The following is a 144,179-nucleotide window of genomic DNA, read 5'->3' as shown; positions in this document are numbered from 1 at the left end:
CAATTTTTTCACATTTTCACAACACTTGTTATATTTTTCAATAACAGCCATTTAAATGGATATGAAGTGTCATTGTGGTTTTGATTTTAACTTCCTTGATAATTAACATCTTTTCATACACATGTTGTTCATTTGTATGTCTTATTTGGCAAAATGTCTATTCATGCCAATTACAAATTTTTAAAAATCAGCTTATCTGATTTTTTGCTACTAAGCTATAGGAATTTCTTATGTATTTTGGATAGTTGGATATAAACTGATAAGATATATAATTAGCACAATTTTCTGTCATTTTATAGGTTCTCTTTTCACTCTGTCAGTTTTCTTTTTCTTTCCTGTACATAAGCTTCTTAGTCTGATGTCATTCCGCTGGTCTATTCTTGCTTTTGTTGCTGCTGCTTCTGGTGTCATATCCAAGAAATTATTGCCAAGACCAATGTCATAAAGATTTTCCCTTGTTTTTATTTCTGAAAGTTTTACAGTTTTAGGTCTTACTTTTAAGTCTTCAGTCTATTTTAGTTGATTTTTGTATGCAATGGAAGATAAGTGTCCAATTTCTTTTGATGTGGATATCCAGTTTTCCCCATGCTATTGAAGACATTATCACTTCCCCATTGTGTATTCTTGGGAAACTTGTGGAAGATCAGTTGAGTGTAAGTTCCTGTATTTATTTCTGAGCTCTTCATTCTTTCCCATGGCTTTCATGTCTGTTTTTATGACATTACTATACTGTTTCAATCTTTGTAATATATTTTAAAATCAGGAAGTGTGGTACTCCCTGATTTGTGACATTTTCTGATTTCAATCAGAAAGTATCAATATTTGCTCTTTCTTAAGATTGCTTTGGCAATTTGGGGTCTTTTGTGGCTCCATATGAATTTTAAGAATTTTTTCTGTATCTATAGGATTGCCATTGGGATTTTGATGGGGATAGGATTAAATTTGTAGATGGCTTTGGGTAGTATGAACATTTTAACAATATTAGGTTTTCCAGTCCACAAATGTGGTATGTCTTTTCATTAATTTGCATCTTTAATTTCTTTCATCAGTGTTTTGTAGTTTTCAGTGTACAAGTTTTTCACCTCTTTGTGTCTAAATATCTTATTCCTTTAGATGCTATTGTAAATAGGATTTTCCCCTTCATTTGCTTTTCAGATATTTCATTGTTAATGTACAGAAATGCAACGAATTTTTGCACATTAATTTTGTGTATTACAACTTTAAAAATTGGTTTATTGGTTCTAAATATTTTGTGCGAGTGGATCCTTTATAATTGAATTTTCTGCATACAAGATTATGTTATCTGAAAAAATAAAAAAATTACTTCTTTCTTTTGTGTTTGCCATTTATTTTTTCTTGTCTAATTGCTCTGGCTAGGACTTTTAGTACTTTTAGTACACCTCTATTTAGAATAGAGGTGTTAAATATGGGCATCCTTGCCTTGTATTGTATCTTAGAGGAGAAGCTTTCAACTTTTCACTTATGAGTATGCTGTTAGCTGTGGGCTTGTCATATATATAACCTTTATTATGTTGAGGTACATTTCTTCAAATTGTGTCTTATTTATTGAGGATTTTTATTGTGAAAGTTTGTATTAGTCTGTTTTCATACTGCTGTAGAGAAATACCCAAGACTGGGCAATTTATAAAGGAAAGAGGTTTAATTGACTCACAGTTTCATGTGGCTGGGCAGGCCTCAGGAAACTTAAAATTATGGCAGAAGGGGAAACAAGTACCTTTGTTACAAGGTGACAGGAGAGAGTGTGAGCAAAAGCAGGGAAAACTGCCTTATCATACTATCAGACCCCATGATAACTCACTCACTATCACGAGAACAGCATGGGGGATATGGTCCCATAATCCAATCACCTCCTGCGAGGTCTTTCCCTAGACACATGGAGATTATGGGGGTTATGATTCCAGATGACATTTTGGTGGGGACACAGAGCCAAAACATATCAAAGTCATTGAGTTTTTAAAAACATTTTTCTGCATCTATTGAGATAATCATGTAACTTTTATCCTTCTTCCTGTTAATGTGTTCTATCAAATTTAACGATTTACCATGCCTGCATCCCAGGAATAAATTTCACTTGGTCATGGTGTGTGACATTTTTTTAATATGGCCAGGAGCAGTGGCTCATGCCAGTAATCCCAGAACTTTGGGAGTCTGAGGCAGGTGAATCATGTGAGATCAGGAGTTCGAGACCAGCCTGGCCAACATGGAGAAACCCTGGCTCTACTAAAAATACAAAAATTACTTGGGTGGGGTGGTGAGTGCCTGTAATCTCAGCTACTTGGGAGACTGAGGCAAGAGAATCGCTTGAACCCGCGAGACAGAGGTTGCAGTGAGTCAAGATTGTATCACTGCACTCCAGCCTGGGTGACAGAGTGAGACTCTATCTCAAAAAAGAAAGAAAGGCCGCGCGCGGTGGCTCACGCCTGTAATCCCAGCACTTTGGGAGGCCGAGACGGGCGGATCACAAGGTCAGGAGATCGAGACCATCCTGGTGAACACGGTGAAACCCCGTCTCTACTAAAAAATACAAAAAAACTAGCCGGGCGAGGTGGCGGGCGCCTGTAGTCCCAGCTACTCGGGAGGCTGAGGCAGGAGAATGGCGTAAACCTGGGAGGCGGAGCTTGTAGTGAGCCGAGTTCGTGCCACTGCACTCCAGCCTGCGCGACAGAGCAAAGACTCCGTCTCAAAAAAAAAAAAAAAAAAGAAAAAAAAAAGAGAGATGTTGAATGTGTTCTCCTCATATTTTTTTTAGAGATGTTGCAGCTATGCTCATTGGGAATAGTGACCTGTAGTTTTCTTGTCATGGCTTTGTCTGGCTTTGGTATGAAAGTAATGCTGGCTTCTTGAGTTTGAAAAAAAATATTTTTATTATAGTTGTGTCTAACCACGCCTATCTCATTGTTTCTCTTATGAACCCATTGGATATTTAAAATTTTAAATTTGCCAAATATCAAGCTTAATCCATAACATGTTTTTATTTCTTTTTTTAGAGACAAGTTTTCACTCTGTTACCCAGACTGGAGTGCGGTAGCATGATTACAGCCCATCGGCCCCTTGAACTCTTGGACTCAAGCAGTTCTCCCACTTCAGCCTCACTAGTAGCTAGGACTGTAGGCATGCACTACCACACCCAGCCGATTTTTAAATTTTTAATTCTTTGTGGAAATGTGGTCCCACCATGTTGCTCAAGTGGTCTTGATTCCTGGCCTCAAGTGATTTTCCCACCTCAGTCTCCCAAAGTGCTAGGATTACAGGCATGAGGCATTGTGCCTGGTCTGAAGGTATTTTGGTTATTTGTAGAAGTCCCTTTTATTAATGTAAATATTCACCAGGTTTTTTTTTTTCCCTTTCCACTTTTATTTTAGATTCATGAGATACGTGTGCAGGTTTGTTATATGGTATACCCATTTTGTGACACTGAAGTTTGGAAAAAATAATCATTATTTTGCTTATTTTATTTTATGCTTCTTTTATCTTTTCTCTGATGTTTTTGGGTATCAGTTATAGATTTTATTTTCCAATGTAAATATTATGGAAATTGATCTGTCCTTTTCACACACAAAATGATACATATCTTCTTCTTTCCTCATCCTCTTTCTTCTCTCCTTCTAGAACTCTGATTAGAATTACGTTAAACACTTAGAGTCTTTATTAGAGGTCAGGATTCTGACCTCTCCTTCATGTTGCTCTATCTCTTCATCTGTGTGAGTTTCTCTCTTGTTAATATATGCAGCTCTATACTGTAATTCATAAATTTTATCTTTGTGAGTATCTAATTTGCTCTGAACCTATCCATTGAGATGTAATTCAAATTATTTTATTCTCACATCTCCAGAACTTCTATCTGCTTCTTGTTTAATTTGCCTGGCTATGTTTTAATTGTCTGCTATCTATGTGCATGTTTTCAGATTTCTGATTTATTTCTTGAAATGTGTCACATGTAGCTAGTTTAGATCCTCACTCACCAACTGTAGCATCTAAAGCCCTTGAGGTTTCTGTTTGTCTTTTAGCTGCCCTCATGAGCAATACCTTGCTTCATGTTTGTTGTAATTTATAATCAGGAGTTTATTTTTGTGTGACCCTGATCTGTGGAATGCTGAAGTGCCTGGTTGGGGCAGTGTTTCCTCTAGAAATAATTTCCCTTTATCTCTCCCTTGCATGTAGACTGCATTAAGTTTTTTCTTGGCTAGAGGTATCAGAGCACATAGGCCATGTGGGTTGAAATCTCAAACTTACCTGAGAGTAGGATAGTAGTTGTGAATTTTTAGTTTTACAATCAGAGTCGAGGTGAAAACTGACTAGCCTTTCTTTGCTTATAGCACACTTTTTTCTACCTGTCCTTTCACTGAGGGTTTACTCTTCTGAATGTTCTAGTTCCATGAGAGAGTTTATTTATAACTTTCCACCTTAAGTGGACCCAAGGCCTTGTCTCGTGTACCCTGTGTGAGCAGTAAAGGTCACCCTTTTACTCACCTTCCTTTTTACCTTTCTCCATCTGGTTATATTCATATAAATCACATGGACATGTCCCCTACATACACAAACATAGACACAATGTACTCATCCATGTTCCTTCAAAACCTAATATTCATGTTGAAATGCAGAGAAGCCCATTTCTCTTCTTTGACTAACCTATTACAACGTTGTCATAGTGAATTTGGAAAAGCCAAGAGACTTTGAAAACATCTTTGTCCTTATTTAGCTCTGTAGGAATCAGCTGAGTCTAATCCACATAAGACTAATCCACTTTTAGAAGATCCTCTTCTAAAAGTAAGGAGAGACTGGGCATGGTGGATCACACCTTTAATCCCAGTTCTTTGAGAGGCTGAGGTGGGAGGATCACTTGACACCAGGAGTTTGAGACCAACCTGGGAAACATAGTGAGACCCTAACACTAAAAAAAATTAAAAAATTCAGCCAGGCTTGGTGGCACATTCCTGTAGTGACAGCTACTCTGGAGACTGAGGCAGTAAGATAGCTTGAGCCTAGGAGTTAGAGGCTGCAGTGACCTATGACTGCATCACTGCACTCATAGCTCAGCCTGAGTGAGAGGGCAAGACCGCATCTCAAAAACTAAAATTAAATTTAAAAATAAGAAGGATACAGCTTGAGGGTGAAGAAGGTAGAAAATTCTTGTTCGGTGCGTGTACAGTTTTAGTCATGTAGGATGGGGACATTTGGGGGACCTGTTGCATAGCAATGTTCATGGCGTTGACAATATTGTATCTGACACTTGAAATTTGTTGGAAGGGTACATTTTATGTTATGTGGTTTTTGATTTTTGGAAATACAATAAATAAATAAATAAATAAATAAATAGGAGGAAGCCTTAAATAATCTCTAGGAATCTTTTCAAATGTAACAGCCAATGAATATATAAATCCAAGTATTCTTTGGCATTGAACAAGTTTTAAAATTTTGCCTCAGGTGATCTTTCAACTTATATAAGTTTTCACATAATCGTTCCTTAATAAATATTTGTTAGAATCCTTTTCCAAGTGAGAAGCACCACCTCCTGTAAGCAGATACATTAAAATAAATAGATTTCTGCACTCTCTTTGTGGCACAAACATCCCAACTTGAAATGCTTCTGCTCAACTTCAGAAGCTGCTTCTTTGGACATTTTTACTTAAAATCCTTTACTCACTGATATGCGAATCTGGCTAAGCAACCAGGTCCTGGATTCCAAGTTGGGTTGGGTCTATTACACATGAATACCTTAGTTATTTAAGACTGAAGGAGGAAGCTGTGTGTGATGGGTCGCACTGTAATCCCAGAAATTTGGGAAGCTGAGGCAGTTGGATCGCTTGAGCCCAGGAGTTTGAGACTAGCCTGGGCAACATGGCGAAACCCCACCTCTACAAAAAATACAAAAATCAGCTGAGCATGATGGCATGGGCCTGTATTCCCAGCTATTTGGGAGGCTGAGGTGGGTGGATTGTTTGAGCCTGGAGTGGTCAAAGCTGCAGTGAGCTGTGATAGTGCCACTGGGCTGCAGCCTGGGCTTGTGAGACCCTGCTTCAGAAACGAACAAAACAGAACAAAAAGATTGAAGGAGGGTTTGTTCAATCGAGTACTAATGCTATGAAGGAAAATGTTGATGGCAGGAAAGTGAAAAATACTGGGACACATGCAAACCTAGAAAATCTGTCTATGTAAGCCACTGCATTATGATGCAAACAAAATACCCAGTTTTAATGGTCAGTGCATCCCCGGAGCATTTCGATTATTCACATTTTCCCCTAAATTGTGGGTCAGTGGCACCCTCACATGTTTCTCTCTTGAGTGGCTCTCTTCCCTGTCCTCTCTTGCTCTCCACTAGCCTAATGTCTCTCAAGATGGTGACAGGGCTCCATCAGACCTGGGCCAATGGCTCTGAGTGCTCAAACAGTCCTCTGGGTTGCAGCTCCTCCCCAACTACTGCGAGGCAGCACTCCATCCAGCCAGCCTGAAGGCAGCCAAATGGAAAGTGGGGGAAAAGCAATATTCCTTGGCAGAAACAACAATGCAATCACAGCCAAATCTTACGAATTCATGTCAGTGCATACTGGCATTTCTTGAAATTCCCCAAACAAATGAAAAGGAACAAACCTAACTGTATTTGCATACAGAATGTATTCAGTCCAAACAATTACTAATTTTCTTCTAAGATTCTAGACCTGTGATTCTGATGTCTTGTAGAATAGCTCCTTATCACACTTCTTTTTCTCTGTCCTGTCTCTTACTTATTAAGCAGTGAACCATATTTTGCTTTCTTAAGAAACTGCTTTCCTAGAGCTGCTGGGCATACAGAAAGATATTTGGCAACAAACTGACACCACAGACGTGCTCTAACACCATTGCTGGAATAGGTCACTCAGTAAAACATGAGTCTGTATCAGAAAAGCATCCTCTGTGTACAAACACTGGCTACCCAAGGATGGCTTAAAATTAAGATGTATAATATTAATACATTACTAATACACCATGAGGGGGTGGTCCTGCTATTAAAGATTTCAGAGACAGGCTTCAGTTAATACAGTACCTGGGAAAACATACAGCCAACTCCAGATGTGCATTGCATGTAAGAACATATGCATTAAAGTTTTACAAAAAAAAAAAAAAAAAATGAGTACTTAGAACTCATCTTCATTCTCAGGTTGCACACTGGTCTATAAGCTACTCCATAAAGCAAACTATAAACTCGCATAGACCCAGGAAAATCAAACCATGGATAAATTGGGCAAACATTTAAGAGGTGGATTAAAGAAAAGAACTTTTATACTTAAAGGGAAAATGTTCATATTTATGCCAATTTTAATTAATCCATTAATGACCGACAGTCTGAAGAAGATTGAGGTAAAATAAAATGGTCTGATATGGTACTCGTATGAAGAATGACAGACACCAGAGAAGAAAATCCAAGTAGAAATAATACCCAAGATCATCAGATTTTGTCACTGATGCTGAAATATTTCCACCAAACAGGAAAGAATATATTGTTTAAGACTATTGCTGAAAGCATCTTGTTTATTGGATGTCTATTGTTCCAAATATTTTTATGATTTTCTAATTTTTAGCCTAATCTTGACATGAATACACGTCAAATGCTTATTTTAAAGGTAAGTCATGAACATGTCACTGAGCATGCTCTATACATAGTGCAGTACTTCACTAGGCACTATGGGGAGATAATGACAAGGCATGCTTTCTAATGCCAAGGAGGGTCAATGTTATGCTGTTTGCAGTGGAAGAAAGGATCACTTCATGGGTGGCCAGAATCAAAAGAACAATTAATTAGAGGAATGACAAATTTGGAATTTATTTACACAGAGGCTCAAAGTCAGAGGGTCAGTAAATATAAAAAAGGGTGTCAAAACTTATAAAGGCTGAGTTTAAGACTATGTTCCAAAAGTTTATCATCAATGACATATGAGAAGAACACATCTCATGGTATTATCCTTTGAACATTAGTAATAGAATAAGGTAATCAATAAGAAATGAAATACCTAGGCAATCTAATAAAGGATCAGAAAAGCATGAAGTTCAACCTAGTAGGAAAAGCAGAGTTGGAATAAGTTATCCGAAAACAGAGGCCAGTTCAGATTAAGGGGATAAGAACTGGGTTTTAAACATACAAATTATGTTTTCTTATAAACATCACTCATATAAAGACATAAGATATAATAATCACATATAAAATATAAGAACTAGTTTTAAATTTATTTAAGTGACTGTGTAACTGAACATGTGTTTGGAATTCCCCAAATCTATGTAACACATAAATTATTATTTGTCACACACTGTCCCCTAGAGTCCCACATAAAAGTAGGAGAAAAATGACATCCAATATTTTAGTGCCCCTCCAATTATTACAACCACTTTTTAGACCTAATGGAGTAATCTGCATCTTTATTTAAAAGACATTGCTTCTTGGAGGCTCATATCATTCAGTTATTCTACTTTGTATACTTTCCCATCATAGTCATTTTTGTATTTGTTTAGTTTTGCTGCATAACAAACTGCCTTAAACCTAATGACTTATAATAATAATTATTTGCTCAACTCATAATTCTCCAGGACAGTAATTTGGACTGTGCTTAGCTGAGATGTTATCTGGTCTTAATTGGAATCACTCTTGCTTTTAGATTAACTGAGAGATGACTAGACTAGGACAATAACAGCTGGAACCATGTATTTCTTCTTGGTGTCATCTGTCATCCCCCAGTAGGGTAGCCTAGACTGATTCACATAATGGCCGGGAAGGGTTATACAAGAAATCAAGTGGAAACATTCAAGATTTTTGAAGCCTCGGCTCCAAATTGGCTCCCATCCTTTCCACCGCATACTAAGTACATCCACTGAGACAAGTTATGAGATGAACACAAATTCAGGAGCACAGGAAATAGACTCCTAGATGGGAAGATTTAAAGAGCTTTAATTGTCAAAGACGTGGATACAGAGAGACATGAAGGCTCATATTCATGCTTGCAAGGTCTTACTCTTTCTCATCTTCTGATGTCTTCTCCTCAGGCAATGAAGATTTTCTTCTTGAAATCATGACCTATGCCATTTTCCCATGACCAACCATCATTATGGCTGACTTGGGATCTCTACGTGGCACTCTAGCCTCTCAGGTCTTAATCTGTTCATCTCCAAAGACCTTTACCTGTATGCCACATTGGTCATCTGTTGCCTTGCCATATCCTGGGCCTTGTCTCCACTGGAGTAAATTTAGCTTTGAAATGGGAGTAAACACTCTGCTTTCTGACATAATCTCACTCCTTTTGACTTTCATTATTACTGACCCTTTTTCATTGTCATTATTACTATTTCTAGGCCTTTGACTTCTCTACCTATATATCACTTCCTATATTGCTTAGATTCTATGCTAAGTCCATTTAATCATTCTCCTGGCTATATCTTCAAATTTTTTAAAAAACTATATCTCAGTAGTTTTGCAGTTCAGGTGCCATTCTTTAAAGAATAATAGCCATGGCTTGGTGTGATGACTCACATCTGTAATCACAGCATTTTGGGAGGCCAAGGCAGGAGGATCACTTGAGAACAGAGTTAGAGATCAGCCTGAGAAACATAGAAAGACCCTGGATCTACAAAAACATTAAAAATTAATTGGGTGTGGTGGCATGCACCTATAGTCACAGCTACTTGGGAAGTTGAGATAAGAGGATCCCTTGAGTTCAGGGGTTCAAGGCAGCAGTGAACTATGATTGCACCACTGCAGTCCAGCCTGGGTGACAGAGCAAGACCCTGTCTCAAAAAAATAGAAATTAAAGAAAAAACCCAGCCATAACCAAACACAACACCCAGCAGGACATTAAAGACAAAATGGGGTCTGTAAAACTACACATCTAAAAAGGGGACCTATGTAGTTTTAGCCCTTGCCTGATTTGCAGTTCACATTTGTTTATCCTTGCCAAGGTGGTGGTTATTGTTCTTCTGGACAATATGGAGTCCTTACATGTGTTCCTTGTTTATCGTAGTATTTTAGCTCAGGCCATGACATTAGCAAAGTAAGAAAAGCAATATTCCTTGGCAGAAACAACAATGCAGTCATATTTACAAAGGGTCAGAGAAAAAACAAAACAAAATTTTTTTTCCTTATGAGCTTCTGGCAAATAAACTTGAAGCTGCAGTAGGAAAATGTGACAGTTTCCACTCCACCCTCCTGAGTCTCCTACTACCCTGGTCTCTCTTCACCCACCTGAAGAGAGCTAGAAGAGCACAGTAAATCCTTGGATAGCTCCTGTGCCAGAAGTCATTTTTTAACCTGTCAGAAATGGAGGAACAGAATACTGACAACCTACCAAAAGATCATAAACTCTGCAAACCATCGAAGCCAAGTGGGAAAATATGGCACTTAAGAGGGAGAGAATGAGCATCCAAGTTACTACTCATAATTGAATGTGTTGAAATCCTCAGATTGGTGAAACCTTCTGGTTATACAAAGGCAAAATTTCTTTTTGGGAGACACACTTTATTGTCTCCCTCTCTGATGCTAACTGCTACTGGAAGTTCATTTCATCTTTACAAAATAAGTACACTGTTCTTTTACCTCAAATTTCACCATTTTATTTCAATATTTTGGGAAAAATTAAAGCACTAGAAACAGAAGGGAACATTTAGACTCCTGAAGGTGATAGTTGTTTCCAGGTCACAGAGCCAATGCTACAGTTTATGCTCAGATTCGAACACAGGTTTTCCACTATGTTCTGCATTCTCCTCCTTGTACTAGCAGGGCAGAACTCATGCAGTTACATACCACTTTTAAACAATATACTTGTTTTGTTTTATTGTGTTGCTCTAGTTAATAGTTAGATACTGATACATCATAGTCAAAACAAACTGAACCAAGAACAGCAAAAATTAAAGCAAAACTATGTATTTTTCATACCCTCCTGCCATCTTCCCTGTGTTACTTGCTGCTTTTAAACGTATGCCTAAAGGGAAACGATCATGGATAAATGTGTACGTCATTACACTTGAATGAAAGACTCACTGGACTGTCAGTGACCAAAGGAGCAGAAATATACCATTTAAAAATAATTGCAAGTTGGGCATGGTGCCTTGTGTGCAGTGTTTCATGCTTGTAATCCCAGTACTTTGGGGGTTGAGGTGGCAGGGTCACTTGAGCCCTGAAGTTTGAGACCAACCTGAGCAACATGGCAAAACCCAGTCTCTACAAAAAATGCAAAAATCATCCAGGTGATGGTGTATGCCTTTAGTCTAGCTACTCGGTGGGCTGAAGTAGGAGAATCACTTGGAATTGGAAAATTGCCTGAGCCAGGGATCGGGCCACTGCACTCTAACCTGGTCAATGGCAGTGAGATCCTGTCTCAAAATAAAATAAAATAAAATAAAAATAATTGCAGAGTTGTGTGTGGTGGCATGCACCTATAATCCCGGCTACTCCAGTGTATGAGGCAGGAGGGCTGATTGAACCCAGGATTTCAAGAGCAGCCCAGGCAGCATAGTGAGATGTCTATCGCATTTTTAAATAAAAAAATGCAATTTAAAATAACTGCAATATAGTCAGTGAATGACCCTCCAAAAAGGAATAGAAGAGGTAGCTTAGAGGCAATCACCAGCTTAGAAATGGGCTGCAACATAAACCTTTGTGTTTGAATTAGCTATTTTAAACAGAAAAAAACACCACTTTCTCTTCAAATTAAGAATCTTTTAAATTATACTAGTTCTCAATGACAATGTTGGAACAGTGCTCACAGTAATGGATGGTATTTAACCGACACTTGATTAGCAGCAGTTTTCAAATGATGATCCATGCACCACTTACGTTGTAATCACTTGCAGAGAGAGTTGCAAAAGAAGATTCCTGGCCCAAGAGCTAACCCACCCAATCAGATCCTCATGGTAGTAAAGCCGGTGGGGGGATGGCAAGTGCAGTGGAGAGATGGATGTATCCATGAGGAAATCCCTTCAAGTGTGTAAAGTGGCATCACTGGAGATCATTAGCATCTCAGATATTGTTGGGACTCTTTTTCACAAAAGGAGATTAAGTTGCAAAGAGTCCTGTCTCCCAATCACACAAAAGATGCATTTATAACTTCAGTATTCATAATTTAAGAATTGTCTCTGCATTGAAACCTCAATATCTTTTTCTTTTTCTTTCTTTCTTTTTTTTTTTTTTAAAGATAGGGTCTCAATTCTCACTCTGTCTCTCAGCCTGGAGTGCAGTGGTGTGATTATAGTTCACTGCCGCCTCGACCTCCTGGGCTCAAGTGATCCTCCCACCTCAGCCTCTCAAGTAGCTGGGACCACAGGTGTGTCACACTGTGCCCATCAAGTTTTTTGTATTTTTAGTAGAGATGGGCTTTTGATCTACCGAGCTTGCCCAGGCTGGTCTCAAATTCCAGAGCACCCACCTTGGCTTCCTAAAGTGCTGGAATTCCAGACATGAGCCACTTTGCCTGCCCTGAGACCTCAGTATTTTTTAAAGAGCACATCTGAGTTCTTCGACCCTGGCTACTGACATATTGCATATGGTTAGAATCTGTGTTTTAACATGCATAAGAAATTTACATGAGAAGATCTGCATCAGAAGTCCTCACAGGAAACAAGGCAGTGGTCTCTAATAAACTCTGACAGGAATCAAATACTTGAGCTGGAATTAATGCCACAGACAGCCACAAGGCCAGGGCAAAGAAGAACATTTTCCACTTGCATACCCATTTTTTCAAAACTCTTTCCTGTCTAAGCATCCTCCAATCCCAAACCCAACCCCACCTTTAACAATGGCTGCTGTATTTGAATCAAAATGTGAATTTGAGTTATAATTTAAAATATTGAGGCTGGGTGTGGTGACTCATGCCTGTAATCCCAGCACCTTGGGAGGCCGAGGCGGGTGGATCACCTGAGGTCAGGAGTTTGAGACTAGCCTGACCTACATGGTGAAACCTCCTTTCTACTAAAAATAAAAATATTAGCTGGGCGTGGTGGTGTGTGCCTGTAATCCTAGCTACTCGGGAGGCTGAGGCACAAGAATTGCTTGAACCTGGGAGGCAGGAGTTGCAGTGAGCCGAGATCGTGCCACTACACTCCAACCTGGGCAACAGAGTGAGACTGTCTCAAAAAGAAAAAAACAAAAATTGAACAGTTGCAGAAAACAAAGAGACCACAGACCACAGGCTCATTGGAGCAGTGAACGAAATCACAGATTCTCCAAATGACTAGATCATGTAGGTTACTTGCTTATAGTTAGATCAATACAACTCACAGAAGTTTCCAGTATCATTAAGTATAAACTAGTGTTTCATTAATGAGAAAAGCGAGGCTTAGAAAGGTGATTGTGTTAAACTGCAAATAACACGGTTTAGTGTTAGTGTTATTGCTTCTAGAACGTGGACTTTTTTTTTTTTTGAGACGGTGTCTCGCTCTGTCGCCCAGGTTGGAGTGCTGTGGCAGGATCTCGGCTGACTGCAACCTCCGCCTCCTGAGTTCAAGTGATTCTTCTGCTTCAACTTCCGGAGTAGCTGGGGCTACAGACGCCCACCATCACGCCCGAATAATTTTTTGTTGTATTTTCAGTAGAGACAGGGTTTCACCATGTTCGCCAGGATGGTCTCCATCTCCTGACCTCGTGATCCGCCCGCCTCGGCCTCCCAAAGTGCTGGGATTACAGGCAAGAGCCACAGTGCCTGGCCAAATGTGGACTTCTGGACTCCAATTCAGTTTGTCTATTCCATCAGCAGACTTCCCTTTCTTTACATAAATGGTAACTTTCAGACATATAAAGGCGTATTAAACAGCATTTATTGATGATTTGCTTCATGGGAAAAGAGAACGAAAGCACATAGTACAGTCCAGCTTATGACAGCATTCAAGAAGACCATACACATGATGAGAGGGGACCTCCTAATGTACGTTCTGGCCCGGGTCACTTGAGGGTGAAAAAAGCATTAATTAAAATTGTGTATTTTATAAAATAATTATTAAATGGCAGTCAGACTGACATTAGTCTTTTGTTATATCGAATATTATATATTCAAAACTATTTTCAGAAATAAAATTATTCATAAAAATAAGCTACACGTATATAAAAGCAAAAACTTCAAACAGCCATTATTTTATTTGAACATTAGAAATAACAAACAGAATAGGGCTGGGCGCGGTGGCTCATGCCTGTAATCCCAGCACTTTGGGAGGTCCAGGCGGATGGATCACGAGATAAGGAGATCGAGACCATCCTGGCTAACACGGTGAAACCCCATCTCTACTAAAAGTACAAAAAAATTATCCGGGCGTGGTGGCGGGCGCCTGTAGTCCCAGCTACTCGGGAGACTGAAGCAGGAGAATGGCGTGAACCTGGGAAGCGGAGCTTCCAGCGAGCCTACATCGCGCCACCGCAGTCCAGCCTGGGTGACAGAGCGAGACTCAGTAAATAAAAAAATAAATAAATAACAGAATAATTATACATAATCTATGTATGGATATTATATATATTTACATCACAAGCATTTTTTCTGAAAAATATATTTTTTCCCAGATTATCTGAGATCTCAGATCATCTTAAAATTTGTTTTAAATACAACTTTCTGTAATCTCCTTCAAAGTTACATCTTATGGCTCCTAAATTTGTAACTAGACACTTTCTACACACCCTTCTTTCTAGATTATCAATTTTTAATTGAAAAAAATATTTCTTTTTCCCCTCAAAATAAAGGCTGAAGTGTTCCATATGTTCAGAGCAAATTATCCTAAAGGAAGATTATACCCAATTGTATTGAAATGTGTAGTGACAAACATGCTCACAAAAAGTGCAAATACATTCAAAAGTGTTGTATTTTTGCCTCCATTCAGCGACTTTTCTTCAAATATCTTCCAAGTAAATCTGTTAAGTAAGTTGTATGTTTCATACAACTTCATAATTTTCCTAAACTAAATTAAGATGTTTCAGAATCATAGGGCTTCTCAAGTCCATTCCATTTCATTACAGAGTATAAGACGTTCAGGTAAAAAATAATGTACATCAAGTGCTTATAAAAAAATATTTCTAACTTTGAGTTAAAGGTTCTGTCTTCATTAGAATATCACCAATTCTTTGAGCACGATCATGAGCCGTTTTATACCATGAACACTTCTGCTCCTTGGGTTTCTTTTGATTGATAAAAAAAAAAAAAAGTTGGTGTTTTTTGTTTTTGTTTTTGTTTTTGTTTTTGTTTTTGTTTAGATGAAGTCTTGCTCTGTCACCCAGGCTGGAGTACAGTGGCGCAATCTCCGCTCACTGCAACCTCCGCCTCCCAGGTTCGAGTGATTCTCCTGCCTCAGCCTTCCAAGTAGCTGGGATTACAGGCCCATGCCACTATATCCGGCTAATTTTTGTATTTTTTTAGTAGAGACAGAGTTTCATCATGTTGGCCTGGCTGGTCTCAAACTCATGACCTTGTGATCCACCCACCTTGGCCTCCCAAAGTGTTGGGATTATAGGCATGAGCCACTGCGCCAGGACTGTTTTTTACCCTGATACTTTTGGAAACTACATTTACAATAACATCCAAAATAATGTCAGGAGTTTCACCATTGACAGGATGAAAAGCTATACTTTGATTCCATAAAAAGGATTAAAAGTGATCTATTATTAGAATTAACCGCTCTTTTATTTGAAGCATCTGATAACACCAGTATGGCAGTGACATTATTTAACAGTGCAAACAATTCTCTTTGTTTTATCCCAGACAACCTCTTACAGTTATCACTTAATTTTTTATATGCGAAGAATTTACAATCTAAAATGAACAAAATTAATTTAGAGAAAGTCAATCTAAATAAATGTAAAACTTTTTTTTTTGCAGTGTAATAGGTAAATGTGCTTTGTGTATCTCCATGTTTTACATTGTTTATAGGTATAGGTTCCTTAAAATAACTATCAAATGTTCAAGTTTATGATAACACTTTTTTAGGAGACATGTGTCTTCTGTGTTTATGTGGTCAATGATATTACTATAAACCCATGGTTGATGAGGCTATACACATTTTATACAGGTTATAGATTTATCATCTGGTTTCTTGAGAATGGAAATTCAGTTATGTGTCTATTTTCAAACCAAAATGTACTTTTTTAGATCATTTGCACTGCAAGGATTATTGCAAAAAATGTTACAAACAACAAAATAAATAAGTACAGATTTTTTCTACATAGAGTCACTATAGCGAGGTCTTCTTTGCCTGCATTTGTTTTCTTGCGCTTAACCTGTAGTATCCCGGGTGTCCCTCTGACCACTCCACCTGACCTTGTGTATCTCCCAGACCCTAGCAAGGACTGCGGCACCAGCAGCCATGGTAAGCTGATGTTCATTATGGGAGCACCAGGGATGGCAGCTGCCTCTCCCGCCTCTACCCATGCGTGGAAGGATTCCACTAAAATGGGATTCTGTGTCAGCGCACAACCCCATTACAGCCACGGGCAATCTGCAAGAGGCCAGTGACACTGAGATGCTAGGTCGGTTTGGAAAAGAGGGGCAGAAGCCAGAAGTGAGAAGGGGCAATATTCAAATCCATCCCAGCGCATTTTAAGGCAGCAGTTAAACATTATATTTTATTTTAAGAGAGAAAACATCAATATTCATGCTAAATGGACAGGAAGTGGTTCAACAGCCATAAACCAAGACTGTGCAGGACATGCAAGCTATGACATTTTTTAGGACTTAGATGAAAGGAGGTACTTACCTTGCGTTATTTCAAGGTACTGATGGGGCAGATGACATTTCTTGTTGTTATTGGCAACAAAAAAGAATGTGTTTTTTGGTATTTATCCCACAGCCTTTTTTGAGAGGGCCTCTTCCACCCTTTAAGTATGCTCTTTAGGAATGAATCTAGCCATGACTCCCAGGGTTTAAACTCATGGTGTTTCTCCTAATCCATGCCCTTGTAGAACATTCCGTCAGGAGCCTCCACTTACCTAGTTAAGTGGCTTGAAAGATGACCCCAATTCTGAAATGAGATGCCACCCTGAGCAGAGGGCCCAGCCAACCTGTGCCTAGATTCCTGACGCAGGGAACTGTGAGATAACACATTGGTGTTGTTTTAAGCTGGTACATCTGTGGTACTCAAAAAGCAATGCAACTTTAAATACAAATATCGACTAGGATAAACTAATTTTATTTATATATGTGCATTTATTTGTGTATCTGTGTATGTAAACATATATCAACAAAGAGGCTGTCCCTAACCAAACTCTAGATAGGCTCCTCTGAGCTCATTTTTGGCTAGGCGTCATCCTTGGTGTGTTCTCCAGTGCCCAGTTTTAGTAAGACTCCGGCCACATTGGCTTAGCCAGAATCTCCCACCCTTGAGATCTGATCCAAGTCCTTATTCCACACCATCCCCCAAGTGATTATCTGATCACCCTAGCTTGCATTCAGCAAGAATCCTGTCAAGTCCATTTAGCCAGAAATCCTTCATCTCACTGACTTAATTCAGTAGTTTTCCATCATCCACTGACCACCAACTTGGCTTCTTGGCTATAAATCCCCACTTACCCATGTTGTATTAGAAAATGAGCCCAGTTCTATACTGAGGCCTGTTTTTCCCTGTTTTGACAGCCCTTAACATCTGTTTTTACTACATATATCTTTGGCTCTTGTTTTTCTTTAAAAGCGCAGGTATGTGTAATAAACACATAAAATGCACACAGCCTATCCACATACTCATGGGCCATTTATAAGAAACTAGACAGCATATGGTAATGTACACATGCATGTATAGTGTATACATGTGTATATTACTTACTGGAGAAGTGAGGAGTTTCCTTTACCTAGGATATTAATGAGGCCTTTAACTGACCCAAAGAGGTTTGTTGTGATTTAATTTTTTCCTCCTGTTCTATTTCTTCAGTAAACCCAGCAATAGTCTAACCTTAAAAATGGAGTTGATGTCCTTATAGGTCATTACCTTTAAAGAAAACCAAAGCAGGTGTTTTCTCTTGGATGTATTAAAAATACCTAAAAGGAAGCTTAGATAGACTTGTGGCACAACAAATGCATTTAATGTCAACTAATGCAAGCTGCTGAAGGTGTGGCCACTGAGCATTTGATTTTATAGAAAAGAATATCTAGAGAGTATTTTTGAGAATAACATGGCTGTGCTATAGCTTATACTTTGGAGAGCATCCCAGGTTTGCTTATTCTCTGCCTTCAATATTGAGTTGAAGGATTTTGGGAAAAGGGACTTGTTAAACATATCCCTTCTATTCCTGGAAAAGTAGAAATACAAAGTGTTAATAATGCCAATGTCACTGTGACCTCCTCCACTGACAGGACTGTTTATGCCAGGTCATTTTTCCAGCACGTAGGGAGTAGCTTTGACAGATTGGTAACTTATTTTTTTAAGATGGGAGACATCTAAAATATTTATGTTTTCCTCTCTTAGTCCCATCTCTCATATTTAGAAATGTTCTCAGACTTTAAAACAATGCACAAGGCTTCAGTTTTCTGTCATATGACTTTAGAAGGAAAAGTTTGTTCATAATATTTATCCTCTTACATAAAATTTATGTAGAAAAATCTCACCTCCGAATATGTTAAATGACAAAATTACTTTATAAAATGTTTATGCACATTTTATAACCTTGTTTTCATTTGGCCATGGGAAAGTACAAGGTGCAGTAGACTTCAACAGTCTTGAGTGGCAGGAATAATTCAGAAAAAGAAGATAGTTGACAAATACATTTAAAGAGTCCTAATCTGAAGATGGTAAAAATGTAGAAAGACCTCGTTGGCTTTCTGGGTGTCGGTTTCTTCAGCAGTCCAAACCTAAGTTTAGAAGGAAGCTCAGCATTGAGTACTTTCACCTTCACGGATAAGCTTCAGCTTGCTCTTGCTGAGAGAAGAAGGCAGAATTCGTTTGAAGTATGAAGCCTTTTTGTAAACTTTGGAGATATCAAAATAAATGTAGATATATAAATGTATTTTCTGAGATGATATGCCTCAGTTTCTGTAACCATTTCACCTGGAATGTCTAATCAGTCCTATGAGTGTATTCCCACATGTGCCCAGCTTCTACGAAAACCAATCCACTGCCTCATGACAATTAAGTACATGTTATTTAAGGAGGAAAAAAAATTAAATTGTTAAATCTAGTGTGTAGGCTTCTTACCATAATAGAATTTCTTTTATTACATTAGTTAAAGACTTAATCTAAATGATAAGGGTTAAAAATGGTTAATTGTCCTACATCAAACTTGTATTAAATAGGTCCATTTATGTATGGAAGAGGGGGAGAGTTCATAGAAGCTGGACACAAGCTCGTACGCCTGTGAGTCAGTAAAGACTGAAGTAATGTCCCATGTTGAGTTGGTTATTTTGATACATGATGATTACTATCTTTGAGGTAAAACAATTTTTTTAACTGGAAAATCACAAGATATATTCATCATATTTTTCAAGAAAGATCGTTTTCCTGCATGGAAAATAGGTTAAAATAACACTGTATGGAAATTGCATTTAGGTTCTTAAAAAATAATCTGTAGAGATATCTGTGCAATGTATCTGTGCAATATATAGTTTGTTCAGATTACTTTTTATCTGGGGAATGAAGTTCTGAAATGTCTTCAAATGACTTTTCATCAATTAAAAGTACTCCAGTAGGAGAATGATTGGACCACGGTGTGTGGTAGTGGAAAAGAAAAGCACCCTCTGTTTTTTTGAAGGGAATAACTTTAAAAAATACTAAACGTTTGTTTAGTTGGTACAGCTAAGAATTTAGCTTGTCGGCCAGGCGTGGTGGCTCACGCCCGTAAACCCAGCACTTTGAGAGGCGGAGGCAGGCGGATCACGAGGTCAGGAGATTGAGACCATCCTGGCTAACACAGTGAAATCCTGTCTCTACTGAAAATACAAAAAATTACTCGAGTGTGGTGGTGGGCACCTGTAGTCCCAGCTGCTCGGGAGGCTGAGGCAGGAGAATAGCATTAACCCGGGAGGCGGAGCTTGCAGTGAGTTGAGATCACCCCAATGCACTCCAACCTGGCGACAGAGCGATACTCCATCTCAAAAGAAAAATAATAATAATAATAATAATAATAATAATAATAATAATAAAAAGAATTGAACTTGTCAGTTTTAACATTGCTGTTATACCTGAAATAAACTTATGTGATGTTCAAACCAAAGGATGTATATGGCAGCATTGTCCATAATAGAATATTACTATAATCAGCTCACATCTACATCAACAAAAGAATGGACATAGAAAAAACCAGACTATTCATACAATGGAATCAGAGTTGGCAATAAAATTAAAGAGCTAGAGCTTCAAGTAACTAGTTGATGAGTCTCAGAAAAAAAACTGAGGAATAAAAATAAGTCACAGAGAAAATCATTAAACATGACTCTATCTGCATAATATAAAAAATAGGCCAGATTAAACATTATTTTGTTTTGGAATACGTTTTCTTTTTTTCTTTCTGTTATTGTTTTGTTTGTTCGTTTTTGTTTGGGATGGTGTCTGGCTCTTGTTGCCCAGGCTGGAGTACAGTGGCATGATCTTGTCTCACTGCAACCTCTCTCCCTCCTGGGTTCAAGTGAGTCTCCTACCTCAGGCTCCCTATAGCTGGAATTACAGGCGCGTGCCATTACACATGGCTAATTTTTGTATTTTTAGTATAGACGGTGTTTCACCATGTTGGTCAGGCTGGTCTTGAACTCCCGACCTCAGGTGATCCACCTGCCACGGCCTACCAAAGTGCTGGGATTACAGGCGTGAGCCACGTATGATGGCAGGATCTCGGGTCACTGCAACCTCCACCTCCTGGGTTCAGGCAATTCTCCTGCCTCAGCCTCCTGAGTAGCTGGGATTAGAGGCATGGGCCACCATACCAGGCTAATTTTTGTATTTTTAATAGAGACAGAGTTTCATCACGTTGGCCAGCCTAGTATCGAACTGCTGACCTCAGGGGATCTGCCCACCTCAACCTCCCAAAGTGCTGAGATTACAGGCATGAGCCACTGCACCCAGCCTTGGAATACATTTCTGTATGTTAAAACCATAAAAAAGAGAAAGTGACTGACTAATGGTGAATGATTATAGCACCTAAAAAGCATAGAGATTTTAAGTGCAGACTCAGGAATTAAACTGCTCTGCTTCCATTTCTACCACTAATTCACTGCGTGACTTACTTGACCTTGGTCAGTTGTCCAATATCTCTATGCCACAGTGTCCTTATCTAAAGAAGGGTGGTACGTGCACCTATCTCATACGATTATATATGGATAAATGACTTTAAATCTCATCGCATGTGTGTTTATTATTCAGACTGAGTTCTAGATGGTGGTTACCTCTAGTGGGGATGAGGAGGCAGAGCAACGCAATTTGAAAGGGGAGCACTGGGGCCCCAAACATTTTCTCAAATCAACTGCATCACATGGTTGGTATAGCTTCAGTAATATTTTATTGGCCTAGTGTGGTGGCTCATGCCTGTAATCTCAGCACTTTGGGAGGCCGAGGCAGGTGGATCACCTGAGGTCAGGAGTTTGAGACCAGCCTGGCCAACATGGTGAAATGCCGTCTCTATAAAAATACAAAAAATTAACCAGGCGTGGTGGCACGTGCTTGTAATCCCAGCTATTTGGGAGACTGAGGCAGAAGAGTCACTTGAACTAGAAGGCAGAGGTGGCAGTGAGCTGAGATGGCAATGATGCCATCTCAGCGTGCATAACGAGCGAAACTCCGTCTCAAAAAAAAATTATTTTTGTAAACGGCACATATACACTACATGTGTCTTTTATGTGTCTTGTATTTTACATTTTTTAAAGTTAGGTTTTAGACTAGGAAATTATTTTCCCATTTTTTTCCTTGAAGAAGTACAATAGACCAACGAGGGCAATATAGTGCGACCTTGTCTCTACAGGTGGCATGTGCCCGTAGTTCCAGCTGCTTGGGTAGCTGAGATGGGAGGACAACTTGAGGCCCGGAAGTTGAAGCTGCAGTGACCTATGATTGCACCACTGCACTCCAGCCTGGAAGACAGAGTGACACTCTGTCTCAAAAAAAAAAAAAAAAAAAAAAAAAGGACAATATACCACTTAAACGGAAAGTTTAAAATTAATAAACTATTGTGTTTATTATTCTATTTCTAAAACTTGGTATTTAAATATCACTTGTTGCTAAATTGACTTCATTTTAAACAGCACTTGGTATACACATACCAAATGGTTTTCAATCTGTACATTTGACTAAGGTGAAGCTTCTAAGGAATAAACTATTTCCTCTGGGCAAGGATGCATTTGTAGGACTATAAAACTATAAATTTTCTTGAAGAACATGGTATGACTTAGTAAATTTATAGCTGGCATGGGCTCTCTAGTTTAATTCATATTTAAGGAAAGTAAAGTGCAGTAAATCAGTTTTTCCGAAGTGGCTTCGTTTTTCTTACAAGTCCTCCCAATGCATTGTTCATGTGTCAAGAAACAAAAAGTTCTTGTGGTTTTTTTCCAATGGCCCAAGAGACACAGATAACAAAACATGGGTTCGTGTCCTACATTAAACCAATCTGGAGCCTTCCATCATTGGTCTGCAGTGATGGAAATCTGTCCTGATTTGTCATCTTTGAACCTGCTCTTTCATATCAATACTTTAGTTGTAATCACTGCCTGTTTTAGCTGTTTGTGTCCCTGGGATTCTGTTATGTTGATCTGTTTGAGTTCTATTCTCTGCCATTTTCATTCCAACTTTATGTAACCCTGAACACAGCTCTAACACTAAAACCCCAGGACCGAGATCTCACACAGGTGAAGAACAGAGGTTTGGATGTCAGTGATTTCATCAATGATTAAACAGTTAATGAACAACAAAGCTGAAACCAGAACCAAGTACTACCAGATCCCTAGCAACGTGTGTTGCACTTCCTCATTTGGCCTTTCCCTTCACTTAGTGCACCCTAGTACGTCCATAAGAGCAGGTGCATTTGCATTGCCCTGCAAGGTGTTCTGACCACTTTTCCCTCTAAATATTAATAAATATCATCCAATGAACAACACACCTTAGAGGCTAAATAGAACTGGCTATAGCACTGGAGTTTGTGACAATCTGGTCCTGTTGGCCCTCTTAGCTCATCTACCAATGTTCTCCATCTAGCCCATGCCGAACAGTGGGCTACCACCTCAGGGCCCTTGACTTGCTCACCCTATGGTTGGAATTCTGTCCCTAGATGTCCACGTGGCTTACTCCACTACCTCCTTTAGGTATACACTTAAATATTACCTTATTGGTGAGGCCCAGTCCAGTCAGGCAATTTAAGATGCAACCTCTTCCTCTTGCTGATACTTACCGGCTTTCTTCCCTGCAATACTTATTTTTTCCATGGAACTTTTCCCCATCTGACAGAGTATATATTTTAACTGTATGTTGATTCTGTTTCTTCACTACCAGAAACATATGTTCCATGAGATCGGAGATTTCCAGCTGCTTTTCCCACTGCTGTATCCCCCATGCTAAGAACACAGGAGTCAATCAACAAATATTTGATGGAAAGGAAGAAGAAAAGGGTGAAAATAGCAAGTAAAAGTCAGCACAGCTTCCTCTTTACTTGCCATCCGGCACTGCCCACCTGCCTGCCATGTGTTATTGAGGGATGGTCATGCCATTCACATTTGTCACACAGTATCTTATTAAAGTTCTCAAATAAATAACCTTAGGTTATTTAATTAACTGATCTTGACAAATAGGGAAGATAAACAGAAGTCACGATCTAGTGTGCAAAATATCTGATTTTTACGCATTTTTATTTCTTTTGTTTCTTTGCAGTCTTTGTCTTTCTGGCATCTCCCTCTCTTTTTCTCTGTGTGCTCCTCCTCCTTTGCACTTTTCCCCATGTTTTGGCTAAACACACCTGTGTCACCAAACCACACTGTGGAGCAGAGACCTTGGAGGGTCACTGAGCTGCATACTAACTGCAGCCAATCTGCCTTGGGGAGCATCTAAAAAGGAACGGGCAGCTTCAGCTGAAATTGGATAAGTCCTTCTGTAAACTGAGAGCCTCTAATAAGCATTTTATTAAAATTAAACAAGATATTGTTCATTAAATTGCAATCAGTTGTTGCTGATGGAGAAACACTAAAATCAATTATTTTTAAAACTTTTTCAATTAGCTTTTCATTTTTCTTTTTTAAGATTAATTTTTTGCTTTTCTGGAAAATAAAAGAGTAAACGTGAAAAAGTGAAATAGAATTCAGTGTGAAAAGAAAAGGTTAACCCTTGTAACATTAGGTGGATTGCTTGTCAGTTTGCACATGAAGCAGAGGTTTATTTATTTATTTATTTATTTTTGATTGATCGATTGATATTTTTGAGACAGAGTCTCTCTCTGTTGCCCAGGCTGGAGTGCAGCGGCGCAATCTCGGCTCACTGCAAGCTCCGCCTCCCGAATTCACGCCATTCTCCTGCTTCAGCCTCCGGAGTAGCTGAGACTCCAGGCACCCGCCACCACGCCCAGCTAGTGTGTGTGTGTGTGTGTGTGTGTGTGTGTGTGTGTGTGTGTATTTTTAGTAGAGAATGGGTTTCACCGTGTTACCCAGGATGGTTTCGATCTCCTGACCTCGTGATTCACCCGTGATCCATTCCTCCCAAACTGCTGGAATTACAGGAATGAGCCACCATGCCTAGCCAGAAAATACAAATTCTAAAAGAAATTCTATATTCCTTTCTTTGAAAAAAATTAAATATATTTTGTAACATTTTACCTGACTCCATTGTTCTGTCTCAGAATTCCTGGATATTATATGCAAATTTATTTGTGTGTTTATATATAAATGCACATCTTTCTGGAGTGTGGGTACAGTAATCTCCAACAATGATTTTTACTTTTAGTGACCCCAAAATGATGAAGAATTACTACTGTCTAATCTCTTTTCAACTTGAAAAACAGTGTGATAGAAGTGTGTGGCTTTTCATTTATTGTGGTATTTTTATTTGAAAAGAGCCTAAATCAAAGCTCTTTGGTTATAAGAAACAGAAGCCCAAGTGACTGAGCTGAAGCAGATCAAAGCTGTCTATTAATCAGGGCTCTGACTGGCAAACAACAATGGCACCAGCCACCACGCCCGGCTAATTTTTTGTATTTTTGGTGGAGACGGGGTTTCACCATGTTAGTCAGGATGATCTCCTGTTAGTCTATTTCTTTCTGTGCATTCCTTCATAGTCCATTAGTGAACCATTGTCCTCATTTATGTGGAAACCACACTTACTCATTATTGCAAAACCATCAGGGATAGAAGTATACTAGCAAGGTGTCTTGAAATATTGGCTTTTGAACACTAAAGTCAAAAGGAATGGGCAAGAAAGAACTTGAGTGTTGTGCTCCTTGGGAATTGGTTTTGCTTTTTTCCTGTTTTTCAAAAATTTATGTTAGTGTACGCATCAAATAATTTATGACTAAATTCTCTTACATACATTCATATAACTAAGAAAGAACATCTTACATGTTTTTATCTATCTTTCAAAACTTCATAAAACAAATGGCAATCACTAGAATTTGGCTAGGGACTGTGACAATCATCCCACTCTTCATTTTAAGGTCTGAAGTGAAAATTGAAACAGCAATTAGGTGAATAATAACTGTTCGCCTGTCAGTGACAGAGTAGGCTGTCAATCAATACTACTTAAAACTGTTAGGAAAGAGAATGGATGGTATAGAAGACACACAGAAAAGAAAACACTAAGGAAATGGAACAAACAAGACTGTAATTAAATGATGTGTTTATTGGAGTAGAAAGCAGAGTTCACATTGCAAAAACCAGAACACATGTAAATAAAAGTTTATCCATTTAATAGGTAAAAAGAACAGAGTTATGCCTTTTATATTGTTAAAAGATATATACCGCACTCAAAAATAACTTTATGCATTAAATAGAAAAACTGTAAAATGTATATAATTGACACTCTTAGAAATGCAGGTAGAAGTTAAGAGACACCAATTCATGGGTGGAGGCTTCCAAAACGCTTCCATAAAAACACTTAAATAAACTAAACACACCCACAGTTGAAAACATTTTCCAGTAATTAAAATGTATGTATTCCAAAATTTAGTATTTTAATCATGAAATTGTGTTTCACATACTCATGTGCACTCTAAACATTTTGTGAGTTAAAAATGTGACTTTTAAAACTGAAAAATATAATTTGTTACACATCTTCAAACATGAAGTTTTAAATGGACCAGAAGCACAATGTGACTTCGAGTCTCTCTCCTAATGCCTAAATGTAATGTTTTGCTCTAAATTGTATCCTGGAACAGAAAATGGACAATAAATAAACTGAGGAATTTTGAACAAGTATGATCTTTAGATATCAATAATTCATCAATATTGATTCTTTCATTATATCAAATATACCATAGTAAGATATTAATAATAGAGAAAACTGGGTTTGGGCTTTCCAGGAACACCATCCTATTTTCACAAATTTTCTGTAAATCTAAAATGGTTCTAAAATTAAAATCCCATTTAAAGCAATTGTATTATATAAATTAATTAAACCTGAATTGTGGAAAATATCACTTTTATTGAAATTTTTCTTGACAACTTTTTAAGACAAAGCTTTTATTTTCTATTTTTAGGTGAAACTGCACACATTTTCAGTCAAATTGTTTATTTGTGACAAAATTTGCAATACTAAAAGCTTTATAACTTCCAGAGTCATAATAACGGAAAACAAAGCATACTGTTGGTTTTATTTTTGGCTAAGCACCTGACATGTAAGGCTGAATTGGATGCACATTTTGAGTACGTAAAACTCTTTGCAAAGATAATTGTAATTGTCCTGTTTCTATAATTAGTATTTATAATTACAACACAAGAAATCAGTGTCCAGAGATAAATACATGATAAACAATATTAAAATGTTTAATCCAGTAGTTTTAGATGAGAATTTCTTTTAGCTAGTGACCCCAGATGTCATGCTTTAGAACAGGGGTTTGGAAACTATGGCCCCCAGGCAAAATCAGGCATGCAGCATTTTTGAGAAGGTCTGTTGGAACACAGCCATATCCACTTATTTATATATTGTTATGTATTGTTTATAGCTACTTTCACACTACAACAGCAGGGCTGAATCACTGCAACAGAAATTGTATAGTCTGTAAAGGCTAAAATATTTGCTATCTGAGTTCTTTTTTCTTTCCTCGAGATGGAGTCTTGCTTTGTTACCAAGGCTGGAGTATAGTGGTGTGATCTCGGCTCACTGCAACCTCCGCCTCCCGGATTCAAGCAGTTCTCCTGCCTCAGCCTCCAGAGTAGCTGGGATTACAGGCACCAGCCACCATGCCCGGCTAATTTTTGTATTTTTAGTAGAAAAGGGGTTTCACCATGTTGGCCAGGTTGTTCTCAAACTCCTGACCTCGTGATCCACCTGGCTTGGTCTCCCAAAGTGCTGGGATTACAGGCGTGAGCCACTGTGCCTGGCCTGCTATCTGGCTTTTCACAGAAAAAGTTTCCCAGCCTTTGACTTAGAACCCAGGGCAAATGGAACAAAATGTATTCAAATTACTTGACATGAAAATAAACATAATACATGAATCCTATCTGTTGTGCGTAATCTTCATAGGAGGTAATATCAGTCTCATGGTGTAGAAGAGGAAGGGGAGGCTCAGAGAGGTTGAGTAATATTTTGAGCAGAATATAACAAATATCCAAAGTATGATTTTGACTTATGTCTAACTAGCTTCAAAGTCTTTCTACTTTGTCAGATTTTCCCAGTTGTAACTTGCTATTTAATTTAGCAAACAACTTCCCCAGTACCTGGTAAGTCACTGAGGTAGGTTCTATAGAGGTAAACTTGCCTTCAAGAAACTAAAATCTAGTGAAAGAACCAGAGAACTAGATAAACATGGCAAAGCATGAACAAAGGCAGGCCATATAGGTTAATCAAGTGTAGAAGTAAAGAACCTACCTGTCTTGAAGTCCTAGATCTACTACAGGTAAGCTGGGCAACAAATCTAGTTATGGAATCTTTCTGTCATGCAACTTTCATGTCCATTTGGAAAAGATGATAGTTACTTGTCTTATGAAGATTGTGAAGAATGATGCATTATTTTATTCAATGTATACTACTGAGCATCTACTAGATACTCAAATATGTCTTGATTTATATCTAAATTTATATGCTATAAAATCATGCAGAAAATGAGGAGTCATTATCTAATTTTAAGTAGGAAAAATGTGAATCGATACTAATACTAAAAACTAATAATTTACTCAATGCCAGGCAATGTTACCAGTGTTTTATGTTTTCAGAAAACAATTATGAGATAATTATGAAGAAAACAATTCTTCACTTTTCAAGAAAGAAAACCAAGGTAATGAGAAAGTAAGTAACTGGCCCACGCAAGGTAGATATGTTAGTGGATTTCATATTCTTGACTTCTAGTCAAACACTATCAAAATTGACAACTAAAGAAATAATGAAATGCAATAAAATGTTTATAGCATTTAAGAGGATAAATTAGTTTCTTAATGTCTAGATTTTATATTAAGTAAAGAGCTTGCAGGAAAAGTAACCGACAGTTGATGATTTTGATTATAATCAGTCAGATTTTTTCCATATTTGAGCAAAAATTGTAATTCACTTATCCAGTGAATTAATTCACTTATCCAGTGCTTTCAGTGTAGATTCGCTGCATCATGTAACTTATGTCACCTCTTATAAATTGAGATGAAAAATGAAGAAATGATTTATTTATCTTAAAACAGTTCTATGTTGATGATATAAAAACTGACATGTTCATCTAAAATATTTGATAAGTTGCATTATACATGATTCATATCTTATGTATAACTTATATATGATATTTGATTTGGTTTATACACAAAGGAACAAACGTTTCTGTATAAGAAAGTTATTTTGCTTATTATAGAATTTAAAACTAAAATGATTCTTCCACGATGTCCATTTAACAATTTAAATTTAGGAAACATCTGGCATGTTCGATGAGTATTTACTTTGTATAATTGTGTTCGACATTTTAGTGCATTCCCTTTAGCAGTTTATTTCAACAACCAACGCATGTGAACTTTTGTTCCTCACTAAACATTTATTTTAGAAAGTTTTAGACCTCCAGATTTTATGAAAAATTGCCCAGGCTGGAGGGTTGTGGCGTCATCTTGGCTCACTGCAAACTCCACCTCCCGGGTTCACGCCATTCTCCTGCCGCAGCCTCCTGAGTAGCTGGGAGTACAGGCGCCCGCTACCACGCCCACTGAATTGTTTTTCTTGTATCTTTAGTAGAGACAGGGTTTCACCATGTTAGCCAGGATGGTCGTCATCTCCTGGTCTGGTGATCTGCCTGCCTCGGCCTTCCAAAGTGCTGGTATTATACAGGCGTGGGCCACAATGCCCGGCCAAAAGTGTGGTTTTTTAAACTCTGAAGACATAACTGTACCACTGAGAACCCAAAGAAAATTGGACTAACTGTTTAGTTTTGTGATTTGATGTCTGAAAAATAAAATTCTTTAGTTTCCTTTCATTTTTCCTCAGAGAATATAAACTGTGTTGTGATGTCAAACTCATTCTAAGTTTTGATGTCCATGGGCAAATTGTTTGCTCTAATTAAAACAAAATGAAGACAAATCTCTTACACGTAAATCTTTGATGGTGGTGGGAAATGTAGCTTCATGTTTTTAAAGTCTTCCCAGAAGTCAAAATGCCTCTCAATCTTGTAACTCTACTTTTTATAGCTACCTAAAATAATTATTAAGGCATATTTGATATACTGAAATCAATTTATGTTTGTGTTTTGTTTAATAATTGGGATCCGTGGGACCATTTGCTGTAAATATCCTATATTTTTAAAATGTAGGATTTTTTTAAAAAAAAGTTTGTTTAAAGTATGCAGAAAAATATTTATACTTAAAAATATAAACTCCATTAACAAAAATTGTTCAACAAATCTCTATTAATTCAATACATTGTATGCTAAATTTTCGCAGTCAGTTTTTCCTTTTCTTCTCTTTAATTATGTGATGTTATTCAATGTCTTCTGAAAACTTGAGCATAGGAAGTTGAAAGTGTATAAAGTAAAACAAATTGTAAGGAGAGAATTTAGAATGCTAATTTTTGAAGGGGAAATATAAATTTTACAACTCTTAGTTTGCATTTTAAATTTATGTTATTACCTGTATTTAAGTATTTAAGTTGATTTTCACCAGTGTGTTAGTGTGTTTGTGTTGTTGTAAAAGAAATACCTAATACTGGGTCATTTATAGAGAAAATAGATTTATTTGGCCATTGGTTCTGCAGATTGTACACAATGCATAGTGCCAGCATCTGCTTGTGGTGAAGACCTCAGTAAGATTACAGTCATGGCAGAATTTGAAGGGGAGCCAGCATGTCATTGGGCAAGAGAGGGAGCAAGAGAGAAAGGGAAGGTGCCACACTCTTTTAAACAACTAGATCTCCTGTAAACTCTTTACCACTCATTACCCAAGGGAGAGAATCAAGCCATTCATGAGGGATTTGCTCCTGTGACCTAATACCTCCCACAAGGCCCCACATCCAACAGTACAGGTCACATTTTAATATGAGATTTGGAGGGGATAAAACATCCAAACCATATCAACTGTTCACTGCTAACTACTAAATCAAAGAGTTACTTTTTTACAGACAATGTATTATTTTTTTCTTCATTCAAAAGAAAAATACTTGGTTGGACCTTATGAGGAGAAAATGTTAATCTCTTACAGTTTTTAATTAAATAAAATAATTTGAGGCTATTTTTTATAAATTAAAGCCATCAAGAAGGACTCTAGACTCTAAAAAGATTCCAGACATTTTCTATAAACATATTTTTGTATATGTTTATATTTATTTATTTATATGTTTATACATATGTTTTTATACACACACATATATACACATATACATACATACATATGTGTGTGTGTGTATAGTTATTTTCATAGTAGATTTACACCACTGCCATCTGGGAGTAATTCCCTTATTCAATACAGAAGGATTTCTCATCCTTCTAAATATTTTCTTCTAGCTCAGAGTGCCTGTGGCCCAAAACAAGAGATTTTAAAACAACAAAAACAAAAAATTCTGCATCTCCATATGGGTTAGCTTTCTTTTCTAGTCTTTTTACTTGAGTTAAAATATTTCCTTTGAATTTAGACTGACAAAGATATTGAAGGACATCTAATGTCATTTAGAGCACTGCTCCTGTGCTCTTGTTCAGTAGTTCCTCAAGTGGAGGTGATTGGAGATTCTAGAAGAAAGGAATAAACTAGGGTAGCTCATATCACCCATTCCATGTTTTTTCTCTTTAGGATGTCCCAGCCTGAAGTGAAATTGAATTCTGTTCTGCCTCTGCTATGCTGTAAATTTAGCAATAAAGTTTCTGCTCCATATGTGACCGAGCAGGTAAGGGTGCCCTGTAATGGAGTGTAGTGTAGGAAAATCCCTGTTGCTAAGCACCGCACCAGCAACACCATGAACTACAAAGCTCACATGTTTATTTCATTATGCTTTACTTCTATGTCTATCTTGAATTGCTCAGTATTCAGAGAAAACACAAAGGTAAGTTGTTAACATTCTTCATTGCAACAAATTTTTTAGAACTAATTCTATATTGAGGAATGTCTTCAATTTTAACCAAAACCCTTTGATAAATTACAGAGTTGCTGAATTTATCTAGATCTAAATCTTAAACTGTATCTATCATATAGATTTATATGATTTATCAAGAGCTATTATCAGCGATATATACTTGAATCCTTTTACAATTTTCATAACGCAACCAGAAAGTGACCCTTGAGATCCTTGAGAGTAATTATATAAACATACCTCGATTTGGTGTCTCCAGCCTAATTATCACAGTTAAAATTTTGGTATCAAAATGGAACAAAGATAATAAGACTTGTAAAGCAGCAGACCTTACAAAATGTTAAAAACAATTTTATTTACATAGTGCACCCACACAGACCTAATTATATGTATTAAACCTAATGTCTAACATTATTAGCAAGTCAGAGAATTTAGAAAAATCAGACATAATTTTAGATAAAATAAGTATTAATATTAGTCATTAATATTAATCCCTATTTGATTAAATGACTCTATATGAAAATAACTGTCTTTGAATTATTTTCAGCTCACACATTTTTAATGAAAGGACATGGTGGCTGGGCACATTGGCTCACACCTGTAATGACAGCTCTTTGGTAGGCCAAAGTGGGCAGATCACTTGAGGTCAGGAGTTCGAGACCAGCCTGGCCAACATGGTGAAACTCTATCTCTACTAAAAATATAAAAATTATCTGGTCGTTGTGGTGGATGCCTGTAATCCCAGCTACTCAGGAGGCTGAGGCATAGAATCACTTGAACAGGGGAAGCGGAGGTTGCAGTGAGCCGAGATCATGCTACTTCATTCCAACCTTGGTGACAGATCAAAACTCTGTCTCAAAAAAATAAATAAGGAGATGGTGTGTAATCAATATTTTGGGCCCCTCTTGTTAGCTAATATGTTTAAGCCTAGGTCAAGATAGAAACTGACCCAGATTATTAGCATGTTTCAGTGCATAATACTTTAAAATAATTCAACACTGACACATAATACTATACTATTCCACTTAGATATAAACAGATGGTAAGAGAAATCTCATGTTCTTATCCTGGCATGGCAGCTCACACCTGTAATCCTAGCACTTTGGGAAGCCAAGTTGGGAGGATCCCTTGAGCCCAGGAGTTTGAAACCAGACTGGGTAACATAGTGACACCTATCTCTACAGAAAATTTAAAAACTAGCTGGGCGTTGTGGCAAGCACCTTAGTCCTAGCCACTGGGGTTGTTGAGGTGAGAGAATTGCTTTTCCCAGGAGTTCAAGGCTACAGTAAGCTATGATCACATCACTGCACCCCAGCCTGGGTGATACAGTGAGACCCTGTCTCTTAAATAAACAAAAAATAATCCCAGAACTCTAATGTTCTTATAGGACTTTTAATAATTAGCCGGGTATGGTGGTGCATGCCTATAGTCCCAGCTACTTGGAAGGCTGAGACACGAGAATCGCTTGAGCCTGGGAGGCAGAGATTTCAGTGAGCCGAGATCATGCCACTGTACTCCAGCCTGGATGATAGAGCGAAACTCTGTCTGAAAATAAATGAATGAATGAATGAATGTATAATGAAAGTTTTAACTTAACAAATTTTATTTATGCCTCACATTGATGAAATTATAAGAACTAATAATACTAACATACATATATTTTACAAAAAAGTTTTTTTTTAAATTTAACCCTTATGATATATGAATTTATTTATTTATTTATTTATTTATTTATTTATTTATTTATTTTGAGATGGAGTCTTGCTGTCACCATGCTGGAGTGCAGCGGTGCGATCTTGGCTCGCTGCAACTTCTGCCTCCTGGGTTCAAGTGATTCTCCTGCCTCAGCCTCCCGAGTAGCTAGGACTACAGGCGTGTGTCACCACGCCCAGCTAATATTTGTGTTTTTAGTACACATGGGGTTTCACCATGTTGGCCAGGATGGTCTTGATCTCTTGACCTTGTGATCCACCTGCCTCAGCCTCCCAAAGTGCTGGGATTACAGGTATGAACCACCACACTCGGCTGCAAGGTGACTTAATTAACAATTTAATCTTAATGCACAATTTTTGTCATTTGTAATATTTTCCAAAAGCTTATCTGAAATCATTAGGATCAGATTTCAAACTAAGATTTCAAAGTCAGATTTCTTTGAAATCACAATTCAAAAATATTTAGATTTTAGAAAGGTAATGTGATAAATATACTGCATATTATGGAATATCCCTAGTGGCAAATCATATGAATAATCACATGAACTGGGATCAGTAAAGACTACCCCTGGCTGGGTGCGGTGGCTCACACCTGTAATCCTAGCACTTTGGGAGGTTGAGGTGGGTGGATCACCTGAGGTCAGGAATTTGAGACCTGCCTGGCCAACATGGTGAAACTTTGTCTCTATTAACAATTAGCTGAGTGTGGTGGCAGGTGCCTTAATCCCAGCTACACGGGAGGCTGAGGCAAGAGAATTGCTTGAACCCAAGAGGTGGAGGTTGCACTGAGCCGAGATTGCGCCATTGCACTCCAGCCTGGGCAACAGAGCAAAAACTCCATCTAAAAAAATAAGACTATAAATACCCCTACATCAGCATAGATCAGATTTTACCAAACTTATGTTTAGGTATCCATAAATGTTGAATTTTGTAATTCCATGTGAAGAATTGTAGATCTGCATATATTTTCAAATACTAATAGTTATAATTCCATAGCTTATAAGTCCAATTTTTGGTTATTTTCATTATTAATACTTTTCCATTCATCTACCCTTTCTAAGAGAGAATACAATATGTTTCTTTTTTTTTTTTTTTTTTTTTTTTTTTTGAGATGGGTCCTCCCGGCTAGAGTGCAGTGGCACAATCCTGGCTCAGTGCAACCTCCAGCTCCCAGGTTCAAGCAATTCTCCTGCCTCAGCCTACTAAGTAGCTGGAACTACAGGCGCGTGCACCACGCCCAGATAATTTTTGTATTTTTAGTAGAGACCGGGTTTCATCATGTTGCCCAGGCTGGTCTAGAACTACTGACCTCAAGTGATCCACCCGCCTCCGCTTCCCAGAGTGATGGGATTACAGGCACGAGCCACCGCACCTGGCCAAGAATACAATATGTTTCTAAGTTGATAGTCTATCATTTATCCACATTTCTATGATGAATTTAAGTAATTTCTAATTTCTCCCTATTGAAAATAATGATGCAACAAATAATTTCATTTATGTATATTTTTGTTCATTTGAACAATTTCCTTAGAATAAATTCCAAAGCATAAGCCAGTAGATCAAAGAGAATTAAATCCTTTTATTTTTAAAAACATATTGGCAGATTTCCTCCAGAAAGCACTATGCTAATTTACAATGCCCCCAGAAAAATATTAGTATGCCTTTTTGGTAGTACTATTAACTGGACCATCGATAGTCCTTTCTTATGCCCCTTTAATAGTGTAGGATGGTTCATTTACTCTTTTTTATATTAGCATGTCTTTAATCGCTACTAGTGAAAAGAACATAGTCCCATGTATACATGTATGTGTTAAAAGTGCATTCATTTTCTTTGTCCTTTTGTTGATCAAGGTCTTAGTGGTGGCCATGTATATTTGAATATGTTTTTAGTTATTAACCCTTCTTCACATTATAGTTATTTTGGTCATTTTACTGATGCTTAACTGGTAAGAATCAATTTCACTAGGGATAAAAGTCAGAAGAACAGAAATTGTGAGTTCCTTTGTGAAGATCCAAGGACCTTCAAGGACTCCTGAAGAGCCAAGAATAATCATTCCTATTTTTCATCTCCAATGGAAAAGAGAGTGCATTATACCTTTCTAGCCTATTCTGGAATAAATAATTAAATTTTAGTGTAAACTAACAAAGAAAACACTGCAAGTTAATGAAATGTAGTCTCTACAATTTGTTAGACTTTTTATTTTTTATTGTTATTTTTAGTTAGACTTTATTTTTGAGAAGGAGTCTCGCTCTGTTGCCCAGTCTGGAGTGCAATGGCTTGATCTCCACTCACTGCAACCCCTGCCTCCCAGGTTCAAGTGAGTCTCCCTGCCTCAGCCTCCCTAGTAGCTGGGATTGCAGGTAGGCAGCACCATGCCCGGCTATTTTTGGTACAGACAGGGTTTTGCCATGTTGGCCAGGCTGGTCTCCAACTCTTGACTTCAGGTGATCTGCCCGCCTCGGCCTCCCAAAGTGCTGGGATTACAGACCTGAGCCACCGCGCCAGGCTGCAAGCTAATTTTCGTATGTTTAGTAGAAGCTAATTTTTGTATGATTAGTAGAGATAGGGTTTCACTCCATGTTGGCCAGGCTGGTCTCGACCTCAACCTCCGGTGATCCACTGGGCTCGGCCTCTCTAAGTGCTGGGAGTACAGGCCAGAGTCACCGTGCCCAGCCAGCATTTACGTTACTTAAATTGCAAAGTAACTGGCCAGGCGGTGGTGACTCATGCCTGTAATCCCAGCATTTTCAGAGGCCGAGGCAGGTGAATCACCTGAGGTTGGGAGTTTGAGACCAGCCTGACCAACATGGAGAAACCCTGTCTCTACTAAAAAAATATACATATGTATATACAAAATTAGCCGGCATGGTGGCACATGCCTGTAATCCCAGCTACTCCGGAGGCTGAGGCAGGAGAATCGCTTGAACCTGGGAGGCGGAGGTTTCAGTGAGCCCATCACACCATTGCCTTGTAGCCTGGGTGACAAGAGAGAAACTCATCTCAAGAAAAAAAAAAAAAAAAAAAGAAAAGAAAAGAAAAAAGAAATTGGCCAGGCACAGTGGCTCAAGCCTGTAATCCCAGCACTTTGGGAGGCTGAGGCGGGCGGATCACGTCAGGAAATCGAGACTATCCTGGCTAACACAGTGAAACCCTGTCTCTACTAAAAATACAAAAAAATTTAGCCAGTCGTGCTGGCAGGCACCTGTAGTCCCAGCTACTCTGGAGGCTGAGGCAGGAGAATGGCGTGAACCCAGGACGCAGAGCTTGCAGGGAGCCGAGAATGCGCCGCTGCACTCCAACCTGGGTGACAGAGCGAAACTCCGCCTCCAAAAAAAAAAAAAAAAATTACAGCGGGGCACGGTGGCTTATGCTTGTCATGTAGTCCCAGCACTTTGAGAGGCCGAGGCAGGTGGATCGTGAGATCAGGATCAAGACCAGCCTGACCAACATGATGAAACCCTGTCTCTACTAAAAAATACAAAAATTAGTTGGGCATGGTGGCACACACCTGTAATCCCAGCTACTTGGGAGGCTGAGGCAGTAGAATTGCTTGAACCTGGGAGGCAGAGGTTGCAGTTAGTCGAGATTGCGCCCCTGCGCTCCAGTCCAGGCAACAGAGCGAGACTCTGTTTCAAAAAAAAAAAAAAAAAAAAAAAAAAAAAAAAAAAAAAAAAAGGAACGAAGGCAGAGCACCGAGAGGAGAGGTTTGGGAAATGGTTTAGTGAAGTAATCCATATTTTCTGATGATAAATTGGCACCCAGTCAATTTATTCATCAGAAAGGAATACATCGGCCTGGTGTGGTGGCTCGTCCCTCGTCCCTGTCAGCGTCACCAGCAGCGTGGAGCCTTGAGCCAGAAACCTCCAGGGGGCCTAAGTCAGGGGGTGGGTCCCCCGCTGCAGAAGGGTGGAACAGTCGCTCAGTGCCACCCCAGAGGTTGCACCGTGCCCAGCGCCAGGGTCCAGCTCCTGGATCGCAGGTCGAGGAGGGGCCGGGAGTGGCTATTTCAGGCGGGCTGTGTGGTATGGCGCCGCCCATGTTCCATGGGCGGCTCACTGCAACCTCCGCCTTCTGGGTCCAAGCTATTTTCCTGCCTCAGCCTCCCTAGTAGCTGGGATTACAGGAATGTGCCACCATGCCCGGCTAATTTTGTATTTTTTTTTTAGTAGAGATGAGATTTCTCCATGTTGGTCAGACAGTTCTGGAACTCCTAGGCTCAGGCAATCTGTCCTGGGATCAGGACTGTGCGATCCTGGGCAGGTTGCCTGAGCCTAGGAGTTCCAGACCCGCCTGACCAACATGGAGAAACCCCGTCTTTACTAAAAAAAATACAAAATTAGCCTCCATCATGGACTCAGGTACAGCTCCTACCTGAACATGGCACGCACAGCAGGGGCTGCAACCCTGACACTGTCAGTGTCACCAGCAGCGCGAATCCTTGGGCCAGAAGCCTCTGGGGCGCCTAAATCAGGGGGTGGGTCCCTGACTGCAGGAGGGCGGGAACCGACCCTCAGTGCCACCCCAGAGGCTGCACCGTGCCCAGTGCCAGGGTCCAGCTCCTGGATCGCAGGTCGAGGAGGGGCCGGGAGTGGCTATGTCAAGCAGGCCATGTGGCATGGCGCCCCCCATGTTCCGTTCCAGGGAGGCCTGCCAACACGGAAGTGCCTCAGCGGCAGTTGCCACCTGCACGCGGTGCCTGGGGAACGTGGCCAGGGCGCGTGTCTCCTCAGCCTGCTGAACTGCGCATGCGCTGCTGGCTAACGGCTCTGCTCTGTGCGTTTCTGCTGAGAGAGGCCTGAGTGTGCAAGAGTTTGGCGAAAACAGAACTTTTTACGGGTGTCGAGGTACTGCGTGGACTGAAGAAGGGCAAGGATGATGGGGGTGGGAGGGGGCGGGTGGTGGCTGGGGAAGGGCTAGCGGGAAGCTAGGGCCAACGGAGGGGTTTGGGGGAGGGCGATCCGGAGGCGCGGGCTCTCTCTAGCAGGTTGCCGCAGCCATGCAGTGGCTCTCTCCAGTCAGTGGCAATGACTTGCCCACGGGCCAGGAGCGCCCGAGTCCCTTCAGCCAGCTAGTGTACACCAACAACGACTCCTACATCATCCAGTACGGGGATCTTACAAAGATCCATAAAGCTGCCTCCCGGGGCCAAGTCTCAAAGCTACAGAAGATGACAATGGAGAAGACCATCAACCTTAATGTAAAAGACGCCAGGAAGAGGTACCAGGCCCTGCTTGAGCCGGGGCTGCAGAAGGAGATGGTGGCTGCAGGAGGATTTCCCCTTCAGAGTTGGGGGCTGGGGGGCCTGGGGAGGAAGGGAGCAGGTGGAGGAATGGCTGACAGCAGGGCGGCCACCATGGGCCCCAGGGTCTAGGCCTTCTTCCAGGGCAGGCCCCCAGGCCTGGGACGGGGGCGCCCTGCTGGGCAGAGGGCCCAGGCCACCTTAAAATCAACCCCAAACTTTAGCTGCTTTCTCCTTCACTCCTACTTCCTCTCACAGAGCACTGTGTAGAGAATTTTAATGATTTAACTCACAAAATTAAGTACATACAGGATTTTACTTTTAATGTACAAGCTTTAAAAGATAACGTTAGCTACATTATGAAATGGTGCATAATGAAATAATTCCCATAATATATGTACTTCTTGGCTAAACATTCTTTGGATAAAGTCCAATATCCATTTTGATATCAATGAATGTCTATGTAAATATGTTCTTTGCTGAGGGACCTTAGAAGGAAACTTTGAGGTGGGAAGATGGTTTATGTTCTTGAATTTAAGAAGACTGATTTTTCTTAAGATGCGAGTTCTTTATCAATTTTACATAAACCAAATAAAGTTATCAACGTTTTAACATTTTTTGAATTATGTAGGCTTTTACTATTGTGATGACATTTTACATATTTTGTAATGGAGTAGAAAAGTCTTGCCCTTCTAGATACCAAAATGCGCTATTAACTTGCGCAAGATGGGCCGGGCGCGGTGGCTTATGCCTGTAATCCCAGCACTTTCGGCAGCTGAGGCGAGTGGATCACCTGAGGTCAGGAGTTCAAGAACAGCCTGGCCAATAAGCTGAAACACCATCTCTTACAAAATCACAAAAGTTAGCCAGGCATGATGTCGGGTGCCTGTAATCCCAGTTACTGGGGAGGTTGAGGCACAGGAGTCGCTTGAACCTGGTAGGTGAAGATTGCAGTGAGCAGAGATCCCACCACTGCAATTCAGCTTAGGTGGCAGAGAAACTCTCTCTGTCTAAAAAAAAAAAAAAAAAAAAAATCACAAATTGTTTACTAACAGCTGAGAAGACAGGTAAATTAATACGACAGAATAGAAAATCCAGAAACACCCAAACATATGTAAGAATTTAGAACTTGGTAATGGTCACACTTTATACTAGTAGGAAAAGAATTAGTTTCCTAAGTAAAATGCCTGCTTTTTGGAGAAAATTAGATTTTTATGCCAGAAAATAAGTTCCTGATAGAATATAGATTAAAAGTTTTTAATGTACAAAATGATAAAAATAACAGAAGAAAACATATATGCCTATTTACACAGATATATTTTTATGTTGACAAAACTTTTCTAAGATTGTCAGAAGCAAGCATTCTGAAGGGCAATTTAGTAAAACAAAAATTAAACCACCCTGCATATGAGAAAAAATAAAAGGCAGCACACTTGTAAAAATATTTACTATATGTGTGTTTGTGTATATATATATATTAGATTTAAAACTCTTCATTTTATAGAGAATTCACTCAAATCAACAAAAATCCCTCTAATTTAAAATTGGGCAATTTAAATTAGAGATCTAAATTGCAGATCTAAAAAAAGTACTTGGCCTGTAATTTAAAATTGGGCAAAGTCCTTTTTTAAGATCTGCAAGTGACCTATGCACAAAGGAAACAAATTTAGTGTTCCCGGTTAGGGAAGGCATTTAAGTTAAAAAAGGAGTCAAATACTGTTCTCTATCCACAAAGTTTGTGTGGATAAAAAGCAGTGATATTTATAGTACTCCTTAAAGTTTAAGTTGCAGATGACTTTTCAAATAGACAATTTGATGGTAAGTACCATATTAAAAAAATTGTATATGCCCATTAGTGGTCAATTCTATTACACAAAAATATTTTTAGAAAATAATGAAACATACACACAATTTCTTTTCTGAGCACTGCTTGAAATATCAATGTATTAAAAATCCATTTAATGGCTTTTATAAGTACATTTCAGTGAGTTTACAGCATGGGATAATATGTGATCACTCAAGGTAGAAATATATTCAGAAATATGTTGACATTTGAAAATGTATTTTGGTATACTAAGTGAGGGTACAGTAAAGTTCAGTTTGATTATACATACACAGACTATGGTCTCGTGTTATCTGAAATTATGTACAAAATATAAAATTTGTTAAGGACATTTGTTTTTATATAAAATGTTTTTCCTTTTTATTATCTTTGATTTCTGCATTGAGCATGGACAATGCTATTAGTAAAAGTTTATTATTAATAAAATAATTTTTGGAAGGAGCAGCAATATGAATTTTACACAAATAAAATAGTTTCTTGCTTTCTATATTTTAATTTTTATTTTTTGTGGATTAGTATGTTCTGTGAACTTTTAGCATCTTCAGAAGAGAATCTTTTTATCTGTGCTTATTGATTTATATATTTTATTAGACACATTTTTATTATATAGATTTATTACATGTCAATAACTATAGATTAATCACTTTAGTGTAGTGTTATTAGAAAAATAAAAGAGCAAATATAAGTGCTTTATTTATAGCAGTTTTTTAAGATACTGAACTTCCCAACTGTATTGATCCATTCTTTTAATCCATTTATCGCATGTAAGCTGAATGCCTATTATGTAGAAGATACATTCTCTCAAGACCCTTTCATCCTTAAAAATTTCACACTTACTTGCTCAGCCTGAGCAAAGTGAGAGATTTAAAATTGGAGTATTAGGATTGAATCTCAATTGAAGCTTTTCCTCTCATCTTTCAAACAAAAACACTTCTGAAGTGAGAAACTAGTAATTTTGGAAATTTATAATAGTTTAAATAGCAATATTAATCATTGGAAATACCTAATTTACATGTATTCTATAAATCTAAATAGAATTTACATACATTCTCTAATTCTAAATACAGAATTAGATAAGCCATACCTATTTATTTGAATCCCAAGTTTCCTTTGGCTTGAAGCTTTTAAAATATTAAAGAAGTACTGTGTTTTAATAATTTGTTGTTTTTATGTCAACTCTCCTTTTGCTTAGTACTCTAAAAGGCTAAAATTTTTTTCAGTGTTAATCCTGTGACTAGGACTGCCCTTGTCCTGTTGTATATACTATATTCCACTTCTCGGAAGGCACTGTGAATTGTGTGATGCCTCCTTATTTTATGCACCAGTAAAAGATTGTTTAAATTTCTGCCAAACATAGTGGTAATAAATAATGAATTATAAGTGGCATTTCAATCAGAAATGTTAAAATATGAGAAATTGAGCATCTTAGAATCATTAAAACACAGTGTTATATCTAACCTTTAAAACACACCACAAAGTAGGCATACTTGCACCATTTTACTTAAAATGTTGTCTTTGTTAAGCAGTAGTAATAATTATAGTATCTAACAATTACCGAGCTGTTACATGTGCTAGGAACTCTCCAAAATACTTTGCATAGATTCTCATTGAGGCATCATAGTGATAACCTGTGAGATAACTGCTGTATTCATCTTCATTTCATTGATGAGAAAATTGAGGTGCAGAAAGTTTAAGTGACAGCTAGAAAGTGAAAGACCTTAAAGTAATATTCAAGCCCAAGTTGAACTGAATCCAAAGACCAAGCTCTTTCTATTCAGATGGGTCACTCTTTCATCAATGTAGTGAGAAATGAGAGCAAATGAATACTGTACTTTCTTCAGGAGAATATTAAATATTTGTTTTGAAGGCAGAAAAAGAGCATGGCATTTAATGTTTACAATTACATAAATAATTGTATGTTTTGAGACAGTGGACTACACTTTGCCAACAAGTCCTCTCACTCTCATAGGACTGCTCTACACTGGGCCTGTGTCAATGGCCATGCGGCAGTAGTAACATTTCTGGTAGACAGAAAGTGCCAGCTTGACGTCCTTGATGGTGAAAACAGGACACCTCTAATGAAGGTAAACAGTAGCCAGTTTTTTTCAGCAGGAGATAGATTTAGTTTAAATACATAGACTAAAAATGAATTTATCTCATTGAAATACAACTAGTTTTTAAACCTGTGGAATATTTATTTTGATTTCCTATACTTTATAATTTATATTCTTTATAATTTATATTATAAATTATTTAGTTTATAATAATTCTTGCTTTAATACTGACAGGCTCTACAATGCCAGAGGGAGGATTGTGCAAATATTCTGGTAGACTCTGGTGCCGATCTAAATATTGTAGATGTGTATGGCAACACAGCTCTCCATTATGCTGTTTATAATAAGAATTTGTCAGTGGTGGCAAAACTGCTGTCCCACGGTGCAGTCATCGAAACGCAAAACAAGGTAGACATTAACCAATGTTATTTTCAAAATATTTGAAATCAATTTGTTTTAACATTAACATGTGTACGGTTTTTTATATTTGGAAGCTCAAACATTCCTTGAATGAAAATAGCTTGAAAGAAGTTAATTGTCTAAGATTTTACTTTAAATATTTATGTTTTTACAAGAACTATTAGAGAGTATGGCTTTTCTGTGCATTCATGGTAAATATTTGAATTTGTTAAAGGTAAAAGTTTTTCAAATATTCTTTCCCACACAAGTGTTTTTTTTCTTTCCAGTTAGTGTAAAACTAGAGTAAAGCAAAATTTGCCTGCATAAATTGAGTCAATGTGTAAAATTTAGGAAATACGCAGAAATCTGGGTTTCCTCTTAAAGGATTGAATCTGGTGTCTCTTGAGCCCATATGACTGTTTGGTATACTATGAAGACGTTCTAGCTTTACATAAAGCATATGTTTCCAGTTTGCTTCTGTGCCCACCTAGTTACATCACTTACTTGACTTATCTCTTTTGCCTCTGCAAATATTTCAGTTATCAATTCCTCTTTCATAGTATATTTTGGTAAAGATTTCAAGGTATTCAAGACAGTTGATAGGTGTTTATAATATATAGTTTGTATAGTTTATATTTTACATTAATTCATTAATAATGGGGTTGACTTCTAGAATTTAGAAGACTTTTTAAACAATGATTTTTCTGTATATAAACCATAAATAATTATCTTGTATTAAAATGCCTTTAAGCCTTTTTAGATTAATCATGGTTATATTTGAATAGGTTATGCCTATTGCAGAAAATATTACATCCTTCTCCTCAGAATTGTCCCTTAAAATTCAAGTGATTTAGTGGCTTCTATTATGCTAATCCATATAGATGAGTTAGAACTTTCATTAATAAGTCATTTTATTCATATTTTTGATATTTTGCCAAAAATTAAGTAGCAACTACATAGAAACCAGAATAAAAATGGATTGTTGCATTTTAAGAAGTAGATATGCATTAGAATCTTAGGATTATCATTATAATTGAGAATAAACTTTCATACTGAGTTTTTAATAGCTGAGATAAAATTCTATTGTCTTGTAATAGGAGAAACCCCATGGACCATTTAATAATAAGCAATCAAAGTTCATTTGAAGCCAATCTCTATTAATTTAGAGTCACTTCCTTAGTGACCCATGTAGAACAGGTGTGCTTGACATCGGCATCTGGGATCTTGGGATTATTGATAGAAGAGAATCAAGCGAGTTTGTATTACCCAGAGGAAACCTCCATTTTTCTTGGAAAACTTTCAGATCTGAAATTATAATTTGTCAAATGTTAATGTCTGCCACAGAAATATATTGTCAAATAAGGAATAGTCAAAGTTCAAGTCATTTATTGAATAATGGACATTTAATTCACAGTTTTATAATATTTCTTGAAAATAGATAATGGTAGAATCTGTTGAGGTATAGTGCTTCTGGTAAGGTAATTATTCTTTGGAATATAGTTTAAGAAACACTGCTTTAGAGGTAACAATTTAGATTACTAATTTAGTCAAAAACAAAGTATTTACTACTATGTCTTAGGGTTTAAGGATATAGAGATAAAAGATACAGCCCTTGCCCTCAAGAAGCTCTTGGTTTAGATGGGAAACCAGAGATAACCAGAGTTAACATGGTGATGCAGAGGCTGAATATTTACAAGGGAAGGTGCAGTGCATGGGAAAGCACAGAAAAGGGACAAAGAAGGGACTGCTATTGACTTACTTTCTATTTTATGTGTTTAAGTTCATAGGATATTATATAAGGTTTTCAGTTCAGCTGAGAAATATGTAATTTCCTGAATTTTAAACTATTTTGCTATTTTACAGGCTAGCCTCACACCACTTTTACTGGCCATAACGAAAAGAAGTGAGCAAATTGTGGAATTTTTACTGACAAAAAATGCAAATGCAAATGCAGTCAATAGGTTTAAATGGTATAGTATTTCTTTTTTTATTAAAAAACACTTGAGCAGTGTTCTAGAGTAATAACACTTGTCAGAAATGTTAATAACATTTACTTAAAATTATTAGATTATAGTGAAAATATCAACACAAATTATCAGAAGAAAAGCAATTATTTTGACTGGTCAACATAAAGAACAGTATACAGTAGGATTTATCTTCTCTTATTATATTGACTGATTCCTATGTGTAATCTGATGTTTTTGGTTGCATTATCTTCTGTTAGCTAAAGTGGTTCTCTATTAGTTTTAAGAAGTATGAATAAGTTTACTTTATAATTCAATATTGAATGATTAACACTTTTATAGTATTTTTCTGACTTCTGTTTTTTATACACTTTTTTAAAAATGCAATATTTCCTGGGCATGGTAACTGTCGCCTGTTATCCCACCACTTTGAGAGGCCAAGGTGGTTGGATCACTTGAGGCCAGGAGTTTGAGACCAGCCTAGCCAACATGGTGTAACCCCGTTTCTACTAAAAATACAAAAATTAGCTGGACATGGCGGCACATGCCTGTAGTCCCAGCTACTCGGGGGGCTGAGGCAGGAGAATCGCTTGAACCTGGAGGCAGAAGTTGCAATGAGCTGAGATAGTGCCACCACACTCCAGCCTGGGTAACAGAGCGAGATTCTGTCCCAAAGGAAAAAAAAGCAAAATTAAATAGAAATAGGAGTTTAAAACCATTTTGTCTTTAGGATAACTGTTTACTTTAAGTTGTTTCATTTGAAGAATATTAATTTTAGGTTATCCCTATGTGACTATTAATTGCTATCACCAGATACTGTGAATTTATTATTATTTTTCCTTTTTTATTCATAGTGTATTTTTATTTTTAATTTGTATGGTGAGAGGGAAGAAATACATCTTTAATTGGATTAACATTTTAGTTAATTAAGATAAGCCATAGGTGAGTAATAAAGAGAAAAGAGGCTTTCGATTCATACAAGACTGAGTTTAATTTCTAGTTTCCTCACTTGATAGGTGTGACCTTGCAAACATTACTTAATACCAAGTATGATTTTCTATATGAAAAAGAGAATAATAATATGTCCTTTAAGGATGATTGCATTGAAGTAACATTATGAATATCAACAGCATTTAATTCAGGGTCTCATACATTCTTATCAGCATCATTAACTAAACTTACCATGACTACTACTAATATCATTATTCCTAATATTGTTTTAAGCCTTCAGATTGCTGTCACTGGTCTGACTTCTAGCTGATTTTGAAGTATAAACTATTACATCAGACTAAGGAAGGAATAGATAATTCTTCACTTAAATCTTTGCCTCTGTTAGATTAGTGAACAGAGCATAATTTCTTGCCCCTCAAAGGACTTTATATTAGTCAATTCTAGTATGCCATATCCCATTGGGACATGAGTCTTTTTGCTCCTTCCTTTCAGCCTTCGTGGTGATTTACAAGGATAAACATTTGAGCACTCAAGATATTTATGTTTGTTACTACATGTAAATGGTTAATTCTACATTGACAGGCACATATTAAATTGGTTCTGCTCATAATAATGAAGTTATCTCTTTGTTATTTTAGCACAGCTCTCATGCTCGCTGTATGTCATGGATCATCAGAGATAGTCGGCATGCTGCTTCTGCGAAATGTTGACGTCTTTGCTGAAGATACGTGTGGAATGACTGCAGTACGTTATGCTATTGCTTGTGGATTTGATCAGTAAGTGTTTACATTTAGAGGCTAGGTGAGATTTTATAGTTTGTTTCAGGTAGTTTTTGAATGTGAGTTAGTTCGCTTCATCAGCCAGAAACTAGGCAAAAAGCTAGACTAGTTAGGAGTATCGTGTCCAAGATTCTTTATTTAAGGACTTTCAACAACTTTATCCCTAATGTTGTCTAGTTGATTTTTCTAATTAGTTATTTGGGTCTTGAAATGTCCACTTTAGCAGAAAACCTGATAGTGTCCCCTAGGGGCTGTCTTCCATATCTAAATACTTGAATTTTTAAAAAAAAAAATCCAAAGGGTTCCCTAAGTCCAAGGAAGACATTCTTTTTGTATAAGTCAAAAGGATTGGAGGCGGAAATCGCTATATCTCAAGTAAGTTGGTTAGATTTAACAGAGTTCAGCCTCATCCATCATTGATCAGTCTTCATGTATAAAAGTAGGAATTTTGTTGTTTCCATTGATTCTGTTGCTGCATCATTGCCATTGAAACTGCTCCTGCAGTCTGGTAATGATTGACCTTTGTGACCTTACTGACATAGATCCCTCAGCCTTTATGGTGATCCATATGTAGACTTCAAAGTCATTAGTTTTTTAAAAGTTCACATACATATTCTCAGCCATTATTTCCAAAGTACCAGCACCCTGCTCTGGCAGCTAGGACTTTTAACTTTAGCCACTCACATAGTGAGCAAATTGACCCTTCTCCTCCCACTCAAAACCTGATGTGAAACCCACATCTTAGCCTGGACTTGGCCTAGACCTTCATGGTAAGTTATCCTTTGAATGACTTTTTTCTATTTTCTCTAGCAAATATTAGTTGTGATAGTTTAAAACTGTAAGACAGGTTGAAATAATGTTACAGGAATAAATTAGAGATCCATTTTTATTTTGTTACCAGATCTATATCCCTGGCAATTTATATCCCGTGAGGCACCATTTTATAGGTAGTGGAAGGCCTCATCTTATTCTGTAAGATCCTATGTCATCTTTCCAAATTTGTAGTCGTTTCCAACTTGTAGTTGTCCCTTCAAGTGATTCTTTTTTCCTAAAAGCAAAAATCTCCCATGCTACTTGCATCTCTATCTCGAGTTTTTAAAATATTTTCAAATTCTGCATTACCATGAAGCCATTCAATAGACTTCACTCTATCTCAAGTAAGTTAGTTAGATTTAACAGAGCTAAGCCTCATCCATCATTGATCAGTCTTCATGTGTAAAAGTTGGGATCTGTTCTGGCTTCAGTGGTACATATACTAAAATTGAAACAATGTCGAGAAGATCAGCATGGTCCCTGCACAAGGATGGCACACAAATCTGTGAAGTGTTGCATATTTCTTGCAGTCCCCAAAAAAGACATTTGACTACCTTCTAACTAGCTCCAAGGAAACGGTGTGAGTCAAAGCAAAATGCGTGACACCAAGTATTGCAGTTGTGATTTTCATACAAAAAATATTTATGTAAGGTGATGTATGAAATGAGATGTGGTGAGTAACACATAGGATCTTCTGTGCAAATATGTTGTAAGTAGGCATCTCAGAAATGAGAAAATAACAACTTGCATCTTCTTTGTGGAACTTACAAAAAACAGTGGTAGGGTTTTGTCTTCCACAGCAGCTGGAAATGAACATAGTGACTAAGCCTCATTTTTAACAAAGATTTGTTAGTTCAGGTTTAAGGAGGTAGATAAAGAGTAGTAGTAGTCCAAGCCAGATGCTGACATCTATTAGTTTTCTGCCCTTGGTGTGACTGATGAGCTCAGTAATAGAGGATAATCAGGTTATCCAATTTGATGAATTAATACATTTATAAATAAATTTCATTACAAATTATAAAATAGCTTAGATGCCTTGAATTACAAGCCACAGAGACTAGAACATCTGATAACCAAAAGTAGGAATTAATAACAGAAAACTGCAACATTTGAACATTATAACCTATGAAGAAACACTTTTTTAAAAAAATTAAATTTATTTTTTGTAGAGATATGGTCTTCCCTTGTTGCCCAGGCTGGTCTTGAACTTCTGGGCTCAAGCAATCCTCCTGTCTCAGTATCCCAAAGTGCTTGCATCACAGGCATGAGCCACTACACCAGGCCAACACATTGGGTTTTATTGGGAATTTTAAAATAGTTTCAGCAATAAGATTCAAGAACAAGTTATTTCATTGCTTCACTATTTCTTTGAGCATTTTAAAAATGTTATCTTGTTAAATCTTTATAATAACCTAGTGAAATGAGGCTCTAAAATCCTCATTTTTAGAAGACATTGAGCCTAAGAGAAGCAGCTTGTTCAACAAAAAGTACCTATTGGTAACATGCTAGGACTTTTTCTGAGTTAGGGACATTTTCCATTAAGCCAAGCTAACTGTAGTTAATTTACTGAGTTATACTGCCCTCAATTCATGACTATTTCATCTTACTTTAATTCTTCTTTAATTAGAAACTTAATAAGTTCATAGAGCTAACAAACTTAAAGTCTATGGAATAAGTAATGTTCTGATATTAGCTCTGATATTGTCTGAAATACTCTAAGAACTTAATACATTTGGTAAATGTTTTTTATAATATCAGTGTTAAAATAGTAATTTTATTTATTACATTTTAATACCTAGCATTCATCAACAACTTTTGGAATATATACGAAAATTATCTAAAAATGCTGGTCCAGGTACGACTTCTGATAGTAAACTACTCTTGGTGGTGCTACCATAAGATTATGGAAGTGTTGATCACAAAAAGGCAATTCAAAAAGCAATGTGTAAATAGCATGTGTTTACATATGTACGTGTGTGTGTGTGTGTATATATATGTAGCTTTAATTTTTAGTTTATAATTCAGAATTAGTTAATAATTTCATTGTAGGTAGTTTATAATCTCAAAAAATATTATCTGAAAAAATATTTGTTTAATTTTGGTCCCTAAAATCCTATATAATACTTTTCTATACATAAGTAATGCAATTTTTAAGTTTGTATATTGTATGTTTCCTCAATTGTCCTAACAACTTAGGCTTGGTATAAAATGTATAACCCTTGTTGTGATTGATGAACTCAGTAATAGGGGATGCTTAGGTTAGCCAATTTAATTTAAGCAGCTGAAAATCTGCTTCCTATATTAATGAATTAATATATTTATAAACAAATTTTATTACAAATTATAAAGTAGCTTACATGCCCTGAATTACAAGCCACAAAGAATTGAACATCTAATAATGAAAAGTAGGAATTAATAACAGAAAGCTGTAACATTTGAATATTATAACCTGCGGCAGTCCGTCCTACAGATGATTGAGACACATACCCAGACACCCATATTCAGTGAAAGAGCAGCAAGGGTTCTGAGCTGATTACAGACACCAAGGAAGGTGCTGTAAAGAGTCAGCAGCCACAGTCCTGGCTAGCTGGCCCTGTGGGCATTTATTAGCAAAGTTTTAATGACAAAGGCTTTGAGTCCACACACCTGTGGGTAATTAATCTGGTCACCCCCCCCACCCCAGGAGAGCCATCCTGCCCATGGGTGATCAAAAGTTAGTCTTAAGACCACATAAGTAAATAAGCTATTTAGATAAACTACTCTACCTTCCTTTGTACCCACTTTAAGCTATTTACTCAAGGTAAGAATTAGGCTGCTTTCAGCCATAACCTTATCTTGAGACTTTTACAAAACCCTCTGGCCTTCTAAGAAGATTTGTGTCTATGTCCTATAACTTCATATTAAAATGTTTTTCACCAGCCTGACTGAACTCCCACAATAACCGATGAAGAAACACAGTTTTAAAAATTTATTTATTTATTTATTTATTTATTTATTTATTTATTTATTTATTGTAGAGACAGGATCTCCTTATGTTGCCCAGGCTGATATTGAACTTCTGGGCTCTATTTAATTTTTACAATACATAGTTTGGATTTAGTAAATGAGAATTAATTACAGTTGAGTCTTGAGCAATGAGAGTTAGGGTGCTGATCCCCCATGTAGCTGAAAATCTGCTTCATATGAAAATCTGTTTCTTTCGACTCCTCCAAAACTTTACTAGTAGTCCACTGTTGATCTGGAGCCTCACTGAAAGCATAAACAGTCAATTAATTCATAGTTTCTATTTTATATGTGAGCTGGAAGAAAGAAACTTTTATAAGAAGGAAAAAATATATTCACTATTGAGTGGAAGTGAATTATTATACATAAAGGTCTTCATTCTTATTTGCCTTCATGTTAGTAGTCTGATAAGGAGGAGGCAGAGGAGAGATTTGTCTTGCTATCTTGCAGTGGCAACGGAAAAGAAAAATCTGTCTATTAGTGGGCTCCTACAGTGAAACCCTTATTCAAGGATCAACTGTGGGACATAGTGACTTGTGTCACTAAAAAAGTAACTATCTTTAGAACTTGAAATTTAATAATACTTTTCTGGCACCATAAACAAATACCAACAAGAATCACAAAACTTAGCCAGGGTGCCTCTGTACCAATAGGAGATTATTTTTCAAAGATACTTACTGAATGTAGAAGTCAGAAAAGCAATTTTTTTGTTGAGAAGCGCAGGTTATGTTACATAGTCTTGTACCAACAAGGTCTCACTATTATCAACTTCATTCCCCCTAAGTTGAAACCAAATAAGATATATTTACTTCATTAGAACAAGATATGTTGTTCTATCTGCTGGATAATTAGTGTGTTAATAGTAATTTGTTACAACAAGATACTGTGTTTCTAATAGTCAAAATATTATCATTATAAATATTCAAATAGCTTAACTCTAGGCTCAACAAATTATAATAAAGTTACAAAAATTTTTCATAATAACAAAAAATGTGACATAATGCATTGTACAATATGAACTATATGAGCACTTATTTATTATATATTTATCAAAGGACCTCTATAAGTTAGGTTTTGCAAGTTGCAAGAGACAAAGATAGAATACACATTGTTTGGGTCTTTGAGGTGCTCATAATACAGTACAGGTGTCCCTATTGAATTTCTGCATTTTTCCAACAGAATTTCCTAAAAAATATTTTTTATTCATTTATCCACTTGTCCACTTAACAACTGTCAGGTATCTTTATGGCACTAAGAATCTTCCTTGTTATTATCATTGTCATTTTTTATTATTTACTACTTTACTAAGGTACTAAGCATTTTTCTTGTTATTATCATCTTTTTATTATTTATTACTTTATTTAGTGCTTACTCTGTGCCAGAACCCCTTTGGGAGCTTATAATTATTACTTATTATGTCATGTTGTTACTGTATTCAGCATGTGTCAGACATTTTATATCCAAGGTGAAGAATTAAAGCTTTAAAAAGTTTGATAGTGTCCAGGCACAGTGGCTCACTCCTGTAATCCTAGCACTTTGGGAGGCCAAGGTAGATGGATTGCTTGAGCTCAGGAGTTTGAGACCAGCCCGACTAACATGGTGAAACCTGTCTCTACTAAATATGAAAAATTAGCGGGGCAATGTGGCCCCTTGCCTATAATCCCAGCTACTTGGGAGGCTGAGGTAGGAGAATTGCTTGAATTGCATTGAGCTGAGATCACACCACTGCACTCCAACCTGGGTGACTGAGCGAGACTCTGTCTCAAAAAAAAAAAAAAAAAAAAGAATATATGGGCTACAGAGGAAATATCACAGACTCACAAATGAAAGTAGATTTGTATATGTTTTTAAAATTTATAGTAGAGAAGTGTTCTCATGAATGTATGTGTGATTAACCTTTTATAGATCAGATGATCCCATCAGAATCCAAACAAAAGGACAAAGAAGAAAATTCTTGGGATTTAGAGGTACTATGTAGTATTAAAGTTTTTGTTTTAATATTAGTACTGCATGATATGAAAACACAAAATCAGAGGCTTAGGCTTTATTTTTTCACCTCTGCGTATGTCCACCCCAAATTGTTTTTTATATTTTTCAGAGTACACTGAATAGAGAATCTATGTGCTAGGTAGATTACTGCTTCATAGTGAAATTCTGCTTATTTGTAGGATTAATTTAAGAAGCCAGTGTGGTATAGTGTAAAAAATAAGGCTTAGAAGTCACTAGAAGTTCACATGGGATCTGAAGTATGTTTGTCTAAAAACAAAAGAATGACACTGAGTCCAGTTATGGGCAAATATATGATTCTGTGGTATATTTAGATGTACAGAAGTTCTAACTGGCATCATAGAGAGACAGTTTAAACAGCCGTATTGTAAAAGTTGGGGCCAGAAAAGTTAATGGCTGAGACTTGAATGTATTGACGTATCTTTATTGTTCAGTATAGAGCTGAGGGAACATTTCAGGAGAAGGAAAAGTCTGAGGAATAGGAAACCTTGTGGGACTATAATAACAAGAGTATTGGTTGAGTATTCTTTTAAAAATATAAATTATTTTCACAAATAGAACTCCTTGAGGTCCTCTGTGGCAGTCAAGTTGCCTCAGGTTGAGTGTCAAATAATAGTGATGTACTTTAAGGTCACAACTATGGAAAGACATAGAAAGGATCTGACCTCTTACAAACAAGCAGCTGCTGCCTGGTGGTAACAGCAAAGGGTGGAAGTGAATAGACAGGTAGATTTTATCTGATTTGTCATGAGACAAAAAGACTTTAATATTGTTTGCTTTGATTTAGACATGACATAATTATTTTTCTTACTGCATTTACATTCTATTCAAGCACTTCCTGTCAGCATAAATTTTGTCGAGAACATATTGCTGATAAGTTAGATATTTTTAAGAGATAATTTTTGAAATATGCATGAGTGAATTTTTTCATGAATGTGATGTGTTTTTCCTGCTCAGTAACCAAGTTAATGGCCACATGAACGTAAAGATAAGCTTGATGTAGACCGTATTACGTGAGGTTTTCTATCAAAATGTTTTGGTTCTTTATACATATCTGCTCTAAAATTGAATTGCTTGTGAAGCAGAAAACTGTGTTTTTAAAAAAGATTTGAATTAGAAAATGTTGATACTCTTCATTATTACGATTTTTCCATTTAAATTATTTATTGGTATTACTTTTAACAGAGTGACCGTGAGACTGTTTCACAGAAGGATGTCTGTTTACCCAAGGCTACACCTCAAAAAGAATTCCATACGATAAGTGAAAAATTAGAAGGTAAGAACCATTTTTTACTTAAAAGCCATTTGACCAAATATTTCTCTAAACTGATGAGGAAGAATATCCTCTAATAGCAAAAGAGAATTATCTTCTAAATGCAAAGTGTGGAGAAAAAGAGAAGTGAAATGGCGATAAGTTATACGTCTTATCAAGTGTTGACAACAGACTATATTGAGAGTGCTGAAACGGAGCTGAATTACTAGTTTGAATTCAAGATATTCCAAGACCTGAGGAAAATAAGAAAATAAGAAGGAAGAAAGTAGTAAAAGAGGAAATGAAGACTGAGAGAGACAGAGTGTACAGAGAGTACATGAAGGAACAGGAAGCATGTTTATATAATGGAGGATGATAAAATGAAATAATTATTTACAAAGAGATTGGGTATGGTTAGAAATTTGGGAAGAATAAAAAGTGACCTTCTAGTACCAAAATTTACCAGAGAATTACAGCAAAGGTATTCTGATTCTTCCTGTATTTCTCACTGGTGGGAAGCCATTAGGGACGGAAGCACTTGACCATGGAGAACTGTGTTCTATTTGCAGTAGGTGAGAGTAAGCCTATGTGCACAGCCACATATGTATATAATTTGTCATGTACAATCCGTATATACCAGAAGTTTTCATACAAAATCAGCTGGAAACCTTGTTAACAATTCACACTGTGATTCAGCCAACTTGGGATTCTGCATTTTTAGTAAGTTCTCAGGCGATGCTGATGCTGGTGGTCCTTGGACCTTGCTCTGAGTAGCAAGAGGAGAGGCCATTCTTGGGGAAAATGTGGAAGAGGAGCAATTGAGTAGAAGGTTGCAATGGAAAAGGGTCAGGGGAAAGGATTATGTTGATCTTATTTTTGAGTATGTTTTGAGCCAGAGGTGAAGAAGGAAGGGGTAACACAATAGAAATTATAGAAGGAAGATATTACCACTAAACAAAGAGAAAGGAAAGAGTGGGGAAAAGAAGTTTAACAGGTGTTGAATGGGAAGAATCAAGAGCACAGGTCTAGAGATTATTTTTACTAAAGAGGAGAGATTGTGAGACAGGAAGCAGGGGACAAGAGAGAAGTCAGCTAGATTATTTTGGATTTTCTATGAAGGAAAATTGAGTGAACTCACTTCAGAAGCATTTAGAATATTTTTACTGCAGAATGTTAGAGTGTTGGTACGCCGGAGACGACTGGAATCATGAGGGTTAGTAGAATTGGACTAAACCTCAGTGTCTCATTAATTTTCTTTATTAATATGAGGCATCAAATATATATATGTATATATTTTGTTGATATTTGCAATTTGAATAAGCGATGCTTGAATGTAAGAACGTTGGCTTGGCTTTATTTTTAAGGAAGCAAATTGTGTTGGTAAAATTACCATTTTATAAAAATTCATTAGAGAATAACATGATACACCAAACCAGACTAATTTAAGAAACCATAAAATTCTGAATTTATGACTTGAATACTTAAGTTATTGTTATTCATAGGTATTATGCTGATTTTTACATAGAAAATGTTATTAATATTTAATAAGTCTGTTGCAAATAAATTAAAAACAAATATATCAATATTGAAAGCTTATTAAATTTGCTATTCTTGATGAGGTTTGTGCATTTTCCTCCATGAGTGGATCAAGAAATACTGAGATGGCTAAGCTAGAAATTACAAAAATGTTGGCATACTATTATACCATATGGGTATGAAAATCAATGAATATTTATATTTAGTATTATGCCCTAAGTATATATCTAAGCTGATTAATTCATAACATTTTCACTGATGAGATGTTAATTCTACATTCAGCTGAACTCTCATTCAAATTGTACTTTCTCAATGACAGGACATATTAAAGAACATGATGAATGTTTGTAATGTAATGATATAAATTTTACTATTACTATTACTATTATTATTATTATTATTATTATTATTATTATTATTTTTGAGATGGAGTCTTGCTCTGTCGCCCAGGCTGGAGTGCAGTGGCTGGATCTAGGCTCACTGCAAGCTCCGCCTCCCGGGTTTACACCATTCTCCTGCCTCAGCCTCCCGAGTAGCTGGGACTACAGGCTCCTGCCACCTCGCCCAGCTAGTTTTTTGTATTTTTTAGTAGAGACGGGGTTTCACCGGGTTAGCCAGGATGGTCTCGATCTCCTGACCTCGTGATCCTCCCACCTCGCCCTCCCAAAGTGCTGGGATTACAGGCTTGAGCCACCGCGCCTGGCGATATAAATTATTATAATGTATTGCATTAAAGACACCTTGTGGAGCATTCAACATTCAGCCTTTGCATTTATTTCCTCAGTGTCATGATTTGCTCCTCTGATTCAAGATCACTTCTCTCCTCATCACTGAGCATATACATATTGGTATTAACACTTTTTGCAAAAATCATATATAAATGGTTGTACAATGTTCTTGTCATTCTATAGCAACTTTTTATTTTTTTGTTCAGCGATTAGCTCATTTTTCATTTATTTTAAGATTTCAGGCTGTGCGCGTTGGCTGACCCTGTAACCCCAGCACATTGGGAGGCTGAGGTGGGCGGATCACGAGGTCAGGAGATTGAGACCATCCTGGCTAACATGGTGAAACCCCATCTCTAGTAAAAATACAAAAAATTAGCCGGGCGTGGTGGTGGGCACCTGTAGTCCCAACTATTCAGGAGGCTGAGGCAGAAGAATGGCGTGAACCCAGGAGGCATGGCTTGCAGTGAGCCCAGACTGTAGTACTGCACTCCAGCCTGGGCCACAGGGCAAGACTCCATCTAAAAAAAAAGAAAAAAAATTCATAGTGTGCATTTTTACTTTGCACCACTTAATTAGACTCTCTTCATGGTGACTAAAAAGCAACGTAAATATAATTACAGGTGTTAACAAGCCTTGGTTAAAGTGTATGTCCTACTTCATGCTATATTAGAAATTAAAAGTGAATTACTCAAAATACAAGTATGTACAGCCATACATTTCAATTGCCATTACAAATGTGGCTCACTAATCTTTAGAGCTATGCCATGTGACCTGTCCTGACTCTAAAAAACTCCAATGTATTCCTTTATAAAAATAAAAGTAACAAAAAAATAACTAAGGTAGTATTTCCCTACCTGGTTCCTCTGCATGGATTTTGAACTTCAGGGATAATCAGATCACGATTTAAAACCAGTTTTCAACCATACATAGGATTCTTAAGTGCCAAGTGATAAATGGTTCCTTGATGATGAGATAGTCCTTAATGTTTCATCTCTTCGTGTTTTGCTTTTTTATCTTGTGTTAGAAAGTTTAAAGCCAGCTATTGTCTTTATAAGGGAAAATATTTTGGTTACATATTCATTTCCTGTCTCATGACACTCTGCTTTCTTTGCACTTAGTGAGGATGTACATTTATCAAATTTTTACCTAAAACAAGCAGATGAATTAATGGTATCATTTCTTATATATGAATTTCTAAGTTTTCTTCACTGCTTCAGAAGTAAATTTTAAAGATATTAATGAATCAAGAAGGACCTCCTCATTGTAATTAAAGCAGGTTTTTATTTAAAGTGTATTGAATACAATTTTAAGCACTTTTTTTCTAAAACACATACATGCAATATGGTCATGCATATTTAGCGTTCAAATGGGTAGACATAAATTTTGTGTGTTTTAGAGAGTTTATATCCCTGAGTGTCTTAATTATTGATCAATTATCTCTCAAAGAAAACCACATATGTAGTTGGTATTTCTAAATGTACTAAAGTGTGTCATACTGAAAAAAAAAAGTAGGGAAAAATGAGAGATTAAACATGTTTTATTCATATTATTTGATGAAATGAGATATATTTCTATATCAAAGAGATGTCTACTTTTTCTTGAGGCTTTTTTTCTATAAGAATTTTTTCATAACAGTAGTTTAACAACTCACATGGTAGAACAGATAGAATTAGTTTTAGAAACAAAACAATTGTAATATACATTCCTTGAACACTAAAACTGTTATTTTCAATAACCATTATTCTAACATTGAAATACACAGGTTAATGATATGTAAAAAGCCTCTGGAAGTTTACTTCTAGTTTTTGATACTTTCATATTAGATTTCTTTTTTTTTCTTTTATTGAGACAGTATCTTGCTCTGTCATCCAGGCTGGCGTGCAGTGTCATGATCTTGGCTCAGTGCAACCTCCGCCTCCTGGGTTCAAGTGATTCTCGTACCTCAGACTCCCATGTAGCTGGGAATACAGGCATGTGCCACCATACCTGGCTAATTTTTGTATTTTTAGTGGAGACTGCGTTTCGCTATTTTATCCAGGCTGGTTTGGAACTCCTGGCCTCAAGAGATCCGCCCTCCTCAGCCTTCCAAAGTGCTGGAGTTACAGACATGAGCCACTGCACCTGGCCTATATTGGTTTGTTGATGGGTGTGCTTGAACCTTTTTGTATAAGTGGATCAGGAAATTTTAAGAGAACTAAGCTAGAGAACCCCATCAATGTAAAAATACTTGTATTTCACAGAGGTACAAAAATGAATATGTTTATTAACTTTTATTCTATATGTAGATATGCTGATAAATTTAGAACATTCTCTGTAATGATAAGTAAATTGTACCTTTGAACTCTCATCACAGCTTTGCAATTCCTAAATTACAGGACAAATTGAAGAACATAATAGCTACATGTAGTATATTGACATAAGTGATTCTGATGTGTTTCCTTAACAATAAAATATTGCATTCTACCATTATCTTGGGTATTTATTTTTGTTGGGGGGTGGTGGGGGCATGACTTGGTCATCTTATTGAATACAACTTCTTTCCTTATACAGCAGCTTACTCTTACTTCTATTAGGATTTTTGTGCTTTAGTTATTGTCACTTTAAATATATTTTCACTGTTGAAATCTTCACAGCATGTTTGGTGAAATATATTTTTGAAATTTTCTTAGGTATATTTCTGTCAAGTAGGCATGTTAACAAATACAATCACCCAAAAGACCCTGAAACCTAGTGTAATCTCTTTTCAATCCAAGCATGAGGATTCATCTTCATATTCACACTGTATGAATGTTTGGTAGGCTTTGACAGGCTTGCATATAATCAATTATATACGTCCCTTTTCTTTTAGAGTCTCCTCATAAAGATGGTCTTCTGAAGGTAATACCTTTTATATTTTTATCTTGAGTATTAACTACATATTTTATGAAGTATACATTATATATTAATTATTTTGTTTCCAAACCCATTTAGCCTACTTGTGGAATGAAAGTTTCTATTCCAAATAAAGCCTTAGAAATGAAGCATATACAAACATTCAAAGCAGGTAAATTTTGTAATTTTAATTTTACTCTGGAAAGAAGAATATTAAAATATTTGAAATGCTGAGAGCCTTATATTCCCAATGTTGTTTTCTTTTCAAAATTTGATGGGAAAATTTGATACAAATAATGCCAATGTTAGTATTTATGTTTGAAAAAATGCCATTTACAAGCATAAGATTTAGAGATTTAAAAAAAAAAAATCCGCTTTACTTCATGTGGTTCTACTTTAATGTCCTGATAGTATAAAGTTTCCAACTTGCAATTTCTGTATGTGCTTGGTTTTAAGGCAGGTGAAATTTGAGACTGTCAAATATTTGCAGTGGTTCAAATACTGATTGGAATTCTGCTATTTACCTAGAGGAAAATTTCACTTGCTGACATGACAGTTGTGGTGTTGTTACTCTGAGAATCTAAAGAAAATCAGTTTTTTTTCTTTTTAATTAGCTGACTGAATGTGTGTGTGAGTGTGACTTATAATATTAAAAAGTAAGTCAAGCAATCATTCCTTGATGACTCTTTGCTACACAGTGTTTTAGAAGAGTGACTCCAAAGCATTTGGCCTTGGTGTCTCTTTATGCTACTGTAATTAATTGCCTAGAGGTACAAAACAGCCTGAATTAGTTTTTGTTGTCATTTCCATGCATGTTTAAAACATTTTACAACAGGCTGTGCACAGTGGCACATGCCTGTAATCCTAGCATTTTGGGAGACCAAGGCAGGCAAGTAACTTAAGGTCAGGAGTCCCAGACCAGCCTGGTCAACATAGTGAATCCCCATCTCTACTAACAATAACAAAAAATAGCCAGTTGTGGTGGTGGGTGCCTGTAATCTGGGCTACTCTGGAGGCTGAGGCAGGAGAATCTCTTGAACCTAGGAGGCAGAAGTTACAGTGAGCTGAGGTTGTGCCACTTTAGCCTAAGTGACAGAGTGAGACTCCATCTCAAAAAGCAAACAAAAAAACAAAAATTCTCAACATATGTGTGCAGTTATAGACTATATGTAGAATTTGTTTTCTTATCTTACTGTACTGTACATATTATATTGGAAATTCCTTTTTTGTTTACTTATCATGTGTTTTAGTTGTACTTAATACAATTAGCTCCACTTTGATTTAAGGCCTCATAGTTTGTCATTTTAACTCTAAAAGCATTTAATTAGGCTGTCTTTCATAGCCACTAAAAGTCAACATTAAATGACAGCTTGTATCAGAGAGCTTTTATTGAAGTGGGAGTATTTACTGCTTCAATTAATGTTAAAAATTAAAGTGAAAATATTTAACATACAGGAATACATTTTAAATATTTATCTTTTTGGAGACAGAGTTTCACTCTTTCGCTCCTGCTGGAGTGCAATGGCGTGATCTCAGCTCACTACCACCTCTGCCTCCCAGACTCAAGTCTTTCTCCTGCATCAACATCCCAAGTACAAATACTCATTTGTACCAGTCACTAGAAAAGCAAATGTGATTAGTGTGATTAGCTTAGAATCATTTCTCGTTTTGTAGATGAGATGGGAGTAATGGGATAATAAATATATAAATTAACTTGTGTTTCTGTAGCAAGAAAGAATAAATAATGGTTATGTGTAGGAAGCCAGCAATGTTTTCTGCAGGCATTCATTGGAGTTGTTTGAGCAGCGGAGTCCCAAGATTAGATTAAAGTATTAGGGCATTCTGGTCATGGTACAAACCAGAGATTTGCAAACTTCTCCTGTAAAGGGCCAAACAGGAAATATGTTAGGTGATGTGGTCTCTATCACAGCTTTCCAACTCTGCTATTGTAGCATGAAAGCAGTCATAGATAGTGTGTGAGGAAATAGGCATGATTGTACTCCATTAAAACTTTGTCTAAAAACCATTTGTTGAGCTGAATTTGGAATTCCATAACCATGGGTTATGGAATACAACAGTTTGCATTAGGTCCCTTAATTGAGCCTGCGATACCGAGGCTCCACTAACTTTAAGCAGCTTTTTCAATACTTTTATATACTGTTTCTGCTGATAATTGTTGTCCCATGATGAAACCCTAGCCTGAACAATTCTCCCCGAACTTGGAAATCCCGAGTGGGCACCAATGACTTACTGACTCACTTACTGCGAAGTCCTTTTCACCTTCATTTTTGAGTGGTCCGTCGTGATCCTTTTGCAGCATTCATCTTGCGGGGCACCACCTGCGGGTTCCATCCTGTGGAACCTGACCTAGCAAGGGATGAGAGACCTACACTGAAATAGATATTTTGCCTGTCAGTGCGACTCAGGGGCTCTGCTGCGTGAGTCTGCATTGTTGGCCTCGATGAGGTGGCAGAGTTCGCATTATTTAGTACAGAGTAAATGACAAAGATCTCGAGTAAACACCACTAGAGTGTAATTAACATTGCTGACCCCCAGTACAGAGCAATCATGCACCCTCGGATGATCAAAGTTTGGTCTTAGGACCACGTGAGTAAACAAGCTATTTGAATAAACTCTGCCACGTTCCCTAGATGTTTGCTATATTGCTATCAACTCAAAGTAAAGAGGATTAGGCTACTTTCAGCCAAATCATTTACTGAAGCTATGCAACCCCACCGGCCTTCCAAGAAGGTTCGTGTCTATTTCCTATAACTATCTTTATAATTTTTCTAACCACTTTGTCCGATCCCCTACAGGTAGGGTTTCTTTTTCCCTGTGAAAGCCATCAGTTAAGGGGCCATGTCTAACTAGGAAATATAAATATAAAATAAATAAGTTTGTATTTCCAGTGGGAATGGAAAGATAAAGCAAATGCAGAAAAGAGGTACAGTTAATATGATTTACTGATTATTGAGTTTAAAAAGCTAGGGGAGAGAAAAAATCTCAGGTCATTCATAAGTTTCCACGTGGGGAATGCTCATGGGGAAGGAGTCAGAAATTGTCAGGTCAACAGAAAAGTGCAAACAATCATGGGATAGACCAACAATTTTCTTCACATATTGAGTTCAATGAAACATTTATGTGGGATATTTTCAGTAGGTAATTGGATTATTATAGGTATTTCTAGCTGGAGATAGAACTCTGGTTGGAGATGCAGGCTTAGAATAATTTTATTATAATTTTTTGACAAAGCCATAGATCTCAATGAATATGTCCATGATGCAGAAGATGTAGAATAAGAGGAAAGCCATTGACAAAACCCTGGAAATATCAACATTTCACAGAGTCAAAGGACTTCACAAAGGAGACCGAACAGTGGCTAATGAAAAGTAGGAGAGGAGTGAGAGAAAATGATGTTGCAAATTTCTTTTAAATGTGAGAATTTCAAGCAGTGCGATTACTGAAAAGTCAATTGGAGTTAACTTACAAGTTCTGCAGTGATAATCTGCTCAAAAGAATTATTTTAGAGTTGTTAGGTACACTGTTGATGTGGTTAATATTTCTGGTGTCCAAGAAGAAATCTCCCAAGATCCTACCTAACGCTTTGCAACTGAAGCAGTCAACATACCCAGGGTCTGGAAAATTGTCTAGACTGGGGAGTATGCGTGCCAGCATTTTTCCAGAATTGTCAAAACCTAAGGGTCTTGTATGAGGAAAAGTGCTGTCTTTTTTATGTGCTTTTTGTGGAGAGTGGAGATCTGTATTCTCTCTCTCTCTCTATCTTTCTCTCTCTCTCTCTCTCTCTCTCACACACACACACACACACAGACATACACACGTACAGTAATTCACCCTTATCCATGGGGTGTATTTTCTAAGACACCCACTGGATGTCTGAAACTGTGGATAGTATGGAACCCTATACATCCATGTTTTTTTAAGTATGTGCATATTTATGATAAAGTTTAATTCATAAATTAGGCACAGTGAGAGATTAACAATAAGTCATAATAAAACAATAACAACATACTGTATTCAAAGTTAGGTGAATGTAGTCTCTCAAAGTGTCTTGTATTGTACTCACCCTTCTTATTCGTGTGACGATTGTGAGATGATATAATGCCTGTGTGATGAGATGAAGTCAGGTGAATGAGGTAGGAGCTGTCATGTGGTGGTAGGCTACTAATTATTTCTGGCTATCTGACTACATATCCACGTGACCCTGGATCATTGAGCCATGATAATGTTGATGGTTGGGATTTTGATGACAGACCATTTTGATGACTAATGGGCAGTTAGCTTATACAAAGGGATGATTCATGACCTGGGTGAGATGGAACAGCATGTCTTAATATTTCATCATACTCCTTAGAATGACACCTTATTTAGAACTTACGATTTATATATTTCTGGAATTCCCCATTTAATATTTTTGGACTATGGTTGACCATGAGTAACTGAAATTACAGAAATCAAAACCATGGATATTATATTTTGAAATATATGTTTGGTCTTCAACACTGTTTTGTGGCATATAACTCATAAAATGTTTAGAATCTCCAAAGTGATGTCTTTGTATGCTAATAATTGAGTGACGGCTGGCAGTCCCTAGGTAGCTTCAGGATAGGAGCTGGTCACAAAAAAGAACAAGGCATGATTAGGGTGTTGGGACTTTCAGCTCCACCCCTCAACCTCCTAGAGGTGAGAGGAGTTGAAGGTTATATCGATTACCAATGGCCACAGATTTTTTCATTCATGCCTATGTAGTAAAGCTGTTTAAGAACCCAGAAGGACTGGGATCAGAGACCTTCCAGAAAGCTGAATGTATGGAAGTGTTTGGAGGCAGATGTGCCCTGGGAGGGCTGGAAGCTCCATGCTCCTTCCCCTATAACTTGCCGTATGCATCTCTTCATGTGTCTCCTTTATAATACCCTTTATAATAAACTGGTAAGTATGTTTCCTTTAGGATTTGGGGCACTCTGCATGTTAATCCAACCCAAAGACGAAGTTGTGAGGACCCCAACATGAAACCAGATGGTTAGATGTTTCAGAGATCCAGATTTGCAACTGGTGTGGGAGGGCAGTCTTATGAGACTGAACCCTCAGACTGTGGGATCTGAGACTATTTCTAGATAGACAGTGTTGGAATTAAATAGGGGACAACCAGCTGGTTTCTGTTACATAATTGATTGCTTATTTATTGGTAGAGAAAATCCTCCAACATTTGGTCACAGATGTCTTCTGTTTTAATGATGGTGGTGTGAGAACAGAGGGAAATCACGTTGTGTGTCTTTCTACACACAGCGCAGATAAAAAGAGACTACTGTATACTCTGTTCTAACTGCTCCAAGTTCATTTGTCGAGAAATTATACTTTCTAAGGTTGATACTGTCTGCTTATACTAATTCTGCTAATAATACAGTTTTCTGTCAGTCTTAAAGGGTTCTGTTTGGATTATGACTCTTTGTACACTGTAGTTCACTTGCAGATAATCAAATTGTGATAAATTGTTTTTCCTTGCATTTGAGATCTATAAAAGAGGGGAAATAAGCATTCTTAATGCATTAATTTCATAACAATAGTATACTTAATAATAATTTCACTATAGTCTCAATGTATGGTCCAAAATAAATGCTTTATAACAAATCATCTGAGTCTTTGTAAAAAAGCGTTGGAGTATTATGCTTTTTAAACCAAGACCTGAATTATGCATGAAAGTGTGCATGATTCTTTTAAACTAAGTTGAAGTCTCGCTATGTCTCCCAGGCTGCTTTCAGACTCCTGAGCTCCTCAGATGATCCTCCTGCCTCACCTTCAAAGTAGCTGGGATTATAGGCATGTGCCATGATGCCCTCTTATGTTTTTAATATTCTGTATCTTTTATTTATATTTGTTGATTTAATGTATTTACTTTTTTCTTTAATAGTGGATGTGAGTTCTGTAGAGTCTATATTCAGGTAAGACTTTGCTGTTTTTTAAAATATATATGTTAAGTCAGAAAATACAGAGAAAAGAGACCACTATCTGTCGAGTATTCTACTCTGGGCTAGACAACGTATTATGTGCTTAATATTTATCATCTCACATAGTCATCACACAGCTTTGGAAAACATCTGTGCTACTGTCACCTACTTTGTATTAATGAGGCAAATGTGGTTCAGAGAGGTTGATTAATTAGCCTATGATTTCATAGCTAAAAAGTAGCTGACCTTTAAGTTTGCCGTCAGCCTACCTTGCTCCCAAATCCCTTCTCTTCCCTCTCGGCATAGATTGATGGAGACCTATGTATCACTAGGATCAAGGTATAGGTCCAGATGGGATCAATTCACAAAGTCACATTTTGTTATACGTTAACTCATTTTAGAGATTTCCCTTAGAACACTGGTTAATCCAAGACTTCGTTCTAACATGTTTAACAGTTAGAGTGGTAACCAGTACCTTGATTTATCATCAAAGATTTTAGAGCAGATCTGACTTAGCTGTGGTGACAAGACATAGGTTTTTGTTTCATAAGCAAGACCAGGTAAATCCTATAGATGAATTATTTTACTCTTTTTTTTTTTTAATTTATTTATTATTATTAAACTTCAAGTTGTAGGGTACATGTGCACAACGTGCAGGTTTGCTACATATGTATACTTGTGCCATGTTGGTGTGCTGCACCCATCAACTCGTCATTTACATAAGGTATAACTCCCAATGCAATCCCTCCCCCCTCCCCCCCTCCCCCCTCCCCATGATAGGCCCCGGTGTGTGATGTTCCCCTTCCCGAGTCCAAGTGATCTCATTGTTCAGTTCCCGCCTATGAGTGAGAACATGCGGTGTTTGGTTTTCTGTTCTTGTGATAGTTTGCTGAGAATGATGGTTTCCAGCTGCATCCATGTCCCTACAAAGGACACAAACTCATCCTTTTTTATGGCTGCATAGTATTCCATGGTGTATATGTGCCACATTTTCTTAATCCAATCTGTCACTGATGGACATTTGGGTTGATTCCAAGTCTTTGCTATTGTGAATAGTGCTGCAATAAACATACGTGTGCATGTGTCTTTATAGCAGCATAATTTATAATCCTTTGGGTATATACCTAGTAATGGGATGGCTGGGTCATATGGTACATCTAGTTCTAGATCCTTGAGGAATCGCCATACTGTTTTCCATAATGGTTGAACTAGTTTACAATCCCACCAACAGTGTAAAAGTGTTCCTATTTCTCCACATCCTCTCCAGCACCTGTTGTTTCCTGACTTTTTAATGATCGCCATTCTAACTGGTGTGAGATGGTATCTCATTGTGGTTTTGATTTGCATTTCTCTGATGGCCAGTGACTCTTATTGGAGAATATCTACATAGAGATATGTTAATCATATTTAGAAGCTATTTCTTACAGATTTCTCAGTTTACTGACTTCCCAGCTTAGCTTTTCTTCAAAGCAGTACCCTGCCTAGTTGCATGAACTCTTCTTTTTTTTGCTAGAGTCTTTTTTTCTTCTTCCATGACTTTTCTATGATCTTTTCCTGATTACTTTCTTCTCTGCTTTCCTTGGTGTTCTTTTCTTCTATTATTTTATTGTTTTTTACCAGCCCCATTTTTCTATAGGTAAAATTAAAAGTACATGGAATTTTAGGATTTTAAGGACTGTTGGAGACTAATCAAAATACTTTCATATTTCAACCTGTATTTAATATCCTGGAAAAATGGTTGTTCAGATGGAGAGTTTGAAACTCAAAGTGACCTATTTAAATATAGGAGGTAACAAGTAATATTTAAACTCATTTCAAAGCCCATTACTCTTGTTTTTATATCACCATGTAAGTGAGTGTTTGAATAATAGAAAGGAAGAAGAAATGGGTCTAATTAAACAAATTGAAAAGGATAAGAATGGAATTAGCTGGAGAACCCAGTGGAAGTAGGTAACAAGAGAATTAGCAGGGAAAGGCCAAGTCTGAAGAGAAATAATCCCAGGATTGGTAGGAGTAAGGGTTTTACCAAAGAGATCAGAATGTTGGATCTTATGACAAGTTTGATGAAGATAAATTAGAACAAACACAGTAGACATTGGGAGTTATCTAGAAAGGCATATTAAATATGGTGCAAAAGAAGTCCTGAATAGGTCACTGCTTTTTTGTTTGTTTAATTGGAAGAATGGACAAGCTTCAAGGTTTCTATGGAAAGATTTTAAAAAAAAGTGAGCCACTGGGAAAAGTCTCTAAAATCAGATAGAAATGTGCTATTCTTTTCTTTCACCCCAAATCTCATGGGAGAGGCTTAGAGCCCCTTGAGTGCTAGGAGATTGAAGGTTGCTGAATTACATAGATCTGTGACCCAAGGCAGGTGTCCCCTTCCCTTTGCCTCTTTTTCCAAGCCTCTGATGTTGTAACCATGTACATGTAAAGCAGGGGTAAGACTGGCTATCAAATAAGTCATGGAGCTTCAGTTGGGTTTCTGGTAACATGCTTATGGTGGAGGTGAATGACTGACTGAGACTCCATTTAGTTGTTTTCCAGGAATAGGTAAATACAGAACTTCTTGGCTGGTCATTGAATTTATCTTTTCATGTATACACAGAAAGAAAGATCTGGAAGTGGGTGCCACTATATATAGTGAAAGTGTCTTTCACTTCCACATCTTTCTTCTGCAGGGCTTCATGGCAGTCTCCAACCTTTAAATATTCAGCTCATCAAAGCACAGATAGTAATCTTTAAATAGAATATTTAAAGGTTGGAGACTGCCATGAAGCCTTGCAGAAGAAAGATGTGGAAGTGAGACGCTTTCACTATATATAGTGGCTCCCACTTCCAGATCTTTCTCTCTGTGTATATATGGTACTTAGAGAAATCCAATTATCAGGACTCAGTTTTTCTAGCAGTCTCTCTCCTTGGGAATAAGTACAAAGCTTTTTAAGGTTTTGCTAGTTGATGTAGCCCTGAACAGGGAAGGACAAGTATAAAATAAGTAGTTAGATTTTATTATTTTTAAAGTTTCAATTTTTGTTGAGAAAAATATTCCCAATAAGAAATATACATTTGTGATTTGACATTTGTAGGTTCAGCTTTTCAACATTTCAAATATTTCAGGGCACCCTCTGTAGTGTTTTAGGGTGAAGGGAAGCAACAGGGTCTTCTTAAGTGGTTTTTATGCTGAGAAACAATGTCATTTTCCTGTGACACAGATTAGTCTTTAAATCAGAGGTAGAGAGTGGATAAAGGACAAGGTAACTGTATCTTTCTTCCTCATTTTAGGTTATCAAGTTTGTTCCAATTTAGATATCAAAAGTTATGTCAGCCATTAAGTACATTTTCAGTTCATCACTGAGGACAGTTTGTGAGGACGAATTATACTCAGGGTATGCCAATTATATTGGCTGTCACTATTTTTTATGGAACAAAGAGTGAGTGTTCTTTGGATGTTATAGGTTCGGGAGGTAGAGTCAAAAATAGTGAACTAAAATATTTTTTAAAAACAGAGGGCATATTTTAATTATACCAAGAAACATGATTTAATATACCGAGGACTGATCTTTCCCCAGATTTTGTTTTTTTCTTCTCATTTTTTTGGAGTGAGCACCAAGATATGAACTAGCAGATTTCCTTTTTAAATATATGAATTTGCTCCTTTATGTTGTATCTTTTTTCTCTAAAGTCCTTTTGGCAAACAGACTACTGAAAATTCACAGCCTACAAAACTTGAGGAAGACTTTAGTCTTGCTACCAAGGTAAAATGGTCTTTTGTGAAGTTGATTTTCTCAGTTGGAATCTAGTTCTGTATAGTATTTACTTTTCATGTTTTGCAGTGCTGTAAGTATCATTATTTCATGTTGGCAATATAAAGTTGGTCAGATAAAAATATTTTATAGAAATATGAGTAGTTGATTTAAACAGTTTTTTTTTTTTTTACGTTAGTAAATAACAAATGTTTGGTAAATACTTTGAGGGTGTGAGGGCCATAAAAAGAAAGGGCTGGAGAATATATAGTGACAGGAGCACTATATATATTAGAAAAAACTTTTCCACAGTAGAGAATATATAAAATCTGGTAAATTTTTATTTGGATAAGTGTACTTACTGTGAGTTTTAAAATTATCCTATTGTAACTTAAAAAAAACTCATGCTTAAATTTATCTTTAATGGATCAAGTTACTTATTATAGTAATCAAGGAATTTCTCTGATACTGTTCAGTTCCAAAACTGTGCCACATAACATATAGGATTTTTGCACTTACTATTTTGATATCACGTAGTTTTTAGGAGAGAGCTTTGTCTCAGTTTCTCTTCTTGGTTCTTTAAATACACCAAAATAATATTAGAAGTTGTGAAAATTTATTTGGGCATGGTGGTGCATGCCTGTAGTTCCAGCTACCAAGGAGGCTGATGCAGGAGGATTTCTTGAGCCCAAGAGTTTGAAACCCGTGTGGGCAACATAGCGAGACCTTAACTCTAATTTAAAAAATAATAGTAGAGGCCGGGCGCGGTAGCTTATGCCTGTAATCCCAGCACTTAGGGAGGCCAAGGCGGGTGGATCACGAGGTCAGGAGATCAAGGCCATCCTGGCTAACACTGTGAAACCCCGTCTCTACTAAAAAATACAAAACAAAATTAGCCGGGCATGGTGGCGGCCGCCTGTAGTCCCAGCTACTCGGGAGGCTGAGGCAGGAGAATGCCATGAACCTGGGAGGTGGAGCTTGCAGTGAGCCAAGATTGCGCCACTGCACTCCAGCCTGGGCTACAGAGCGAGACTCCATCTCAATAAATAAATAAATAAATAAATAAATAAATAAATAAATATTAGTAGAAATTTAGAAATGTAAATTCTCTTTCTCAGAATCTGTATTACTAAGGGATGCCAGTGTGTTTTCTAAGTTATTTAATTAAAAGTATACTTTAAACTCTTCATCTAAATGAAGAACGCAGGTTTTACCCTAAGTAAACAACCAGTTTTGGAAGCAGAGACTCTTAATAAGCATATGGTAAGATTTTAATTTCAGAATTTTTAAATTGCAGTTTTTAAACATATTGTTCAAAGATCTTTGATCACATTTGAAAATTTTAAATTTCAGAAGATTTTATATTTAGTTATTTAAATAATCTTTTTGAAGTTCTTTAGTTATTTAAATAATCTTTTTGAAGCTCTTCCATCACTATGAGATACCGCAAGTTAGAAAACATACTTGCGTGCATCCTTGTGTACCCAGAATAGAGTCTTGCCTATAAAAAGCATTTTAAGAGGTTTGCAATGTGAATAATAAGCAGACAATTGATTATTTTATGTAATAGAATGTTACGAGTGAGATAATATGCATAATGTATCTTATAATTAAATCTAATGAATTTCTAAATGTGGCTTAAATTTATATTTTCTTTTAATATTTAGAATGCATAAATTCACATGCATTATCTTAAGGAAATATGTCTTAAATAAGAAGACAGTAAATCAGAGATATGTAGTAACTAGGAAAGAAGGTTACACTATATTTTCTAGTATCCTCCATGTAGAATTTAGATTAAAAATATTGTAATATATTTTAGTCTCAACTCATGTTGTTTTTTTGTTTTTGAGACGGAGTCTCACTCTGTCACCCAGGCTGGAGTGCAGTGGCATGATCTTGGTTGACTGTAGCCTCTGCCTTCTTGGTTCAACCAATTCTCCTGCCTCAACCTCCTACATAAGCTGGGACTACAGGTGTGTGCCACCACGCCCAGCTAATTTTGTATTTTTAGTAGAGGCAGGGTTTCACCATGTTGGCCAGGATGGTCTCGATCCCTTGACCTCATGATCTGCCCTCCTCGGCCTCCTAAAGTGCTGGGATTACAGGTGTGAGCCACAAAGCCCAGCCAAAACTCATGTTCTATTAAACATATGTTTTCAAGGAATACATTACTCTGAAATTCTTATTACCAATAATTTCTTCAGGTGAAAAGTTTATGAAACATTCCTTTTTAAATTTTTTCTCTCTCTGTAGTAAGATTGTTCTCGCTTTTAGGTATTGATTGAAGACCATGTTTGACTAATTGAGTGTCTTATTATATAATAATAAAATTCAAATCTTGATTACCCAGATATTAACAAAATAACTAATTATAGTGTAAATACTGATCAGCATTATGGGAATATATTATTAACAAAAGTCTGTATTTTATGTATTTTGTCACATGTCTTAGGGTAGTTGTTTCTCCTTTTCTTTCACGACTGAAGCTCATACTTGATTGACTGATCATGTCTCTTGTTTGTTTCTCCCTCCTCCGTCACCTTTTTAAAAATGATTTACCCCAGACTTTTTTCTCACAGAACACGTTTTTTCAGTATCTGCTTTTGAGGGCATCTCTGTCTCAATTGTTATTTATTTACAAGTTTCTATTTAGTTGCTACATATGATTTTCATTAATCAATCATTGCCCCCCCATGACTTATTCTGTTTTTCTCTGTTTCTTGGAAGAAGCAGAATTTATACAGTTATTTATACTTAGCTTTTTGCCACACAGAATAGAAACAACCTATACCATTTTAAGGCAAACCCAGTTAAACAAGGTACTATTAAAAACTAAAGTCTCACATTTTTCCACGCAAGAGGTAACTAATACAACTGTAAATTGTGAAGAGATATTTCAAAATATAACATGTAATTTTTAAATTTTAATTATTTCTGTAATACTATAAACTATGTAAGGGTAAATTTTTGTCCTAGGTTAAAAAAATTATCTAATGGATACCACCATATTTATATAATAATAAATTAGATGAAGGGGATGATAGGAAATAAGTCATTGAAGAAGGGTAAGATAATCATAGAGACTACATGAGAGAGTCAAGATGAGACAGATTTTTATAAATACACAGCAAAAATATTGGTTTCAATGAGAGCAGGAACTCTCTATAATAAAAGATATGATATAAATTATTTAAAATAAAAATTAAGAAAACATAGCCAGCTAATAAATTATAGCTCAGGTGTTTTTGAGTGACTTATAGCTGATTTTAATAAAAAACTGGAAGAAAACATAAGGACAAGTATAGGTAAGAGCAATTTGTTGTACTCTTTAAAATACCTAGTAGAGAATAATTTGAATGATTCTAACATAAAGGAAAGATACATACTTAAGACGATTAATATCTCAATTATTCTGATTTGATTATGTGAATGTATTAAGTGATAATATGTACCCCTAAAACGTGTACATTTATAGTGTGTCAACAAAAAATTTATAAACAAGGCATGAAAATTTAATTCTCACTTCTTTTAGTAACTTTATGTTTTATATTTAATGTAGCCATACTTATATTAATATAGAATGCAAAGTAAAATCTGTTTTAGGCCTTGTCAGCTTTATTGTGAATTACTAATTTTGATTCTTTGGTTTCTGATTTCAGATTTCTAACTTAATATTTGACATATCCTTAAGTTATTTAACTAATTTATCTCACTCTTTGATATGACCTTGGCAGCTGTTTAGAATATTTTTGATAATAGAGTATAAATAAATAAGCATTTTATTTAAACTTTTTATTAAAATTAAATTTTCTGATCATATGAACAAGATTTTTCTTCTGTGTCTCTTAAAAGAGAAAAATCTCTTTTAAGCTTCAGTACTCTGAAATAAATAAATGGAGAAATTAGTAATCTCTAGAAATATTCTGAGATTTTTGCTCATAATATCTGTATGTGATGGTACTATATACACACATCAAATGAATGTAATCAACATTGGTGAATTTTTTAAAGTACCTATTATTATAGAATATGCAAGGGAAGATTGATAACAGAGTAAACAAACTTATCATTGGAAGAATACTTTTTACTTTTATTTTATTTATTTTTTATTTTTTTATTTTTTATTATTATTATACTTTAAGTTCTAGGGTACATGTGCATAACGTGCAGGTTTGTTACATATGTATACTTGTGCCATGTTGGTGTGCTGCACCCATCAACTCATCAGCACCCATCAACTCGTCATTTATGTCAGGTATAACTCCCAATGCAATCCCTCCCCCTGCTCCCTCCCTGTGATAGGCCCTGGTGTGTGATGTTCCCCTTCCCGAGTCCAAGTGATCTCATTGTTCAGTTCCCACCTATGAGTGAGAACATGCGGTGTTTGGTTTTCCGTTCTTGTGATAGTTTGCTGAGAATGATGGTTTCCAGCTGCATCCATGTCCCTACAAAGGACACAAACTCATCCTTTTTTATGGCTGCATAGTATTCCATGGTGTGTATGTGCCACATTTTCTTAATCCAGCCTGTCACTGATGGACATTTGGGTTGATTCCAAGGCTTTGCTGTTGTGAATAGTGCCACAATAAACATACGTGTGCATGTGTCTTTATAGCAGCATGATTTATAATCCTTTGGGTATATACCCAGTAATGGGATGGCTGGGTCATATGGTACTTCTAGTTCTAGATCATTGAGGAATCGCCATACTGTTTTCCATAATGGTTGAACTAGTTTCCAATCCCACCAATAGTGTAAAAGTGTTCCTATTTCTCCACATCCTCTCCAGCACCTGCTGTTTCCTGACTTTTTAATGATTGCCATTCTAACTGGTGTGAGATCGTATCTCATTGTGGTTTTGATTTGCATTTCTCTGATGGCCAGTGATGATGAGCATTTTTTCATGTGTCTGTTGGCTGTATGAATGTCTTCTTTTGAGAAATGTCTGTTCATATCCTTTGCCCACTTTTTGATGGGGTTGTTTGGTTTTTTCTTGTAAATTTGTTTGAGTTCTTTGTAGGTTCTGGATGTCAGCCCTTTGTCAGGTGAGTAGATTGCAAAAATTTTCTCCCACTCTGTAGGATGCCTGTTCACTCTGATGGTAGTTTCTTTTGCTGTGCAGAAGCTCTTTAGTTTAATGAGATCCTATTTGTCAATTTTGGCTTTTGCTGCCGTTGCTTTTAGTGTTTTAGACATGAAGTCCTTGCCCATGCCTATGTCCTGAATGGTATTACCTAGGTTTTCTTCTAGGGTTTTTATGGTATTAGGTCTAACATTTAAGTCTCTAATCCATCTTGAATTAATTTTCATATAAGGAGTAAGGAAAGGATCCAGTTTCAGCTTTCTACTTATGGCTAGCCAATTTTCCCAGCACCATTTATTAAGTAGGGAATCCTTTCCCCAATTCTTGTTTTTCCCAGGTTTATCAAAGATCAGATGGCTGTAGATGTGTGGTATTATTTCTGGGGACTCTGTTCTGTTCCATTGGTCTATATCTCTGTTTTGGTACCAGTACCATGCTGTTTTGATTACTGTAGCCTTGTAGTATAGTTTGAAGTCAGGTAGCGTGATGCCTCCAGCTTTCTTCTTTTGACTTAGGATTGTCTTGGCAATACGGGCTCTTTTTTGGTTCCATATGAAGTTTAAAGTGGTTTTTTCCAATTCTGTGAAGAAACTCATTGGTAACTTGATGGGGATGACATTGAATCTATAAATTACCTTGGGCACTATGGCCATTTTCACGATATTGATTCTTCCTATCCATGAGCATGGTATGTTCTTCCATTTGTTTGTGTCCTCTTTTATTTCACTGAGCAGTGGTTTGTAGTTCTCCTTGAAGAGGTCCTTTACATCCCTTGTAAGTGGGATTCCTAGGTATTTTATTCTCTTTGAAGCAATTGTGAATGGAAGTTCATTCATGATTTGGCTGTCTGTTACTGGTATATAAGAATGCTTGTGATTTTTGCACATTAATTTTGTATCCTGAGACTTTGCTGAAGTTGCTTATCAGTTTAAGGAGATTTTGGGCTGAGACAATGGGGTTTTCTAAATATACAATCATGTCATCTTCAAACAGGGACAATTTGACTTCTTCTTTTCCTAACTGAATACCCTTGATTTCTTTCTCTTGCCTGATTGCCCTAGCCAGAACTTCCAACACTATGTTGAATAGGAGTGGTGAGAGAGGGCATCCCTGTCTTGTGCCAGTTTTCAAAGGGAATTTTTCCAGTTTTTGCCCATTCAGTATGATATTGGCTGTGGGTTTGTCATAAATACCTCTTATTATTTTGAGATACGTTCCATCAATTCCGAACTTATTGAGTGTTTTTAGCATGAAGGGCTGTTGAATTTTGTCAAAGGCCTTTTCTGCATCTATTGAGACAATCATGTGGTTTTTGTCTTTGGTTCTGTTTATATGCTGGATTACGTTTATTGATTTGTGTATGTTGAACCAGCCTTGCATCGCAGGGATGAAGCCCACTTGATCATGGTGGATAAGCTTTTTGATGTGCAGCTGCATCTGGTTTGCCAGTATTTTATTGAGGATTTTTGCATCGATGTTCATCAGGGATATTGGTCTAAAATTCTCTTTTTTTGTTCTCTCTGCCAGGCTTTGGTATCAAGATGATGTTGGCCTCATAAAATGAGTTAGGGTGGATTCCCTCTTTTTCTATTGATTGGAATAGTTTCAGAAGGAATGGTACCAGCTCCTCCTTCTACCTCTGATAGAATTCAGCTGTGAATCCATCTGGTCCTGGACTTTTTTTGGTTGGTAGACTATTAATTATTGCCTCAATTTCAGAGCCTGCTATTGGTCTATTCAGGGATTCAGCTTCTTCCTGATTTAGTCTTTGGAGAGTGTAAGTGTCCAGGAAATTATCCATTTCTTCTAGATTTTCCAGTTTATTTACATAGAGGTGTTTATAGTATTCTCTGATGGTAGTTTGTATTTCTGTGGGGTCAGTGGTGATATCCCCTTTATCATATTTTATTGCATCTATTTGATTCTGCTCTCTTTTCTTGTTTATTAGTCTTGCTAGTGGTCTATCAATTTTGTTGATCTTTTCAAAAAACCAACTCCTGGATTCTTTGTTTTTTGGAGGGTTTTTTGTGTCTCTATCTCCTTCAGTTCTGCTCTAATCTTAGTTATTTCTTGCCTCCTGCTAGCTTTTGAATGTGTTTGCTCTTGCCTCTCTAGTTCTTTTGTGATGTTAGAGTGTCAATTTTAGATCTTTCCAGCTTTATCTTGTGGGCATTTAGTGCTATAAATTTCCCTCTACACACTGCTTTAAATGTGTCCCAGAGATTCTGGTATGTTGTATCTTTATTCTCATTGGTTTCAAATAACATCTTTATTTCTGCCTTCATTTCGTTATGTACCCAGCAGTCTTCAGGAGCAGGTTATTCAGTTTCCATGTAGTTGAGTGGTTTTGATTGAGTTTCTTAGTCCTGAGTTGTGGTTTGATTGCACTGTGGTCTGAGAGACAGTTTGTTATAATTTCTGTTCTTGTACATTTGCTGAGGAGTGCTTTACTTCCAATTATGTGGTCTATTTTGGAATAAGTGTGATGTGGTGCTGAGAAGAATATATATTCTGTTGATTTGGGGTGGAGAGTTCTGTAGATGTGTATTAGGTCTGCTTGCTGCAGAGATGAGTTCAATTCCTGGATATCCTTGTTAACTTTCTGTCTCGTTGATCTGTCTAATGTTGACAGTGGAGTGTTGAAGTCTCCCATTATTATTGTATGGGAGTCTAAGTCTCTTGGTAAGTCTCTAAGGACTTGCTTTATGAATCTGGGTGCTCCTGTGTTGGGTGCATATATATTTAGGAGAGTTAGCTCTTCCTGTTGAATTGATCCCTTTACCATTATGTAATGGCCTTCTTTGTCTCTTTTGATCTTTGATGGTTTAAAGTCTGTTTTATCAGAGACTAGTATTGCAACCCCTGCTTTTTTTTTTGTTCTCCATTTGCTTGGTAGATCTTCCTCCATCCCTTTATTTTGAGCCTATGTATGTCTCTGCATGTGAGATGGGTCTCCTGAATACAGCAAACTGATGGGTCTTGCCTCTTTATCCAGTTTGCCAGTCTGTGTCTTTTAATTGGAGTATTTAGTCCATTTACATTTAAGGTTAATATTGTTATATGTGAATTTGATCCTGCCTTTATGATATTAACTGGTTATTTTGCTCGTTAGTTGATGCAGTTTCTTCCTAGCCTCGATGGTCTTTACATTTTGGCATGTTTTTGCAATGGCTGGTACCGGTTGTTCCTTTCCATGTTTAGTGCTTCCTTCAGGGTCTCTTGTAAGGCAGGCCTGGTGGTGACAAAATCTCTAAGCATTTGCTTATCTGTAAAGGATTTTATTTCTCCTTCACTTATGAAACTTAGTTTGGCTGGATATGCAATTGTGGGTTTAAATTTCTTTTCTTAAGAATGTTGAATATTGGCCCCCACTCTCTTCTGGCTTGTAGAGTTTCTGCCGAGAGATCTGCTGTAAGTCTGATGGGCTTCCCTTTGTGGGTAACCCGACCTTTCTCTCTGGCTGCCCTTAAGAATTTTTCCTTCATTTCAACTTTGGTGAATCTGGCAATTATGTGTCTTGGAGTTGCTCTTCTCGAGGAGTATCTTTGTGGCGTTCTCTGTATTTCCTGAATTTGAATGTTCGCCTGCCCTACTAGGTTGGGGAAGTTCTCCTGGATGATATTCTGAAGAGTGTTTTCCAACTTGGTTCCATTTTCCCCCTCACTTTCAGGAACCCCAATCAGACGTAGATTTGGTCTTTTTACATAATCCCATACTTCTTGCAGACTTTGTTCATTTCTTTTTCTTCTTTTTTCTTTAGATTTCTCTTCTCGCTTCATTTCATTCATTTGATCCTCAATCGCTGATACTCTTTCTTCCAGTTGATTGAGTCGGTTACTGAAGCTTGTGCATTTGTCACGTATTTCTCGTGTCATGGTTTTCATCTCTGTCAGTTCGTTTATGGCCTTCTCTGCATGAATTATTCTAGTTATCAATTCTTCCACTCTTTTTTCAAGATTTTTAGTTTCTTTGCGCTGGGTACGTAATTCCTCCTTTAGCTCTGAGAAGTTTGATGGACTGGAGCCTTCTTCTCTCATCTCATCAAAGTCATTCTCCATCCAGCTTTGATCCATTGCTGGCGATGAGCTGCGTTCCTTTGCAGGGGGAGATGTGCTCTTATTTTTTGAATTTCCATCTTTTCTGCCCTGCTTTTTCCCCATCTTTGTGGTTTCATCTGCCTCTGGTCTTTGATGATGGTGACGTACTGATGGGGTTTTGGTGTGGGTGTCCTTCCTGTTTCTTAGTTTTCCTTCTAACAGTCAGGACTCTCAGCTGTAGGTCTGTTGGAGATTGCTTGAGGTCCACTCCAGACCCTGTTTGCCTGGGTATCAGCAGCAGAGGCTGCAGAAGATAGACTATTGCTGAAGAGCGAGTGTACCTGTCTGATTCTTGCTTTGGAAGCTTCCTCTCAGGGTTGTACTCCACCCTGTGAGGTGTGGGGTGTTGGTCTGCCACTAGTGGGCATGTCTCCCGGTTAGACTACTCAGGGGTCAGGGACCCACTTGAGCAGGCAGTCTGTCCATTCTCAGATCTCAACCTCCACGTTGGGAGATCCACTGCTCTCTTTAAAGCTGTCAGACAGAGTCGTTTGGGTCTGCAGAGGTTTCTGCTGCTTTTGTTGTTGTTGTTGTTTAGCTGTGTCCTGTCCCCAGAGGTGGAGTCTACAGAGACAGGCAGGCTTCTTTGAGCTGCTGTGAGCTCCACCCAATTTGAGCTTCCCAGCGGCTTTGTTTACCTACTTAAGCCTCAGCAATGGCGGACGCCCCTCCCCCAGCCTGGCTGCTGCCTTGCAGTTAGATTACAGACTGCTGTGCTAGCAATGAGGGAGGCTCCGTGGTGTGGGACCTCTCGACCAGGAGTGGGATATAGTCTCCTGGTGTGCCCGTTTTCTAAGACCCTTGGTAAAACGCAGTATTGGGGTGGGAGTTACCCGATTTTCCAGGTGTTGTGTGTCTCAGTTCCCCTGGCTAGGAAAATGGATTCCCTTCCCCCTTGCACTTCCCAGGTGAGGCGATGCCTTGTCCTGCTTCAGCTCTTGCTGGTCGGGCTGCAGCAGCTGACCAGCACCGATTGTCTGGCAGTCCCTAGTAAGATGAACCCAGTACCTCAGTTGAAAATGCAGAAATCGCCTGTCTTCTGTGTCGCTGGCACTGGGAGCTAGAGACTGAAGCTCTTCCAATTCAGCCATCTTGCTCTGCCCCCCCACTTTTTACTTTTAAATATATCTCTTACAGTGGAGATATTTTATATTATTCCCAGGAAGCCTTATTAACTTTAGTCTTCATAATTATTAAACCTTGCACATATATTTGTTTGTTTCTAAAACTCCATTTTCAAAATTTCAACAGTCTGCATAGATTTGTGTTGCTTAATTCTACCCATTTAGTCTGTCTTATAAATATTTATTTTCTTATCACTATGTAATTTTCCTCATGTAGGTCATCTACTCTTACTCCAAATGTATTTATCCAGATCTCTCTTCCAAGCCCCTTAGATGCCTCAAATCTTAGAGGTCTCAAACTGAAAGCATCGTTTTTTTTTATTCTTTTCCTGCCTCTTTTCTGACTCTTTGTAATCTACTCAGTCATCTGGTTTCCCCATCCTAGTAAATAACATCTAGGAAGTAGCCATGAACTGCTCAAACACTTCAACCTGCATTTCAACTGTCCCCCACATCCTGCACTTCAAGCCTCCTCCAGGTCACCAAGCCAGTCACACACCAAAATTTGTATTATCTACCTTCTTATAATTTTCCATATCTTATTACCGTAATTAACCATCTACCTATAATTTTGAAGTACTCCTTTCTAGTTTTGCCCCGTCTCCCCATGTTCATCTATCTTTACATCACTGGAAGGGTCACCTTTCTAAAATATATTTGTAATGATGTAACTCATCTGCATATTGAGCGGATACCCATTACCTGAAGGGTTAAGTTCACATTCTAGCGTGACACATATCTTACATGGTTTGGTCCCATTTTTTGTCTCTTCAACTCATTTGCTCTGACTGTGTTCCAGTTTTACCACATCACTTTGGCATCCCTCAGTTGCCACGTTGTTTCATGCCTTATTATTTTGCACATGCTGTTGTACCTAGAGTCTTTGTATCCTGACTCTGCACTTTGCCTGTCCTTCCAAATACGGCCCCATTATGGCGGCATTTTCTCTGCTTTTCAGGTAAAACTCATTGTTCTCTCCTTTGTACTCTTATGCATTTTATTGACTTAAATTGTAGAACTGGTGAATTATACTTTTCTGTTCTTTTTTTGTTTTCACATATCTCTACCATTTCTTGAATATAGGCCAGAACCTGTCTTCCATGTATATTTTCTGCTTCTCCCAGGATAGTGCCTATGATTTGATAGATACAGTGTATGTTTTTTCTTGTTGTTCTCTTTTGTCTTACTGATAAATTGTGTGAGTGAATAAACACATTTTTTTCCTGAAGTTTTTTTTTGTTGTTGTTGCTTTTGTTTATTGTTTGTAATAGGAGGAAGCAACAAAGACAGTAACTGAACAACACCAAAATGATATTGGCATTATTGAACAAGCTCCACAAGATCAAACAAGTAATGACAATTTTATTTTTTTACCAAAATAATAGAAGTGGTACATTAGTGAATATCTCTGAAAATCTTTCTATGCTTAAGTGCTATTATTTACAAAACAATTTTATAGACCGAAATACAATGGCTATTTAAAAAAATATTTTCTGATATCTTTCTTCATGCTATCAATTCTTTTTACTGAACGTGCTTCAATTCTGAAATTCTATTTTTGCTGTTAGTTTTGTTTTTGAAATACTCATAAATGGCAATAGATTTGTATATGGTATTACAATTTACAGTAATAAATGTTCTCATATATGTGTCTGTGAATAACATTTTGTAGATAAGATACTCACATCAGAATCAAGACAAAAAGAAGATACAGAATCTTCAGATTCTGAGGTATGTGTATTGTTGTTGTTGTTGCAATTTTAAAACTTAAGTAATGAGTAATCTTAAAACATAAAAAGAACATCACACACCGGGGCCTATCATGGGGAGGGGGGAGGGGGGAGGGATTGCACTGGGAGTTATACCTGATGTAAATGACGAGTTGATGGGTGTTGATGAGTTGATGGGTGCAGCACACCAACATGGCACAAGTATACATATGTAACAAACCTGCACGTTATGCACATGTACCCTCGAACTCAAAGTATAATAATAAAAAACAAAAACAAAAAAGAAAACATAAAAAGATGATTTGACTTTATACTCTCACCTCTGCATGTGTCCGTAAGGTGGGTGATCATGAGGTCAGGAGATTGAGACCATCCTGGCTAACATGGTGAAACTGTCTCTACTAAAAACATAAAAAAATTAGCCGGGTTTGGTGGTGCGTGCCTGTAGTCTCAGCTACTCGGGAGGCTGAGGCAGGTGAATGGTGTGAACTCAGGAGGTGGAGCTTGAAGTGAGCCAAGATCGCGCCACTGCACTCCAGCCAGGGTGACAGAGTGAGAATCCATCTCAAAGAAAAGCAAAAAAAAAAAAAAAAAAAAAAAGAGAAAAAGCATTTATTTTCTGACATTTATCAGAATATACTTTATAATCATGTGCCAAGTGGATAATAGCTGCATAGTGCAATTCTGCTAATTTGCAGGATTAATTTTGAAGCCAATGTAGAACAGTGCAAAAGAAAATAAGACTTAGAAGGCACTAGGAATCTATCTGAGTTCTGAAGTTGAGTTTGTCTAAAAACTAAATAATTTCTCTGTTCATTTATGGGCAAATACATAATTCTGTGTATATCTAGATGTACAAAGGCTCTAATTGGATTCAGAGAGAAAGAGTTTAAAGTGTAGTCTTAGTCTTGCTCAACTTGGAACTTAAAACGATAATGCCTGGGACTTGAAAGACTCCATCTCAAAAACAAAACAAAACAAAACAAAACAAGAAAAACCAAAAACAACAACAAAAAGACACTTATAAGTCATTATAAATTTTTCTTAAAAACAAAACAGAGAATGTTTGGTTAGAGAAAATTGAAGAACTTTATAATTAGCACGGGTATGGGAGTGGCAGTGGAATTCTATGGTCAGAGTAGATCTGTCTGAGACTGCCATTTAATCTCCATCTCAAAGATGAAGAGTATGCCATATGAAAGTTTAAGAGCAAAACATTCCGAACAGAGAGAACAGTGGAACATATTTGTTCATCATTTTGTTCTTAACAACCTAGAACGACTAGGAAGTAGAAAGTGGGGTAACCACCACCATCATCATCATCCTCATTATTCTAAGGTGAAGAAAAATCTGCAAATACGTGTCTGGCAAACACTGTTAGATGTTTCATGAATACATGCTTTTATTTTTCTCTTTTTATGAAGGCTTGCTCTACTTTTTTGAAGTTATGTCTTAAGAATGAATTGCACACTTTATCTAATGATTGTTTGCTTTCATTTAAAAATAACAAAAATATGTTTTCCTTATGAATCTTTTATTCACACAGTTCTTTATCAGCAAAAAACTTGTAAAATTTATTCGTATTATCTTAAGTCTTTGTTTTCCTAAGTGAAACAGCTTTTACAGAATTCTATTCCTACTCTGCATGACATACTCTGAAAATTCTCTTCATGCCGTGCATAATTTTTAACAAAAAATCTGTAATTATGCATATGTCAAATGTTTAATTGTGTTGTATTTTGTTTGAAATGCCCTGTTATTTTTTGCAAGGACTACAGTGTAAAGCAGATACTTTGAATTTAATTCCTTTTGAAATATGCACACGATTGAATTTTTTGGGGAATATGATTTATTTTCTTTGCTCAGTAACCCAGTCAGTAGTCACATGAAGATAAAAGATAAGCATGATTTACAGAGCGTATTTGAGGTTTTCTCTTGAATGTTTTGGTTTTCAATATGTGAACAGCCTTAAATCTAATTACCTTTAGAGTAAAAAATTTTGTTTTAAAAAAGATTTTAAATGAAAAATATGATGCTTGTTATTATTATTTTTAAATTGAAATTATTTATTGAGGCAGGCTATGGTGTCTCACACCTGTAATCCCAGTATTTTGGTAGGGCAAGGTGGGTGGATCACTTAAAGTCAGGTGTTTGAGACCAGCCTAGCCAACATGGTGAAATCCTGTCTCTATTAAAAATACAAAAATTTAGCCAGGTGTGGTGGCTAATGTCTGTCATCCCAGCTATTCGTGACGGTGAGGCAGAAGAATCACTTGGTCTTGGGAGCCGGAAGTTGCAGTGAGCCTAGATCATACCACTGGGCAACCCTGTGAGGCTTTGTCTCAGAAAAAACAAAACAAAAAAATAGTAAAAAAAAGAAATTATTTATTAATATTATCTTTAACAGATTATCTCTGTGAGTGATACACAGAATTATGTGTGTTTAACTGAGGCTACATATCAAAAAGAAATAAAGACAATAAATGGCAAAATAGAAGGTAAGAACCATTTTTTATTTAAAACATCATTTGACCAATTATTTGTCTAAAAGCGTGAGGACTGATATACTCTGACAGCCAAAGAAAATTATTTTTTAAATGCATAGCATGGAAGGACAAAAGGAGTGAAAGTTACATGTCTTCTCAGGTATTGGCAACAGATTATATTGAGAGTGCCAAAAAAAGAGCTGAATTATTAGTTTAAATTCAATATACCTGAAGAAAGGAGTAAAAGAGGGAATGAAGACCAAGGAAAACAGGGAGTACATGAGGGAACAAGAAGCAGGTTTATATAATGGAGAATGGTAAAATAAAATAATTCTTTACAGAAAGATAGAGCATGATTAGAAAGCTGGGAAGAATAAAAAGTGACCTTCCATTACCAAAAGTTGCCAGGGAATTACAGCAAACATGTTGTCACTCCTGTCTTTCTCACTGGTGGGAAGGCATTAGGGATGGAAGCAACTGACCATAGAGAGTTGTGTTTTATCTGCAATAGGTGAATATAAGCATATTGGCACTGCCATGTGTGTATATAATTTGTCATATACACTCAGTATAGACCAGAAGTTTTCACACTTTATAAAATCAGCTGAATACCTTTTTAACAGTGCACATTGTAATTCAGCAGACTTGGGATTCTGGCATTTTAAATAAGTTCTCAGGTGATGCCGTTGCTGGTGGTCCTTGGACCTCACTCTTAAGTAGCAAGAGAATAGCCTTTCCTTTGGAAAAATCTGGAAGAAGGGCAATTGGATAGAAGATCAAGACATAACAGGGTCAAGGGAAAGCATTATATTGCTTTTATTTCTGCATCTGTTTCTGGTCAGAGCGGAAAAAGAGGTAAAGAAATAATAATTACAGGTGTCAGATACTATTCCTAATCAAAGAGAAAGAAAGTGTTGGGAAAATTGATTTTAAAAGATGTTGAATGGGAAAAATGAAGACCACAGATGTGGACATTATTTTGGCTAAGGAAGAGGGATTGTGAGGCAGGAAATGGGGCAAGAAAGAAGATAACCAGGCAACTTTGGAGTTTCTGAATAGGAAATTTGAGTGAATTCACTTCAGATGCATTTACAATATTTGCACTCCAGAAGATTAGATTTTGGGTACTCCAGAGACTACCGGAAGCGGAGGATTACTAGAATTGGAGTAAACTATGGTAACTTTTTAGTTTTCTCTATTACTATCAGCATAAAAGGTATATATTTTGTTGATATTAGCTATTCAAATGAGAAATATTTGAATCTAAGAGCATTGGCTTTATTTTTAATGAAGCAAATTGTTTTGGTAAAATTGTTGTTCTATAAAAATCCATTAGACACTTAATAAAGCAGACTAATTTTTAGAAACAAAAAAATACTGAATTTACTATCTGAATTCTAAAATTTTTTTAAATAAGTATTTTCCTGATTTAAAAATATAAAATATTATTTGTATGTATAAGTATGTTGCCATAAATTTTCAAATAAACGTGCCAATATTGAAAGCTCATTACACAAACTTTTAAATGAATTTTGTATATATTTTTTACATGAGTGAATCAAGAAAATTTCTGAGGATAAACTAGAGGATACAGAAATGTAGGCATATGATTACACCACATGGATATGGAAAACAATGAATATTTTATTCAGTATTATCCCCTAAGTAAATATCCAAGCTGATCAATTTGTAACACGTTCAGTGATGAGATGTCAGTTCTGCATTCAGCTGAACTCTCATCATAACGGTGTACCGTCTCAATTGTAGGACAAATTAAAGAACATGATGAATGTAATGATATAAATTATTCTAATGTATTTCATTAAACATATGGTGTAGGATTCTATGTTCAGCTTTGACATTTATTTTTTCAGGGTCATGATTTGCTCCTCTGATCAAAGATCATTTATGCTTTCATCACTCAGCATATACATATTAATATCAACACATTTTGCATGCAAAACACATTCTCACTTTTGAAATCTTAAGTGTATGTTTGATGAACCGTAGATTCCTAGTTTCTTCAGTGTATTTCTGTCATGTGAGTGTCCTGAAGAAACAAACAAAAGAAAATCTCCTAAACCTAAAGGAATCCTTCTCAAAGCTGAGCAAGAGGACTCAGTTAGATACTATCACTGGGTTCATTTGTGGTTGGTTTTGTTATATTTACCTATGACTGATAAAAAATCTCTTTTGCTTTGGAGTCTACTGAAAAGCCTTCTGACTTTGAGGTATTGAGTTTTATAATTTTATCTTGAATTATTTATTAACTATGTATTTTGTGAAGTATACATTCGTTATTAATCATTTTTCTTCTAAACCCATTTAGCCTGCTGTTGAAATGCAAAACTCTGTTCCAAATAAAGCTTTAGAATGGAGGAATAAACAAAGATTGAGAGCAGGTAATTTTACAGTTCAACTATATTAAAAGGAATATTTCAATAGTTGATATATTAATAGTCTCATCTCCCCAATGTTTATTTTTCAAATATTATGTAAATATTTGAGTTAATAATGTCCATAGTGGTATCCACGTTTGAAAAACTGATTATTTACAAGAACATGAATTTTAATTAGTTTTTTTAAAAATTAGCTTTAATTTCAGGTGTTTCTATTTTTATGTTCTGATACTGTAATGTTTTGTATTGGGAATGTCTGTATGACTTAAAGATTCAAGAAGATGAATTTTTAAACTCTAATATTTTTCCTGTTCAAAACTTGATTCAAATTCTACCCTTTACTGCAGAGAAAGCTTCACTTTTTGACATGCCAATTGTGTTTTAACATTGGTTACCTCATGTGGATGTAGTCATTTGAAGCATCCTAAGGAAATCAGTTATTCTGATTTAGCTTACTCTGTGCTTATGTATGTGTGTGTGTGTGTGGTGTGCATGTTTGTGCCTGTGTGCATGTGTATGTGTGTTTGTGTGTGGTACCCCTAGTTTTTAAAAATGGGAGAAGTAATCATTTCTTTATAATTATATTTGTAAAACTGTGATTCTGAAGCATTTGGCTTTAGTGTCTTTTCATTGTTTAGAGGTAAACAATTGTCTAAACTAGTTTTTAAAAATTATTCCTATACATGCTTAAACATTATACAACATATGTGCACAGTCATAGATAATACGTAGAATTTGTTTTTAACTTCTAATATGTAAATAATTGTACATTGTGTGTAATTTTCTGTAACATTCTTTATTTGATCAGCATTATATTGTAAGATCCATCCATAATAGACAGAACTAGCTCTGGTTTTGTTTTTATTGCATTCTTTATATAAATTCCGTTATATAACTGCACCACAACTAAAGTTTGTTTACGCAAAAAATAAAAGCAAATGCAAATTTCAGTCTAATTTAAGTTGGTTTTATCTACTGATTTTTGATATATTAGAAATTAAAACTAAAGAATTTCAAGTATAACCATGCACAATCATCTACTTTAATAAAAATGAAAAGTGTGACCTATGAACCATTAAAGGTATGCTGTTGTAACACATTATTTCCCTGAAACAGTGCAGTATGCACTTCTAAAAATGAGATTGAAAATAGTCGATAACAAAAGTATGATTTGAGTTTTGGATTCTCTACATGAAATTTGAACTTTAGGGATGCTCATCTCACAACTTAAAAGCACATTTGAAAACCAAATATATAGTTCATGCATGTCAAATTATAAATGTACCCTTAATATTAAAATGATATTTAAAGCTTCAGTTGTGCGTGTTTGCTTTTTTCTTTGAACTATGTTAAATAGTTAATATTTGAAAAATTTGTTTACAAAGAAAACGGAACATTATTTCTGTTTTATGTTTGTTTTCTGTCTTATGGCTCCGTGATTTTCATATTCTATTATATGACTGTACCACAATTAATTAAACGGTTTTATGCTGATAAAATACATAAAAATAAAAACAAATTCAGATTTTGATAAGCCTTTTAAGTTGGCTTTATATTTTATTTTTAATATATTAAAAATTAAAAGTATAGTATTTAAGATATAAGCATGCATAATCATATATATTCCGATGGCAATTAGAACTATGAGTTAAACGTTATTAGAGCAATGGTGTTACAACACAGTTTGTCTCTGAAACATTCCAGTATACACTTCTAAATAAACGCAAATGATCATGGTCAACAGCAAAAGTATGATTTGACCTCTTGGATTCCCTGGAGGAAACTTGAACTCCAGGGATATTCTGATCAGAATTTAAGACCAGTTTTAAAAATCAGATTTTTAGTTCATGAATGTCAAATAATCAGTTGACCCATAATGATGAAATCATCCTTAAAGTTTTTGTTAGGCATGTTTGCTTTTTTCTTCAACCTGTCTTAAATAGTTCAAATTTGAAAATTTTGTTTATAAAGAAAACTGGATATATATATGTGTGTGTGTGTGTGTGTGTGTGTGTGTGTGTGTGTATTCTGTCTCATGACTCTCAGTACTCCTTGGATCTTGTGTAGATCATGATTTAATTCTATTAAATGTGGAAACAGTAGTTTACTAATATGTAGACATTGATTTAATTCTTTTTTAGGGAAAAATTAGGTTACTTAAAGCAATTATTTTTATATAGATTTCTAAGGATTCTCTAAGGCATCACAAGTTGATTCTGAAGATATTGAATTAAGGAAAGACTGTCTCAAAATAACTAAAGGATTTTAAAATTTAATGTATATGCAATAAAAGCTTTTTAAGCTTATTTATTTATTACACATACACAAAATATACTGTCATACATGTTGAAACTTAAAATTGTTAGACATAAAGTTTGTTAACATAAAAAAATTTATATTTCTCAAGAGTCTTATTTATTGATAATTTCATTTGAATAACAGATTGCTGAGTCAATCAAACTAAGTAATGCTAAAAAATAGAAAAAAGATAACATATAATTAAAGTTATCTCATTAAATTTCAAGCATAGGACATACTGTGTTTCTGGGAAGAAGAACACATTACTGCCTTTTTGAAGAAATAATTTATACAAGTTAGCCAAATTTCTATTTTTTTCTATTCTAATGAATAGAATATTTTAGGTTGCAATTCTGTTAGGTTGACCATAAAAGTTGTGGGAATAATCTGAAAAAAGTATGTACAGGTTGAATAAGAAACACCACAGATTCATGAAAAAAATAGATTTGTATACTCTTTTAAAATATATCATAGTAAATATTCTCATTAATATATCTGTGATTAATATTTTATAGATAATATGTTGACATTAAAATCAGGAAAAGAAACATATGCAGAATCACGTTGGAGTTCTAAGGTATTGTGTAATTTTGTTTTTATTATTATTTAAATATAAATATTGAGTGATGTTGAAACTTGAAAGTAGAGACTTTGACTTTATTGTTTTACCTCTGCATATTGCCCTTCAGTAATTTCTGATATTTTTCAGAAAATACTAAGCAGTTATTATTTGCTAAGTAGATTACTGCTTCATAGTGCAATTTCACGTATTTTCAGGATTAAGTTTAAGAAGGTAGTATAGTATAGTGTGAAAATACATCTTAGAATTCTAGGAATTTATTTGGGTTCTGAATCTACAATTGTCTAAAAACTGAAGAATTTCAGTTCAGGGGTCCACCTGTGAGCAAATTTATGATTCTCTGGTATATCTGGATTCAGAGGAAAAAGGTAAAATAGTTTTGTGTATCTTGGAACTTGAAACGATAATGCCTGGTGCTTGAAAGTATTGCTATATTTGGATTGCACAGTGCAGATCTTAAGGAATATTTTGGGCAAAGGAAAAGCAAGAGAAATAGGAAACCTGAGAAACTACAGTAAAAACAATTTGGTTGAGTAGTGTTTTAAAGATTGAACATTATTTTCACAAATAGAACTATTTGAGTTATTTTGTGGCAGCCATGCTTTCAACCACATAAATATCTGTATTCTGAGATCACAGCTGTGTAAAGAGGTGGAAAGGGCCTCACTAGTTGTTAGAAGTAGCTGCTTTATAGCAGTAACAATCATGAGTAGAAGTCAAAAAACCAGTCAGTATTCTGGTTCTGTTACTTACTAGTTATGTAACCTTGGAGAAAATTATTTAATGTATTCAAATGTCAGTGGCCTTGTTCATTGAATTAGTGCTAATATCTACCTCTTAGATATGTTTAATTGAGCAATGTTGTAATAAAAGTGAAAATATTTTGCAAACTGAAAAATGTGTATACAAATGTAAGATAATGATGACAGTGGTATTCAGTGGCTTAATAAATATCAAGGGTACTTTTTCTAAACATGAAGGCAGTATTGTCAAAAAAATAATGGGGGAATACAACAGACATATGGATTTCTAGTTTAGTGTATGGGTATGTTAAGTATCAGCAGGCTACTAATACTATTTTCTAAGCTTGCTAAGAATTTAGCACATTAGACCTCTCTGATGAGATTTTAAATGGTTTGATTATTAATAATGTGCTTCCTGAATAGCATAAGTGTGCTAAGCAGTGAGACCTGAATACACAGGATGAGGACTTATGTTAAAGTGGTAGGAATAGAAAAGCAAGTTAACAACACTTATAAGTAAATATAAGTGATCTCTATATAAAGACAGATAGTGTTAGGTTAGATAAAATTGAAGAAGTTTACACTTAGAATGGGAATGGGGGTGGCAGTCAAATTCTGCAGTCAGAGATTTCTTTGAGACTGTCAGTCAAGCTCCCATAACAAGCATGAGAGGTAGGATGACATGTATATACCCAAAGGATTATAAATAATGCTGCTATAAAGACACATGAACACGTATGTTTATTGCGGCACTATTCACAATAGCAAAGACTTGGAATCAACCCAAATGTCCATCAGTGACAGACTGGATTAGGAAAATGTGGCACATATACACCATGGAATACTATGCAGCCATATAAAAGGATGAGTTCATGTCCTTTGTAGGGACATGGATGCAGCTGGAAACCATAATTCTCAGCAAACAATTGCAAGAACAGAAAACCAAACACCTCATGTTCTCACTCATAGGTGGGAGTTGAACAATCAGATTACTTGGACTCTGGAAGGGGAACATCACACACGGGCCTATTATGGGTAGGGGGTAGGGAATGGGGGGAGGGATGGCATTGGGAGTTGTACCTGATGTAAATGACAAGTTGATGGGTGCTGACGAGTTGATGGGTACAGCACACCAACATGGCACAGGTATACATATGTAACAAACCTGCACATTGTGCACATGTACCCTAGAACTTAAAGTATAATAAAAAAAGAAAAAAAAGAAAAAAGGAGAAATCTCCAAAACAAAAACAAAAACAAAAACAAAAACAAAAGAATGTCTAGGTGAAAGACATTTGGAGCAGAAAATAAGCAGATCACATTTCTTTACAATTTTTCTCTTAACATTCTGGAAAGACTAGGAAGCGGAAAGTGGGGTAAACATTATCATCATCATTTTCATTATTGTAAGGTGTAAAAAAAGTTTGCAAATGTGTTCCTGGCACATAATAAATGCTTTATGAATAAATGTTCTTATGTTTTTATGAAGGACTTGCTATAGTTTTCTGAAATTATGTTTTAATTGAGATTGAGTTGCATATTTTATATGATATTGGTTTCTTTTCACTTAAACTTAATAGAATGTTTTTCTTCTTTTAAATTTATTCATGCATTTCTTCTGTTATCAAAAATTTTCTCAAAAATTTTTGATTATTTCAAATTCTTGTCTACCTAAATAAAGAACCTTTTACAATATTCTATCTCATACTCTGAAGGTTTTCTTTCCTTAAAGTGTCTTATTTTAACCCTAAAAATTTATAATTATGAATATTTTAAATGTTTAATGTTGTCAATGTTATATAGCAAGAAGCAGGTGATTGTCTTTTGTTTTACATGCCCTCTCTTTTTTCTTGAGGACTACAAAGTAGAGTTAGATATTTTGAATGTAATTTCTTGTTGAAATATGCACACAAGTAAATACTTTTTCTGTGGATATGTTTTTATTTTTGGGTTTTCATGCTTAGTAACTGTTTCAATAGCTAAATGAAAATGAAAATAAGCTTGATTTGGAGAGCATATGTGAAGTCCTTTATATAAATGTTTTGGTTTTCAATAGGTTTCTAATCTTAAATCAAATTGCCTTTAAAGTAGGAAACTGAGTATGTTTTGAAATATGTTAGGAAATCTTGATGTCACTCATTATTATTATTATTATTTTAAAATTGCAATTCATTATTGATAGAACTTCAAACAGAGTGTTTCGGAAAGTGCTGCACAGAATTACACGTGTTTACCTGAGGCTACATATCAAGAAGAAGTCAAGAATATAAATGGAAAACTAAAGGGTAAGAATCACTTTTTATTTAGAAGTCATTTGACAGTATGTTTATCTAAAAATTTGAGGACTGTTATACTGTAATAGCTTCAGAACATTACGCACTAAATGCTTAGTATAAAAAAAGCGAATTAAAATGGTAATAAGTTACATATCTTGTCAGGTGTCAGCAACAGAGTATATAGAGAGTGCCAAAAAAGGAACTGAATTATTACTTTAAATTCCAGATATTCTAAAACCTGAGGTATCTCAGGAAATAAGAGGAAAGATGTAAAAGAGGGAATAAAGAATGAGGAAGACAGAAAGTACAGGGAGGAAATGAGGGAAAAAGAAGCAGGTGTATACAATGGAGGTTCATAAGATAAAATAACTCTTTAGATAGAGGAAGAGTATGGTTAGAAAGGTGGGAAGAATATATAGTAAGCTTTCAGTACAAAAACTAGTAAAAGAATTACAGCAAAAATGTTCCACCCAAGCTAAAAACCATGGCACAAGAAGTACGTGATACATGCACAAACTTCAGTAGCTGATTCAATCAAGTGGAAGAAAGGGTATCCGTGATTGAAGATCAAATGAATGAAATGAAGTGAGAAGAGAAGTTTAAAGAAAAAAGAGTAAAAAGAAACAAACAAAGCCTCAAGAAATATGGGACTATGTGAAAAGACCAAATCAACGTTTGATTGGTGTACCTGAAATTGACAGGGAGAATGGAACCAAGTTGGAAAACACTCTGCAGGATATTATCGAGGAGAACTTCCCCAACCTAGAAAGACAGGCCAACATTCAAATTCAGGAAATACAGAGAACACCACAAAGATACTCCTCGAGAAGAGCAACCCCAAGACACATAATTGTCGGATCCACCAAGGTTGCAAAGAAGGAAAAAATGTTAAAGGTAGCTAGAGAGAAAGGTCGGGTTACACACAAAGGGAAGCCCATTAGACTAACAGCAGAGCTCTCAGAAGAAACTCTACAAGCCAGAAGAGAGTGGGGGCCAATATTCAACATTCTTAAAGAAAAGAATTTTCAACCCGAAATTTCATATCCAGCTAAACTAAGCTTCGTAAGTGAAGGAGAAATAAAATCCTTTACAAACAAACAAATGCTGAGAGGTTTTGTCACCACCAGTCCTGCCTTACAAGAGCTCCTGAAGGACACACTAAACATGGAAATGAAAAACAGGTACCAGTCACTGCAAAAACAGGCCAAATTACAAAGACCCTCAATGCTAGGAAGAAACTGCAGCAACTAATAAGCAAAATAACCAGCTAACATCATAATGACAGGATCAAATTCACACATAACAATATTAACCTTAAATGTAAATGGACTAAATGCTCCAATTAAAAGACACAGACTGGCAAATTGATAAAGAGTCAAGACCCATCAGTGTGATGTATTCAGGAGACACATGTCATGTGCAGAGACACACATAGGCTCAAAATAAAGGGATGCAGAAAGATCTACCAAGCAAATGGAAAACAAGAAGAAAGCAGGGATTGCAATCCTAGTCTCTGACACAACAGACTTTAAACCAACAAAGATCAAAAGAGACAAAGAAGGCCATTACATAATGGTAAAGGGATCAATTCAACAAGAAGACCTAACTATCCTAAATATATATGCACCCAATACAGGAGCACCCAGATTCATAAGGCAAGTCAGTAGAGACCTACAAAGAGACTTAGACTCCCACAAAATAATGATGGGAGACTTTAACACCCCGGTGTCAATATTAGACAGATCAACGAGACAGAAGGTTAAAAAGGATATCCAGGACTTGAACTCGGCTCTGCACCAAGCAGACCCAATAGACATCTACAGAACTCTCCACCCCAAATCAGCAGAATATACATTCTTCTCAGTACCACATCACACTTATTCCAAAATTGACCATATAGTTGGAAGTAAAGCACTCCTCAGCAAATATAAAAGAACAGAAATCACAACAAACTGTCTCTCAGATCACAGTGCAATCAAATTAGAACTCAGGATTAAGAAACTCACTCAAAATCACACAACTACGTGGAAACTGAACAACCTGCCCCTGAGTGTCTACTGGGTACATAACAAAATGAAGGCAGAAATAAAGATGTTGTTTGAAACCAATGAGAACAAAGACACAACATATCAGAATCTCTGGGCCACATTTAAGCAATGTGTAGAGGGAAATTTATAGCACTAAATGCCCATAAGAGAAAGCAGGAAAGACCTAAAATTGACACCCTAACATCACAATTTAATGAACTAGAGAAGCAAGAGCAAACAAATTCAAAAGGTAGCAGAAGGTAAGAAATAACTAAGAACAGAGTAGAACTGAAGGAGATAGAGATACAAAAAACCCTTCAAAAATCAATGAATCCAGGAGCTAGTTTTTTGAAACGATCAACAAAATAGATGGCTAGCAAGACTAATAAAGAAGAAAAGAGAGAAGAATCAAATAGACACAATAAAAAATGATAAAGGGGATATCACCACCGATCCCACAGAAATACAAACTACTATCACACAACACTATAAACACCTCTACACAAATAAAGTAGAAAATCTAGAAGAAATGGATAAATTCCTGGACACACAAACCCTCCCTAGACTAAACCAGGAAGAAGTTGAATCCCTGAATAGACCAATAACAGGCTCTGAAATTGAGGCAATAATTAATAGCCTACCAACCAAAAAAAAGTCCAGGACCAGACGGATTCACAGCCGAATTCTACCAGAGGTACAAAGAAGAGCTGGAACCATTCCTTCTGAAACTATTCCAATCATAGAAAAAGAGAGAATCCTCCCTTACTCATTTTATGAAGCCAGTATCATCCTGATACCAAAGTCTGGCAGAGAGACAACAAAAAAGAGAATTTTAGACCAATATCCCTGATGAACATCAATGCAAAAATCCTCAATAAAATACTGGCAAACTGAATCCAGCAACATATCAAAAAGCTTATCCACCATGATCAAGTTGGCTTCATCCCTGAGATGCAAGGCTGTTTCAATAAACATAATGCATAAACATAATGCATCACATAAACAGAACCAAAGACAAAAACCACATGATTATATCAATAGATGCAGAAAAGGCCTTTGACAAAATTCAACAGCACTTCATGCTAAAATCTCTCAATAAATAAACTAGGTACTGATGGGACGTATCTCAAAATAGTAAGAGCTATTTATGACAAACTCATAGCCAATATCATACTGAATGGGCAAAAACTTGAAGCTTTCCCTTTGAAAACTGGCACAAAACAGGGATGCCCTCTCTCACCACTCCTATTCAACATAGTGTTAGAAATTCTGGCCAGGGCAATCAGACGGGAGAAAGAAACTAAGGGTATTCAATTAGAAAAAGAGGAAGTCAGATTGTCCCTGTTTGCAGATGACATGATTGTGTATTTAGAAAACTCTATCATCTCAGCCCCAAATCTCCTTAAGCTGATATAAGCAACTTCAGCAAAGTCTCAGTACATACAATTAATGTGCAAAAATCACAAGAATTCCTATACACCGATAACAGACAAACAGAGAGCCAAATCATGAGTGAACTCCCATTCACAATTGCTTCAAAGAGAATAAAATGCCTAGGAATCCAACTTACAAGGGATGTGAAGGACCTCTTCAAGGAGAACTACAAACCACTGCTCAACAGAAAAAAGGGAACACAAACAAATGGAACAACATTCCATGCTCATGGATAGGAAGAATCAATATCATGAAAATGACCATACTGCCCAAGGAAAATTTTAGATTCTATGCCATCCCCATCAAGCTACCAATGACTTTCTTCACAGAATTGGAAAAAACTACTTTAAAGTTCATATGGAACCAAAAAAGAGCCCTCACTGCCAAGACAATCCTAAGCCAAAAGAACAAAGCTGGAGGCATCCACGCCACCTGACTTCAAACTATACTACAAGGCTATAGTAACCAAAACAGCATGGTCTTGGTACCAAAACAGAGATATAGACCAAGGGAAAGGAACAGAGCTCTCAGAAATAACACCACAAATCTACAACCATCTGATTTTTGATGAACCAGACAAAAACAAGAAATGGGGAAGGATTCCCTGTTTAATAAATTGTTCTGGGAAAACTGGCTAGCTATATGTAGAAAGCTGAAACTGCATCCCTTCCTTACACCTTATACAAAAATTATTTTGAGATGCATTAAAGACTTCAATGTTAGACCTAAAACTATAAAAACCCCAGAAGAAAACCTAGGCAATACCATTCAGGACAGAGGCATGGGCAAAGACTTCATGACTAAAACACCAAAAGCATGGCAACAAAAGCCAAAATGGACAAATGTGATCTAATTAAAGAGCTTCTGCACAGCAAAAGAAGCTTCCATCAGAGTGAACAGGAAACCTACAGAATGGGAGAAAATTTTTGCAATCTACCCATCTGACAAAGGGCTACTATCTGGAATCTACAAATAACTTTAACAAGTTTACAAGAAAAAATCAGACAACCCCATCAAAAGTGGACAAAAGATGTGAACAGACAATTCTCAAAAGAAGACATTTATGCAGCCAACAGACACATGAAAAATTGCTCATCATCACTGGCCATCAGAGAAATGCAAATCAAAATCACAATGAGATACCTTCTCACACCAGTTAGAATGGTAATCATTAAAAAGTCAGGAAACAACAGGTGCTGGAGAGGATATGGAGAAACAGGAACACTTTTACACTGTTGGTGGGAGTGTCAATTAGTTCAACCATTGTGGAAAACAGTGTGGCGATTTCTCAAGGATCTAGGACTAGAAATACCATTTGACCCAGCAATCCCATTACTGGTTATATATCCAAAGGATTATAAATCATACTACTATAAAGACACATGCACATGTATGTTTATTGGGGCACTATTCACGATAGCAAAGACTTGGAACCAACCCAAATGTCCATCAATGATAGACTGAATTAAGAAAATGTGGCACATATACATCATAGAATACTATGCAACCATGTAAAAAGGATGAGTTCATGTCCTTTGTAGGGACATGGATGAAGCTGGAAACCATCATTATGAGCAAACTATCACAAGGACAGAAAACCAAACACTGCATGTTCTCACCCATAAGTGGGAATTGAAATATGAGAACACTTGGATACAGGGTGGGGAACATCACACACCAGGGCCTGTCATGGGGTGGAGGGAGCGGGGAGGGATAGCATTAATAAAAATACATAATGTAAATGATAAGTTAATGGGTGCACCACACCAACATGGCACATGTATACATATGTAACACATCTGCATGTTGTGCACATGTACCCTAGAACTTAAAGTATAATAATAATAAAAAAAAATTTCCATCTTTACTTACTCGCTTGTGGAAGACATTAGGGATGGAATTACCTGACTGTGCGAAGCTATGTTTCATCTATTATTGGTGAATATAAGCATATATGGGCAGCCATACATGTATATATTTTTTCAGTATGGTCCAGAAGTTTTCATACTTTAATAAATGAGCTACAGATCTTGTTAACAATGCACATTCTGATTCAATAGACTTGAGGTTGTGCAATTTTAATAAATTCTCAGGTGATGCTGATGCTGGTGGTTCTTGGACCATGCACTGAATAGCAAAGGTATAGAGTTTTCATTGAAGTAATTTGGAAGAAGAGCAATTGGATAGAATGTCAAGACATAACAGAGTCAAGGGCAAGCATTATTTTGATTTTGTTTCTCAGTATGTTTTTAGTCAGAAGCGAAGAAAGAGGTTAAAAAACAACAGAATTTATAGATGCCCAATATTACTTCCGAACAAGAGAAAGAAAGTGGTAGGAAAATTTATTTTTAAAAGTGTTGAAGGGAAAGAATCAAAACTACAGATCTGGAGATTATTTTTGCTAAAGAATAGCAATTGTGAGGCATGAAGGGGGAGGGGAGGAGAAGCTAAGTAGGTAATTTTGAAGTTTCTGAGAAGGAAACTTGAGTGAACTCATTTCAGATGCATTTGGAATGTCTGCACTCCAGAAGGTTAGATTATGTGTGCTCTGGACAGTATTGGAAGAAGCAGGGATTACTAGATTTGGCGTCTACCACAGTGACTCATTACTCTTTTCTATTACTTTCAGGATTCATAGAGACATGTTTTGTTGATGTTATTTATTTAAGTGAGATAAATTTGAATATGAATCCATTGACTTTTTTAGTAAAATTGCTGCTCCATAATAATCTGTTAGATGACTGGGCCCAGTGGCTCATGCCTGTAATCCCAGCACTTTGGGAAGCTGAGGTGGGCTGATCACTTGGGGTCAGCAGTTAGAGACCAGCCTGGCCAACATGGTGAAACCCCATCTCTACTAAAAATACAAAAAAAAAAAAAAAAAAAAAAAAAAAAAAAAATTAGCTGGGTGTGGTAGCACACGCCTGTAATCCCAGCTACTCAAGAGGCTAAGGCAGGAGAATCGCTTGAACCCAGGGGGCGGAGGTTGCAGTGAACCGAGGTCACTCCACTGCATTCCACTCTGGGTGACAGAGTGAGACTCCATCTCAAAAAAAATAAAAATAAAAAAATAAAAATTTGTTAGAGGCTAACATGGTAAATCAGTCTAATTTTAGAAACAAAAACTAAATTTATTACTTGAATACTAAAACTGATTTTTAAATAAATATTATACTGATTTCAAAATAAAAATGGTTATAACTAATTAATATTTAGCAATCAAGTTTTTGAATAAATATTTCAATAAGTTTTTTATACATTATTTTCTTTATGAGTTTTATATGCCGTCTTATATGAAGGGATGAAAAAACATTCAGATGGATAAATGAGAGGTTGCAAAAATGTAGGCATAAAATTACACCACGTGTGTATGGAAAACAATGAATATTTTTATTTACTATTATTCCCTAATATACATCCATGCTCATGAATTCATTACACTTTCGTTAATGAGACATCAATTTTACATTCAGCTAAACTCTTATTGTAACTGTGTACCTTCTCAATTATAAGATAAAGAGTATGATGAATGTTTATAATTTAATGATATAAGTGATTCTGAAGTGTATCTTTTAGTTCAGAAGCTCTCATAATTTAAAACCAGTATATGTTAGCCATGTGTGAGATTCATAGATGCCATGTGATAAATGAGCTCTAGATGATGAAATGGTTTGTAAAATTTTCCTTGTGTGTTTTTTGCTTTTTTTTCTTTTTCACATAAAAATTTTAAACTCAATGTTTTTGTTTATAAAGAAAATAGTTACAAATTTACTTTTTGTCACCTGGGACTGCACATTTTTTATATAGTTTGAACCTAGACTTTTTTTAAACTTGTGAAAAATTAGGTCACTTATGACTATTATTTTTATATAAATTTCTGATATATTTATCCAAAATTTCCCAAGTACTTTCTTAATATATTGGCGCATTAGAAAGAGACTATATCATTATAATTTTTTTAAAAAATATATTCAATAAAATGTTTTAAAGTCCATGTCTGTATCATTCATTGACACAATAGTTTCATTAATCTTTAAACTTTAAATGACTAGACATAAATTTCATTGATATAAAAGTATACATATCTTTGAAGAATCTTATTGATGAATAATTTATCCTGGAAAATGAACTAGTCATAAAGCTTGCTGAGTCAATCAAAGAAAGTAACAGTAAAATATTAATTCCTGAAAGAAAATGAGGGTTGATATTTAACTAAACTTATCTGGGTAAATGGCAACTATCAGACATAGTGTGTTTTTTGCGGGGAGAGGAATACAGGAGACTGCTTTTTTGAAGAAAAAAAATCATACAAGCTTTTTATAAGTCTTATGTCAGGGTTTTGATAAGGAAGCAGAGCCATTCATGACCACTCAGGACATAGAACTGATGCTGCGTTTTCTCTTTCCTCTGGGAGCCTCTTTGCAATTCACTAAGAGCTTTTCCCGAGACCCTTGTCTTGACTGGTGCTTGTGCTCCTCATTAGGGTATCCAAACTTCAGGCTAGTTTTGTCAGTCCAGTCCAGCTTGTCAGTGTACTTTTGTTCAGCTTCATCTTTCTTTATGGAGCTGAGTACAGAATTCAGGGCACTGGGCATTACACAGACCTGTCGATAACCTGAGGCAACAAAGAGTTCTTACCAGTAAGACAATGACAAAGCATATTCTTACCTGCTTCTGCCACAGTATATTCTAACCTGCGGTCACCATTTGTTGGCTGGGAGGTTGCACTGCACACCCCATTACAAAATTTGCTGACTCAAGTGCGGATAGGAAAATGATATAGGCTTCTTGAGACCTCCACTTTCTCATTTCTGCAGCAAATCAAGGACTTTCTCACATGCCCAGTATGCTGCCATGAGAACTAGCATTTGGGAAAACCACCATACTAAGTTTACATATAACCAAAAGAATCATACAGAGGCTGACTCCCCTGGCAGCACTCAGAAACAAATTGCATTCCTCAGTATATATTAAAGTCACACCCTCCAGGGTGACAACATGTCTCAAGCAAGTGAAAGTAAACTTAAATAGAAGAAGTGGCTCTGTTTTCAGATTAGAAAGATGAGCCAAAAGTTCAGAAAGCTGAAAAAACACAGGGTATCAACACACAACTTTGCTCCTCAACCCTTTGGCAACCACTAATCTTTTTACTCTATCCATAATTTTGGTTTCTGGATAATGTCATTTTTGGAAATATGCATTTAAGTCTTTTCATACTTGATAGTTCATCTCTTTTTAGTCCTTAGTAATATTCCATTGTATGACTATAGCACAGTTTATACACTCATCTTTCTAAGGTTATCATTGTTACTTCACAAATTGGTTGAATTTTTGCATGCATGTTCATAAGGCAGTTCTCTTGTTTGTAACAATATCATCTGGTTTTGATTTAGAGTAATGCTAGCATTATACACTGAATTGAAATGTACTCTGTATTAAGCTATTTGTGCATTGCTATAGATAAATACATGAGATTGGGTAATTTATGAGGAAATAGGTTTCATTGGCTCACAGTTCTACAGGTTGTACAGGAAGCATAACATGGGGCTCTGCTTCTGGGGAGGCCTGTGGAAGCTTACAATTATGGTGGAACCTGAAGAAGAACTAGCACATCATATGGCTGGAGCAGGAGCAAGAGAGAGAGGTGGGAGGTGCCATGCACATTTAAATGACCAATTTTCATGAGAATCACTATTATGAGTACAGCACCAAAGGCATGGTACTAAATTGTGAGAAATCTTCCCTCATGATGCATTCACCTCTCACGAAGCTTTACTTCCAACATTGGGGATTACATTTCAATGGGAGGTTTTGGTGGGGACACACATTCAAACTATATCATAATTTTTAATTTTAGGGGTAGAGTTTGTTTAAAATTATATCTCTTTTTTTTTTCTAAAATATTTGGTAGAACTCACCAGTGTAGGAATCTTGGCCTGGACTTTTCACTCTAGGAAGATTTTTAACTATAGCTTAATCTTTTATATATTTCGGGCAATGCAGGCTATCTATTTTTTCTTCAGATATTGTATTTTTTTGACTACTGCCTAAATTTTATTTTCCTGTTGTTGACATAATTTATATTTTGGCAAAAGAGAGTTTGATCTTTCCCATAAATATTTCCTCTGAACCTTTGCCAGAATCAGTATACTGTCATTCCTAGTTAAAAAGATTTTCTTATATTATACTTTAAGTTCTAGGTTACCTGTGCAGAATGTGCAGGTTTGTTACATATGTATACACATTCCATGGTAGTTTGCTGTACTCATCAAACCATTATCTACATTAGGTATTTCTCCTAATACTACCCCTCTCCTAGCCCCTCACCCCCCAACAGGCCCTGGTGTGTGATGTTCCCCTCTCTGTGTCCATATGTTCTCATTGTTCAACTCCCACTTATGAGTGAGAATAAGTGGTGTTTGGTTTTCTGTTCTTGTGTTAGTTTGCTGAGAATGATGGTTTCCAGCTTCATACATGTCCCTGCAAAGGACATGAATTCATATTCTGTTTTATGGCTGCATAGTGTTTTGTGGTCTATATGTGCCATATTTTCTTTATTCAGTCTATCATTGATGGACATTTGGGTTGGTTCCAAGTCTTTGCTATCGTGAATAGTGCCCCAATAAACATACGTGTGCATTTGTCTTTATAGTAGAATGATTTATAATCCTTTGGATATATAACCAGTAATGGGATTGCTGGATCAAATGGTATTTCTAGTCCTAGATCCTTGAGGAATCGCCACATTGTCTTCCACAATGGTTGAACTAATTGACACTCCCACCAACAGTGTAAAAGTGTTCCTATTTCTCCATATGCTCTCCAGCATCTGTTGTTTCCTGACTTTAATGATCACCATTCAACTGGCGTGAGATGGCATCTCATTGTGGTTTTGATTTGCATTTTTATGATGACCAGTGATAATGAGCATTTTTTCATGTGTCTGTTGGCTGCATGAATGTCTTCTTTTGAGAAGTATCTGTTCATATCCTTTGCACACTTTTTGATGGGGTTGTTTCTTTTTTTCTCATAAATTTGTTCAAGTTCTTGTAGATTCTGGATATTAGCCCTGTGTCAGATGGATAGATTGCAAAAATTTTCTCCCATTCTGCAGGTTGCTTGTTCATTTTGATGCTAGTTTCTTTTGCTGTGCCGAAGCTCTTTAGGTTAATTTAGTCCCATTTGTCAATGTTGGCTTTTGTTGCCATTGCTTTTAGTGTTTTAGTCATGAAGTCTTTGCCCATGCCTATGTCCTGAAAGGTATTGCCTAGGTTGTCTTCTAGGCTTTTTATGGTTTTAGATCTTATGTTTTAGTCTTTAATGTGTCTTGAGTTAATTTTTGTATAAGGTGTAAGGAAGGGGTCGAGTTTCAGTTTTCTGCATATGACCAACCAGCTTTCTCAACACCATTTATTAAATAGGGAATTCTTTCCCCATTGCTTTTTTTCAGTTTTGTCAAATATCAGATGGTAATTTTCACATTTCAATGAATTTGTCAATCTTTTCTAAGTTGTCATGTTTATTCACATAAATTTTATATTATTACCTTGTATTTTTAAGTATCTGTAGAATCTGAAATAATGCCACATTAACTCATTTTCAAAGTTGGTAATTTGTTGCTTTTTCTTTTCAAGAGCTAGTTTGGCTAGGTAGACTTTTGCTTTTATTGATCCTCTCAAAGTGTTTGGTATTGTTCAAGTTTTCTATCATTTTTGTGTTTTATTAGTTCCATCTCTGATGTTTTAGTTCTCTTTGCCTATTATTTTAAAAATCTCTAGTTGGGAGCTTATCAGCAACATAAATTGAATTCTCACAATTTTGGAAGCTGCACAGTTCAAGATCAAGGTCTCATCAGATTTGATGCCTGAAGAGGTACCACTTCATGATTCATTGATACATTCTTTTCCCCTGTGTCCTCACATGGCAGAAAGGCTAAAGAGGCTTGCTGGGGTTATTTCTATCAGAGCTTAAATCCATTTATGAAGGGTTGGCCCTCGTGACCTAATTACATCCAAAAACTCCTATCTCTATGATTTGATTTTAGCGTATGAAAATTGCAAGGAGAAAAACATTCAAACCAATACAGATATTTATCATTTCCTGTCCTCTGCTTCCACTGAGTTTACTTTCTTCTTCTTCTTCTTTTTTTAGTTTCGTAAGGTAAAAGTCAAAATTATTTATTTGAGAGTCTTCTAATATAGACATTCGTACCGAAAATTTTTATTTAAGTGCTGTTGTAGATGCATTTTGCAATATCTAATGTGTTGCGTTTTCATTTGAAGTTAGTTCAAAATACTTTCTAATTTTCCTTTTTATTATTTTTTGAACCGACCCAGGGTTATTTGGATGTATGTTACTTAATTTGCAATGGTTGAGTTGTTCCAGGTACATTTTTATTATTGATTTTTAATTTGATTGCTTTGGGGTCAGGTAATATGTTTTGTATGACTTAAAACCTTCTTGATCCTTTTATTAAGATATGATCTAGAATATAGTCTTTGAGTACTTCAAAAGAATCGTGTTGTCTATCATATTCTTACTGATTTTCTGCCTCCTTATTCTACCACTTGAGTAAGGGGTTTAGAAATTTTAGACTATACTTGGGCATTTGTCCATTTCTTTTGCAGTTCTATTTTTGTATCATGTATTTTGAAGCATTTATGTTATTATGTACAGAAATATTTAGGACTGTTATGTTTTCTTGATTAAGTGAACCCTTTGTCACTATAAAATGAGTTTGTTTATTGCTGGCAATAGTTTTGCTATGAAATGTACTTTGGTATTAATACAACCACTCTTCCTCAACCTTCTTTTGTCAAGTGGTAGTGTGGTATATCTTGTTTCATCTTTAACCAATTTTTGTCTTTATATTTAAAGTTTATTTATTATAGGCATTATACAGATAGATCTTACTTTTATATCCATTCTAACAATCTGCCTTTGAACAGTGGTTTTTAGACTAGTTTAATTTATTATGTAATTATTGATATGATAAAAGTTGTCTGTCATCATGCTGTTTGATTTCTATTAGTCCCAGATCTTCTTTGTTTTGCTTTTGTTCTTTATCTACTTCCTTCAGACTAGTTTAGTAATTTTTATGATTTAGTTTTATATGTATATATATATATAGGTATAACTTTTTTAGTTATTGGTCTAGTTTTATATTTCTTTATGATTTAGTCATATCTTTTTGTGGTATAAGTTTATTTGGTTATTAGGTATAACTCTTTGCTTTGCTGTCTTAGTGGCTTTTTAGGATTTGTAGTGTATGGATTTACTTCATCACAACCCACCTTCAAGTAATATTATATCATATCATAGATGGTATAAGAAATTACAATTGTATATTTTCATTTCTTCACTTCCAGCCAGATTCCAGCCTGGATCTGTGGGATTGTAGCTTTCATTAAGTTTAGAATATGTTTAACCAATTTTTCCTCAAATGTTTTATTCTGTTTCTCCTCCTCTCTGTTTGGGGACTTACATATTACCTGCTGGGAGTTTGCCCGTAGTTCTCTAGTGTCTGAAATTTGTGAATCTTTTCTTTCGTGATGGCAAATCAATCTATGCTCATATCTACTCAGTGTAGCTTTCATCTCTGGCATTGTAACTTGTATCTATACAAGTGCAATTTAGTTTTTGAAAGTATCTTCTATTGCTCTACTTATCTTATTGATTTTTATTGTAGAATAGAGTTGAGTTACTTATAAACAACTTGATCCTTTTCATTTTTGCTTTTTATAGTTTGAGCTAACTCCCCACACCTGAGGCAAGGCCTTTCTGACTATTCATTTTCCTGTGAAGTCTGAGTCTTTCAGGTAAATCTATAAAAATAGATACTCTTCTTGCCACTATGTGAGCACCAGGTGTGATTTTCTCTAAATTTATAAGTCCCCCACTCTGACCCAGCTTGGTCTTTTTTTTATTTTATTTTTTAAATTTTTTTTGTTATTGTCATACTTTAAGTTCTAGGGTACATGTGCATAACGTGCAGGTTTGTTACATATGTGTACTTGTGCCATGTTGGCGTGCTGCACTCATCAACTCGTCAGCACCCATCAACTCATCATTTACATCAGGTATAACTCCCAATGCAATCCCTCCCCCCTCCCCACTCCCCATGATAGGCCCCGGTGTATGATGTTCCCCTTCCTGAGTCCAAGTGATCTCATTGTTCAGTTCCCACCTATGAGTGAGAACATGCGGTGTTTGGTTTTCTGTTCTTGTGAGAATTTGCTGAGAATGACAGCTTGGTCTTAGGTAGTTTTCTGTCTCACATGCAATCTTTATTATTTTGCTAAATACTGGGAGGGGGTTTCCAGGGGTTTCTTGCTGTTGCTTCTATATCTCTCTCCTCCTTAGTGCTTTGTTCTGTAATGTCTCTCTGCTTTGGTTTTACCAGACTCTAAACTTCATCACTGTAACCAAGAGAGTCTGGTAGGTTCCACTTCAGCTTTTTTTTCCTGTGTCATGTCTTGGAATCTCTGTCAAGGCAGGAAGCTGAAACATTCATAAGGTTTGTTTCCCAATTTTTTTTCTGTTTTTCAGGGATTATCGTCTTCTTTGCCTAATGTTCAGTGTCTAAAAAAATGTTTAATGCATTTCGTGTGTTTTATTTTTAGTTATTTGAGCTAAGAAGAAAAATCAATACCCGTTGTTCTCTCTTGGCTGGAGGCAGACTACTCTAGAGCTTCAGCACATGCCACACACTGGATAAAATGCTCTTCTTCCCCCTTTGCTCAGCTGCTTCCTTTTCAATCTTCTTTCCACAGTGTAACCGTACATTCCTCAGGGGAATTTTGCATGGGCCTAGTATATATCTTATTCTTAGCAATCTGTTTTCTTAAAGTATCTATCTGAATTTATAATTGCCACTTTTCTGGGGCTTTGCTTTTCAGTATATTTTAAGCTAAACAAGAGCAGAGGTTTTTTTTTTTTTTTTTTTCTGTTTAATCTGCAGAGCTTAGTATAATGCGTTCCACATGGTAGCCAATCAATATATATTTGTTCGATGTTGCGGGATGTCAGGGACCCCAAACAGAGGGACCAGCTGAAGCCAAGGCAGAAGAACATAAATTGTGAAAATTTCATGGACATTTATTAGTTCACCAAATTAATACTTTTATAATTTCTTATGCCTGTCTTTACTGCAGTCTCTGAACATAAATTGTGAAGATTTCATGGACACTTATCACTTCCTCAATCAATACCCTTGTGATTTCCTATGCCTGTCTTTACTTTGATCTCTTAATCCCATCATCTTCATAAGCTGAGGAGGATGTATGTCACCTCAGGACCCTGTGATGATTGCATTAACTGCACAAATTGTTTGTAGAGCATGTGTGTTTGAACAATATGAAATCTGGGCACCTTGAAAAAAGAACAGGATAACAGCAATGTTCAGGGAACAAGGAAGATAACCTTAAACTCTGACTGCTGCAGAGCCGGGCAGAAGAGAGCCATATTTCTCTTCTTTCAAAAGCAAATAGGAGACCTATCACTGAATTCTTTTTCTCAGCAAGGAACATCCCTGAGAAAGAGAATGCGTCCCTGAGGGGAGGCCTCTAAAATGGCCACTTTGTGGGCGGCTGTCTTTTATGGTCATAGACAAAGGGATGAAATAAGTCCTGGTCTCCCATAGCGCTCCCAGGCTTATTAGGACAAGGGAATTCCCACCTAATAAATTTTGGTCAGACCAATTGTCTCCTCTCAAATGCTGTCTCCTGATAAGATATTATCAATGACAATGTGTACCCGAAACTTCATTAGCAATTTTAATTTCAGCCCGTCCTGTGATCTCACTCTGCCTCATTTGCTTTGTGATATTTTATTACCTTGTGAAGCATGTGATCTTTGTGACCCACACCCTATTTGTACACTCCCTCCCCTTTTGAAAATCGCTAAGAAGAACTTGCTGGTTTTACAGCTCAAGGAGCATCACGGAACCTGCTGACATGTGATGTCTCCCCCAGACACCCAGCTTTAAAATTTCTCTCTTTGTACTCTTTCCCTTTATTTCTCAGATCAACTGAAACTTAGGGAAATAGAAAAGAACCCATGTCAATTATCAGGAGTGAGTTTCCCCCAGTAGTTCAGTGTATAAGTGATTGTTAAAATATGCAGCCCTTTATATCCCAAAAGTACTAATATATTTTATTTCTATCTCCTCCTTGAGACAGATTCAACTAGCCTATCAAAAAGCTTGGATGCAGTTCCTTCTTGTAAAAGAGCAAGGGAACTTAAAAAAGATCACTGTGAAAAACTTGCAGCAAAAATTGAACGAATGAAAAATAAGTTTTGTGTACTAAAAAAGGAACTATCAGAAACAAAAGAAATAAAATCACAGAGAATCAAAAAGTTAAATGGGAACAAGAGCTCTGCAGTGTGAGGTATGATGTCCTAGTTTTAAATGAATATTTCAACTATTTATACTAAAATTATGTAGGATATTTTTGTAATAGCTGACTTACTTTCTGAGGTTTAACTGGAGAAAAAAATCTCTGTCTTGTAGAGTGTCAAATTCTTTTAAATAATACAAGTTCTTAAATGTGAATATTTCTGCTGATAATTAAATGCATATTTATTTAAATCACAATTTTAATGGCTATATAGAAGGCCATTATTTGGAAATCCTTACTTAACTTACTTAACAAATTAATTTTTTTGATTTTTAAATTTCTGTATTGTAAGTGATGCAAGGCATAACTGCATGCAAATATTTTTCTACCTTTCTAATTATTGACTTGGAATAAATTCTTCAATATAAAAATATTTGACTAAATTATAAGAAGTTTATAAGAAGTTATTTGTTCGTTGCTTCTAAATTATTCTTAAGAAAATTTATATTCATTTACAGCTCAACAAACAGAGTGTGAAATGGCCATTCTTTTCTCCCCCAAAATCAATTTCTTTTAATTATACACGTTTAATGTGCATGGAATGTAGAGAAAATACAGAATAATTTATTAGTTTATTCAACATCTCTTGCTCTCCTACATAAATAAAATTAATTCAGAGTTCTATGTTAAATGCATATTATTTTTATTCTTTAAGTATTATATTCTGTCTTGTGATAAAAGAGATTTAAAATTTGTTGATAAAATATATAATAATCAACAAGATACATTTAAAGCATTACTTTAAAAAGAAGCAAAAGATATATGGGATATCAGATATTAGACTATTTAACCTAATCTGAGATTTTAATATTAAAATTATTTTTAGGGATACTTGCCATATTTTATAAGTATGAATATTTATGTCTAATAAATCAGTATATTGTTCATAAAAACTAACCAGTTAACTTTAATCAGTCACTTTAATCAGTTAACTCTAAATGATCTGTCCTCATTGAGGAGTAATTTTGACTGTGCAAGATTTTTAAAAAGTAATTTTCAACTTATGAATTTGCTGGATAGCTTCCAGTATTCTTTTCCATAACAGTCATTGCTAGTTACAGAAACAGTCGTTAATAGTATGAGAAACTTTCTAACTAGAAGATGTTCTTTCCTCACTATTTTTCAAGTATGTATGTCATTTGGAAGAGGTTCGAGTAATAAATACCTGAGAACTAGAAAGAAAAAAAAATTCAAGAATATAGGAATTTTATTGGAATAATAAACCAATGTAGTAATAAATATATCTCACAGTGAATTCTATTTTCTAACAAAATGAATTTTAAGATAAGTATGTTTAATGGCAGATTGACTTTAAACCAAGAAGAAGAGAAGAGAAGAAATGCCAATATATTAAATGAAAAACTTAGGAAAGAATTAGGAAGAATCGAAGAGCAACATAGGAAAGAGTTAGAAGTGAAACAAGAACTTGAACAGGCTCTCAGAATACAAGATATGGAAGTGAAGAGTGTAAGAAGTAATTTAAGTCAGGTAAATCAATCTCTGATAAAAATTTTATATTTCTAACTTTATTTCCCTCTGATTTAGTATGAATTATTCTAAATTATGAAATCAGACAAAAATGTTATCTTAAAATTATCACTTTTGTAGCTACGGCTATTTGTTATAAATTATGACATCCATGTAGTATCTTATTTCAGTACAAAGAGCTTTTGAAAACAATGATTATCCCTACCGTATACTTAGTGATAATTTATTAGTACGTAGTTTTTTCCTAGCAACATAGTTAACATTTAATACTGACTCAAACATTATGAAGAGGAAGCAAAAGTTATTGTCATAGTAAACAAGCTCATGGTTTTCTATGTAGGGCTCTCTAGATTTTATCATCTTTCTTTTGTTTTTGAAATTGAAGACTTCTTTTATATTTACATATTTACCCAGTAGAATTAACTGAGATTTGGTGGAGAGGTCCTGGATGTAGACTCATAAGACTGGGAGAAAATCCTACAACTTGTTTATATTTTTAATCTTTTCCTTTCAGAATTGTGATACCTAAAAGTGCTTGTTACAATGTCTCAATTTATCAAAAATTCATAAATATAATTCTTAAAATTAACTATATATTTTTTAAAAATAGAATATCTAGAGAATATTCTCAGGAAAAAGGAACTGAAAGAACTTTGGGAAATTTTTTCTGTCTAAATATATGCAGCACTAAGGCTCTTAGTATGGGATCTTGTATAAGTTAGACATCAGAGTGTAAACCCAATTTTTGTAGGCAGTCAAATTGATTAATCTTTTATTTTATGCTGTTGAGTTTGTTGTAATTCAGGGAACTTTTTTTTTTTTTTTTCAATTCTGAGGCTCTTAAAAATTCTCTAGTCATTTATTTTGTACTTTCATGAATTCATTGTCTTCAAATAAATGTTTGAACTTTGGGGAATTTATGCTCTATAGCATTTGAAGTTTTGATTCAATGGTTCTTCAACTGATACCTACTTATAAAAACCCTTTCATTGTATAAATGTACAAGTTATTCTTTAGTTTCAGAGGAACCATGATATGCCATTTTGACTGCTAGCTAAAAGTTTATTTTGTTTTATTTAGGTTTCTCACACTCATGAAAATGAAAATTATCTCCTACATGAAAATCGCATGTTGAAAAAGGAAATTGTCATGCTAAAACTGGAAATAGCCAAACGAAAACACCAACGCCAGGAGAATGAAAATAAATACCTTAAGGAAATTAAGATTTTAAAAGAAAAAACTGCTGAACTTCAAATGAAAAAGGAAATTGCCATGCTAAAACTGGAAATAGCCGAACTAAAACACCAACGCCAGGAGAAGGAAAATAAATACCTTAAGGAAATTAAGATTTTAAAAGAAAAAACTGCTGAACTTCAAATGAAAAAGGAAATTGCCATGCTAAAACTGGAAATAGCCAAACTAAAACACCAACGCTAGAATGAAAATAAATACCTTAAGGAAATTAAGATTTTAAAAGAAAAAACTGCTGAACTTCAAATGACTCTAAAACTGAAAGTGGAATCATTAACAAAAAGGACATCTCAATATACATGTGTTCAGCTTTCTTCATTTGATACTGTGTTTCATCTTGCTCTCTTTGTGCATGTTCTGAAACCAATGTATTTTCCCTCAGAGCATCTTCTGCATAACTGAGATTAATTTTTAGGCTTTTGGATTTCCTTTGAGCTTCAGCAAGTGGTTGATGGAGCACCTTATTGTTATATATTGTATTATTCACATCAACATTAATTTTGCCTTGCAGAGAAGCATCTCCTGCAATGTGGAAAGCAAGTCCTTGGCTTTTTCTTGATGTCACAATTTGATCAGGTCTTGTACAGCAGAAGCCAGTCTAGGATGGTATGATTCAATTTTTCTCTCCCGTATTTCTTTGTCTTGTTTTTCCTTCAATTTAAAAGTGAGCATTGTGCTCTCAGCCATCAGAACTTTAAGCTGCTCACTATATTGAGATGAAGTGGCACCCCTCCATGGTTTTGATTTGCATTCCCTAATGACTAATAATTTTAATCTTGTTTTAATGTGCATCTTAGCTATGTGTATATCTTTTTTGGAGAAATGTATATTTCTTTTCTTTGCCCATTTTCTAATTGGGTCATCTTTTTCTTTCTGAATGGTAAGTGTTCTTTCTATATCCTAGATACAAGTTTTCTAAGAGAAATACAGTTTTCAAATATTTTCTCCTACTCAGTGGCTTGCCATTTTACTTTACTGTTAGTATATTTTCAAGCACCACAGCTTTAAATTATAATGTTAATCCATATTTTGAGTTGTTATATCTAAGAAGCTACTGCCAAATGTAGTCACAAAGATTTATTCCTGTCTTTTCTTCAAAGAAACTTGTAGTTTTAGCTCTTAAATTTAGCTATTTTATTTTCAGATAAATTCTAAATATAGTATTTGCTGGGACGCCAACTTTATTCTTTTGCATATGGATATCTATTTGTCCCAGAACCATTTGTTGAAAATGCTATTCTTTTCTCATGTAGTAATTTTGTTATCCTGGTTGAAAATCAATTGACCATACATGTGCAGGTCTATTTTTGGATTCTAAATTCTAAAACATTGATCTCTCTATTCTTATGCCAGTACCACATCAACTTACATGATAACTCTTTTTCAATCATTTTGCATATTACCAGCTATATATTATCGGGCATAATAAAAGTTCAATATAGAGAAACATCTTTACTTTTTGTTTCTTGAAAGATTCCATGGCAAGCTTATTCCTTGCTGACTCCATGACATGATGGGAAGTCAAGCTTACAGAGACAAGAGTCCTTTCCTTTGTTTCTCTATTCAAACCTTTAGTCTCTCATTGAATGCCTCTCTCTTGAGTCCCATTTCCATCTAATCTTGGTCACATCATCTTCTTACAGTCTACTATTTCATGCATTAGGTTTTATTAACTCATTGTAATTTGCACAGTCATCTGTAGATGTTATCCATTCTGGGAGGAGAAGAGTCAGTCCAGGCTATAAGCTTTTCTCATTGGAAATGGAGCTAATTCATCATCTTGCAGTTCACAGGTAGATCCTCTTTTGACCTGGCACCTGATTCTTATGTATAACACCTGGGATGATCTTTTCTTGGTACAGTTCCTGCATTCTCAGAAATCACAATTCTCTGTAACTACTTCCCTCTGCTTAAATAGATCAAGATGCACAGGTATATTTTATAGCTTCATACATTTTTTTGGAATAAATATTTTATCCTATTCAAATAAAAAGTCTCGAAAGTTCAGCACTAAAAAATAGGTTATGTTCAGGCAATTTATAAGAGACAATAGTGAAATTAGTTGTTTAAATTTCAAAATATCAAAGCTAATTTTTTTTGTATGATATGAAGAAGGATTGTGGTACAACATAAAGATTAAATGGTCTTAACTTCTTCGTATAGACAAACGTGAAGTACAGTAAAGGGTAAATTGTATTTAATTTATTAACATTCAAAACCTACTACATTTATTTTACTTCTGAGATGATTAAAAATGATTCTATAATGTTCTCTTTATTTTCTCATTGAGGAAAGGAAAATGAATAATGAATGCCAGACTGATTACTTCATACTCTGCTGCTTAGCTTTCTTAAGATTTTACTTCTATGAAATCAGATAATGTCTGATTTTGATTGTTAAACCAAATATTTTTAGTTTTCTAGCTGTTGCACTTCAAAACTTGCCTCTTTGCTTCCCTGCCTTACTGATTTCCTAATTTGAGTGGAAATCCTAAAGAAGCACACTTTCCTAGTAATAAGAATTTTTAATTAAGAGGAATTTTAGGAAATCTTTCTCCTCAGTAGCTCTTATGTCTGTCTGTCTTCTACTTTTCTACTGCTTCTCATTAGCATAGTTTGACATGAAAAAATTAATATCAACCTCTACTAGATCATACTTTAAAGGTGACTAGTTCCTACTGTGTAAGTTTTCTATTGTAATTTTTTAAATCAATTTTTATTTTTATTGTTTCCTAACAATCTCCCACAATTTAGTGGGTTAAAACAACATTTGTTGCATTAATAAATCTGCCATTTGGGAGAAGCTTGGCCAGGACAGCTTGTCACTGTTCCTCTTATCTTTCCTGGGGACAGCTCAAAGACTGGGAAAGTACAATAATCTGAAGGTTTGCTCAGCTGTGTGTCTTGTTGTTAATGCTGGCCATTGCCTGGAACGTTGGCTGTGGCAGGTAGCCAGATCACGTACATTGGAGCTTCTAGGCATTCATAAATGGAACTTGCTTTGAATAAACGGAATATGGTAAGAGTTACACCATGAGATTTGCAGCATTAGCTTAGAAAAGGCCCTCTATCTCAAACTGCTTGCGCTTGGTACCCCCTTCCCCTGTTTTAAGTGAGGATGGTCAGGTCACATACTATTAATTAGCTGTAAGTCACTAAGTTTGGCCCATATTATTATTTTTTTAATGAGATGATTTTTTTTTATATTTTTAGTTGACATGTACATACATGTTTATGGGATATAAAGTAACAGTGATATCTCCTCTATATATGTATACACTGTGTAATGCTCAAATCAGGATAACTAGTATATTCAATACCTCAAACATTTATTATTTGTTTCTGTTGGGAACATTTCCAATCCTCTCTTCTAGCTTTTTGAAAGCATACCATAAATTATAGCTAACTGTATTCACCCTACAATGCCACAGAACACCAGAACTCATCCTCCTATCTAGGTATTAGCTATTATCAATTTAGTAAATATTGCTGATAAGTATTTTAAGCTTCAGCTTCTCGTTCATGTATTTAAAATTGCTTTCTGAATCACTGACTTAAAACAAAAGGAAACAAATATACAATAACTATGAAGCTTATAATTACTTTAAAATGTACCGTTTTGATTTGTTTTCTTTTTAATTTTAATTTTTGTGGGTACACAGTAGGTGTCTGTGTACATATATATATACATATATATGTATGGGTTACATGAGACATTTTAATACAGGCAAGAGATGCATAATAATCACATTAGGGTAAATGGGGTATTTATCACCTCAAGCTTTTATCCAATGTGTTACAAACAAATTAATTATACTCTTTTAGTTATTTTTAAATGTCCAATTAAATTGTTTGTTACTGTACTTTTAATTTGTTTAAACACAAGCAGAAACTCAAGGAAACCTATAGGACTTAAGAGAGCATGGTATTGTTTCAATAAATAAGATGGAGCTGATAGTTAAAGATCTGGAATCTGAACTCTCCAAAATGAAAACTGTAGAAGACTTTAATAAAACAGAATTAGAAAAATATAAGCACCTCTATTTAGAGGAATTAAAATTTAGGGATTTGTTGTCAAATGAACTAGTCAGTCAAAATATAATTATAGAAAATAAGCTCATTAATTTACCTCAAAAGATTAATTTTTAGTGAGACAGGGTCACAACATCAGTGGGAAGTGAAAGTTAACTAGATAATATAATTATGGAAACATGGTGTTAGTAAATGAACTGAGCTTCCAAATGTTTGTCCAGGAGAGTTTATGTCTCTTCCACATTTGTTGGTTTTATATGGCTTTTTTTCCCCTTCCGATTCACATCTAGTCAACCTGATCTATTAGTCTTTCAGCTAAGTATTTTTGAAGCATTTAATTCAGACAGTAGTATTATCATTAAATGGCTTTTCAGCATGTCCCCAAATAGAAATACTAATAAGTTTAACTATTGTTTGGAGGATTAAAATTGAGACCAAAATGGTCAAGTACAATTACTACTACATTTCACTTTCTGGCAGTTGGTAAATTAACTTTCTTTGGTAGTGATCTTGGGAATTATCATTAGACAGCACCCTGAGAAAACACCCTGTATAGTTTTCTTATTCTTTATAAAAACATCCTTGTGAAATGGGGAATTACTAATACAGAGATTAAGGGATGTATAATTCACAAAATGGTTAAAAATAACACTTTTGTTAGCCTGAGGGTGTGTGTGGAAGACAGAAGGACAGGCCCCACCTCCGATGCCTTGGTCACAATGTTAGTAGCTGACTGCCTTTGAGGCTGTTTTAGTTCTTTTTGTCTCCCCTAGGAGTTGTTTGTGTGAATTACTTCTCAGTGTCAAATGCTTAATTGATCCCAAATAATGCGTGAAAATGTACAAGAAATGTTAAATCAAACGCCTGAAAATATATTTGAGGGATAATTTTTTTAAATCTTTAAACTGGTTTAATAAACACATATTTATAGCTTTTTCAGTTTTAGTTTCTTAATTGTATGTATTTAAGAAATACAACATGATGTTTTGATATATTTCTACATAGTGAATAGTCATGGCAGGCAAAAAAAAAAAACTTTTTGTTAGAAATCCTCCTAAAATATATATGTACTTTTTAAGAACAATTTAAAACCTATAATTACATACATTAGGCATGCTCTCACACATCTTCATTGTTAAAGTACGGTTTAATGGGAAATGTTATTTATTCTTATAGAAGGGTTTTCTTTTTAAATACAAGTCCTTTTCTAATTATGTAGGATAAAATAAAATACTAAGCTTTTTCTTTTGCAATCTTCATGGAACTCATGAGAGACAAGCAGAGACCAGTAAGAAACTTCTTTTGGAGAAACGACAGACCAGATCTTTATTCACAACTCATGCTAGGAGGCCAGTCCCAGAATTACCTTGTGTTGGAAATCTTACCAATAGTTTGAGTCAACAGAATACTTATTTTAGAAGAAAAATTCATGATTTCTTCCTGAAGCCTACGACATAAAATAACAGTGCGAAGACCTACTTGTTCAAGATTAGTTGTATTATCTTTCTTCCTTTGGTTTTCAGATTTCTGATGCAATTCTTGTTTTTAAGTAGGTGAAATACTGAGTTAATTGACTTGTGTGTTAAATAATGGTCAACATTACCTGTGTTAACAAAGAAAGAAAACAGAAATTTTACTAAAAGTCCCTGGAGCTCTCATTTTTATGAAATACCTATTTGTTAACTTCATTCAATAAACTTAAGTAACACATTTTGAATTGCTTTAAAAACTGCATTTTAAGTTACATTTTAGAAAGTGAATATTATTCCCTAGTAACTAAATATATACTTTGAGATGTTTTGGCTTACTTTCTGATTGGTTTGAGTTTAACTGTTGTTCATAACACTTTTAATGTTTTCCTGTACCATCTCAAGTTTTGTGCCCCTAATCAGAAGTGAATGTTTGACATCCAAACAGTTAATCACATGTAGATGTTCATTATTTAAAGTAATCTAAAATAAATACATTTATGAAGTAAATAAACATGGAACACTTAAAGGATTCATTTTTGTTTTGTTTTTAAGTTAAAAGTCTTACAATTTTTTTACACAAGACTGGGTCTTTAATTGCCATTATACCTACATCACTTTTTTTCTCAGTTTTTGTAAACTCTCTGTTATTGCTGTGCAATTTGACAATAGCTTGAAAATAGCTAAATCATTCAACTCTTTAAATTTTTTAAATGATGTTCACTTATGTCTATCACTTGAATTACTGATGACTAATATGGCAATGATATTGAGTCTTTTAATGGCAACTACAACCACACATAAACCATTATCTTCTTTCTACCCAGAATTCCATAAAGCTGTGCAGGGTTCCCATTTACCTTGATGATGTAGCAGACATCTTACAATCCAACCAGGTGATTTTATTCATAGTGAGAATCCATTTCTGGAGATCCCAAAATGATGCCAACAATGACAAGATATATAAATTAAAGCATTGATTATAGATAGATAGATAGATAGATAGATAGATAGATAGATACTCCATTTTTTGACTGGGGGAGAAATTTTAAAACTGTGTGCAGTCATCCTAGCTACTTAGGAGGCTGAGTAGGCAAAATAATCACTTGAGCCCAAGATTTACAGGCTGTAGTGTATCATAATCACAGCTATAAATAGCCAATGCCCTCCAGCCTGGGCAACTTAGTGAGTCCCTGTTGAGAAAAAAAACAAAAACAAAATAAATTATTTAAAAACCCACAATTTTTTGAACTAAAATAAATAGGTAGCAACTAGTTTTCAATGTGTATCACTGTCACTGAAATACCCATTTCAATCAATGCACATTGGCTTATAGTTTTGATGGTGATTTCACAGTCTCTTTAATGCAGAGAAAAGTAGTGTATGCTTATGTAATGAAATGTTTTTTCTTTACCTGGCTTCATATTCTAAAAAATTCTAGAGGAGCAAATCTAAACTTTCTCAGACAGCATTGCTGCTAAATAAAGGGGAACAATTAAACGATTGTTTTAATACATAAATTAGATGATCCTAGCTAGCTGAGTTTTTAATTATTTTGATAGCTTAGTTTTATTTTTCTGAAAAAAGAGTGATATGATCAGGGTCTAAGTGCTTCAGGGTCATAAAACTGCACTTCTGGGTACAAAAAGAGGAAGAATGTTAAATACTACTGTGAAGTTTAATCATGATGCACATATGAAATTTTCTTATCTTTTTTTTCCAGAATAATCAGCTCATGTATAATTTCACAAGATAATGAAAGCATGTATAAATACAAATGTAGTGCAAGCAAAGATTTTTGAGAAAATATTTTCTCTTAGTTTTTAGGGGGCAAAATGCTATTTATTTTTAGTATTTCCAGATATGTTGAAAGACAGTTCATCTTAAACTTCATTAGTAGTTCCAAAGAGTGCAGGGTTCCTTTGTGGGCAATTGGTTTGCCAAATCATGTTTGACTTAATAATTCTATGAAGATTCAGTGACATGTTTTCATAACTTCTTTAGAATGACCTGAAAAAGTTCTTATGTAATTGTTTACAAAACTCTTAGAGATACAGAAAGAAGGTGCCTACTAGAGTTGCTAAAATTTAATTATTTCTACTAGGAAAACATCTAATAATACCATGAGAGTTGGTACAGATTATCTAAAATAATACAAAAGGTAGGTTTTTGGAGGGAGCATTACAAACAAGAAGATATTTAGACATTTTTGGCTATAATTCTAGAAAGTAAAATGTTAAAATATCTAAATCTAACATAAAATATGTTAAAATCGCTTTGATACTGAATGTATTTATCTTCTTTATTTACAAGGTTGTGATATTTTGGAATATTGTTAATTTGAAGTTCTTTCTTACGCCGTTTTTTAAACAGTAGAGAAACTGATTATAATACCTCATTTTTGTTGCATGTGATGGAAGTTGTGCTAGATGTCAAAGCCAGTGTTCTCTATGTTGATCTCTTTTGCCAGTTCTTGCACCTGTCACCAACACATTAAGTTTAGCCTTACCACTTAACACTATGATAGCTATCATAGATAACTATGTATACTTTTTCCAAACGTTTACTTTGTTTTTATTTAAATTCTGAGATGCTTTGTTCCATATATGGAAAGGAATTTTATAATTTTATTGGTTCTTTAAAAAATTATATTGTAAAATTCAAAAATTAAAATTAGCTTCAAAAATACATCAGTCATTGGATCCTTTTGCACATAGAATGTTTTTGTGATAACTGAAATCTTCACTTTATACCACATTAATGAAAGATAAGACTTAGCTGGTTTAAAGTTTTTTTTTAGGTTTGAAAGTTGTATAGTACCTGTGTGTCTAAGACAATGTATGGCACCCAGTAGTCACTTGGTACATGTTTTTTAAATGTTTGAGAGAGGAAGACTCATTTCTACATTGATTGGATTTGGACTTCCAGTACATTACTGACTCAAAAAGTTTCTAATAATTTATTTAAGTAACTTTTCTATTTCTCAAATGTTCATTCAGTTTAGCAACTTCTTTTCTAAATGTAGTTATATAGATATGTCCAAGCTAAAACCATATTCCTAAGACTGTAGCTTTTTACATGGTGGAACGTTGTGTTGCATGGTGGAACATTGTGTTGCATGGTGGAACATTGTGCCACATGGTGGAACTTTGTGTCACATGGTGGAAAACTGTCATATCAGAATGTTGAGTTGCACATTTTCCACAGAATGTTGAGTTGCACTTTTTAAATATATGTGTGGATCTATGCTTCATCTATCAGGTCTTTGGTCAATGAAGTATTCCCCATTTTCTTTCTCTGTGACACAGTGCATGTATTTAATACTCACAAACTAGCAAGTATAATTGCCTTCAGACATTATTGATATTTTGATCTTGAATTGCAGTGGTTTAAATGTGCAAACATTTGATTATACTACATGGGAGTGCATAATTACTGTCATAAAACTTGACTGCTCCTTAAAATACAGAATGATATTACATTTTAATTTAACAACATGGTTACTTGAAAATATATTAATTATGGAAAAGTATGTGTGTGATGTATATGTATTTATCAAATTGGTCTCAAAAAGACAATACAGCAATATTTTTAAACTTATAATATCAGGTACAATGTAACAGTAGCCTGTCACTAAGTTATTGTTGAAATAGTGAACATTGTATTTGTTGGGCTTTACTATTGTGATTGATTTTACTATATTTCTTTATTTCTTTTTTTTTTTTTTTTTTTTTTTTTTGAGACAGAATCTTGCTCTGTCACCCAGGCTGGAGTGCAGTGGCGTGATCTTGGCTCACAGCAAGCTCCGCCTCCCAGGTTCACGCCATTCTCCTGCCTCAGCCTCCCAAGTGGCTGGGGCTACAGTTGCCTGCCACCATACCTGGCTAATTTTTTGTATTTTTAGTAGAGATGGGATTTCACCATGTTAGCCAGGATGGTCTCGATCTCCTGACCTCGTGATCCTCCCACCTCAGCCTCCCAAAGTGCTGGGATTACAGGCCACTGCGCCCGGCCTGATTTCACTATATTTCTTTATTTACAATCTTTATTCCAGCCCTTTCTCTTGTTAACATGGGGGGTTGTGTTGAAGAATATAAAGTTACAAAGTCAAGGAAGTAGGAAACATTTTTACAAGTGTTATGTAGCCATCTTGGTGGGGCTGTGGTGGGGTAGGTTGCAAATGACACTCCTATTTTTTCTCTGAGTTCAGAACATAAGAATCAAATGGACAGACATCAACATAGCAGCTTTATTGCTGACTTATGACAACTCATGGGAAGATGTGGCTCAGATGTGCAGCCACAGTGAGCTTCTGAACATTTCTTCTCAGACTAGGCTCTTACACACAGTTGCAAGTGGAAGAAAGAGATACTTGACACTGCCACAGGAGCAGGCAGCTTCCTGCAGAGATGACAGCCAATCCAAACTCATGTCACTGTAGGCAGACACACGTTTGCAAAGGGACTCAAAGCCAAACAAATACACTCAATGTGCTTTGCCCAAATTTACTCATTACATAAATCTTCCCTCCTCCCAAGAGGAAAGTAGAGACAGCATGAGCCCTCACATGGAAACTTGAAGCCAGGGAAATGAAGGCTCACCAATTATTTGTGCATGGGTTTAAGTTATCCTTGAAATTAAGTTCAGATCTTTCTTTGTATGTACCAATTAATGACAAGAGGTTAGATAGAATTATGCTAGACGGTGAAGAGAAATCTGTTTTGTGTCTTCAATTTTGCTAAAAATAACCCAGAACATGGATAATTCATTTATTAATTGGTTTTGGTAAGTCAAGTCCTGTTTGGAGAAAATTAATAGTTTTTCTAAGAATTTTCTCAATATCACCTGGCTTGATAAAGTTTTTCTCCTTTGAGTTCCTTTTTTTCCTTTTTCTTTTTTTTTTTTGGAGTTTAACAAACTTGTTTTTTACAAAATGATTATGTTGACTGTCACTCAGAGATGTTATTATATTAATTTCTATTGCTTACTTTGTATTCATAATTTTAGAATTCACTATTTAGCTGGACAGCTACTTTTTAACCTATTGCACCTAAACATGTCTGAGTTACAAGACAGTTTTACCATATGCACGTATTTTCTCTGAGTTATATTTTTAAATGTATACATTTCTCCTAAATATGGAGGAAATCACTGGCATCAAATGCCAGTCTCAGACAGAAGACCTAAAGCCCATTTCTGGCCTGGAGCTAATTGACTTTGTGACCTACAGTAAGACATAAGTGCTCTGAGTTTGTGTTGCCTGTTTTGTAAAATGAAGGAGTTTGACTTAATCAGTGACTTTTATAGCTTGAAATTTTTTAGAAAAACAGAACTTTTTTTTTTTTAAAAAAATGTTAGATACAACCATATTGTATAAAACAGAACAGGTACAAGAAGAGCTAACTTGCTAAAGAAAGGATGGAGGCTCTGAAGCTGTGACTTCATTATCCCTTAATACTGCTATGTCCTCTGTAGTATCTTAGATTTCTATGGGAAATCGTTTAAAAACTATTGTTTATGCAAGAGCCTTGCTAATTTCCTAAAAATTGTGGATACATTATTTTCTCCCATGTATAATTTTCTCACCTATTTATAAAGAAAAAAGTGTCAGTGTAGTATTTATGTATTTTACCCTATAAGGAGCTAATATAACTTTTGATTTAGTATTATTCATAAAATTGGTTAGCAGTTTATTAAGCTTCTGTATTTCCTCTGGCAATGTTTAATATCTCATAAGCTACACATACTTCAAAGCCATCACCAACACCCTTTTCTCACTGAATAGAACAGTGACTGACGTCATGAAGATTCTTTTATCTCCTTTTGCCTTCTATAATTTGTGCCAGGTACTGTATGAGGTGCTTGATTGGAAATAATAATTCTGAATTTCGATTAAGAGAAATATGAGAAATGTGTGGATTTAATAGGAAAGAAATAACAAAATTGAAAAGGACTTATGGAATGAAGGAAAAAATCTTAAGGGTAGCCAGAGAGAAAGGTCGGGTTACCCACAAAGGGGAACCCATCAGACTAATAGCAGATCTCTCGGCAGAAACTCTACAAGTCAGAAGAGAGTGGGGGCCAATATTCAACATTCCTAAAGAAAAGAATTTTAAACCCAGAATTGCATATCCAGCCAAACTAAGTTTCATAAGTGAAGGAGAAATAAAATCCTTTACAGATAAACAAATGCTTAGAGATTTTGTCACCACCAGGCCTGCCTTACAAGAGACCCTGAAGGAAGCACTAAACATGGAAAGGAACAACCGGTACCAGCCATTGCAAAAACAAGCCAAAATGTAAAGACCATCGAGGCTAGGAAGAAACTGCATCAACTAATGAGCAAAATAACCAGTTAATATCATAATGGCAGGATCAAGTTCACATATAACAATATTAACCTTAAATGTAAATGGACTAAATACTCCAATTAAAAGACACAGACTGGCAAACTGGATAAATACATCAGTTTGCTGTATTCAGGAGACCCATCTCACATGCAGAGACATACATAGGCTCAAAATAAAGGGATGGAGGAAGATCTACCAAGCAAATGGAGAACAAAAAAAAAGCAGGGGTTGCAATACTAGTCTCTGATAAAACAGACTTTAAACCATCAAAGATCAAAAGAGACAAAGAAGGCCATTACATAATGGTAAAGGGATCAATTCAACAGGAAGAGCTAACTCTCCTAAATATATATGCACCCAACACAGGAGCACCCAGATTCATAAAGCAAGTCCCTAGAGACTTACCAAGAGACTTAGACTCCCATACTATAATAATGAGAGACTTCAACACCCCACTGTCAACATTAGACAGATCAATGAGACAGAAAGTTAACAAGGATATCTAGGAATTGAACCCATCTCTGCAGCAAGCAGACCTAATAGACATTTATAGAACTCTCCACCCCAAATCAACAGAATATACATTCTTCTCAGCACCACATCACACTTATTCCAAAATAGACCACATAATTGGAAGTAAAGCACTCCTCAACAAATATACAAGAACAGAAATTATAACAAATTGTCTCTCAGACCACAGTGCAATCAAACTAGAACTCAGGACAAAGAAACTCAATCAAAACTGCTCAACTACAAGGAAACTGAATAACCTGCTCCTGAATGACTACTGGGTACGTAACGAAATGAAGGCAGAAATAAAGATGTTCTTTGAAACCAATGAGAACAACGATACAGTATACCAGAATCTCTGGGACACATTTAAAGCAGTGTGTAGAGGGAAATTTATAGCACTAAATGCCCACAAGATAAAGCTGGAAAGATCTAAAATTGACACTGTAACATCAAAATTAAAAGAACTAGAGAAGCGAGAGCAAACACATTCAAAACCTAGCAGAAGTCAAGAAATAACTAAGATTAGAGCAGAACTCAAGGAGATAGAGACACAAAAAACCCTCCAAAAAATCAATGAATCCAGGAGTTGGTTTTTTGAAAAGATCAACAAAATTGATAGACCGCTAGCAAGACTAATAAAGAAGAAAAGAGAGAAGAATCAAATAGATGCAATAAAATATGATAAAGGGTATATCACCACTGATCCCACAGAAATACAAACTACCATCAGAGAATACTATAAACACCTCTATGCAAATAAACTAGAAAATCTAGAAGAAATGGATAATTTCCTGGACACTTACACTCTCCCAAGACTAAACCAGGAAGAAGCTGAATCCCTGAATAGACCAATAGCAGGCTCTGAAGTTGAGGCAATAATTAATAGCCTACCAATCAAAAAAAGTCCAGGACCAGATGGATTCACAGCTGAATTCTACCAGAGGTACAAGGAGGAGTTGGTACCATTCCTACTGAAACTATTCCAATCAATAGAAAAAGAGGGAATCCTTCCTAACTCATTTTATGAGGCCAACATCATCCTGATACCAAAGCCTGGCAGAGAGACAACAAAAAAAGAGAATTTTAGACCAATAAGCCTGATGAACATCGATGCAAAAATCCTCAAAAAAATACTGGCAAACTGGATCCAGCAGCACATCAAAAAGCTTATCCACCATGATCAAGTGGGCTTCATCCCTGCGATGCAAGGCTGGTTCAACATACGCAAATCAATAAACGTAATCCAGCATATAAACAGAACCAAAGACAAAAACCACATGATTGTCTCAATAGATGCAGAAAAGGCCTTTGACAAAATTCAACAGCCCTTCATGCTAAAAACACTCAATAAGTTCGGTATTGATGGAACGTATCTCAAAATAATAAGAGCTATTTATGACAAACCCACAGCCAATATCATACTGAATGGGCAAAAACCGGAAAAATTCCCTTTGAAAACTGGCACAAGACAGGGATGCCCTCTCTCACCACTCCTATTCAACATAGTGTTGGAAGTTCTGGCTAGGGCAATCAGGCAAGAGAAAGAAATCAAGGGTATTCAGTTAGGAAAAGAAGAAGTCAAATTGTCCCTGTTTGAAGATGACATGATTGTATATTTAGAAAACTCCATTGTCTCAGCCCAAAATCTCCTTAAACTGATAAGCAGCTTCAGCAAAGTCTCAGGATACAAAATTAATGTGCAAAAATCACAAGCATTCTTATATACCAGTAACAGACAGACAGAGAGCCAAATCATGAATGAACTTCCATTCACAATTGCTTCAAAGAGAATAAAATACCTAGGAATCCAACTTACAAGGGATGTAAAGGAGCTCTTCAAGGAGAACTACAAACCACTGCTCAGTGAAATAAAAGAGGACACAAACAAATGGAAGAACATACCATGCTCATGGATAGGAAGAATCAATATCGTGAAAATGGCCATAGTGCCCAAGGTAATTTATAGATTCAATGTCATCCCCATCAAGTTACCAATGAGTTTCTTCACAGAATTGGAAAAAACCGCTTTAAACTTCATATGGAACCAAAAAAGAGCCCGCATTGCCAAGACAATCCTAAGTCAAAAGAAGAAAGCTGGAGGCATCACGCTACCTGACTTCAAACTATACTACAAGGCTACAGTAATCAAAACAGCATGGTACTGGTACCAAAACAGAGATATAGACCAATGGAACAGAACAGAGTCCCCAGAAATAATACCACACATCTACAGCCATCTGATCTTTGATAAACCTGGGAAAAACAAGAATTGGGGAAAGGATTCCCTACTTAATAAATGGTGCTGGGAAAATTGGCTAGCCATAAGTAGAAAGCTGAAACTGGATCCTTTCCTTACTCCTTATATGAAAATTAATTCAAGATGGATTAGAGACTTAAATGTTAGACCTAATACCATAAAAACCCTAGAAGAAAACCTAGGTAATACCATTCAGGACATAGGCATGGGCAAGGACTTCATGTCTAAAACACTAAAAGCAACGGCAGCAAAAGCCAAAATTGACAAATGGGATCTCATTAAACTAAAGAGCTTCTGCACAGCAAAAGAAACTACCATCAGAGTGAACAGGCATCCTACAGAGTGGGAGAAAATTTTTGCAATCTACTCACCTGACAAAGGGCTGACATCCAGAACCTACAAAGAACTCAAACAAATTTACAAGAAAAAACCAAACAACCCCATCAAAAAGTGGGCAAAGGATATGAACAGACATTTCTCAAAAGAAGACATTCATACAGCCAACAGACACATGAAAAAATGCTCATCATCACTGGCCATCAGAGAAATGCAAATCAAAACCACAATGAGATACCATCTCACACCAGTTAGAATGGCAATCATTAAAAAGTCAGGAAACAACAGGTGCTGGAGAGGATGTGGAGAAATAGGAACACTTTTACGCTGTTGATGGGACTGTAAACTAGTTCAACCATTATGGAAAACAGTATGGTGATTCCTCAAGGATCTAGAACTAGAAGTACCATATGACCCAGCCATCCCATTACTAGGTATATACCCAAAGGATTATAAATCATGCTGCTATAAAGACACATGCACACGTATGTTTATTGTGGCACTATTCACAACAGCAAAGACTTGGAATCAACCCAAATGTCCATCAGTGACAGACTGGATTAAGAAAATGTGGCACATATACACCATGGAATACTATGGAGCCATAAAACAGGATGAGTTTGTGTCCTTTGTAGGAACATGGATGCAGCTGGAAACCATCATTCTCAGCAAACTATCACAAGAACAGAAAACGAAACACCGCATGTTCTCACTCATAGGTGGGAACTGAACAATGAGATCACTTGGACTTGGGAAGGGGAACATCACACACCGGGGCCTATCATGGGGAGTGGGAAGGGGGAGGGATTACATTGGGAGTTTTACCTGATGTAAATGACGAGTTGATGGGTGCTGACGAGTTGATGGGTGCAGCACACCAACATGGCACAAGTATACATATGTAACAAACCTACACATTATGCACATGTACCCTAGAACTTAAAGTATAATAATAATAATAATAAACTAATGTAACATTGAACAGTTTATATTTGAAAATATGCGTAAAACCACCCAACTCTTTCAACAGCCAATAATAATAATAACAATAGAGGTGGAGCCATCAATATCTGAGACCCTTTCCCTAAACTTCTGGATGCCCTAGTAGAGAAGCTTCCTCCCCATGTTTTGGATTTGTCCCTTTTCTCTCTGAGCATTCAAGTCTGACCTGGTATCTCTTTCTCAAAGGAAGTTGCCCTTGGCAGTTCTCTGTTGGGTAGAGGGTTCAAAGGTCAGTAAAAGGCTGGAAGATACTTTATATAGGGAGAGGCCACTTCAGCACACTGTAAGAGAGGCAGCCCCTTCTACCATTTATTTTTTGAGAGTTAGGAGGGTAAAAAATGGCCTCACTTAAGTTTGTTAAAATAAAATATTCCCTACAGAGTTCATATTTCTTCAGTACAAAATTAGACAATCTGTTGAGAAACGTTGATTTTTATGGAATCAAATTTATGTATTATAAAAATATAAACAGGATATAAAGAAGTAATGTAATCTATTACACATAGGAATTAAATATTTAGAACAAGAACATTTTGGGGAAAAGATAATAGCATTGCCTTAGTAGTTTTTTAGTTGAAGTCATGTGAAAATGTACATTTTCATACTGTTTACTAATGGTGATGTAATATTCTTCCAGTACAGCCTCCTTCCTTTATCTGGTGTTGAGGTATTTCCTTTACAAGACCTCTCTAGTGATGCGTATTGTCACATCATTAAATTTACCAGGCATGTCTATAACATTATAGTCACAGATATGTTATGAAATACAGTCTCTCAAAATATGGGAAAACATGTTTGTCTGAAAATGGTGAAGGCTTTAAGTATCATATTATCATTGGTATTAAAGTATCCATTATATACAGTACACAATTTCAGACCTTGTTGGCATACGGCGAGAGAATACCTCTTATACAAAAGATGTAAAGAAGAACACTCCAGATGGAAACACTTGCAATGGAGCTTGAAATACTCCCACACATTTCATTATTAAGTATAAAACTATAATTAAATGATTCTTAAAACTGATACTAATTTCTGAAAAGGCATCAAAGTTATAAATATGTAGCTATTTAATACTTTCCTTCTTTCTAATTCTAGAAAGTTATAAATCAAACTAACTTTGAAAACTGGTTCTAACCTATATTCTTTTTTCAAACAAATTTTCTGAAATCTATGTGTTCATATAAAGAAATATCAATCATAACATAGATCACATGATATTCTTACTTATTCTCTTGCCAGTCCAGTTTTCTCATGACATTATGCTAGTACCACTTTCTTCGCTTGTGTATTTAAGGTTCTGTGCTGAAAAGTTGATAACGTATAACACACATTAAAATGTAAATTTTCTGAAGGGGGAGAATGGGACGTTAATTTAAGGAAAAATCTATTGAAGTGAAAAAACTGAACTTTTATAAAAGACAGAGTTTGGCTAAGAATTAGAAAGAAATACATTCACTGCAAAATATGACTTAAATTCTCTAATCTTTGTAGTAGTAAGAGAAAAACTCATAGAACAATATTATTTGTAATTTTTTTCTCAGATTAAACAGCAGTACACATGTATAGTCTCTATTATCTAAACCTAAAATAAGTAAGAATTCTAGGTTATTTATATGATTGTATTTTTCTGTTTAAGCAATTCTCATGTTCAGTATAGTCTCTGAAAATATTAAAGGGCACAATTCTGTAAGTGATACATCATTGTCAGGATAATTTGTCTTCTTAAAATTAAACATTTTAAATAATATTTGACTCATTTAAAATGTAGCAGGAGTGTCAGAAAATACCACTAGAGCAGGAGAAGGTACATTGCAAGATTTATTAGTTCAATTCAGATTTATTAATTGGTTTCTAAAATAAACTATAAATAGGAAATGGCTATTTACAGTTTGCTTAATTGATAAGTACATCAGTTGGCTATTGTTTGTTCAATAGATAGTATGCTAATTATTTTGTATACACATTTAATGAAAGATATAAACACATGCTTATAATTAAGAGTATATTTATGATTCTCAGCAAACTATCACAAGAACAGAAAACCAAATACCACATGTCCTCACTCATAGATGGGAATTGAACAATGAGATCACTTGGACACAGGAAGGGGAACATCACACACCATGTCCTATTGTGGGGAGAGGGGAGCGGGGAGGGATAGCATTAGGAGATATACCTGATGTAAATGACAAGTTAATGGGTGCAGCACACCAACATAGCACATGTATACATATGTAACAAACCTGCACGTTGTGCACATGTACCCTAGAACTTAAAGTATAATACAAAAAAGAGTATATTTATGCCTCATTAATTTGTCATTTTCCATATCTTTAGAAAACTCTCAAATAGTCGACATATCTGTTTTTGGCTCTAACTCTCTGCCATCCCTGTGGAACTTTTAGCCTACACACTGCAGTTGTTTTGAGAAAACAAAGGCATCATTCTCTTCTCAGGGTTATGGTTGTGATTTAAGGTCAACAGACCTAAGACTCATCTTGTAATGCATAGCCAAGCAGTTATAGTTCATAAGCAGTCATGTGACTGGTGACATTTTAAATCTTCAGTCTTTGACTTTGTCATTGGTTGACCTTCGTCTTCAGTAAATGTTCTACATTTCTTGGAATACAATAAAAAATGCCCAAGTCAATTTGGTTATTGTCAAGTTACTCAGATTTTTCTCACCACTTACTAGTACTCCACCTCTAGCATCCAGCCAACGAGACTACATAGAATTTCACAGCGATCTTTCCCGGCTCCAGCTCTTGGCATTTGCTCCTGCCTTCTGTCTGATATATGGTTTTGTTGTCCTTCTGGTATCAACCTGCCTATCTTCTCCACCAAAAAGTCTACAATATTGACCCAAAACTTGGATGTCCCATCTGTGTGTTCCAGTAGTACCCTATTTTAAATCTGTCATGGTATTTATTACTCTGTGTGAAAATTACCTGTTTGTTTTTTCAGGTTATATAACAGTGTAACATTGCCAAAAAGTGGATTATCTCATCTTCATCCTGTAATTCCAGTGTTTGTCACATGGTTGTTGAATAAATGAATAAAGAATGAGAAAGCCAGAAGCTCTGATACATAGTCATAATGATAATTATTTCAATGCACAACTATGGGTGAGTTATATTTAACAGCAATTTTGTATAATAGTTACATATACATTTTTTTATTCTCAGTAACACAGAGCAGGTTCTCAACTCTTTTCTGACTTCCACTTAGTTTACCATAAAAACTTTTGGGTGAAGAACATAAATATTTTTCTTTCCAGGTGGTGCTGAACTACAATCAATATTTTCTGCAACTGGCTCCTCTAGGATCTACTAATGATTTAAATCTAAAAGATGAAGTTAGTAAAGCATCAGGAAAAAAGGTACTAACTTTTATTTTAAAATTATATAATATAAAAAATTGTAATATTTTATTACTGAACTTTTAATGGTTTTTTATTTAACATAAAACATATAAAAATTTTTCTTAAAAAGGATAATATTTTTATATCATACATGTTTGGTGAAAATTTATGGCTGGGCGTGGTGGCTTACACCTGTAATCCCAACACTTTGGGAAGCCGAGGCAGGCGGATCACAAGGTCAGGAGATCGAGACCACGGTAAAACCTATCTCTACTAAAAATACAAAAAATCAGCCGGGCGTGGTGGCAGGTGCCTGTAGTCCCAGCTACTCAGGCGGCTGAGTCAGGAGAATGGCATGAACCCGGGAGATGGAGCTTGCAGTGAGCCGACATTGCACCGCTGCACTCCAGCCTGGGTGACAGAGTGAGACTCCGTCTCAAAAAAAAAAAAATTATGTGGCATTTTAAACCATGTTTCTAGGCTTCTTTAACAAACTTTTTAGTGGATCTTACAAATAAAAACCTGTATTGAGTTTTACATACTCAAATGTTTCAATAGACAGCTGTTTAAACAAGTAAAACTACCAACTTTTTATTAGTACTTTGTATCCTGTAATTTTTATTACGATTACAATGATAGATTTAGATTTCAACCGACATCATTTTGGTTTTTTTTGGGTTTTTAAATTTATTTTATTTTTTAATTATTATTATACTTTAAGTTCTAGGGTACATGTGCATAACGTGCAGGTTTGTTACATATGTATACTTGTGCCATGTTGCTGTGCTGCACCCATCAACTCGTCAGCACCCATCAACTCGTCATTTACATCAGGTATAACTCCCAATGCAATCCCTCCCCCTTCCCCCCTCCCCATGATAGGCCCCAGTGTGTGATGTTCCCCTTCCCGAGTCCAAGTGATCTCATTGTTCAGTTTCCACCTATGAGTGAGAACATGCAGTGTTTGGTTTTCTGTTCTTGTGATAGTTTGCTAAGAATGATGGTTTCCAGCTGCATCCATGTCCCTACAAAGGACAGAAACTCATCCTGTTTTATGGCTCCATAGTATTCCATGGTGTATATGTGCCACATTTTCTTAATCCAGTCTGTCACTAATGGACATTTGGGTTGATTCCAAGTCTTTGCTATTGTGAATAGTGCTGCAATAAACATGCGTGTGCATGTGTCTTTATAGCAGCATGAATTATAATCCTTTGGGTATATACCCAGTAATGGGATGGCTGGGTCATATGGTACTTCTAGTTCTAGATCCTTGAGGAATCGCTCTACTGTTTTCCATAATGGTTGAACTAGTTTACAACCCCACCAACAGTGTAAAAGTGTTCCTATTTCTCCACATCCTCTCCAGCACCTGTTGTTTCCTGACTTTTTAATGATTGCCATTCTAACTGGTGTGAGATGGTATCTCATTGTGGTTTTGATTTGCATTTCTCTGATGGCCAGTGATGATAAGCATTTTTTCATGTGTCCGGATTCACCATGATCAAGTGGGCTTCATCCCTGGGATGCAGGGCTGGTTCGACATTCGCAAATCAATAAACATAATCCAGCATATAAACAGAACCAAAGACAAGAACCACATGATTATCTCAATAGATGCAGAAAAGGCTTTTGACAAAATTCAACAGCCTTTTATGCTAAAAACGCTCAATAAATTCGGTATTGATGGAACGTACCTCAAAATAATAAGAGCTATTTATGACAAACCCACAGCCAATATCATACTGAATGGGCAAAAACTGGAAAAATTCCCTTTGAAAACTGGCACAAGACAGGGATGCCCTCTCTCACCACTCCTATTCAACATAATGTTGGAAGTTCTGGCTAGGGCAATCAGGCAAGAGAAAGAAATCAAGGGTATTCAGTTAGGAAAAGAAGAAGTCAAATTGTCCCTGTTTGAAGATGACATGATTGTATATTTAGAAAACTCCATTGTTTCAGCCCAAAATCTCCTTAAGCTAATAAGCAGCTTCAGCAAAGTCTCAGGATACAAAATTAATGTGCAAAAAATCACAAGCATTCTTATACACCAGTAACAGACAAACAGAGAGCCAAATCATGAATGAACTTCCCATTCACAATTGCTTCAAAGAGAATAAAATACCTAGGAATCCAACTTACAAGGGATGTAAAGGAGCTCTTCAAGGAGAACTACAAACCACTGCTCAGTGAAATAAAAGAGGACACAAACAAATGGAAGAACATACCATGCTCATGGATAGGAAGAATCAATATCGTGAAATTGGCCATACTGCCCAAGGTTATTTATAGATTCAATGCCATCCCCATCAAGCTACCAATGAGTTTCTTCACAGAATTGGAAAAAACTGCTTTAAAGTTCATATGGAACCAAAAAAGAGCTCGCATCTCCAAGACAATCCTCAGTCAAAAGAACAAACCTGGAGGCATCACGCTACCCGACTTCAAACTCTACTACAAGGCTACAGTAACCAAAACAGCATGGTATTGGTACCAAAACAGAGATATAGACCAATGGAACAGAACTGAGTCCTCAGAAATAATACCATACATCTACAGCCATCTGATCTTTGATAAACCTGAGAGAAACAAGAAATGGGGAAAGGATTCCTTATTTAATAAATTGTGCTGGGAAAATTGGCTAGCCATAAGTAGAAAGCTGAAACTGGATCCTTTCCTTACTCCTTATACGAAAATTAATTCAAGATGGATTAAAGACTTAAATGTTAGACCTAATACCATAAAAACCCTAGAGGAAAACGTAGGTAGTACCATTCAGGACATAGGCATGGGGAAAGACTTCATGTCTAAAACACCAAAAGCAACGGCAGCAAAAGCCAAAATTGAGAGATGGGATTTCATTAAACTAAAAAGCTTCTGCACAGCAAAAGAAACTACCATCAGAGTGAACAGGCAACCTACAGAACGGGAGAAAATTTTTGCAATCTACTCATCTGACAAAGGGCTAATATCCAGAACCTACACAGAACTCAAACAAATTTACAAGAAAAAAACAAACAACCCCATCAAAAAGTGGGCAAAGTATATGAACAGACATTTCTCAAAAGAAGACATTCATACAGCCAACAGACACATTTTGTTATATTAGTACTGTGGTCATTGGCAATGGTTGCATGTAATACAATTGACACCATACCATCAAATTTATGTAATTTTAAGTGCTGATTTATATGGATCTTTCCTCATGAAAAAATAAGGTTTTCCTAAGACTTTTCACCTTTTATGTTACTTACTTATTTGTTTTTTGATTAGTTTTTGAAAACAGTCTTAAAATTAAAGTTTCTAGCTTTATTACAAAGAACATTATCTGAACCATTTGAGAGTAAATTGCTGACACTCTACCATGATTTCTGATTTCTTAGTGGGTATTCCTACAAGTCAGGACATTCTATGTTACTACAATATAATCTTCACAGAAATTTAACATTAATATATTCTAAGATTTAATTCTTAGATTCTTTGTTTTATTACTTGCCTATAATATTCCTTGTTGCAAAAGATTCTGTTCAGATCCATTGATTATATTTATTTTTTATATCTCTTAGACTTTCAATGAGAGCAGCTTCTCAGTCTTTCCTTGTTATTTATGACCTTGAATCTTTAGAAGATAAAGTTTAGTAATGCAGAATGTTCTTCAATTGGGTTTTTGTAATGTTTCCTTGTAATTAGTTTTATATCATACTTTTTGAACATGGCTATCACAGAAATGCTCCTGTGATCTTATTGCATCCTATTATTTGACCACAATTTTGATTTGGCCTGTTACTGGTGATGTTAGATTTTATTATTAATGGTGGTATCTGCTGAATATCTTCTCTGTCGTGTTATTTTTTCACTTTTTAATGAATTACTATTTTGTAGAGAGTTCATTTGAGACTATATGAATATCTCTTTCTCATCAAACCTTCAAGTTATTAATTTACTTGTATCAGTATAGATTCATGGTTCATTCTATTTAATAGGTTATAACTTGTTAATATTTTCAAAACTTTTTCTTTGGAGAAATGTTCAACTTTTTCATGTAAAAAAGTCATGACTTTACATCATTGGAGCACTTGTGGCATCAATAGTGGCACTTCACATGTTTTGAGGTTCGTGGCATTGCAAAAAGAATAATGGAAAACAGACAAGAACCATGAGAAATTACCTTTTACTGTACGACACATTTTCCTAGGTAAACGAATTGCTCCTGTGGAGATGATTATCATCACATGGTGTTTTGAGCTGATACTCCCAACACTTGAGCTCACTGCAGTAGTACCAGGTGGTCATAAACTTACTACAGTAGTACAATACATACTAAAGTTAACTTTGTGCAGTTATAATTTAATGCTGCATTTTTATGCTTGTTTACATTTCTCTTAGCTGAAGCTGGCATCATGTTCTTTATATGCATACATTTTGAAAAATTTTCACTTTTTATAATTTATTTTGTACATTTCATGGTAGCAATGATAAAATAGACTAGTAATTATATAAATATTTTTGTTTGCTATTTCTGTTATTTGGTTCATCTGCAGGTTTTTACAAATTGCCATTAATTTCCAAATTGTTTTATATTTCTTGAAAAATATCTGCCAACAAGAGCACCCATGCAGTTCACACCATGTCATTCAAGGGTCAATTGCATCTGTAACTCCCATCTCTGATAGTAACCTGGCTCCCTTCATGCTTAGTATATAGTAAGTCCTTACTTAATGTGGTCAATAGGTCTTGGAATTGAGCTTGAGTGAAATACGTATAATAAAACCACTTTTACCATAGGCTAACTGATATAAATAAGAGTGACATTCCTATGATATATTTCTGGGCCCAGAAACATCACCGAACTTCTAAATAAGGACCCAAAACACTTCTAACAAACATTAAACATTGAAATCAATGTGAACTTTACATAGCTTTACATAGCTCACATTGATTTCAATGTTTAATGTTTGTTAGAAAACTTTTTCTAAAGATTAATAAAAATAAGTAAGATATTTTTTACTCAAATTTCTGGTGAACCACTGAGTGATGGCAGTTGTAGTGGTGGTGGGTTGCATCAAGCAATCAATGTCAGCAGATTTCAGATTGTAAGGAGCACCACTTACCATTATGCAGTTCAGAAACAGGAACAAGTATGTCAGCCTCACAGAGTGCTTTTGTATGGCATCATTGTCAACAAGAGCACTTTTGTGATTATCATAGTTCTCACAGATTTTTATTTTACAGTAATTTGCATTCATTCACTTGATCCTTTTCCAACCTGCTTGTTCCAGTTCGGGTTTGCAGATGGCAGGAGCTTCTCCTGGCAGTTTTGGGTGCCATGAGGGAACCCTATTATTATAGAGTTTCTTTGTCAATGCTGCTCAGTGATTTAATCTAAATTATAAGTGTTTGAAAAGGATTAATTGTCCTACATCAAACTTGTAAGCAATGTCATGTACATAATGACATTGCACAGTCACTCACACACACATCCACTGTTGGTTACACTGGCATCATGTAGACACATCAGTTAATCTCATCTACTGAGCTTTGGGATGTAGGACAAAAACAGAGTCCCTGAAGAAACCCCACACAGACATAATGAGAACATTTAAACGCCTCACGGACGGGGACCTCAGATGAGATTTGTTTTTCATCAATGTTATAATGAAATGCCATTATTCAAGGACCTGCTGTACTCACTTATTTGTTCAGTACCCTTCTGTGTGACCAGTCTCTTGTGTCTCTGCCCTTAGGCGAGTCCTCACTCCCTCTGGGACTTCAACATCCTTCATCAGGTTGCCTCTGCTGCTTTCCCTCTGTCTTCACCCCTGTCTTTCTCAGATGTTTTGTGCCAAGCTGCCCTTTTAGGCAGAATTTTTTTTTCTGCTCAGGTGCTGAAAACCAATGCTAGGCTGTCCTTCCCCATCCCTGCATGGATTCCTCCTGACTCTATTTAGTTTTTGACATTTTATTATATTTCACCCACCATTCAGGGGTGCTCTCAATTGATTCTTTTCTTTTTTTTTTCATTATACTTTAAGTTCTAGGGTACACGTGCACATGTTACATATGTATACATGTGCCATGTTGGTGTGCTACACCCATTAACTCATCATTTACATTAGGTGTATCTCCTAATACTATCCCTCCTCCCTTCCCCAACCCCACGACAGGCCCCAGTGTGTGATGTTCCCCTTCCTGTGTCCAAGTGTTCTCATTATTCAATTCCCACCTTTGAGTGAGAACATGCAGTGTTTGGTTTTTCTCCTTGCAATAGTTTGCTGAGAATGATGGTTTCCAGCTCCATCCATGTCCCTACAAAGGACATGAACTCATCTTTTTAATGGCTGCATAGTATTCCATGGCGGGTGTATATGTGCCACATTTTCTTATTCCACTCTATCATTGATGGACATTTGGGTTGTTTCCAAATCTTTGCTATTGTGAATAGTGCCGCAATAAACATATGTGTACATGTGTCTTTATTGCAGCATGATTTATAATCCTTTGGGTATATACCCAGTAATGGGATGGCTCTTACTTAAGGTCAGAGTTGATGGTCAAAAAATGTGTACATGTTGCTTATTTACCAATGTGATGAGTCCTGGGGTCTGTAGGTAGAGCTTATATGATAAAAGAGCATAGTTTAGTAAGTTCAAGAGAATCTTCTCCAAGGAAGTGATATTGAAGTTATTGAAAGATAAGTAGGGGATGGCTATACAGGTCAGGGAGGTGTGAGGAAGGATTCAGAGAAGGAGCATTCATGGCCAGGATCAAGCAGAGGCATAGGACTTGAGTTGCTGTGGCTATGCGAAGTGTTTTAGTGGGGATGGGGATGGGGATGCCTGAACTTGACTCTTCTTTGCCAGACTGTGATGAGGGGTTCAGGACACTGGGCACCCCGATCCTGGCCAGTAAATATGGTAACCTTCTACTGTGATCTGAATGTTTGTGCCCCCATACCCCTATATTTTATATGCTGAAACCCAAAATCATAAAGTGATAATATTAAGAGATGGGGCCTCTGGGAGGTGATTAGGTTTTGAGGGCAAACCCCTCACAAATGGTGGGATTAGTGATTAGTGTCCTTATAGAAGGGACTCCAGAGAGCTCATTGCCCCCTGCGCCATGTGAGATATAGTAAGAAGACACCATCTATGAGAAGCTAGTTCTTTTAATTGTGATATTAGGGGGTCAATTTTAGATCTTTCCAGCTTTCTGTTGTGGGAATTTAGTGCTGTAAGTTTCCCTCTTAACATTGCTTTAGCTGTGTCCCAGAGATTCTGCTACATTGTCTCTTTGTTCTCATTGGTTTCAAAAAACTTCATTATTTCTGCCTTAATTTCATTATTTACCCAGTGGTAATTCAGGAACAGGTTGTTCAATTTCCATGTAATTTTGTGGTTTTGAGTGAGTTTCTTAATCCTGAGATCTAATTTGTACATATACAAATTAGAGTACACCATGGAATACTATGCAGCCATATAAAAGAATGAGCTCATGTCCTTTGCAGGGACATGGATGAAACTGGAAGCCATCATTCTCAGCAAACTAACACAGGAACAGAAAACCAAACCCTGCATGTTCTCCCTCATAAATGGGAGTTGAACAGTGAGAACACATGGACACAGGGAGGGAACCATCACACACCGTGGCTTGTCAGGGATTGGAGGGGAAGGGAAGGGAGAGGATTATGACAAATACCTAATGCATGTGGGACTTAAAAGCCAGATGACGGGTTAATAGGTGCAGCAAATCATCATGGCACATGTATACCTATGTGGCAAACCTGCACGTTCTGCACATGTATCCCAGAACTTAAAGTAAAAATTTAAAAAAGGATATACATATCATATGCATAAAAAAGATACAAAATGCTTATGAACAGAAAGATTCTATATTGTAAATAAGTCATTTATATTTATTAAATAATGGTTGAATGAAATCCTACTCAAAATCCTATCAGGTAATTTGAAAATTGACAAGCTAATTTTAAATGTATTTGAAAATGTAAAAGGGAAAGCAGCAGAGGCAACCTGATGAAGGATGTTGAAGTCCCAGAGGGAGTGAGGACTCACCTAAGGGCAGAGACACAAGAGACTGGTCACACAGAAGGGTACTGAACAAATAAGTGAGTACAGCAGGTCCTTGAATAATGGCATTTCATTATAACATTGATGAAAAACAAATCTCATCTGAGGTCCCCGTCCGTGAGGCGTTTCTTCTTTCGAGAAGAATCAAGAAAGTTCTGAAGAAGAGCAGAGCTCAAGAATGTATACCATCAGGTGTTTCAATCTTTATTACAATTAAAATAAGATGATATTAGCAGAAGGACATATAAATAAAGAAACCAGAAACAAATTCATATTTATACTATCCCCTGATTTATGACAAAGGTGAAACTGCAGTGTAGTGAGGCCACAATAATCTTTTCAATAAATGTTAGTAGATCACTTGGATATCATTATGGGGGAATAAAAGAATTTGACCCCTATCTTACATCATAAACAAAGGTCAGTATAGGTGGGTTATAAAGCTAAATGTGAAAGGTTAAAAATTTTTTTATAAAGCTTCTGTAACAGCCGGGAGCAGTGGCTCGTGCCTGTAATCCCAGCACTTTGGGAGGCCGAGGCGGGCGGATCACGAGGTCAGGAGATTGAGACCATCCTGGCTAACAAGGTGAAACCCCTACTCTACTAAAAATATAAAAAATTAGCTGGGCGTGGTGGCAGGTGCCTATAGTCCCAGCTACTCGGGAGGCTAAGGCGGGAGAATTGCTTGAACTCAGGATGAGGAGGTTGCAGTGAGCCGAGATCATGCCAGTGCACCCCAGCCTGGATTACAAAGTGAGACTCCATCTCAAAAAACAAACAAACAAACAAACAAGCAACAACAAAAAACAAAGTTTCTATAGCATAAGAAAATATCTTTATGACACTGAGGTTGACAAAAATTTCTTGAGTAAGACTAAATAAGCATTAATTATACAGAAAAAGTCTGATAAATTGGACTACATTAAAATTAAGAACTTTGTGTTAAGAAAGTCACCATTAAGAGAAAGAAAAGGCAAGTTAAAGTGGGAGAAGATATCGGCAATGTTTATGTCCAATCAAAAACTTATATCCAAAATATATGAAAAATGCCTACAAATCAGTTACAGAATATATTGAAAGAGCCAATTAAGCATCAGAAAATGTCTTCATCAAGGGCATGCAACTTAAAGTGACAATGGGATACCATGACACACAGACCAGTCTGGTCAACATAAAAAATACAGACACTGTCAAGTGACTGCAAAGATATGGAGCAACTAGAACTGGCAAAGGTAAAATAGCACAACCACTTCAAAAAATTCTTAGGCAGCATTTGATGAAGTTAATATATACATATTTTAAGACCCAATTTCACACTTGTTATATACCCGACAGAAATGAATACAAGTGTGTTCCAAAAGACATATAAGAATGTTCATAGCAGCAGCATTTGTCATAGTCAAGAGCTGGAAGCAACCCAGTTGTGCATCAGTGGTAGAATGGATGACTACATTGTAGTGTATTCTTACAATAAAATACTATAGAGCAATGAAAATAAACAAACTATGGCTATGTTCAACAACATGGATAAATCTTACCAACAATGTTAGACAAATGAAGCCAAACCAAAAAATACACATATTCTATGAATCCATATATGCAAAGTTCACAATAGGTGATGGTGGCTACTGTTTTGGGAAGGAGTGAGGAAAGGACTAAGAGAGTACTGCAGAGGGGGCTCTGTGTGTTTGTAATTTCTATTTCCCAGTGCAGGTGTGGTTTACATGAGCATGTTCACTTTGTGGAAATTCATTGAGCTGTAACTAAATATATGGAATTATTTATGAATGACATGATATATAATTCAATGGGAACTTGGGAGGATAGGGAGGAGGTGGGGGAGCTAAAGAGACGTGAGTGGCCAAATGCTTACAATTGTTATTGTTGGGTTATGTATACCTGGAAATTTGTTGTACTATTCTTGCCATTTTGTGTATGTTTGAAGTTTTCCATTATAAAAAGGACAAAAAAAGACAGAGAAAACTAAAAAAGAAAAAAAAAAGTATTGTGCTTGTTACTAAAACCAATCTTAAGGCCAGTTACTAAAATGTAAAGTCCTACAATTTTGAATAGCTATTTGCTAATACATTGATTTGCTGCATTCTTGGGATTAGCTTAGCCTGTCCATGCCTTTTTTAACTTGCTCCCTTCCTTCCCTTTTAATAAAGTCCTGCCTAAGCTCCAGGCTCTATGTTCCACCTCTCCCCTAAGATTAGGGATTGTTCCATTTTAAGTCAGTGACCTTATCTCTCCCTGTTCTCCTAGTGTAACTCTTACCTTACCTAGCAGCAGGCCCTCTGTATTAGGGTAGCCCATGATATTGCTTTTATGATTAATCTTCCCTTATCCACAAACTTAACTGTTGAGAAGCAGGAGAAATGTGCGCCCAGGAGCTGGATTCAGAGACCCATGGTTACCCAATTCTACTTATGATTCCATTCATTACACTGTTTTAGGAAAATAAACAGATCTTGATTTTTTCATAAGAGTTGATTCTTCAACAAGCAAATGGGAAAATTGGCAGGCCCAGATATGTGCGTATAGCTGCTATTGGTTGGAAATTTGAACACAAAAATCTTTATCTACCCAGCCTGTGAGCTACAAATCTGGACTGAGTATAAAAAAGAATAAAACTAAATACCACATGTTCTCACTTATAAGTGGAAGCTAAACATTGAGTACACATGAACATATAGATGGGAACAATAGACACTGGGGAACAGGAGAAGAGAGGGAGAGAGAAAAGGGTTGAAAAACTACCAATTGTGTGCTATGCTCACTATCTGGATGATGGATTTATTTGTACTCCAGCCTTAACATTACACAATATATCTTTGTAACAAACTTGCACTTGTACCCCCAAATTTAAAATAAAAGTTGAAAAAAAAAGAATAAAAAGTGGTTGGCTATGTAACACAAAGATACTGTGGCTTGTCTTAAAAATAGGCTCTGACCCCTGAGGATAAAAATCAGACTTCTCCATGCGGGTCTAGTTGACATGATTAGACAACTCTACTAGAGTTCTGCCTTAGTGGTTGTCATATACATTGTCATAGACATCCTTGAAAAGAAAAAACAAGACAAGAGAGGAAAACTGAAGCTTCAAAATCCTTCCTGTATTTTCTAAACATCTCTCATTGGATTGCTTGCATTCCTCCAACTGATAGATTCCAGAAGCTCATATAGTTACAAATAAGAACATGAGTGGTAAATATCCCCCCAAATTATTTCAGAACTCAGTCATTATAAATTGATTTTATATTCATATAGTTATCTTTTTATTGATCCATAATTCAAATTTAGCAAAAAATTAAAGATGAATCATAAATGACCGCTTGGAAAAAGGTTCAATGTTGGCATGTTATCAAAATAGGTTAATAATTTCTTATTCCTTTCTCATAAAAAACTGGATAAATAGAAATTTTAATCTTCATAAACATGGAAATTGCAATGCAGATCAAGTATTTGGTTGTTTGGTTTGTTGAAAGCTTGACTTTGTTCGCTTCATTTAGACAGACTATAAGATGAAAAACTTTAACACTAGAAACAAAATTTGGCATTAGAATCACAGAGAATGGGATTTTGAAATGCCTCTGTAAGTTTATAGATGTTCCTAAAGTTCCATGTTTAATATTTTGAATAAAATAGGTGGCCATGCTCAGGATCTAGGAAGTTAATAGTAGCCTCTTTCTTTTTCAGATACGTGTTGACCAGTGGTCATGCCACTGCCTATCTATTTGTTGAAAATATTGTTTACACAGTAAGTTTATCTCTGTTTGCTGAGCCATTCTTAAGTAGCTCATGTGTGACTTGTACTTCTTTCTCTAAACCCTGTATATACGACCTCCCTTGTTATTATTCCTTATTTTAACTCCTCAAAATATATTTGATAGATCCTTTAAAGGCCTGAATGGTTATGAAATACAAAGGCAAAGTTTCTTGACAGGTGATTAGCAGATTTCTCCGTTCTTCAAATGACCATTTCACATCTACCTGCAAAGGAGAGCAACACTCAGAATGGTGGTGTTTCTCAAATCATCCAAGGTAACAGAAAGTCTTTCTCTACTATTTGTGAGAAGGCCCACCACTAGATTGAAAGCTCTTCTGGAAGTGACTCTGCCTGTATGTTCCCTACAAACAATCCCTAGAGAGTTAGCTGCTGAGATGGCTATATTTTCAAACTCGAGCTGACTTGGAGAAAGCAGATCTGGAGTGGAGACATGGAATTTCTCATGGAAAGTGAAAATAACTCACTGAAAATCATGTTTTTTCAAACTCTTCTGTCTTTCCACAGTATGTTCTTGTTACTGATTTTCAGAAAGCTGGTTTTGAGACTACAGCTTGGATTAAAGTAAGTTTTGTCTAGAATTGTTTCTCTATTCAGTATAGACATTTTCATGCTATGATTTATTTCTAAGCCTAGGGGAAACAATAAACAACATCTGGTTATCTTATTTCAAATTTGATATGTATAAATTGTGGATTGATCGTTATTGGAGCAAATTTGCAATCCAAATTCTCTTGGTGATTTATTTGCTTGGCACCTAATACACCTCTAAGCTTACAACAGTCATCTCATTTCAAATGTAAAGCCCTATTTTAAAAACAAAAACCATATACGTACCCAATTATATAGAAAATAAAGAAAGACTAAAACAATTTAATTTCCATAATTTTATCAAGAGACAGTCACTACTAATGCTTTGCTGGGGATCCTTCCAGACATTGTTCTATGTCTGTGTGTGTGTGTATTTTTAAATAAGATGATGCATTACAGAACACAAGGCTTTATTATTAAAAAAAATTAGACACAATTTCTATGCCTTAAAATATAATTTAACACAATTATTGTTTATGATTATAGATTATTAAGTTTTATAGATGTTCCATCATTTATTTCAGCAGTCTCCTATTTTAGACATTTTCATTATTTCCAGCATTTAAAGATTATATCTAAATCTTTATTTTTGTCTCTCATGAAGTATCATGACCTGCCTGATGTTTAAATGCTCTGCTAAAAAAAAATGAGTATGAGGTGATAAGTCAATGTGGAATAGGTAATCTCCTACGATAGCAGTCCCCAACTTTTTTGGCATCAAGGACTGGTTTCATGGAAGATAATTATTCCATGGACAAGAGGACTTCCATGAGTCTCCTAGGAGCTGGTTTCAGGATGCTTCAAGAACATTACATTTATTATGTACTTTATTTCTTTTATATGTTACATTGTAATATATAAGAAAATAATTATATACCATAATACAGAATCAGTGGGAATCCTGAGCTTGTTTTCCTGCAACTAGATAGTCCCATCTGGGGGTAATGGGAGACAGTGAGAGATCATCAGGCATTAAATTTTCAGAAAGAACATGCAGCCTAGGTCCTTTGCATGCACAGTTCTCAATAGGGTTCATGCTCCTATGAGAATCTAGTGCCACTGCTGATCTGACAGGAGGCAGAACTTCAGGTGGGAATGCCAGTGATAGGGAATGGCTATAAATACAGATGTAGCTTTGCTTGCTCACCTGTTGTGCCCTCCTGCTGTGCAGCCTGGTTCCTAACAGGCCATGGTCTGCTACCAGTCCATGGCCTGTGTTGTGGGTTGGGGCCCACTGCCCTAAGAGACAGTGGCAATTAATCCAGGTTAAATGTGATGATGTCTTTAGCCTAGGATGTTAGAGGAGGAGGCAGTGAGAAGTGGTCAGAGCCTGGATTTATTTTATCTTTTTAAAAGCTAAGAGAACTTGCATATAGATTAGATTGTGTGTTGTGGAAGAAAGAAAGAAGTCAAGGGTCATCATATTAAGAGGACAAAGGAGGAAAAATGAACAACTCAGTAGATGCTTAAAGAAACACTGTTAAGAGGCAATATCCATTTCAGATTTAAAAAAAAATTCTTTGCAAATTGAACAGAACAATTGAAGTCCCAAAATGATCAATAAAAACATCTTACTGATTTTGTCCATTCAGCCACTCTCTTACCAGATTAATGAATTCTTGTTGTATACAGCCTTACGTTGGAGCAAACACTTGCCAGGAATTGAGAGGGGCCCGCGTCACTATGGTATAAATCTTAAGAGAAAGGCCAGCAATGACAGCCAAAGCATGTTCATCTTCAGAGTACTTTGGGGACACTCATAACTTCAAGTCATTGTTAAAAATTCTGAGACGAGGGAATTAGGAAGATTGACCTCCCCAGTAAGCTATGAGTCATGAGAATCTTTCCATAAGGAGAGCTAGCTAGGATGCAGGCATTCTGTGGCAGGTGGAGTTCGGGTGAATCTGCCAGACCAGCCGAGAAGCCTTGTCTAAGTGACTGTTTTCCTCTGCAGTTCAGTCATCTGACTGTCTGGGGAAAGCACACTGACTGGTGTGGTGTTCTTTGGCATCTACTTAACCATCTGGTCCCCTATTCTTATTGCCCTAAATATGAGAGGACAGGTAAGTATGCCGGATTGGAAGTTTGCCTTCTGTGTCTTGTGATAACAGTGTTTCTCCATGTGTAGGCAAGCAGGCTGTCTGTGTTTTGCAACTGTATTAAGGTTCAGTAGAGGCTGGTGCTACCTGTTTCTATCAGGATCTATCAGGAGGTAAACCAAATTAAAGAATCTGGAAGATGTCATCTAGTCCACAGAAATGGCATTTTAAATTTAAAGTATTATAAAAAGTCAACCTAAACCCCCTTACTTACCTGACATGTCCACATTTTCTTAATAAATTATGTGTTAATTGCACATCATACTGATATGTACACTTTATGGCCCTTTGGAAACTGGAGCTATTTTGAGTTGTTCATAATCCAGTGATTATATTGGTTAGAGTTTTGATGTTGTACTCTGATTAGTAGTTATTCTCTGTTGAGTCATCTGTGAAAGTTAAATCTAACAGCTCTGTGAACCAGTATCTCTTTGAACTAGAGAGGCTGAGATTAAAGG

At 36.0% G+C, this 144,179-nt stretch overlaps 1 protein-coding gene and 1 non-coding gene across 2 annotated transcripts; both read left to right on the top strand.

The window, feature by feature from the left end:
- Positions 1 to 38,190: 38,190 nt before the first annotated feature.
- Positions 38,191 to 114,804, top strand: LOC103236371 (uncharacterized). The gene is given in 21 exon segments (XM_073019525.1): positions 38,191 to 38,496; positions 42,331 to 42,445; positions 42,650 to 42,823; positions 44,678 to 44,784; positions 46,368 to 46,505; positions 49,121 to 49,176; positions 52,230 to 52,291; positions 53,517 to 53,607; positions 58,696 to 58,724; positions 58,818 to 58,890; positions 64,645 to 64,675; positions 80,000 to 80,017; positions 84,054 to 84,111; positions 85,149 to 85,175; positions 85,274 to 85,346; positions 88,157 to 88,218; positions 91,147 to 91,249; positions 106,881 to 107,042; positions 107,045 to 107,090; positions 108,404 to 108,587; positions 109,668 to 114,804. Coding segments are annotated over 21 exon segments (2,187 nt in total). The 5' UTR covers positions 38,191 to 38,275; the 3' UTR covers positions 110,025 to 114,804.
- On the top strand, positions 47,740 to 47,846 carry LOC119620017 (U6 spliceosomal RNA). The gene has a single exon (XR_005236416.1). It is a non-coding gene; the product is annotated as a U6 spliceosomal RNA (small nuclear RNA).
- Positions 114,805 to 144,179: the final 29,375 nt, after the last annotated feature.

The sequence above is a fragment of the Chlorocebus sabaeus genome, chromosome 9 (genome assembly GCF_047675955.1).
Source record: "Chlorocebus sabaeus isolate Y175 chromosome 9, mChlSab1.0.hap1, whole genome shotgun sequence".
Classification (NCBI taxonomy): Eukaryota; Metazoa; Chordata; class Mammalia; order Primates; family Cercopithecidae; genus Chlorocebus; species Chlorocebus sabaeus.
This window is presented reverse-complemented; position numbering and strand designations above follow the sequence as displayed.